This window comes from Salmo salar, chromosome 02, assembly GCF_965601325.2.
Source record: "Salmo salar chromosome 02, fSalSal1, whole genome shotgun sequence".
Taxonomy (NCBI): Eukaryota; Metazoa; Chordata; class Actinopteri; order Salmoniformes; family Salmonidae; genus Salmo; species Salmo salar.
In genome coordinates, this window is record NC_138292.1 from 14,521,694 (window position 1) to 14,665,872 (window position 144,179).

At 45.5% G+C, this 144,179-nt stretch overlaps 2 protein-coding genes across 2 annotated transcripts; one reads left to right on the forward strand and one right to left on the reverse strand.

Annotated features, from left to right (window-relative positions):
• Nucleotides 1-49,126: 49,126 nt before the first annotated feature.
• Nucleotides 49,127-53,732, forward strand: LOC106592767 (acidic leucine-rich nuclear phosphoprotein 32 family member D). The gene is made up of 7 exons (XM_014184093.3): nucleotides 49,127-49,327; nucleotides 50,546-50,695; nucleotides 50,907-51,029; nucleotides 51,121-51,280; nucleotides 51,394-51,429; nucleotides 51,521-51,630; nucleotides 51,990-53,732. The coding sequence occupies exons 1-7, from the start codon at nucleotides 49,274-49,276 to the stop codon at nucleotides 52,113-52,115; spliced, it is 759 nt and encodes a 252-aa protein (XP_014039568.1). The 5' UTR covers nucleotides 49,127-49,273; the 3' UTR covers nucleotides 52,116-53,732.
• A 21,150-nt stretch (nucleotides 53,733-74,882) lies between these two features.
• On the reverse strand, nucleotides 74,883-106,493 carry LOC106606096 (pleckstrin homology domain-containing family O member 1). Its single transcript, XM_045719074.2, has 6 exons — nucleotides 105,929-106,493; nucleotides 105,089-105,235; nucleotides 84,927-85,067; nucleotides 83,436-83,540; nucleotides 78,079-78,180; nucleotides 74,883-77,803 (listed from the first exon to the last, which is right to left on the reverse strand). The coding sequence occupies exons 1-6, from the start codon at nucleotides 105,953-105,955 to the stop codon at nucleotides 77,015-77,017; spliced, it is 1,311 nt and encodes a 436-aa protein (XP_045575030.2). The 5' UTR covers nucleotides 105,956-106,493; the 3' UTR covers nucleotides 74,883-77,014.
• Between the last annotated feature and the right edge of the window lie 37,686 nt (nucleotides 106,494-144,179).

The following is a 144,179-nucleotide window of genomic DNA, read 5'->3' on the forward strand; positions in this document are numbered from 1 at the left end:
GGTGGTGGTATGGTTTATCTCTCTACATGGAGGTGGTGGTATGGTTTATCTCTCTACAGGGAGGTGGTGGTATCGTTTGTCTCTCTTCAGGGAGGTGGTGGTATGGTTTATCTCTCTACATGGAGGTGGTGGTATCGTTTATCTCTCTATATGGAGGTGGGGGTATGGTTTATCTCTCTACATGGAGGTGGTGGTATGGTTTATCTCTCTACGGGGAGGTGGAGGTATGGTTTATCTCTCTACATGGAGGTGGTGGTATGGTTTATCTCTCTACATGGAGGTTGTGGTATGGTTCATCTCTCCACAGGGAGGTGGTGGTATGGTTTATCTCTCTACATGGAGGTGGTGGTATGGTTTATCTCTCTACATGGAGGTGGGGCTATGGTTTATCTCTCTACAGGGAGGTGGTGGTATGGTTTATCTCTCTACAGGGAGGTGGTGGTATGGTTTATCTCTCTACATGGAGGTGGTGGTATGGTTTATCTCTCTACATGGAGGTGGGGGTATGGTTTATCTCTCTACATGGAGGTGGTGGTATGGTTTATCTCTCTACAGGGAGGTGTTGGTATGGTTTATCTCTCTACATGGAGGTGGGGGTATGGTTTATCTCTCTACATGGAGGTGGTGGTATGGTTTATCTCTCTACATGGAGGTGGTGGTATGGTTTATCTCTCTACATGGAGGTGGGGGTATGGTTTATCTCTCCACATGGAGGTGGTGGTATGGTTTATCTCTCTACAGGGAGGTGGTGGTATGGTTTATCTCTCTACAGGGAGGTGGTGGTATGGTTTATCTCTCTACATGGAGGTGGTGGTATGGTTTATCTCTCTACAGGGAGGTGGTGGTATGGTTTGTCTCTCTTCAGGGAGGTGGTGGTATGGTTTATCTCTCTACATGGAGGTGGGGGTATGGTTTATCTCTCTACAGGGAGGTGGTGGTATGGTTTATCTCTCTACATGGAGGTGGTGGTATGGTTTATCTCTCTACAGGGAGGTGGTGGTATGGTTTATCTCTCTACAGGGAGTTGGTGGTATGGTTTATCTCTCTACATGGAGGTGGGGGTATGGTTTATCTCTCTACATGGAGGTGGTGGTATGGTTTATCTCTCTACAGGGAGGTGGTGGTATGGTTTATCTCTCTACATGGAGGAGGTGGTATGGTTTATCTCTCTACATGGAGGTGGTGGTATGGTTTATCTCTCTACAGGGAGGTGATGGTATGGTTTATCTCTACAGGCAGGTGGTGGTATAGTTTATCTCTCTACATGGAGGTGGGGGTATGGTTTATCTCTCTACATGGAGGTGGTGGTATGGTTTATCTCTCTACAGGGAGGTGGTGGTATGGTTTATCTCTCTACATGGAGGTGGTGGTATGGATTATCTCTCTACAGGGAGGTGGTGGTATGGTTTGTCTCTCTACAGGGAGGTGGTGGTATGGTTTATCTCTCTACATGGAGGTTGGGGTATGGTTTATCTCTCTACAGGGAGGTGGTGGTATGGTTTATCTCTCTACATGGAGGTGGTGGTATGGTTTATCTCTCTACAGGGAGGTGGTGGTATGGTTTATCTCTCTACATGGAGGTGGTGGTATGGTTTATCTCTCTACAGGGAGGTGGTGGTATGGTTTATCTCTCTACATGGAGGTGGTGGTATGGTTTATCTCTCTACGGGGAGGTGGTGGTATGGTTTTATCTATCTACATGGAGGTGGTGGTATGGTTCATCTCTCCACAGGGAGGTGGTGGTATGGTTTATCTCTCTACATGGAGGTGGTGGTATGGTTTATCTTTCTACAGGGAGGTGGTGGTATGGTTTATCTCTCTATATGGAGGTGGTGGTATGGTTTATCTCTCTACAGGGAGGTGGTGGTATGGTTTATCTCTCTACATGGAGGTGGTGGTATGGTTTATCTCTCTACATGGAGGTGGGGGTATGGTTTATCTCTCCACATGGAGGTGGTGTTATGGTTTATCTCTCTACAGGGAGGTGGTGGTATGGTTTATCTCTCTACAGGGAGGTGGTGGTATGGTTTATCTCTCTACAGGGAGTTGGTGGTATGGTTTATCTCTCTACAGGGAGGTGGGGGTATGGTTTATCTCTCTACATGGAGGTGGTGGTATGGTTTATCTCTCTACAGGGAGGTGGTGGTATGGTTTATCTCTCTACATGGAGGTGGTGGTATGGTTTATCTCTCTACAGGGAGGTGGTGGTATGGTTTATCTCTCTACAGAGAGTTGGTGGTATGGTTTATCTCTCTACACGGAGGTTTGGGTATGGTTTATCTCTCTACATGGAGGTGGTGGTACGGTTTATCTCTCTACAGGGAGGTGGTGGTATGGTTTATCTCTCTACATTGAGGTGGTGGTATGGTTTATCTCTCTACAGGGAGGAGGTGGTATGGTTTATCTCTCTACAGGGAGGTGGTGGTATAGTTTATCTCTCTACATGGAGGTGGTGGTATGGTTTATCTCTCTACGGGGAGGTGGTGGTATGGTTTTATCTATCTACATGGAGGTGGTGGTATGGTTCATCTCTCCACAGGGAGGTGGTGGTATGGTTTATCTCTCTACATGGAGGTGGTGGTATGGTTTATCTTTCTACAGGGAGGTGGTGGTATGGTTTATCTCTCTATATGGAGGTGGTGGTATGGTTTATCTCTCTACAGGGAGGTGATGGTATGGTTTATCTCTACAGGCAGGTGGTGGTATAGTTTATCTCTCTACATGGAGGTGGGGGTATGGTTTATCTCTCTACATGGAGGTGGTGGTATGGTTTATCTCTCTACAGGGAGGTGGTGGTATGGTTTATCTCTCTACATGGAGGTGGTGGTATGGATTATCTCTCTACAGGGAGGTGGTGGTATGGTTTGTCTCTCTTCAGGGAGGTGGTGGTATGGTTTATCTCTCTACATGGAGGTTGGGGTATGGTTTATCTCTCTACAGGGAGGTGGTGGTATGGTTTATCTCTCTACATGGAGGTGGTGGTATGGTTTATCTCTCTTCAGGGAGGTGGTGGTATGGTTTATCTCTCTACAGGGAGGTGGTGGTATGGTTTATCTCTCTACATGGAGGTGGTGGTCTGGTTTATCTCTCTTCAGGGAGGTGGTGGTATGGTTTATCTCTCTACATGGAGGTGGGGGTATGGTTTATCTCTCTATAGGGAGGTGGTGGTATGGTTTATCTCTCTACATGGAGGTGGTTGTATGGTTTATCTCTCTACATGGAGGTGGTGGTATGGTTTATCTCTCTACAGGGAGGTGGTGGTATGGTTTATCTCTCTACATGGAGGTGGTGGTATGGATTATCTCTCTACATGGAGGTGATGGTATGGTTTATCTCTCTACATGGAGGTGGTGGTATGGTTTATCTCTCTACAGGGAGGTGGTGGTGTGGTTTATCTCTCTACATGGAGGTGGGGGTATGGTTTATCTCTCTACATGGAGGTGGTGGTATGGTTTATCTCTCTATGGGGAGGTGGTGGTATGGTTTTATTTCTCTACATGGAGGTGGTGGTATGGTTTATCTCTCCACAGGGAGGTGGAGGTATGGTTTATCTCTCTACATGGAGGTGGTGGTATGGTTTATCTCTCTACGGCGAGGTGGTATGGTTTTATCTCTCTACATGGAGGTGGGGGTATGGTTTATCTCTCTACATGGAGGTGGTGGTATGGTTTATCTCTCTACAGGGAGGTGTTGGTATGGTTTATCTCTCTACATGGAGGTGGTGGTATGGTTTATCTCTCTACATGGAGGTGGTGGTATGGTTTATCTCTCTACATGGAGGTGGTGGTATGGTTTATCTCTCTACATGGAGGTGGGGGTATGGTTTATCTCTCCACATGGAGGTGGTGTTATGGTTTATCTCTCTACAGGGAGGTGGTGGTATGGTTTATCTCTCTACAGGGAGGTGGTGGTATGGTTTATCTCTCTACAGGGAGTTGGTGGTATGGTTTATCTCTCTACATGGAGGTGGGGGTATGGTTTATCTCTCTACATGGAGGTGGTGGTATGGTTTATCTCTCTACAGGGAGGTGGTGGTATGGTTTATCTCTCTACATGGAGGTGGTGGTATGGTTTATCTCTCTACAGGGAGAGGGTGGTATGGTTTATCTCTCTACAGAGAGTTGGTGGTATGGTTTATCTCTCTACATGGAGGTTTGGGTATGGTTTATCTCTCTACATGGAGGTGGTGGTACGGTTTATCTCTCTACAGGGAGGTGGTGTTATGGTTTATCTCTCTACATTGAGGTGGTGGTATGGTTTATCTCTCTACAGGGAGGAGGTGGTATGGTTTATCTCTCTACATGGAGGTGGGGGTATGGTTTATCTCTCTACAGGGAGGTGGTGGTATAGTTTATCTCTCTACATGGAGGTGGTGGTATGGTTTATCTCTCTACGGGGAGGTGGTGGTATGGTTTTATCTATCTACATGGAGGTGGTGGTATGGTTCATCTCTCCACAGGGAGGTGGTGGTATGGTTTATCTCTCTACATGGAGGTGGTGGTATGGTTTATCTTTCTACAGGGAGGTGGTGGTATGGTTTATCTCTCTATATGGAGGTGGTGGTATGGTTTATCTCTCTACATGGAGGTGGTGGTATGGTTTATCTCTCTACACGGAGGTGGTGGTGTGGTTTACCTCTCTACATGGAGGTGGGGGTATGGTTTATCTCTCTACATGGAGGTGGTGGTATGGTTTATCTCTCTACAGGGAGGTGGTGGTATGGTTTATCTCTCTACAGGGAGGTGGTGGTATGGTTTATCTCTCTACAGGGAGGTGGTGGTATGGTTTATCTCTCTACATGGAGGTGGTGGTATGGTTTATCTCTCTACAGGGAGGTGGTGGTACGGTTTATCTCTCTACAGGGAGGTGGTGGTATGGTTTATCTCTCTACATGGAGGTGGTGGTATGGTTTATCTCTCTACATGGAGGTGGTGGTATGGTTTATCTTTCTACAGGGAGGTGGTGGTATGGTTTATCTATCTATATGGAGGTGGTGGTATGGTTTATCTCTCTACATGGAGGTGGTGGTATGGTTTATCTCTCTACACGGAGGTGGTGGTGTGGTTTACCTCTCTACATGGAGGTGGGGGTATGGTTTATCTCTCTACATGGAGGTGGTGGTATGGTTTATCTCTCTACAGGGAGGTGGTGGTATGGTTTATCTCTCTACATGGAGGTGGTGGTATGGTTTATCTCTCTACATGGAGGTGGTGGTATGGTTTATCTCTCTACAGGGAGGTGATGGTATGGTTTATCTCTACAGGCAGGTGGTGGTATAGTTTATCTCTCTACATGGAGGTGGGGGTATGGTTTATCTCTCTACATGGAGGTGGTGGTATGGTTTATCTCTCTACAGGGAGTTGGTGGTATGGTTTATCTCTCTACATGGAGGTGGTGCTATGGATTATCTCTCTACAGGGAGGTGGTGGTATGGTTTGTCTCTCTTCAGGGAGGTGGTGGTATGGTTTATCTCTCTACATGGAGGTGGGGGTATGGTTTATCTCTCTACAGGGAGGTGGTGGTATGGTTTATCTCTCTACATGGAGGTGGTGGTATGGTTTATCTCTCTTCAGGGAGGTGGTGGTATGGTTTATCTCTCTACAGGGAGGTGGTGGTATGGATTATCTCTCTACATGGAGGTGGGGGTATGGTTTATCTCTCTGCATGGAGGTGGTGGTATGGTTTATCTCTCTACAGGGAGGTGGTGGTATGGTTTATCTCTCTACATGGAGGTGGTGGTATGATTTATCTCTCTACAGGGAGGTGGTGGTATGGTTTATCTCTCTACATGGAGGTGGTGGTATGGTTTATCTCTTCACAGGGAGGTGGAGGTATGGTTTATCTCTCTACATGGAGGTGGTGGTATGGTTTATCTCTCTACAGGGAGGTGGTGGTATGGTTTATCTCTCTACATGGAGGTGGTGGTATTTTTTATCTCTCTACAGGGAGGAGGCTGTATGGTTTATCTCTCTACATGGAGTTGGGGGTATGGTTTATCTCTCTACAGGGAGGTGGTGGTATGGTTTATCTCTCTACATGGAGGTGGTGGTATGGTTTATCTCTCTACGGGGAGGTGGTGGTATGGCTTTATCTCTCTACATGGAGTTGGTGGTATGGTTCATCTCTCCACAGGGAGGTGGTGGTATGGTTTATCTCTCTACATGGAGGTGGTGGTATGGTTTTTCTCTCTACAGGGAGGTGCTGGTATGGTTTATCTCTCTACATGGAGGTGGTGGTATGGTTTATCTCTCTACAGGGAGGTGATGGTATGGTTTATCTCTACAGGCAGGTGGTGGTATAGTTTATCTCTCTACATGGAGGTGGGGGTATGGTTTATCTCTCTACATGGAGGTGGTGATATGGTTTATCTCTCTACAGGGAGGTGGTGGTGTGGTTTATCTCTCTTCATGGAGGTGGTGGTATGGATTATCTCTCTACAGGGAGGTGGTGGTATGGTTTGTCTCTCTTCAGGGAGGTGGTGGTATGGTTTATCTCTCTACATGGAGGTTGGGGTATGGTTTATCTCTCTACAGGGAGGTGGTGGTATGGTTTATCTCTCTACATGGAGGTGGTGGTATGGTTTATCTCTCTTCAGGGAGGTGGTGGTATGGTTTATCTCTCTACATGGAGGTGGTGGTATGGTTTATCTCTCTTCAGGGAGGTGGTGGTATGGTTTATCTCTCTCCATGGAGGTGGGGGTATGGTTTATCTCTCTATAGGGAGGTGGTGGTATGGTTTATCTCTCTACATGGAGGTGGTTGTATGGTTTATCTCTCTACATGGAGGTGGGGGTATGGTTTATCTCTCTACAGGGAGGTGGTGGTATGGTTTATCTCTCTACATGGAGGTGGTGGTATGGATTATCTCTCTACATGGAGGTGATGGTATGGTTTATCTCTCTACATGGAGGTGGTGGTATGGTTTATCTCTCTACAGGGAGGTGGTGGTGTGGTTTATCTCTCTACATGGAGGTGGGGGTATGGTTTATCTCTCTACATTGAGGTGGTGGTATGGTTTATCTCTCTATGGGGAGGTGGTGGTATGGTTTTATTTCTCTACATGGAGGTGGTGGTATGGTTTATCTCTCCACAGGGAGGTGAAGGTATGGTTTATCTCTCTACATGGAGGTGTTGGTATGGTTTATCTCTCTACAGGGAGGTGGTTTTATGGTTTATCTCTCTACATGGAGGTGGTGGAATGGTTTATCTCTCTACAGGGAGGAGGTGGTATGGTTTATCTCTCTACACGGAGGTGGGGGTATGGTTTATCTCTCTACAGGGAGGTGGTGGTATGGTTTATCTCTCTACATGGAGGTGGTGGTATGGTTTATCTCTCTACGGCGAGGTGGTATGGTTTTATCTCTCTACATGGAGGTGGGGGTACGGTTTATCTCTCTACATGGAGGTGGTGGTATGGTTTATCTCTCTACAGGGAGGTGTTGGTATGGTTTATCTCTCTACATGGAGGTGGTGGTATGGTTTATCTCTCTACATGGAGGTGGTGGTATGGTTTATCTCTCTACATGGAGGTGGTGGTATGGTTTATCTCTCTACATGGAGGTGGGGGTATGGTTTATCTCTCCACATGGAGGTGGTGTTATGGTTTATCTCTCTACAGGGAGGTGGTGGTATGGTTTATCTCTCTACAGGGAGGTGGTGGTATGGTTTATCTCTCTACAGGGAGTTGGTGGTATGGTTTATCTCTCTACATGGAGGTGGGGGTATGGTTTATCTCTCTACATGGAGGTGGTGGTATGGTTTATCTCTCTACAGGGAGGTGGTGGTATGGTTTATCTCTCTACATGGAGGTGGTGGTATGGTTTATCTCTCTACAGGGAGAGGGTGGTATGGTTTATCTCTCTACAGAGAGTTGGTGGTATGGTTTATCTCTCTACATGGAGGTTTGGGTATGGTTTATCTCTCTACATGGAGGTGGTGGTACGGTTTATCTCTCTACAGGGAGGTGGTGTTATGGTTTATCTCTCTACATTGAGGTGGTGGTATGGTTTATCTCTCTACAGGGAGGAGGTGGTATGGTTTATCTCTCTACATGGAGGTGGGGGTATGGTTTATCTCTCTACAGGGAGGTGGTGGTATAGTTTATCTCTCTACATGGAGGTGGTGGTATGGTTTATCTCTCTACGGGGAGGTGGTGGTATGGTTTTATCTATCTACATGGAGGTGGTGGTATGGTTCATCTCTCCACAGGGAGGTGGTGGTATGGTTTATCTCTCTACATGGAGGTGGTGGTATGGTTTATCTTTCTACAGGGAGGTGGTGGTATGGTTTATCTCTCTATATGGAGGTGGTGGTATGGTTTATCTCTCTACATGGAGGTGGTGGTATGGTTTATCTCTCTACACGGAGGTGGTGGTGTGGTTTACCTCTCTACATGGAGGTGGGGGTATGGTTTATCTCTCTACATGGAGGTGGTGGTATGGTTTATCTCTCTACAGGGAGGTGGTGGTATGGTTTATCTCTCTACAGGGAGGTGGTGGTATGGTTTATCTCTCTACAGGGAGGTGGTGGTATGGTTTATCTCTCTACATGGAGGTGGTGGTATGGTTTATCTCTCTACAGGGAGGTGGTGGTACGGTTTATCTCTCTACAGGGAGGTGGTGGTATGGTTTATCTCTCTACATGGAGGTGGTGGTATGGTTTATCTCTCTACATGGAGGTGGTGGTATGGTTTATCTTTCTACAGGGAGGTGGTGGTATGGTTTATCTATCTATATGGAGGTGGTGGTATGGTTTATCTCTCTACATGGAGGTGGTGGTATGGTTTATCTCTCTACACGGAGGTGGTGGTGTGGTTTACCTCTCTACATGGAGGTGGGGGTATGGTTTATCTCTCTACATGGAGGTGGTGGTATGGTTTATCTCTCTACAGGGAGGTGGTGGTATGGTTTATCTCTCTACATGGAGGTGGTGGTATGGTTTATCTCTCTACATGGAGGTGGTGGTATGGTTTATCTCTCTACAGGGAGGTGATGGTATGGTTTATCTCTACAGGCAGGTGGTGGTATAGTTTATCTCTCTACATGGAGGTGGGGGTATGGTTTATCTCTCTACATGGAGGTGGTGGTATGGTTTATCTCTCTACAGGGAGTTGGTGGTATGGTTTATCTCTCTACATGGAGGTGGTGCTATGGATTATCTCTCTACAGGGAGGTGGTGGTATGGTTTGTCTCTCTTCAGGGAGGTGGTGGTATGGTTTATCTCTCTACATGGAGGTGGGGGTATGGTTTATCTCTCTACAGGGAGGTGGTGGTATGGTTTATCTCTCTACATGGAGGTGGTGGTATGGTTTATCTCTCTTCAGGGAGGTGGTGGTATGGTTTATCTCTCTACAGGGAGGTGGTGGTATGGATTATCTCTCTACATGGAGGTGGGGGTATGGTTTATCTCTCTGCATGGAGGTGGTGGTATGGTTTATCTCTCTACAGGGAGGTGGTGGTATGGTTTATCTCTCTACATGGAGGTGGTGGTATGATTTATCTCTCTACAGGGAGGTGGTGGTATGGTTTATCTCTCTACATGGAGGTGGTGGTATGGTTTATCTCTTCACAGGGAGGTGGAGGTATGGTTTATCTCTCTACATGGAGGTGGTGGTATGGTTTATCTCTCTACAGGGAGGTGGTGGTATGGTTTATCTCTCTACATGGAGGTGGTGGTATTTTTTATCTCTCTACAGGGAGGAGGCTGTATGGTTTATCTCTCTACATGGAGTTGGGGGTATGGTTTATCTCTCTACAGGGAGGTGGTGGTATGGTTTATCTCTCTACATGGAGGTGGTGGTATGGTTTATCTCTCTACGGGGAGGTGGTGGTATGGCTTTATCTCTCTACATGGAGTTGGTGGTATGGTTCATCTCTCCACAGGGAGGTGGTGGTATGGTTTATCTCTCTACATGGAGGTGGTGGTATGGTTTTTCTCTCTACAGGGAGGTGCTGGTATGGTTTATCTCTCTACATGGAGGTGGTGGTATGGTTTATCTCTCTACAGGGAGGTGATGGTATGGTTTATCTCTACAGGCAGGTGGTGGTATAGTTTATCTCTCTACATGGAGGTGGGGGTATGGTTTATCTCTCTACATGGAGGTGGTGATATGGTTTATCTCTCTACAGGGAGGTGGTGGTGTGGTTTATCTCTCTTCATGGAGGTGGTGGTATGGATTATCTCTCTACAGGGAGGTGGTGGTATGGTTTGTCTCTCTTCAGGGAGGTGGTGGTATGGTTTATCTCTCTACATGGAGGTTGGGGTATGGTTTATCTCTCTACAGGGAGGTGGTGGTATGGTTTATCTCTCTACATGGAGGTGGTGGTATGGTTTATCTCTCTTCAGGGAGGTGGTGGTATGGTTTATCTCTCTACATGGAGGTGGTGGTATGGTTTATCTCTCTTCAGGGAGGTGGTGGTATGGTTTATCTCTCTACAGGGAGGTGGTGGTATGGTTTATCTCTCTACATGGAGGTGGTGGTATGGTTTATCTCTCTACAGGGAGGTGGTGGTACGGTTTATCTCTCTACAGGGAGGTGGTGGTATGGTTTATCTCTCTACATGGAGGTGGTGGTATGGTTTATCTCTCTACATGGAGGTGGTGGTATGGTTTATCTTTCTACAGGGAGGTGGTGGTATGGTTTATCTATCTATATGGAGGTGGTGGTATGGTTTATCTCTCTACATGGAGGTGGTGGTATGGTTTATCTCTCTACACGGAGGTGGTGGTGTGGTTTACCTCTCTACATGGAGGTGGGGGTATGGTTTATCTCTCTACATGGAGGTGGTGGTATGGTTTATCTCTCTACAGGGAGGTGGTGGTATGGTTTATCTCTCTACATGGAGGTGGTGGTATGGTTTATCTCTCTACATGGAGGTGGTGGTATGGTTTATCTCTCTACAGGGAGGTGATGGTATGGTTTATCTCTACAGGCAGGTGGTGGTATAGTTTATCTCTCTACATGGAGGTGGGGGTATGGTTTATCTCTCTACATGGAGGTGGTGGTATGGTTTATCTCTCTACAGGGAGTTGGTGGTATGGTTTATCTCTCTACATGGAGGTGGTGCTATGGATTATCTCTCTACAGGGAGGTGGTGGTATGGTTTGTCTCTCTTCAGGGAGGTGGTGGTATGGTTTATCTCTCTACATGGAGGTGGGGGTATGGTTTATCTCTCTACAGGGAGGTGGTGGTATGGTTTATCTCTCTACATGGAGGTGGTGGTATGGTTTATCTCTCTTCAGGGAGGTGGTGGTATGGTTTATCTCTCTACAGGGAGGTGGTGGTATGGATTATCTCTCTACATGGAGGTGGGGGTATGGTTTATCTCTCTGCATGGAGGTGGTGGTATGGTTTATCTCTCTACAGGGAGGTGGTGGTATGGTTTATCTCTCTACATGGAGGTGGTGGTATGATTTATCTCTCTACAGGGAGGTGGTGGTATGGTTTATCTCTCTACATGGAGGTGGTGGTATGGTTTATCTCTTCACAGGGAGGTGGAGGTATGGTTTATCTCTCTACATGGAGGTGGTGGTATGGTTTATCTCTCTACAGGGAGGTGGTGGTATGGTTTATCTCTCTACATGGAGGTGGTGGTATTTTTTATCTCTCTACAGGGAGGAGGCTGTATGGTTTATCTCTCTACATGGAGTTGGGGGTATGGTTTATCTCTCTACAGGGAGGTGGTGGTATGGTTTATCTCTCTACATGGAGGTGGTGGTATGGTTTATCTCTCTACGGGGAGGTGGTGGTATGGCTTTATCTCTCTACATGGAGTTGGTGGTATGGTTCATCTCTCCACAGGGAGGTGGTGGTATGGTTTATCTCTCTACATGGAGGTGGTGGTATGGTTTTTCTCTCTACAGGGAGGTGCTGGTATGGTTTATCTCTCTACATGGAGGTGGTGGTATGGTTTATCTCTCTACAGGGAGGTGATGGTATGGTTTATCTCTACAGGCAGGTGGTGGTATAGTTTATCTCTCTACATGGAGGTGGGGGTATGGTTTATCTCTCTACATGGAGGTGGTGATATGGTTTATCTCTCTACAGGGAGGTGGTGGTGTGGTTTATCTCTCTTCATGGAGGTGGTGGTATGGATTATCTCTCTACAGGGAGGTGGTGGTATGGTTTGTCTCTCTTCAGGGAGGTGGTGGTATGGTTTATCTCTCTACATGGAGGTTGGGGTATGGTTTATCTCTCTACAGGGAGGTGGTGGTATGGTTTATCTCTCTACATGGAGGTGGTGGTATGGTTTATCTCTCTTCAGGGAGGTGGTGGTATGGTTTATCTCTCTACATGGAGGTGGTGGTATGGTTTATCTCTCTTCAGGGAGGTGGTGGTATGGTTTATCTCTCTCCATGGAGGTGGGGGTATGGTTTATCTCTCTATAGGGAGGTGGTGGTATGGTTTATCTCTCTACATGGAGGTGGTTGTATGGTTTATCTCTCTACATGGAGGTGGGGGTATGGTTTATCTCTCTACAGGGAGGTGGTGGTATGGTTTATCTCTCTACATGGAGGTGGTGGTATGGATTATCTCTCTACATGGAGGTGATGGTATGGTTTATCTCTCTACATGGAGGTGGTGGTATGGTTTATCTCTCTACAGGGAGGTGGTGGTGTGGTTTATCTCTCTACATGGAGGTGGGGGTATGGTTTATCTCTCTACATGGAGGTGGTGGTATGGTTTATCTCTCTACAGGGAGGTGGTGGTATGGTTTATCTCTCTACATGGAGGTGGTGGTATGGTTTATCTCTCTACAGGGAGGTGGTGGTATGGATTATCTCTCTACAGGGAGGTGGTGGTATGGTTTATCTCTCTACAGGGAGGTGGTGGTATGGTTTATCTCTCTACAGGGAGGTGGCGGTATGGTTTATCTCTCTACAGGGAGGTGGCGGTATGGTTTATCTCTCTACATGGAGGTGGTGGTATGGTTTATCTCTCTACAGGGAGGTGGTGGTATGGTGTATCTCTCTACATGGAGGTGGGGGTATGGTTTATCTCTCTACATGGAGGTGGTGGAATGGTTTATCTCTCTACAGGGAGGTGGTGGTATGGTTTATCTCTCTACATGAGGTGGTGGTATGGTTTATCTCTCTACAGGGAGGTGGTGGTATGGTTTGTCTCTCTTCAGGGAGGTGGTGGTATGGTTTATCTCTCTACATGGCGGTGGTGGTATGGTTTATCTCTCTACATGGAGGTGGGGGTATGGTTTATCTCTCTACATTGAGGTGGTGGTATGGTTTATCTCTCTATGGGGAGGTGGTGGTATGGTTTTATCTCTCTACATGGAGGTGGTGGTATGGTTTATCTCTCCACAGGGAGGTGAAGGTATGGTTTATCTCTCTACATGGAGGTGTTGGTATGGTTTATCTCTCTACAGGGAGGTGGTTTTATGGTTTATCTCTCTACATGGAGGTGGTGGTATGGTTTATCTCTCTACATGGAGGAGGTGGTATGGTTTATCTCTCTACATGGAGGTGGGGGTATGGTTTATCTCTCTACAGGGAGGTGGTGGTATGGTTTATCTCTCCACATGGAGGTGGTGGTATGTTTTATCTCTCTACGGGGAGGTGGTGGTATGGTTTTATCTCTCTACATGGAGGTGGGGGTATGGTTTATCTCTCTACATGGAGGTGGTGGTATGGTTTATCTCTCTACAGGGAGGTGTTGGTATGGTTTATCTCTCTACATGGAGGTGGTGGTATGGTTTATCTCTCTACAGGGAGGTGGTGGTATGGTTTATCTCTCTACATGGAGGTGGTGGTATTTTTTATCTCTCTACAGGGAGGAGGCTGTATGGTTTATCTCTCTACATGGAGTTGGGGGTATGGTTTATCTCTCTACAGGGAGGTGGTGGTATGGTTTATCTCTCTACATGGAGGTGGTGGTATGGTTTATCTCTCTACGGGGAGGTGGTGGTATGGCTTTATCTCTCTACATGGAGTTGGTGGTATGGTTCATCTCTCCACAGGGAGGTGGTGGTATGGTTTATCTCTCTACATGGAGGTGGTGGTATGGTTTTTCTCTCTACAGGGAGGTGCTGGTATGGTTTATCTCTCTACATGGAGGTGGTGGTATGGTTTATCTCTCTACAGGGAGGTGATGGTATGGTTTATCTCTACAGGCAGGTGGTGGTATAGTTTATCTCTCTACATGGAGGTGGGGGTATGGTTTATCTCTCTACATGGAGGTGGTGATATGGTTTATCTCTCTACAGGGAGGTGGTGGTGTGGTTTATCTCTCTTCATGGAGGTGGTGGTATGGATTATCTCTCTACAGGGAGGTGGTGGTATGGTTTGTCTCTCTTCAGGGAGGTGGTGGTATGGTTTATCTCTCTACATGGAGGTTGGGGTATGGTTTATCTCTCTACAGGGAGGTGGTGGTATGGTTTATCTCTCTACATGGAGGTGGTGGTATGGTTTATCTCTCTTCAGGGAGGTGGTGGTATGGTTTATCTCTCTACATGGAGGTGGTGGTATGGTTTATCTCTCTTCAGGGAGGTGGTGGTATGGTTTATCTCTCTCCATGGAGGTGGGGGTATGGTTTATCTCTCTATAGGGAGGTGGTGGTATGGTTTATCTCTCTACATGGAGGTGGTTGTATGGTTTATCTCTCTACATGGAGGTGGGGGTATGGTTTATCTCTCTACAGGGAGGTGGTGGTATGGTTTATCTCTCTACATGGAGGTGGTGGTATGGATTATCTCTCTACATGGAGGTGATGGTATGGTTTATCTCTCTACATGGAGGTGGTGGTATGGTTTATCTCTCTACAGGGAGGTGGTGGTGTGGTTTATCTCTCTACATGGAGGTGGGGGTATGGTTTATCTCTCTACATTGAGGTGGTGGTATGGTTTATCTCTCTATGGGGAGGTGGTGGTATGGTTTTATTTCTCTACATGGAGGTGGTGGTATGGTTTATCTCTCCACAGGGAGGTGAAGGTATGGTTTATCTCTCTACATGGAGGTGTTGGTATGGTTTATCTCTCTACAGGGAGGTGGTTTTATGGTTTATCTCTCTACATGGAGGTGGTGGAATGGTTTATCTCTCTACAGGGAGGAGGTGGTATGGTTTATCTCTCTACACGGAGGTGGGGGTATGGTTTATCTCTCTACAGGGAGGTGGTGGTATGGTTTATCTCTCTACATGGAGGTGGTGGTATGGTTTATCTCTCTACGGCGAGGTGGTATGGTTTTATCTCTCTACATGGAGGTGGGGGTATGGTTTATCTCTCTACATGGAGGTGGTGGTATGGTTTATCTCTCTACAGGGAGGTGTTGGTATGGTTTATCTCTCTACATGGAGGTGGTGGTATGGTTTATCTCTCTACATGGAGGTGGTGGTATGGTTTATCTCTCTACATGGAGGTGGTGGTATGGTTTATCTCTCTACATGGAGGTGGGGGTATGGTTTATCTCTCCACATGGAGGTGGTGTTATGGTTTATCTCTCTACAGGGAGGTGGTGGTATGGTTTATCTCTCTACAGGGAGGTGGTGGTATGGTTTATCTCTCTACAGGGAGTTGGTGGTATGGTTTATCTCTCTACATGGAGGTGGGGGTATGGTTTATCTCTCTACATGGAGGTGGTGGTATGGTTTATCTCTCTACAGGGAGGTGGTGGTATGGTTTATCTCTCTACATGGAGGTGGTGGTATGGTTTATCTCTCTACAGGGAGAGGGTGGTATGGTTTATCTCTCTACAGAGAGTTGGTGGTATGGTTTATCTCTCTACATGGAGGTTTGGGTATGGTTTATCTCTCTACATGGAGGTGGTGGTACGGTTTATCTCTCTACAGGGAGGTGGTGTTATGGTTTATCTCTCTACATTGAGGTGGTGGTATGGTTTATCTCTCTACAGGGAGGAGGTGGTATGGTTTATCTCTCTACATGGAGGTGGGGGTATGGTTTATCTCTCTACAGGGAGGTGGTGGTATAGTTTATCTCTCTACATGGAGGTGGTGGTATGGTTTATCTCTCTACGGGGAGGTGGTGGTATGGTTTTATCTATCTACATGGAGGTGGTGGTATGGTTCATCTCTCCACAGGGAGGTGGTGGTATGGTTTATCTCTCTACATGGAGGTGGTGGTATGGTTTATCTTTCTACAGGGAGGTGGTGGTATGGTTTATCTCTCTATATGGAGGTGGTGGTATGGTTTATCTCTCTACATGGAGGTGGTGGTATGGTTTATCTCTCTACACGGAGGTGGTGGTGTGGTTTACCTCTCTACATGGAGGTGGGGGTATGGTTTATCTCTCTACATGGAGGTGGTGGTATGGTTTATCTCTCTACAGGGAGGTGGTGGTATGGTTTATCTCTCTACAGGGAGGTGGTGGTATGGTTTATCTCTCTACAGGGAGGTGGTGGTATGGTTTATCTCTCTACATGGAGGTGGTGGTATGGGTTATCTCTCTACAGGGAGGTGGTGGTACGGTTTATCTCTCTACAGGGAGGTGGTGGTATGGTTTATCTCTCTACATGGAGGTGGTGGTATGGTTTATCTCTCTACATGGAGGTGGTGGTATGGTTTATCTTTCTACAGGGAGGTGGTGGTATGGTTTATCTATCTATATGGAGGTGGTGGTATGGTTTATCTCTCTACATGGAGGTGGTGGTATGGTTTATCTCTCTACACGGAGGTGGTGGTGTGGTTTACCTCTCTACATGGAGGTGGGGGTATGGTTTATCTCTCTACATGGAGGTGGTGGTATGGTTTATCTCTCTACAGGGAGGTGGTGGTATGGTTTATCTCTCTACATGGAGGTGGTGGTATGGTTTATCTCTCTACATGGAGGTGGTGGTATGGTTTATCTCTCTACAGGGAGGTGATGGTATGGTTTATCTCTACAGGCAGGTGGTGGTATAGTTTATCTCTCTACATGGAGGTGGGGGTATGGTTTATCTCTCTACATGGAGGTGGTGGTATGGTTTATCTCTCTACAGGGAGTTGGTGGCATGGTTTATCTCTCTACATGGAGGTGGTGCTATGGATTATCTCTCTACAGGGAGGTGGTGGTATGGTTTGTCTCTCTTCAGGGAGGTGGTGGTATGGTTTATCTCTCTACATGGAGGTGGGGGTATGGTTTATCTCTCTACAGGGAGGTGGTGGTATGGTTTATCTCTCTACATGGAGGTGGTGGTATGGTTTATCTCTCTTCAGGGAGGTGGTGGTATGGTTTATCTCTCTACAGGGAGGTGGTGGTATGGATTATCTCTCTACATGGAGGTGGGGGTATGGTTTATCTCTCTGCATGGAGGTGGTGGTATGGTTTATCTCTCTACAGGGAGGTGGTGGTATGGTTTATCTCTCTACATGGAGGTGGTGGTATGATTTATCTCTCTACAGGGAGGTGGTGGTATGGTTTATCTCTCTACATGGAGGTGGTGGTATGGTTTATCTCTTCACAGGGAGGTGGAGGTATGGTTTATCTCTCTACATGGAGGTGGTGGTATGGTTTATCTCTCTACAGGGAGGTGGTGGTATGGTTTATCTCTCTACATGGAGGTGGTGGTATTTTTTATCTCTCTACAGGGAGGAGGCTGTATGGTTTATCTCTCTACATGGAGTTGGGGGTATGGTTTATCTCTCTACAGGGAGGTGGTGGTATGGTTTATCTCTCTACATGGAGGTGGTGGTATGGTTTATCTCTCTACGGGGAGGTGGTGGTATGGCTTTATCTCTCTACATGGAGTTGGTGGTATGGTTCATCTCTCCACAGGGAGGTGGTGGTATGGTTTATCTCTCTACATGGAGGTGGTGGTATGGTTTTTCTCTCTACAGGGAGGTGCTGGTATGGTTTATCTCTCTACATGGAGGTGGTGGTATGGTTTATCTCTCTACAGGGAGGTGATGGTATGGTTTATCTCTACAGGCAGGTGGTGGTATAGTTTATCTCTCTACATGGAGGTGGGGGTATGGTTTATCTCTCTACATGGAGGTGGTGATATGGTTTATCTCTCTACAGGGAGGTGGTGGTGTGGTTTATCTCTCTTCGTGGAGGTGGTGGTATGGATTATCTCTCTACAGGGAGGTGGTGGTATGGTTTGTCTCTCTTCAGGGAGGTGGTGGTATGGTTTATCTCTCTACATGGAGGTTGGGGTATGGTTTATCTCTCTACAGGGAGGTGGTGGTATGGTTTATCTCTCTACATGGAGGTGGTGGTATGGTTTATCTCTCTTCAGGGAGGTGGTGGTATGGTTTATCTCTCTACATGGAGGTGGTGGTATGGTTTATCTCTCTTCAGGGAGGTGGTGGTATGGTTTATCTCTCTCCATGGAGGTGGGGGTATGGTTTATCTCTCTATAGGGAGGTGGTGGTATGGTTTATCTCTCTACATGGAGGTGGTTGTATGGTTTATCTCTCTACATGGAGGTGGGGGTATGGTTTATCTCTCTACAGGGAGGTGGTGGTATGGTTTATCTCTCTACATGGAGGTGGTGGTATGGATTATCTCTCTACATGGAGGTGATGGTATGGTTTATCTCTCTACATGGAGGTGGTGGTATGGTTTATCTCTCTACAGGGAGGTGATGGTATGGTTTATCTCTACAGGCAGGTGGTGGTATAGTTTATCTCTCTACATGGAGGTGGGGGTATGGTTTATCTCTCTACATGGAGGTGGTGATATGGTTTATCTCTCTACAGGGAGGTGGTGGTGTGGTTTATCTCTCTTCATGGAGGTGGTGGTATGGATTATCTCTCTACAGGGAGGTGGTGGTATGGTTTGTCTCTCTTCAGGGAGGTGGTGGTATGGTTTATCTCTCTACATGGAGGTTGGGGTATGGTTTATCTCTCTACAGGGAGGTGGTGGTATGGTTTATCTCTCTACATGGAGGTGGTGGTATGGTTTATCTCTCTTCAGGGAGGTGGTGGTATGGTTTATCTCTCTACATGGAGGTGGTGGTATGGTTTATCTCTCTTCAGGGAGGTGGTGGTATGGTTTATCTCTCTCCATGGAGGTGGGGGTATGGTTTATCTCTCTATAGGGAGGTGGTGGTATGGTTTATCTCTCTACATGGAGGTGGTTGTATGGTTTATCTCTCTACATGGAGGTGGGGGTATGGTTTATCTCTCTACAGGGAGGTGGTGGTATGGTTTATCTCTCTACATGGAGGTGGTGGTATGGATTATCTCTCTACATGGAGGTGATGGTATGGTTTATCTCTCTACATGGAGGTGGTGGTATGGTTTATCTCTCTACAGGGAGGTGGTGGTGTGGTTTATCTCTCTACATGGAGGTGGGGGTATGGTTTATCTCTCTACATTGAGGTGGTGGTATGGTTTATCTCTCTATGGGGAGGTGGTGGTATGGTTTTATTTCTCTACATGGAGGTGGTGGTATGGTTTATCTCTCCACAGGGAGGTGAAGGTATGGTTTATCTCTCTACATGGAGGTGTTGGTATGGTTTATCTCTCTACAGGGAGGTGGTTTTATGGTTTATCTCTCTACATGGAGGTGGTGGAATGGTTTATCTCTCTACAGGGAGGAGGTGGTATGGTTTATCTCTCTACACGGAGGTGGGGGTATGGTTTATCTCTCTACAGGGAGGTGGTGGTATGGTTTATCTCTCTACATGGAGGTGGTGGTATGGTTTATCTCTCTACGGCGAGGTGGTATGGTTTTATCTCTCTACATGGAGGTGGGGGTATGGTTTATCTCTCTACATGGAGGTGGTGGTATGGTTTATCTCTCTACAGGGAGGTGTTGGTATGGTTTATCTCTCTACATGGAGGTGGTGGTATGGTTTATCTCTCTACATGGAGGTGGTGGTATGGTTTATCTCTCTACATGGAGGTGGTGGTATGGTTTATCTCTCTACATGGAGGTGGGGGTATGGTTTATCTCTCCACATGGAGGTGGTGTTATGGTTTATCTCTCTACAGGGAGGTGGTGGTATGGTTTATCTCTCTACAGGGAGGTGGTGGTATGGTTTATCTCTCTACAGGGAGTTGGTGGTATGGTTTATCTCTCTACATGGAGGTGGGGGTATGGTTTATCTCTCTACATGGAGGTGGTGGTATGGTTTATCTCTCTACAGGGAGGTGGTGGTATGGTTTATCTCTCTACATGGAGGTGGTGGTATGGTTTATCTCTCTACAGGGAGAGGGTGGTATGGTTTATCTCTCTACAGAGAGTTGGTGGTATGGTTTATCTCTCTACATGGAGGTTTGGGTATGGTTTATCTCTCTACATGGAGGTGGTGGTACGGTTTATCTCTCTACAGGGAGGTGGTGTTATGGTTTATCTCTCTACATTGAGGTGGTGGTATGGTTTATCTCTCTACAGGGAGGAGGTGGTATGGTTTATCTCTCTACATGGAGGTGGGGGTATGGTTTATCTCTCTACAGGGAGGTGGTGGTATAGTTTATCTCTCTACATGGAGGTGGTGGTATGGTTTATCTCTCTACGGGGAGGTGGTGGTATGGTTTTATCTATCTACATGGAGGTGGTGGTATGGTTCATCTCTCCACAGGGAGGTGGTGGTATGGTTTATCTCTCTACATGGAGGTGGTGGTATGGTTTATCTTTCTACAGGGAGGTGGTGGTATGGTTTATCTCTCTATATGGAGGTGGTGGTATGGTTTATCTCTCTACATGGAGGTGGTGGTATGGTTTATCTCTCTACACGGAGGTGGTGGTGTGGTTTACCTCTCTACATGGAGGTGGGGGTATGGTTTATCTCTCTACATGGAGGTGGTGGTATGGTTTATCTCTCTACAGGGAGGTGGTGGTATGGTTTATCTCTCTACAGGGAGGTGGTGGTATGGTTTATCTCTCTACAGGGAGGTGGTGGTATGGTTTATCTCTCTACATGGAGGTGGTGGTATGGTTTATCTCTCTACAGGGAGGTGGTGGTACGGTTTATCTCTCTACAGGGAGGTGGTGGTATGGTTTATCTCTCTACATGGAGGTGGTGGTATGGTTTATCTCTCTACATGGAGGTGGTGGTATGGTTTATCTTTCTACAGGGAGGTGGTGGTATGGTTTATCTATCTATATGGAGGTGGTGGTATGGTTTATCTCTCTACATGGAGGTGGTGGTATGGTTTATCTCTCTACACGGAGGTGGTGGTGTGGTTTACCTCTCTACATGGAGGTGGGGGTATGGTTTATCTCTCTACATGGAGGTGGTGGTATGGTTTATCTCTCTACAGGGAGGTGGTGGTATGGTTTATCTCTCTACATGGAGGTGGTGGTATGGTTTATCTCTCTACATGGAGGTGGTGGTATGGTTTATCTCTCTACAGGGAGGTGATGGTATGGTTTATCTCTACAGGCAGGTGGTGGTATAGTTTATCTCTCTACATGGAGGTGGGGGTATGGTTTATCTCTCTACATGGAGGTGGTGGTATGGTTTATCTCTCTACAGGGAGTTGGTGGTATGGTTTATCTCTCTACATGGAGGTGGTGCTATGGATTATCTCTCTACAGGGAGGTGGTGGTATGGTTTGTCTCTCTTCAGGGAGGTGGTGGTATGGTTTATCTCTCTACATGGAGGTGGGGGTATGGTTTATCTCTCTACAGGGAGGTGGTGGTATGGTTTATCTCTCTACATGGAGGTGGTGGTATGGTTTATCTCTCTTCAGGGAGGTGGTGGTATGGTTTATCTCTCTACAGGGAGGTGGTGGTATGGATTATCTCTCTACATGGAGGTGGGGGTATGGTTTATCTCTCTGCATGGAGGTGGTGGTATGGTTTATCTCTCTACAGGGAGGTGGTGGTATGGTTTATCTCTCTACATGGAGGTGGTGGTATGATTTATCTCTCTACAGGGAGGTGGTGGCATGGTTTATCTCTCTACATGGAGGTGGTGGTATGGTTTATCTCTTCACAGGGAGGTGGAGGTATGGTTTATCTCTCTACATGGAGGTGGTGGTATGGTTTATCTCTCTACAGGGAGGTGGTGGTATGGTTTATCTCTCTACATGGAGGTGGTGGTATTTTTTATCTCTCTACAGGGAGGAGGCTGTATGGTTTATCTCTCTACATGGAGTTGGGGGTATGGTTTATCTCTCTACAGGGAGGTGGTGGTATGGTTTATCTCTCTACATGGAGGTGGTGGTATGGTTTATCTCTCTACGGGGAGGTGGTGGTATGGCTTTATCTCTCTACATGGAGTTGGTGGTATGGTTCATCTCTCCACAGGGAGGTGGTGGTATGGTTTATCTCTCTACATGGAGGTGGTGGTATGGTTTTTCTCTCTACAGGGAGGTGCTGGTATGGTTTATCTCTCTACATGGAGGTGGTGGTATGGTTTATCTCTCTACAGGGAGGTGATGGTATGGTTTATCTCTACAGGCAGGTGGTGGTATAGTTTATCTCTCTACATGGAGGTGGGGGTATGGTTTATCTCTCTACATGGAGGTGGTGATATGGTTTATCTCTCTACAGGGAGGTGGTGGTGTGGTTTATCTCTCTTCGTGGAGGTGGTGGTATGGATTATCTCTCTACAGGGAGGTGGTGGTATGGTTTGTCTCTCTTCAGGGAGGTGGTGGTATGGTTTATCTCTCTACATGGAGGTTGGGGTATGGTTTATCTCTCTACAGGGAGGTGGTGGTATGGTTTATCTCTCTACATGGAGGTGGTGGTATGGTTTATCTCTCTTCAGGGAGGTGGTGGTATGGTTTATCTCTCTACATGGAGGTGGTGGTATGGTTTATCTCTCTTCAGGGAGGTGGTGGTATGGTTTATCTCTCTCCATGGAGGTGGGGGTATGGTTTATCTCTCTATAGGGAGGTGGTGGTATGGTTTATCTCTCTACATGGAGGTGGTTGTATGGTTTATCTCTCTACATGGAGGTGGGGGTATGGTTTATCTCTCTACAGGGAGGTGGTGGTATGGTTTATCTCTCTACATGGAGGTGGTGGTATGGATTATCTCTCTACATGGAGGTGATGGTATGGTTTATCTCTCTACATGGAGGTGGTGGTATGGTTTATCTCTCTACAGGGAGGTGGTGGTGTGGTTTATCTCTCTACATGGAGGTGGGGGTATGGTTTATCTCTCTACATGGAGGTGGTGGTATGGTTTATCTCTCTACAGGGAGGTGGTGGTATGGTTTATCTCTCTACATGGAGGTGGTGGTATGGTTTATCTCTCTACAGGGAGGTGGTGGTATGGATTATCTCTCTACAGGGAGGTGGTGGTATGGTTTATCTCTCTACAGGGAGGTGGTGGTATGGTTTATCTCTCTACAGGGAGGTGGCGGTATGGTTTATCTCTCTACAGGGAGGTGGCGGTATGGTTTATCTCTCTACATGGAGGTGGTGGTATGGTTTATCTCTCTACAGGGAGGTGGTGGTATGGTGTATCTCTCTACATGGAGGTGGGGGTATGGTTTATCTCTCTACATGGAGGTGGTGGAATGGTTTATCTCTCTACAGGGAGGTGGTGGTATGGTTTATCTCTCTACATGAGGTGGTGGTATGGTTTATCTCTCTACAGGGAGGTGGTGGTATGGTTTGTCTCTCTTCAGGGAGGTGGTGGTATGGTTTATCTCTCTACATGGCGGTGGTGGTATGGTTTATCTCTCTACATGGAGGTGGGGGTATGGTTTATCTCTCTACATTGAGGTGGTGGTATGGTTTATCTCTCTATGGGGAGGTGGTGGTATGGTTTTATCTCTCTACATGGAGGTGGTGGTATGGTTTATCTCTCCACAGGGAGGTGAAGGTATGGTTTATCTCTCTACATGGAGGTGTTGGTATGGTTTATCTCTCTACAGGGAGGTGGTTTTATGGTTTATCTCTCTACATGGAGGTGGTGGTATGGTTTATCTCTCTACATGGAGGAGGTGGTATGGTTTATCTCTCTACATGGAGGTGGGGGTATGGTTTATCTCTCTACAGGGAGGTGGTGGTATGGTTTATCTCTCTACATGGAGGTGGTGGTATGTTTTATCTCTCTACGGGGAGGTGGTGGTATGGTTTTATCTCTCTACATGGAGGTGGGGGTATGGTTTATCTCTCTACATGGAGGTGGTGGTATGGTTTATCTCTCTACAGGGAGGTGTTGGTATGGTTTATCTCTCTACATGGAGGTGGTGGTATGGTTTATCTCTCTACATGGAGGTGGTGGTATGGTTTATCTCTCTACATGGAGGTGGGGGTATGGTTTATCTCTTCACATGGAGGTGGTGTTATGGTTTATCTCTCTACAGGGAGGTGGTGGTATGGTTTATCTCTCTACAGGGAGGTGGTGGTATGGTTTATCTCTCTACAGGGAGTTGGTGGTATGGTTTATCTCTCTACATGGAGGTGGGGGTATGGTTTATCTCTCTACATGGAGGTGGTGGTATGGTTTATCTCTCTACAGGGAGGTGGTGGTATGGTTTATCTCTCTACATGGAGGTGGTGGTATGGTTTATCGCTCTACAGGGAGGTGGTGGTATCGTTTGTCTCTCTTCAGGGAGGTGGTGGTATGGTTTTATCTCTCTACATGGAGGTGGGGGTATGGTTTATCTCTCTACATGGAGGTGGTGGTATGGTTTATCTCTCTACAGGGAGGTGGTGGTATGGTTTATTTCTCTACATGGAGGTGGTGGTATGGTTTATCTCTCTACAGGGAGGTGGTGGTATGGTTTATCTCTCTACATGGAGGTGGTGGTATGTTTTATCTCTCTACGGGGAGGTGGTGGTATGGTTTTATCTCTCTACATGGAGGTGGGGGTATGGTTTATCTCTCTACATGGAGGTGGTGGTATGGTTTATCTCTCTACAGGGAGGTGTTGGTATGGTTTATCTCTCTACATGGAGGTGGTGGTATGGTTTATCTCTCTACATGGAGGTGGTGGTATGGTTTATCTCTCTACATGGTGGTGGGGGTATGGTTTATCTCTCCACATGGAGGTGGTGTTATAGTTTATCTCTCTACAGGGAGGTGGTGGTATGGTTTATCTCTCTACAGGGAGGTGGTGGTATGGTTTATCTCTCTACAGGGAGTTGGTGGTATGGTTTATCTCTCTACATGGAGGTGGGGGTATGGTTTATCTCTCTACATGGAGGTGGTGGTATGGTTTATCTCTCTACAGGGAGGTGGTGGTATGGTTTATCTCTCTACATGGAGGTGGTGGTATGGTTTATCTCTCTACAGGGAGGTGGTGGTATCGTTTGTCTCTCTTCAGGGAGGTGGTGGTATGGTTTATCTCTCTACATGGAGGTGGTGGTATCGTTTATCTCTATATGGAGGTGGGGGTATGGTTTATCTCTCTACATGGAGGTGGTGGTATGGTTTATCTCTCTACGGGGAGGTGGAGGTATGGTTTATCTCTACATGGAGGTCGTGGTATGGTTTATCTCTCTACATGGAGGTGGTGGTATGGTTTATCTCTCTACGGGGAGGTGGTGGTATGGTTTTATCTCTCTACATGGAGGTGGTGGTATGGTTCATCTCTCCACAGGGAGGTGGTGGTATGGTTTATTTCTCTACATGGAGGTGGTGGTATGGTTTATCTCTCTACATGGAGGTGGGGCTATGGTTTATCTCTCTACAGGGAGGTGGTGGTATGGTTTATCTCTCTACAGGGAGGTGGTGGTATGGTTTATTTCTCTACATGGAGGTGGTGGTATGGTTTATCTCTCTACAGGGAGGTGGGGGTATGGTTTATCTCTCTACATGGAGGTGGTGGTATGGTTTATCTCTCCACAGGGAGGTGAAGGTATGTTTATCTCTCTACATGGAGGTGTTGGTATGGTTTATCTCTCTACAGGGAGGTGGTTTTATGGTTTATCTCTCTACATGGAGGTGGTGGTATGGTTTATCTCTCTACAGGGCGGAGGTGGTATGGTTTATCTCTCTACATGGAGGTGGTGGTATGGTTTATCTCTCTACATGGAGGTGGTGGTATGGTTTATCTTTCTACAGGGAGGTGGTGGTATGGTTTATCTCTCTACATGGAGGTGGTGGTATGGTTTATCTCTCTACACGGAGGTGGTGGTGTGGTTTACCTCTCTACATGGAGGTGGGGGTATGGTTTATCTCTCTACATGGAGGTGGTGGTATGGTTTATCTCTCTACAGGGAGGTGGTGGTATGATTTATCTCTCTACATGGAGGTGGTGGTATGGTTTATCTCTCTACATGGAGGTGGTGGTATGGTTTATCTCTCTACATGGAGGTGGTTGTATGGTTTATCTCTCTACAGGGAGGTGATGGTATGGTTTATCTCTACAGGCAGGTGGTGGTATGGTTTATCTCTCTACATGGAGGTGGTGCTATGGATTATCTCTCTACAGGGAGGTGGTGGTATGGTTTGTCTCTCTTCAGGGAGGTGGTGGTATGGTTTATCTCTCTACATGGAGGTGGGGGTATGGTTTATCTCTCTACAGGGAGGTGGTGGTATGGTTTATCTCTCTACATGGAGGTGGTGGTATGGTTTATCTCTCTTCAGGGAGGTGGTGGTATGGTTTATCTCTCTACAGGGAGGTGGTGGTATGGTTTATCTCTCTACATGGAGGTGGGGGTATGGTTTATCTCTCTGCATGGAGGTGGTGGTATGGTTTATCTCTCTACAGGGAGGTGGTGGTATGGTTTATCTCTCTACATGGAGGTGGTGGTATGATTTATGTCTCTACAGGGAGGTGGTGGTATGGTTTATCTCTCTACATGGAGGTGGTGGTATGGTTTATCTCTCCACAGGGATGTGGAGGTATGGTTTATCTCTCTACATGGAGGTGGTGGTATGGTTTATCTCTCTACAGGGAGGTGGTGGTATGGTTTATCTCTCTACATGGAGGTGGTGGTATTTTTTATCTCTCTACAGCGAGGAGGCTGTATGGTTTATCTCTCTACATGGAGGTGGGGGTATGGTTTATCTCTCTACAGGGAGGTGGGGGTATGGTTTATCTCTCTATATGGAGGTGGGGCTATGGTTTATCTCTCTACAGGGAGGTGGTGGTATGGTTTATCTCTCTACAGGGAGGTGGTGGTATGGTTTATCTCTCTACATGGAGGTGGTGGTATGGTTTATCTCTCTACATGGAGGTGGGGGTATGGTTTATCTCTCTACATGGAGGTGATGGTATGGTTTATCTCTCTACAGGGAGGTGTTGGTATGGTTTTTCTCTCTACATGGAGGTGGTGGTATGGTTGATCTCTCTACATGGAGGTGGTGGTATGGTTTATCTCTCTACATGGAGGTGGTGGTATGGTTTATCTCTCTACATGGAGGTGGGGGTATGGTTTATCTCTCCACATGGAGGTGGTGGTATGGTTTATCTCTCTACAGGGAGGTGGTGGTATGGTTTATCTCTCTACATGGAGGTGGTGTTATGGTTTATCTCTCTACATGGAGGTGGTGGTATGGTTTATCTCTCTACAGGTAGGTGATGGTATGGTTTATCTCTACAGGCAGGTGGTGGTATAGTTTATCTCTCTACATGGAGGTGGGGGTATGGTTTATCTCTCTACATGGAGGTGGTGGTATGGTTTATCTCTCTACAGGGAGGTGGTGGTATGGTTTATCTCTCTACATGGAGGTGGTGGTATGGATTATCTCTCTACAGGGAGGTGGTGGTATGGTTTGTCTCTCTTCAGGGAGGTGGTGGTATGGTTTATCTCTCTACATGGAGGTTGGGGTATGGTTTATCTCTCTACAGGGAGGTGGTGGTATGGTTTATCTCTCTACATGGAGGTGGTGGTATGGTTTATCTCTCTTCAGGGAGGTGGTGGTATGGTTTATCTCTCTACAGGGAGGTGGTGGTATGGTTTATCTCTCTACATGGAGGTGGTGGTATTGTTTATCTCTCTTCAAGGAGGTGGTGGTATGGTTTATCTCTCTCCATGGAGGTGGGGGTATGGTTTATCTCTCTATAGGGAGGTGGTGGTATGGTTTATCTCTCTACATGGAGGTGGTTGTATGGTTTATCTCTCTACATGGAGGTGGGGGTATGGTTTATCTCTCTACAGGGAGGTGGTGGTATGGTTTATCTCTCTACATGGAGGTGGTGGTATGGATTATCTCTCTACATGGAGGTGATGGTATGGTTTATCTCTCTACATGGAGGTGGTGGTATGGTTTATCTCTCTACAGGGAGGTGGTGGTGTGGTTTATCTCTCTACATGGAGGTGGGGGTATGGTTTATCTCTCTACATGGAGGTGGTGGTATGGTTTATCTCTCTACAGGGAGGTGGTGGTATGGTTTATCTCTCTACATGGAGGTGGTGGTATGGTTTATCTCTCTACAGGGAGGTGGTGGTATGGTTTATCTCTCTACAGGGAGGTGGTGGTGTGGTTTATCTCTCTACATGGAGGTGGCGGTATGGTTTATCTCTCTACAGGGAGGTGGTGGTATGGTTTATCTCTCTACATGGAGGTGGTGGTATGGTTTATCTCTCTACAGGGAGATGGTGGTATGGTTTATCTCTCTACAGGGAGGTGGTGGTATGGTGTATCTCTCTACATGGAGGTGGGGGTATGGTTTATCTCTCTACATGGAGGTGGTGGAATGGTTTATCTCTCTACAGGGAGGTGGTGGTATGGTTTATCTCTCTACATGGAGGTGGTGGTATGGTTTATCTCTCTACAGGGAGGTGGTGGTATGGTTTGTCTCTCTTCAGGGAGGTGGTGGTATGGTTTATCTCTCTACATGGCGGTGGTGGTATGGTTTATCTCTCTACATGGAGGTGGGGGTATGGTTTATCTGTCTACATTGAGGTGGTGGTATGGTTTATCTCTCTATGGGGAGGTGGTGGTATGGTTTTATCTCTCTACATGGAGGTGGTGGTATGGTTTATCTCTCCACAGGGAGGTGTTGGTATGGTTTATCTCTCTACAGGGAGGTGGTTTTAAGGTTTATCTCTCTACATGGAGGTGGTGGTATGGTTTATCTCTCTACAGGGAGGAGGTGGTATGGTTTATCTCTCTACATATAGGTGGGGGTATGGTTTATCTCTCTACATGGAGGTGGTGGTATGGTTTATCTCTCTACATGGAGGTGGTGGTATGTTTTATCTCTCTACGGGGAGGTGGTGGTATGGTTTTATCTCTCTACATGGAGGTGGGGGTATGGTTTATCTCTCTACATGGAGGTGGTGGTATGGTTTATCTCTCTACATGGAGGTGGTGGTATGGTTTATCTCTCTACATGGAGGTGGTGGTATGGTTTATCTCTCTACATGGAGGTGGGGGTATGGTTTATCTCTCCACATGGAGGTGGTGTTATGGTTTATCTCTCTACAGGGAGGTGGTGGTATGGTTTATCTCTCTACAGGGAGGTGGTGGTATGGTTTATCTCTCTACAGGGAGTTGGTGGTATGGTTTATCTCTCTACATGGAGGTGGGGGTATGGTTTATCTCTCTACATGGAGGTGGTGGTATGGTTTATCTCTCTACAGGGAGGTGGTGGTATGGTTTATCTCTCTACATGGAGGTGGTGGTATGGTTTATCTCTCTACAGGGAGGTGGTGGTATCGTTTGTCTCTCTTCAGGGAGGTGGTGGTATGGTTTATCTCTCTACATGGAGGTGGTGGTATCGTTTATCTCTCTATATGGAGGTGGGGGTATGGTTTATCTCTCTACATGGAGGTGGTGGTATGTTTTATCTCTCTACGGGGAGGTGGAGGTATGGTTTATCTCTCTACGGGGAGGTGGAGGTATGGTTTATCTCTACATGGAGGTCGTGGTATGGTTTATCTCTCTACATGGAGGTGGTGGTATGGTTTATCTCTCTACATGGAGGTGGTTGTATGGTTTATCTCTCTACATGGAGGTGGGGGTATGGTTTATCTCTCTACAGGGAGGTGGTGGTATGGTTTATCTCTCTACATGGAGGTGGTGGTATGGATTATCTCTCTACATGGAGGTGATGGTATGGTTTATCTCTCTACATGGAGGTGGTGGTATGGTTTATCTCTCTACATGGAGGTGGTGGTATGGTTTATCTCTCTACAGGGAGGTGTTGGTATGGTTTATCTCTCTACATGGAGGTGGGGGTATGGTTTATCTCTCTACATGGAGGTGGGGGTATGGTTTATCTCTCCACATGGAGGTGGTGTTATGGTTTATCTCTCTACAGGGAGGTGGTGGTATGGTTTATCTCTCTACAGGGAGGTGGTGGTATGGTTTATCTCTCTACAGGGAGTTGGTGGTATGGTTTATCTCTCTACATGGAGGTGGGGGTATGGTTTATCTCTCTACATGGAGGTGGTGGTATGGTTTATCTCTCTACAGGGAGGTGGTGGTATGGTTTATCTCTCTACATGGAGGTGGTGGTATGGTTTATCTCTCTACAGGGAGGTGGTGGTATCGTTTGTCTCTCTTCAGGGAGGTGGTGGTATGGTTTATCTCTCTACATGGAGGTGGTGGTATCGTTTATCTCTCTATATGGAGGTGGGGGTATGGTTTATCTCTCTACATGGAGGTGGTGGTATGTTTTATCTCTCTACGGGGAGGTGGAGGTATGGTTTATCTCTACATGGAGGTCGTGGTATGGTTTATCTCTCTACATGGAGGTGGTGGTATGGTTTATCTCTCTACATGGAGGTGGTTGTATGGTTTATCTCTCTACATGGAGGTGGGGGTATGGTTTATCTCTCTACAGGGAGGTGGTGGTATGGTTTATCTCTCTACATGGAGGTGGTGGTATGGATTATCTCTCTACATGGAGGTGATGGTATGGTTTATCTCTCTACATGGAGGTGGTGGTATGGTTTATCTCTCTACAGGGAGGTGGTGGTGTGGTTTATCTCTCTACATGGAGGTGGGGGTATGGTTTATCTCTCTACATGGAGGTGGTGGTATGGTTTATCTCTCTACAGGGAGGTGGTGGTATGGTTTATCTCTCTACATGGAGGTGGTGGTATGGTTTATCTCTCTACAGGGAGGTGGTGGTATGGTTTATCTCTCTACAGGGAGGTGGTGGTATGGTTTATCTCTCTACATGGAGGTGGCGGTATGGTTCATCTCTCTACAGGGAGGTGGTGGTATGGTTTATCTCTCTACATGGAGGTGGTGGTATGGTTTATCTCTCTACAGGGAGATGGTGGTATGGTTTATCTCTCTACAGGGAGGTGGTGGTATGGTGTATCTCTCTACATGGAGGTGGGGGTATGGTTTATCTCTCTACATGGAGGTGGTGGAATGGTTTATCTCTCTACAGGGAGGTGGTGGTATGGTTTATCTCTCTACATGGAGGTGGTGGTATGGTTTATCTCTCTACAGGGAGGTGGTGGTATGGTTTGTCTCTCTTCAGGGAGGTGGTGGTATGGTTTACCTCTCTACATGGCGGTGGTGGTATGGTTTATCTCTCTACATGGAGGTGGGGGTATGGTTTATCTCTCTACATTGAGGTGGTGGTATGGTTTATCTCTCTATGGGGAGGTGGTGGTATGGTTTTATCTCTCTACATGGAGGTGGTGGTATGGTTTATCTCTCCACAGGGAGTTTAAGGTATGGTTTATCTCTCTACATGGAGGTGTTGGTATGGTTTATCTCTCTACAGGGAGGTGGTTTTATGGTTTATCTCTCTACATGGAGGTGGTGGTATGGTTTATCTCTCTACAGGGAGGAGGTGGTATGGTTTATCTCTCTACATGGAGGTGGGGGTATGGTTTATCTCTCTACAGGGAGGTGGTGGTATGGTTTATCTCTCTACATGGAGGTGGTGGTATGGTTTATCTCTCTACATGGAGGTGGGGCTATGGTTTATCTCTCTACAGGGAGGTGGTGTTATGGTTTATCTCTCTACAGGGAGGTGGTGGTATGGTTTATTTCTCTACATGGAGGTGGTGGTATGGTTTATCTCTCTACAGGGAGGTGGGGGTATGGTCTATCTCTCTACATGGAGGTGGTGGTATGGTTTATCTCTCTACAGGGAGGTGTTGGTATGGTTTATCTCTCTACATGGAGGTGGGGGTATGGTTTATCTCTCTACATGGAGGTGGTGGTATGGTTTATCTCTCTACATGGAGGTGGTGGTATGGTTTATCTCTCTACATGGAGGTGGGGGTATGGTTTATCTCTCCACATGGAGGTGGTGGTATGGTTTATCTCTCTACAGGGAGGTGGTGGTATGGTTTATCTCTCTACAGGGAGGTGGTGGTATGGTTTATCTCTCTACATGGAGGTGGTGGTATGGTTTATCTCTCTACAGGGAGGTGGTGGTATGGTTTGTCTCTCTTCAGGGAGGTGGTGGTATGGTTTATCTCTCTACATGGAGGTGGGGGTATGGTTTATCTCTCTACAGGGAGGTGGTGGTATGGTTTATCTCTCTACAGGGAGGTGGCGGTATGGTTTATCTCTCTACAGAGAGTTGGTGGTATGGTTTATCTCTCTACATGGAGGTTTGGGTATGGTTTATCTCTCTACATGGAGGTGGTGGTACGGTTTATCTCTCTACAGGGAGGTGGTGGTATGGTTTATCTCTCTACATGGAGGTGGTGGTATGGTTTATCTCTCTACAGGAAGGAGGTGGTATGGTTTATCTCTCTACATGGAGGTGGGGGTATGGTTTATCTCTCTACAGGGAGGTGGTGGTATAGTTTATCTCTCTACATGGAGGTGGTGGTATGGTTTATCTCTCTACGGGGAGGTGGTGGTATGGTTTTATCTCTCTACATGGAGGTGGTGGTATGGTTCATCTCTCCACAGGGAGGTGGTGGTATGGTTTATCTCTCTACATGGAGGTGGTGGTATGGTTTATCTTTCTACAGGGAGGTGGTGGTATGGTTTATCTCTCTATATGGAGGTGGTGGTATGGTTTATCTCTCTACTTGGAGGTGGTGGTATGGTTTATCTCTCTACACGGAGGTGGTGGTGTGGTTTACCTCTCTACATGGAGGTGGGGGTATGGTTTATCTCTCTACATGGAAGTGGTGGTATGGTTTATCTCTCTACAGGGAGGAGGTGGTATGGTTTATCTCTCTACAGGGAGGTGGTGGTATGGTTTATCTCTCTACAGGGAGGTGGTGGTATGGTTTATCTCTCTACATGGAGGTGGTGGTATGGTTTATCTCTCTACAGGGAGGTGGTGGTATGGTTTGTCTCTCTTCAGGGAGGTGGTGGTATGGTTTATCTCTCTACATGGAGGTGGGGGTATGGTTTATCTCTCTACAGGGAGGTGGTGGTATGGTTTATCTCTCTACATGGAGGGTGGTGGTATGGTTTATCTCTCTACAGGGAGGTGGTGGTATGGTTTATCTCTCTACAGAGAGTTGGTGGTATGGTTTATCTCTCTACATGGAGGTTTGGGTATGGTTTATCTCTCTACATGGAGGTGGTAGTACGGTTTATCTCTCTACAGGGAGGTGGTGGTATGGTTTATCTCTCTACATGGAGGTGGTGGTATGGTTTATCTCTCTACAGGAAGGAGGTGGTATGGTTTATCTCTCTACATGGAGGTGGGGGTATGGTTTATCTCTCTACAGGGAGGTGGTGGTATAGTTTATCTCTCTACATGGAGGTGGTGGTATGGTTTATCTCTCTACGGGGAGGTGGTGGTATGCTTTTATCTCTCTACATGGAGGTGGTGGTATGGTTCATCTCTCCACAGGGAGGTGGTGGTATGGTTTATCTCACTACATGGAGGTGGTGGTATGGTTTATCTTTCTACAGGGAGGTGGTGGTATGGTTTATCTCTCTATATGGAGGTGGTGGTATGGTTTATCTCTCTACATGGAGGTGGTGGTATGATTTATCTCTCTACACGGAGGTGGTGGTGTGGTTTACCTCTCTACATGGAGGTGGGGGTATGGTTTATCTCTCTACATGGAGGTGGTGGTATGGTTTATCTCTCTACAGGGAGGAGGTGGTATGGTTTATCTCTCTACATGGTGGTGGTGGTATGGTTTATCTCTCTACATGGAGGTGGTGGTATGGTTTATCTCTCTACATGGAGGTGGTGGTATGGTTTATCTCTCTACAGGGAGGTCGTGGTACGGTTTATCTCTCTACAGGGAGGTGGTGGTATGGTTTATCTCTCTACATGGAGGTGGTGGTATGGTTTATCTCTCTACATGGAGGTGGTGGTATGGTTTATCTTTCTACAGGGAGGTTGTGGTATGGTTTATCTCTCTATCTGGAGGTGGTGGTATGGTTTATCTCTCTACATGGAGGTGGTGGTATGGTTTATCTCTCTACACGGAGGTGGTGGTGTGGTTTACCTCTCTACAGGGAGGTGGTGGTATGGTTTATCTCTCTACATGGAGGTGGTGGTATGGTTTATCTCTCTACAGGGAGGTGGTGGTATGGTTTATCTCTCTACAGGGAGGTGGGTGGTATGGTTTATCTCTCTACAGGGAGGTGGTGGTATGGTTTATCTCTCTACAGGGAGGTGGTGGTATGGTTTATCTCTCTACAGGGAGGTGGTGGTATGGATTATCTCTCTACATGGAGGTGGGGGTATGGTTTATCTCTCTACATGGAGGTGGTGGTATGGTTTATCTCTCTACGGGGAGGTGGTGGTATGGTTTATCTCTCTACATGGAGGTGGTGGTATGGTTTATCTCTCTACAGGGAGGTGGTGGTATGGTTTGTCTCTCTTCAGGGAGGTGGTGGTATGGTTTATCTCTCTACAGGGAGGTGGGGGTATGGTTTATCTCTCTACAGGGAGGTGGTGGTATGGTTTATCTCTCTACAGGGAGGTGTGGTGGTATGGTTTATCTCTCTACATGGAGGTGGTGGTATGATTTATCTCTCTACAGGGAGGTGGTGGTATGGTTTATCTCTCTACATGGAGGTGGTGGTATGGTTTATCTCTCCACAGGGAGGTGGAGGTATGGTTTATCTCTCTACATGGAGGTGGTGGTATGGTTTATCTCTCTACAGGGAGGAGGCTGTATGGTTTATCTCTCTACATGGAGGTGGTGGTATGGTTGATCTCTCTACATGGAGGTGGTGGTATGGTTTATCTCTCTACATGGAGGTGGTGGTATTGTTTATCTCTCCACATGGAGGTGGGGGTATGGTTTATCTCTCCACATGGAGGTGGTGGTATGGTTTATCTCTCTACAGGGAGGTGGTGGTATGGTTTACCTCTCTACATGGAGGTGGTGGTATGGTTTATCTCTCTACATGGAGGTGGTGGTATGGTTTATCTCTCTACAGGGAGGTGATGGTATGGTTTATCTCTACAGGCAGGTGGTGGTATAGTTTATCTCTCTACATGGAGGTGGGGGTATGGTTTATCGCTCTACATGGAGGTGGTGGTATGGTTTATCTCTCTACAGGGAGGTGGTGGTATGGTTTATCTCTCTACATGGAGGTGGTGCTATGGATTATCTCTCTACAGGGAGGTGGTGGTATGGTTTGTCCTCTCTTCAGGGAGGTGGTGGTATGGTTTATCTCTCTACATGGAGGTGGGGGGTATGGTTTATCTCTCTACAGGGAGGTGGTGGTATGGTTTATCTCTCTACATGGAGGTGGGTGGTATGGTTTATCTCTCTTCAGGGAGGTGGTGGTATGGTTTATCTCTCTACAGGGAGGTGGTGGTATGGTTTATCTCTCTACATGGAGGTGGGGGTATGGTTTATCTCTCTGCATGGAGGTGGTGGTATGGTTTATCTCTCTACAGGGAGGTGGTGGTATGGTTTATCTCTCTACATGGAGGGTGGTGGTATGATTTATCTCTCTACAGGGAGGTGGTGGTATGGTTTATCTCTCTACATGGAGGTGGTGGTATGGTTTATCTCTCCACAGGGAGGTGGAGGTATGGTTTATCTCTCCACATGGAGGTGGTGGTATGGTTTATCTCTCTACAGGGAGGTGGTGGTATGGTTTACCTCTCTACATGGAGGTGGTGGTATTTTTTATCTCTCTACAGGGAGGAGGCTGTATGGTTTATCTCTCTACATGGAGGTGGGGGTATGGTTTATCTCTCTACAGGGAGGTGGTGGTATGGTTTATCTCTCTACATGGAGGTGGTGGTATGGTTTATCTCTCTACGGGGAGGTGGTGGTATGGCTTTATCTCTCTACATGGAGGTGGTGGTATGGTTCATCTCTCCACAGGGAGGTGATGGTATGGTTTATCTCTCTACATGGAGGTGGTGGTATGGTTTATCTCTCTACAGGGAGGTGGTGGTATGGTTTATCTCTCTACAGGGAGGTGGTGGTATGGTTTATCTCTCTACAGGGAGGTGGTGGTATGGTTTATCTCTCTACAGGGAGGTGGTGGTATGGTTTATCTCTCTACAGGGAGGTGGTGGTATGGTTTATCTCTCTACAGGGAGGTGGTGGTATGGTTTATCTCTCTACATGGAGGTGGTGGGATGGTTTATCTCTCTACATGGAGGTGGTGGGATGGTTTATCTCTCTACAGGGAGGTGGTGGTATGGTTTATCTCTCTACAGGGAGGTGGTGGTATGGTTTATCTCTCTACTGGTAGGTGGTGGTATGGTTTATCTCTACAGGGAGGTGGTGGTATGGTTTATCTCTACAGGGAGGTGGTGGTATGGTTTATCTCTCTACAGGGAGGTGGTGGTATGGTTTATCTCTCTACATGGAGGTGGTGGTATGGTTTATCTCTCTACATGGAGGTGGTGGTATGGTTTATCTCTCTACAGGGAGGTGGTGGTATGGTTTATCTCTCTACAGGGAGGTGGTGGTATGGTTTATCTCTCTACAGGGAGGTGGTGGTATGGTTTATCTCTACAGGGAGGTGGTGGTATGGTTTATCTCTCTACAGGGAGGTGGTGTTATGGTTTATCTCTACAGGGAGGTGGTGGTATGGTTTATCTCTCTACATGGAGGTGGTGGTATGGTTTATCTCTCTACAGGGAGGTGGTGGTATGGTTTATCTCTCTACATGGAGGTGGTGGTATGGTTTATCTCTCTACAGAGAGGTGGTGGTATGGTTTATCTCTCTACATGGAGGTGGTGGTATGGTTTATCGCTCTACAGGGAGGTGGTGGTATGGTTTATCTCTCTACAGGGAGGTGGTGTTATGGTTTATCTCTACAGGGAGGTGGTGGTATGGTTTATCTCTCTACATGTAGGTGGTGGTATGGTTTATCTCTCTACATGGAGGTGGTGGTATGGTTTATCTCTACAGGGAGGTGGTGGTATGGTTTATCTCTCTACAGGGAGGTGGTGGTATGGTTTATCTCTCTACATGGAGGTGGTGGTATGGTTTATCTCTCTACAGGGAGGTGGTGGTATGGTTTATCTCTCTACAGGGAGGTGGTGGTATGGTTTATCTCTCTACAGGGAGGTGGTGGTATGGTTTATCTCTCTACATGGAGGTGGTGGTATGGTTTATCTCTCTACTGGTAGGTGGTGGTATGGTTTATCTCTCTACTGGTAGGTGGTGGTATGGTTTATCTCTCTACATGGAGGAGGTGGTATGGTTTATCTCTCTACAGGGAGGTGGTGGTATGGTTTATCTCTCTACAGGGAGGTGGTGGTATGGTTTATCTCTCTACAGGGAGGTGGTGGTATGGTTTATCTCTCTACATGGAGGTGGTGGTATGGTTTATCTCTCTACTGGTAGGTGGTGGTATGGTTTATCTCTCTACTGGTAGGTGGTGGTATGGTTTATCTCTCTACATGGAGGTGGTGGTATGGTTTATCTCTCTACTGGTAGGTGGTGGTATGGTTTATCTCTCTACAGGGAGGTGGTGGTATGGTTTATCTCTACATGGAGGTGGTGGTATGGTTTATCTCTCTACTGGTATGTGGTGGTATGGTTTATCTCTCTACATGGAGGTGGGGGTATGGTTTATCTCTCTACATGGAGGTGGTGGTATGGTTTATCTCTCTACTGGTAGGTGGTGGTATGGTTTATCTCTACAGGGAGGTGGTGGTATGGTTTATCTCTCTACATGGAGGTGGTGGTATGGTTTATCACTTGATATGAAATAATATCTTAATTCCTCTCTCTGCCCTCTGCAGCACAGGATGATGAATAAAATATTTTTTGGTATCAATCTATATTTTTATAACTGGTAAATCCAAGGCCCCAGGGAGACAAAATCCTTCTAATGCAGTTAGACCATGAACAGATAAGACCACCTGCCGACAGCAGTACAAACCAAACAGTGGGAACCCTCATCATGGGAGAAAGACCATGCAGAGTGGTGTGGTATGACATGAGAGGCTGGTAACCTGAATCCTCACTGTGCCAGCCTAAGTGCTGCTAACAGCTAAACAGCAGGCTTAAACCACCAGCATCACCTGCAGCTCTATGACACCTGGGCTGGCCATGCTACAACTCTACGAGCCATGCTGAAATTCCACCCTAAAGAAAATCCCCACTGACAGCTAAAACAATAAGCCACCGAGACGTCATCTCTGCTTATGGAAAATGACCATGAGAAAGCTGCCTCACCCAAGACGCTGCCAGTCCTGATGTTTTCACCGCACAGACACCGTGGTGAAGAAACCACAACAGCCACTCTTCAACCTCAGGAGGCTGAAGAAATGTGTTCTGTCCCCGAGGGCCTTCACATTGTTCTACAGGAGCACCATAGACATCATACTGCCGGGCTGCATCACAGCCTGGTACGGCAACTCCCTCGCCACTGACCGCAAAGCTCTACAGAGGGTGGTACGCTCAGCCCAACGCACCACTGGGTGCTCACTGCCTGCCCTCTAGGACACCTAGAATACCACGTGTCGCAGGAAGGCCACCCTCAGCCACCCTTCTCTCCGCTTCCATCACTCAGACGTGGGCAGTATAGGAGCATCGTGGATAAAAACTGCCAGACTGGCCAGTAGCTTCTACCCCCAGACCATCAGGCTGCTGAATAGCCACCACTTGGCAGCTCCCTGTGTCTACTAAATGTATCTAATGTAATCTGTGTAGCTGCTGAGGGAAAAGCCTCATGGGTGCTATGTCTATCTGTACCGTTGACACTGCAGCCATCGTGGAAGGTATAAAGAGTAGTTGAGGAGAATTCGGTGACCCGGGGATGTCAAGGCTGGGTTGCAAAAACTGGTGCCAACCGTTTCCTGTAAGAAGTGATGACACCAGAGTTACAGTCTCAACTTGTCTGTGTTTTTCTGCATGTTCTTGTTGTTTTTAACACAAGGCACATTGATAACAAAGAGAAAACAGAACAAAATGTATCCGTTTGAAGCTCTGGTTTATGGTTCTTATTATTCGCAACATTCATTAAACCCTCAAAATGTGTAGGTCGGCATTTATTGTCATGAGTCTTGCCCTGGAGGCAGCTCTGCAGAGCGGTCCCTAGCTGGCACAGCCACAGTCATAAAATCTGATTTTAAACCTAACCTAACCCTAAATTTAACAACAATTCTAACCCTAATTACTAACCCTAATCTTAAATTAAGAGCTAAAAGCTCATTTTGGTTTCCATAATTTTTTACAATACAGACAATTTTGCAGCTGGCCCATCTAGCGGGAAATTGCTCAGTTCTGCCTCCAGGGCCAGACTCATGACAATAAATGTCAACCTGCTCAAAATGTATTCTTACAGGCTGAGGCAAATTTGGTATGATCTCATTCAAATAGTGTTGAGAGTTGGTATTTCATGGGTTTGGTTGGAGACAATAAAGATATTGTCATAACAGAGAGAAATACAGTATGACCAGACATCTGTCTTTCACTTGCTGAGTGGAAAACTGCTCATCAAGTCAAAGTAACATTTAACAGCTGGTTGATTTTTTAACTCTGGTCCCTCTTTCTTTTTCTCTTTCTCACATTCTCTTTCTATTCTTATCTCCAACACAACCTTACTATTGTGATGAACATCTGTCATCTGTCGTTGAAGCGTGAACAGTGACCCATGGCATAAAGGCATATTCATCTTTCTAGCCAGCCAAGCGATCATTGGGTAAATTACGTCACAGGTAAGTTAAGGACACATCGTCTCTCCATTTTCTCTCTGTCTCAAAAACAATTGACAGATACTGATACACAGAACACAAATGGGTACATTTAAAGACTAAACTACTTTCCTTTCGTTACACATGTGGAAAGGCTCTGGATTATGTTACTACTTAAGTGCCCCTCCTGCCCCTCCTGCCTCTCCTGCCCCTCCTGCCCCTCCTGCCCCTCCTGTCCCTCCTGCCCCTCCTGCCCCTCCTGCCACCCTCCTGTGCCTCCTGCCCCTCCTGCCTCTCCTGCCCCTCCTGCCCCTCCTACCTCTCCTGCCCCTCCTGCACCCTCCTGCCCGTCCTGCCCCTCCTGCACCCTCCTGCCCCTCCTGCCTCTCCTGCCCCTCCTGCCCCTCCCATCTCATTCCATGCCATGTTCTGTGTCACTGCATTATTGGTAGGCTATTTGTGATAAGGTTCATAACCACTTGACCAGATTCAGTCTTTGGTGGTTAGCAGACCCATCAGTGACCGTAGAGTTCTCTCTGCTTTATCATTGAATCTCTATTTGACAAGCCTCAGCCAAACAGGCAACATGGTTTTGTTATTCAAACTGGGCTCTGTCTCAACAAGTCTTTGAAGTCACTCTCTACAAAGAGGGCCAGTACTGCCATTACGGGGCTAGTTGTTGGGGAATATGAGTCATTGAAGGCAGATGAATCTATGCCAACACAGTGTTAGCTAGGCCTGCAGCTATGGTGAGGAATCGGTCATGCCATGCAATATGAAAGACCTTATTGACAAACTGATGGATTGTCTGCATTGAATTTAAGGGGGGGGGGGGGGGGGGGCTGATTTGGTAGCCTAAATCATTTAGAATCTGTCATATGATGGAATTTTCCCAACTTGAGCCTGTTCATTGACTACCCTATGAAACAGTATTTCTGTAGTGCTTTCTGACTTGGCAGAAGGACAATAGTGCATTCATGATTATTTGTATATCCATACAGGACATCTCTTAGTCTTAGTCCAGTATAGAATCTGAAATATAACAGGAAGTACTAAACTGCTCCATCCCAAACCGCCTTATGATGGACTATTGTTCTTACTATTCGTATTCATCATTCAATCTTTTTATTATGTTTGCTTCGTAAATTACTCATTGTATTGTATGTTTTTATGACGTTGTATGTTTGCATGTTGTATATTTTATACATTTGAAAAAGAGGCTCTGGACTCAATGGGGCTCCCTGCTAAAATAAAGGATAAGTAAAATCTACAGCATTTTTACTACTTGGATTTGCACTTTTCTGAGAATTATGGACTTTCCCGTTTCAAACACCTGCGAGCCAACATACTCCCACATTCCACAGCTAATATCCAATCCCCTAAATCCCAACCCTACTAAACACACACATCCCTGGATAAGGAGTGCCCTAAATGCTTGAATCAAAGAGGGCTGACCCACAGCAGAAACATTCACACCAGTCCCCCAATGAGACATCTCAGTATGATTTACTGGATGAAGACTTGTTCCACCATCCTGGAAATCTTTCGGTCCCAGGGTCTTTGCTTTTCATCTCTCTCTCTTCACCATCTCTGTTCAGCATCTAGCAAATTAATAATGACAATGCAGCCTAATGGGAACAGGGGAAGCATTACTGAGGTCAAAGAACATACACTATGTTGCTATGGACACCATTTGAGTTCCAATATCCTAGCATGTAAGTGATTACATACACTCCTACTTACTCACATGTACCGCATCAAACACTGTCCAGAATGTTGCTCAAATGAACATGACAAGTGCAAACAGTATAATGAAGGGGAAAGATGATCAACCCAGACGGTATATTATTACTGGCTCCACGTTAATAAATGAACACACGTCACACTAAAATACACAGCATCAACTACCACATCCCACAGCTTTATTATCTCAGTCACAGGAGGCGGCAGAGGGGAGGACGGCTCATAATAATGTCCGGAAGAGAGTGAATGGAATGGCATCAAACACATGGTTTTCATTCATTCACTCCCTTCCATTCCATGGCAGCCATTATATTCCATTCCAGCCATTATTATGAGCCGTCCTCCCCTCAGCAGCCTCCACTGGTATTGGGTGATAGCGCTAGAGTCATTTGCCGTCTTCAGCAGCTCCTGTGGACAGGTCTATGATTAGGGGGCTCTTGACAATATACACTGAGTGTACAAAACATTAGGAACATGTTGACTCCAATGCTTCCCACAGCTGTGTCAAGTTGGCTGGATGTCCTTTGGGTGGTGGACCATTCTTGATACACACGGGAAACTGTTGAGCATGAAAAACCCAGCAGCGTTGCAGTTCTTGACACACTCAAAACGGTGTGGCTAGCACCTACTACCATACCCCGTTCAAAGGCATGTGTTTTGTACACTCAGTGTAGATAGGCTCATTCCCCCTTAGCCTCTGCCCTTGCTTGAAGCACGGCTGGGTTCTGTTACTTTCACTCCCTACTAGACCAGTTGACGCGGGACATGTTGACACATCTGGTCCGGCATCTGAGCCCTGAGAACGCCTCCCCTCATATCCATGTCTATGTTGATGCACAGTGACGTGAGTATTTATTTTCCCATTAACTGCAATTCCAAAGACACATGCCATTTGACCATGTAACACTTTCTATGTGATCTTATTGGACTGTGGACTCTGAGACCAACATTTGGGGTAAAACACTCAAATCCACACAAGAATTTGTAGGTTTCTAAATCTGCCGTCTGGAGCAAGTGTGCACACAAACTACGCTCAAACATGCAATGTGTGTTCAATGTTCATCTTGGGCTCAGAGTCCACAGTACAAAAATACAAATATTCTCTGGGATTACATAGGAGTTTGTGTCTTTGGAATTGCAGTGCAATGTCTCTCCCATACTGGACCCAGTGCTCTTCAAGCTCATCCTGTAACTGACCAGGAATCAAACACGGCTCAGCAGTGCAATGTGCTCAGAAGGAGACAGTGTTAACATGTCAAGCTAAAGGCTAGCGACTTGCACTGACAGCTAACATCTGTACTCATGTCTCAGGCAAGGAAACATTATCACGGCAACAGAAACAAAAAATGCTTTGCACAATTAACCATTTAATCAAACATTGCTGTTCCATGGACCCTATCCGGTGGAAAAATATTGCACTCGCAGGTATCCCCTATGCTCCCAAAGGAAAGTGCACAGTTCACACTGAATCCTGTCATCAGTGGGATTTTCTGTTGACAAAGCTGTTTGTTCCGTCATTAACCATAAGCAGCGTGTTCAGCACCCTCTAAACCAGACAGTCCATGAAAACCACCGCAGCCACTATAACACACATCTGGAAGGAGTCACACTGATGGAAATGGCCTGGGGGTCAAAGGGGCAGGGGTCATGGCATAAACGACTGACACCCAGGTGCTGGGAAACAGTCTCTATGGGAGGAGTAAAACAAGCCATCAATTGAGTAGAAAAACGTGCGTGCGAGCGTGTGTGTGCGTGTGTGTGTGTACCTGTTGTATTTCTCTAATGGTGTTTTGGGGTTTTTAACAAAGTTATAACTTCAGCTACTTATTCATTTCCTAATGGCTGCTATGTGTTACAAAGGAGGGGTGATAAAGTATATTCTAGAAGTGATCTGGATGCAGCACTGTATTCACTGTGGCATTAATTTTTCTGGGCGCAGTGCTCAGATTATTGCAAAGTGTGATTTCCCAGTAAGGTTATTTTTAAATCTGGCAAGTTGATTGCGTTCAAGAGATGTAAATCTATAAATGACAATATAATATTTTACCAATGTTTTCTAATTTTAATTATTTAATTTGTGACGCTGACTTGTCTGCCGGTTATTGGAGGGAAACGATTTCCTCAACATCAATGCCATAGTAAAACGCTGTTTTTGGATATAAATATGAACTTGATAGAACTAAAAATGCATGCATTGTCTAACATAATGTCCTAGGAGTGTCATCTGATGGAGATTGTAAAAGGTTAGTGCATCATTTTAGCTGGTTTTATGGTTTTGGTGACCCTGTCTTTGACTTGACAAAACATTACACACAACTCTTGTAAATGTACTGTCCTAACATACTCTAAATTTATGCTTTCGCCGTAAAACCTTTTTGAAATCGTAAAACGTGGTTAGATTAAGGAGATGTTTATCTTTCAAATGGTGTAAAATAGTTGTATTTTTGAAAAATTTGAATTTTGACATTTATTTGGATTCAAATTTGCTGCTCTTGAAATGCACCTGCTGTTGATGGAGTGCACCACGGGTGGCACGCTAGCGTCCCACCTAGCCCATAGAGGTTAAACTCTTAGACTATCGATACCGACAGAATAAGAACAAGTCTTTGATATTAATTACTAGTCTGCAGCTAGGAATTCGGTATCATTGAACGCGAAGACCGACAACCGCTGAAACAGCTATTCTATAACGACATGAATGAATGTTACTCTGAACTATCCATTCTAACCACAACCCAGAGAGAGAGAGAGAGAGGGCGGACAGACTCTCCAACAGAAACAAACTTTTCAACAGAGATCCCGACGACACATTGAGCGTAAATATATATATTGATTGCAATTGTTCCCGAATGAGTGAGCATTCATGTGCAAAGGATTAGCATTTCAATTGTTATAATATTCACCTCTGTAGTGTCTCCTCAGATGACCCCCCACTCCCCTTTTGTCTAACAAGCCGCCATGCCGGTTTAGCCCACTAGGGCACATTCCTCTATCATTTTTTTGTAACCATATCTATTGTTTGTTATGCATTTCTGTGAATTACTTAGTTAGTAAATAAATGATTTTAAGACAATTGATGTATGGATGACTCATAGTGAAGACTGGGTTCGTGCAGATAACCAACAATCTACGACGTTTGGAATGAGACTAATGTGAGGTAAATAATAATTAATTAATTCAAAGACTAATTGATAAGATATTAAAATTTATGAAAGTTATATTAGGAAAATTATAACTTTGTAATCTGAATATTTTCCTTGGTGCCCCGACTTCCTAGTTAATTACAGTTACATGATTAATCAGTTTAATCGCGTAATTATAATTACAGAGAGTTATTTGACAAATAGGTCTTCAGTTTTAATGATGCCAAAGACACGACACCAGGGCTCTGACACTCTAATCTCTCTGTGTGAGATACAAGACAGAGCAACTTATGGACAGATACATTATCTTCAGGAAAAAAAAGTGTTGAAAAAGCTCTACGCTGTAAAATAACCCCAAACCCCTCCCTTGCTTGGTATTAACAGGCAAAGCCAGGTCATGAGAAGCTCGCTTCATGTGCCTGACGTGTTTCAAGACTGGCTTGACTCGGGGCTGTCTAAATGTTACATACAGTACCTCCCACTCCAGTCCATAGACAGTGGGATTCCCCTTTCTAATGTAATTCAAGGGCCTATCATTACATCGCCAGGCATACCCATGACCTGTCGTTGACCCTTTAGAGGTCAAGCTGTGTGCATCCCTGATTCTCCACACTTTTCTCAAATTGTGCACTTGCACACACCCCCCACGGAAAAGTGTGGAGAATCGGGACTAAGGCACAGTCATAGATGGGAGATGGTGTCGCAAGCTGTCAGCTATTTTAAAGTGCTGTAAACACAAGGCCGTAAATGTATAGAAACAGTTTAAAACGTAAAGCATGTCAAAAGTGAGAAAAAAGAAGAAACCTGCACACTGCTCTTGCTAGTATCACTGCTCTTTATTAAGCTCTGACGAAAGCCTTGAGGTCGATACGTAAAGCTTAATAAAGAGCAGTGACACTATCAAGAGCAGTGTGCTGGTTTCTTCTTTTTTCTCATCTTATTCAACTGTTACCATACACCTGCAACAGGGCAGATGTGCGAGTGCCTTTTGAATTTTGAGAAGTGAGACATCTAAACTCACCAACAGCTGTAGCCACAAACAGATTTTTGGGAGATAAATCAAATGTTCGGCCGTCTGAGCTTCTGTCTGATTCTTCCGATTAATAGAACCTTTCAGCAAGTTCGTCTGAGTAGAAAAAAAGAGTAAGCAGAGGCCTCTAGAGGCAAGCCGTTGAACCCTAGGTCAGCAGACCATGGCTGTCCGGCAGTTTAGTCCATCAACCCACTACATTGTGTTGCCTGACATCTAGATGACCTTCTGGCAGGTTAGTCCATCAGCCCACTACATTGTGTTGCCTGACATCTAGATGACCTTCTGGCAGGTTAGTCCATCAGCCCACTACATTGTGTTGCCTGACATCTAGATGACCTTCTGGCAGGTTAGTCCATCAGCCCACTACATTGTGTTGCCTGACATCTAGATGACCTTCTGGAAGGTTAGTCCATCAGCCCACTACATTGTGTTGCCTGACATCTAGATGACCTTCTGGCAGGTTAGTCCATCAGAACACTACATTGTGTTGCCTGACATCTAGATGACCTTCTGGAAGGTTAGTCCATCAGAACACTACATTGTGTTGCCTGACATCTAGATGACCTTCTGGCAGGTTAGTCCATCAGCCCACTACATTGTGTTGCCTGACATCTAGATGACCTTCTGGCAGGTTAGTCCATCAGAACACTACATTGTGTTGCCTGACATCTAGATGACCTTCTGGCAGGTTAGTCCATCAGAACACTACATTGTGTTGCCTGACATCTAGATGACCTTCTGGCAGGTTAGTCCATCAGCCCACTACATTGTGTTGCCTGACATCTAGATGACCTTCTGGCAGGTTAGTCCATCAGCCCACTACATTGTGTTGCCTGACATCTAGTGAGCATCACTGATACTACAACATAAACACAGTACAACACATCATCAAATAGAGATACATGGGGTAAAATGGAAGGAATATTATATTTTTATAGCAGTATTGATATAAGGAAGAGATGCCATACCTCATCTAGTAAATTGTGTAGCTATAATTTACATGCATAGGTTCCTACTGGGAACTAGGCTAGTGTTGAAATGAGATGGGGGCATCACAGGGAACTATGAAGGAAGATAGTGAAGCTCAAGAGACACTTTTGCGACACTGGAGGGAAATCAGCATAATAAGCTTGGTTTTAGCCTGTGTTTCAGTCTTTTTGTGCCATCATGCCACTCCTCGTAGTTGCCACTCATTGTCATGCATGAAAGAATAGAATAGGTAATAGCCCACACAGGTCTGGGACCAGGCTAGCCTGGCTTGCCAAGCCTAGCATTCAATTACTTTGTTTTGAAAGTTGGGTTTTTAATCAAATTTTGAATAATATATGCCATTTAGCAGACGCTTTAATCCAAAGTGACTTACAGTATGCATTCATTTTTTATATATGATTGGTTCCGGGAATCGAACCACCATGCTCTACCAACTGAGTCACAGAGGACCACATTTTAAAAAATGTAATACTTGAAAATGCTTGTCTTTTCTTACTAGCACAGACTTTGCTGATAGATGCTTTATCAAGAATAGTTTTACTTGCAATGACTTTGATGTGTGGTTGTCTTACCTGCCTTGAATGCACTGACTAAAGTCGCTCTGGATAAGAGCGTCTGGTAACTTACCAAAATGCTAATGTATTTTATATTGAACATTTTCACAGTGTCAAAATGTGGATTATACATTACATTTATTATAGCGGAACACTCTAACGCTGCGTTTATAACCAATTGGGAAGGTGTATTTACCATATACGACTGGGGAAACTCTATACTGAACAAAAATATAAACCCATGTTTCATGAGCTGAAATAAAAGATCCCAGAATTTTTTTGCCACAAATTTGGTTACATCCCTGTAGTGAACATTTCTCCTCCTGACAGGTGTGGCATATTAAGAAGCTGATTAAACAGCATGATCATTACACAGGCACACCTTGTGCTGGGGACAATAAAACGCAACACAATGCCACAGATGTCTCAAGTTTTGAGGGAGCGTGCAATCGGCATGCTGACTGCAGGAATGTCCAACAGAGCTGTTGCCAGAGAATTGAATGCTCATTTTTCTAAAAACGTATTTTGATTGTCTGGGCCTGGCTCCCCATGGCTGCACCCCTGCCCAGTCATGTGAAATCCATAGATTAGTGCCTAATTTGTTTATTTAAATGGACTGATATCCTTATATGAACTGTAACTCAGTAAAATTATTGAAATTGTTGCATTTATATTTTTGTTCAGTACACTTGAACGCCCCTCGAACTGGTAATTTGTGAAAACTCCTATATCATCCCTGAGCGCCAACTTCTCCCACAGGCTGATCTTTGACATCACCAGCATTTTCAGCAGTTTAATGGAACAACAAAAAATATTATTTATAAAAAGCAATCTATTAATATGGTTTTTGAACATTATATTTTGTTTGCGAGCATGATAGCTGTACTTTTAGTTTATGGTTGACGCAGCTTGTTTGACATTACACAATCGGCGTTTCTCAACAAGTTAAAATCACGTGAATGCATCCAACTAGTATTTACTATCGAGAGCATCCTGACTGGTTGCATCACTGCCTGGTATGGCAACTGCTCAGCCTCCGACTGCAAGGGACTACAGAGGGTAGTGCGTACGGCCCAGTACATCACTGGGGCCAAGCTTCCTGCCATCCAGGACCTCTATACCAGGCGGTGTCAGAGGAAGGCCCTAAAAATTGTCAAAGACTCCAGCCACCCTAGTCATAGACTGTTCTCTCTGCTCCCGCATGGCAAGCGGTACCAGAGCGCCAAGTCTTGGTCCAAGAGGCTGCTAAACAGCTTCTACCCCCAAGCCATAAGACTCCTGAACATCTAATCAAATGGCTACCCAGACTATTTACACTGCCCCCCCCCCCCCTTTACACTGCTGCTACTCTCTGTTATTATCTATGCATAGTCACTTTAATAACTCTACCTACATGTACATAGTACCTCAATTACTTTAACTAACTGGTGCCCACTGTATATAGCCTCGCTATTGTTATTTTGCTGCTGCTCTTTAATTATTTGTAACTTTTATTTCTTATTCTTTTTTTCTGTATATTTTTCTGTAATTATTATTATTTTTAACTGCATTGTTGGTTAGAGCTTGTAAGTAAGCATCTCACTGTTAAGGTCTACACCTGTTGTATTCGGCGCATGTGACAAATATAATTTTATTTGATATTACTCAACTAGAAATAACTACTTTCCCCACTTGGTTATGAACACAGTACTATATCAACTGTCGATACTTGATAATGGCGCCAATGAGAACAAAGAGGGGGCGTATCCTAAGTTTAAAAGTGAGGTATTAATCATCTCATTGGTTGACCTGTATTAAATGACCACGCAATCCTGACCAATTACAACTACCACCAAGCCATATTATGTAAATTAGGGCGGTCCCTGTTGAATGGCGCAATAGCTGGCCCAATAGCATGATTAAAAACAGAAAAACGTAATATTCATGTAGAAGAAGGCGTGTCTTAGAAAGGGGGTTGGGTGCGAGGTAACATGGTGGTTTGGTTATCGCCTATCAGCCATAGACAGAAGAAGGTTGGAGTGACTGAGCGCTTGAGTGGTCGGCTTTTTATTTTCATTTTTCCTTTGATTTTGTGCTTTCGTTTGTCTTCAAAATGGAGATGGAGAAGAGGATCAGTTTGGAGTTGAGGAACAAGACCCCGGCCGAGGTATAGTATTACGTCTTTATTTATTTCCTAATGCATTTTGTGAAGGATGACGACTCAACCATGGTGGATGCGAAATGACGATGCTCGATACTCTTTAGCTTGCTAATTTATATTATACAACTGGTGTGCCAACAAAATATCTGATAATAAATCACATATGGGTGGTTAGCACAAAGATGATGCAATAGAAATCGATTCGGACTAAAATAGGATCAGAACCTTGGTGGCGCGACTTGCTCTGACTGAGTTAGCGCTACCAAGGACATCAGCTAGCTAGCTACATGTAGCTAGCGCCAATGCTGGCTAGCTAGACTCCTAACCGGTAACGTTAGTTAGTTAATGGAGTTCAAGTTTTCCCAACCCAAATAATGGCGATGTTAAGAATTAGCAAACACTATTGATAGCCTACATGGACTTTAGTAGCCTAGCTAGTTAGCCAGCAATGCCCTATAATAAATTATCCTTGGATTTGCTATCGTAGAGCCGACCAACTCCACGAGTTGTTTTGAAGAACACAATGGAGTTGTTTGCGCATACTGAATAGAAGTGACTTGTGTGAAAGTAGTGTTTATTTGGTATTTTAAACAGCGTGCTAACTGAATTTGCCTAATCCGCAAATACAAGGTTATCAATCACATGGGTAGGTACATATTGTAACTATCTTTGGAATGCATTTCATGCAACCTATGCGCCCGCGTGGCGTTGCAAGGTAAAGTTGTGCAAAATGCCGCCCATCGTTGTGCGGATAATTACTTTGTAGCCTTGCGTTCTTTAACACTTCATCGTGCATCAAATGTTGCATCGGTTGATACGAAGTTGAAGTTGTATGAAAGTGTTGGCCAATTGCTATACGCTGGGCCGTTGACTTTGTAAGGGTTATGAATAGCACATGATCAATTTAAACCTCACCAAGATATGTTACTTTATGGCTAGCTAACTACGACCGCTAGTAGCTAGTGTTACTTTGTAACGTTAGTTAGCTATAGTTCCCGCGACAGTAACAATTAATGACTTCTCTGGCTGGGGATAGTGACCGCGCGCATTCTATGATCATGAGCTAACTTTAGTATGATGAGGGGGAGTTGCAGGCAGGAAGGATGTTGACATTCTCTAGCGTAGTTCAAAACGAATACTAGTATGCTACGTCATTTATTCATATTCTCTATTTCTTGAACAATATAACAAGTTCATAAAAACAAAAATGATTCTGTTCCACAGGTGGCTGAGCTGGTGGTGGACAACTGTCGGTCCAGTGATGGAGAGGTGGAAGGGCTGTCAGATGACTACAAGGAGCTGGAGTTCCTCAGCATGGTCAACGTGGGGCTCACCTCCCTGGCTAAGCTGCCCTCCCTGCCAAAACTGCTCAAGGTGAGCATCATCTTCTGTCCAAGATCTTATTTTTCCACAGGTCATGGAGAGGTTAAGATGGTTCACCCACATTAAAAAATAATAATAATACAAGTAACATGTATTAATCTGTGTATAGCCACATACTATAGTAGTGAAGTGGACGACACATAAGATATTAAGCAATTATTATAAGTATTTTTTCAGATGAATCAATATCTGTCCTCTTCAGCTGGAGATCAGTGATAACATGATTGTTGGAGGCCTGGACCAGCTGTCTGAGAAGTGTCCCAACCTGACGTATCTCAACCTGAGCGGCAACAAGATCAAGGAGCTCAGCACTGTGAAGCCTCTGGTAAGGGAACCCCCAACAAAGTACATTCCACTTAATGGATTCCAATCACAATCATTATTACAGAATCTTAACAGCAACATTGTGACTGCAGAAAAACCTGAAGAACCTGAAGAGTCTGGACCTGTACAGCTGTGAGATCACCACTCTGGAGGACTACAGGGAGAGTGTCTTTGAGCTGCTGCCCCAGGTCACCTTCCTGGACGGCTATGACCACGAAGACAACGAGGTGCCAGACTCAGAGGCTGACGATGGTGAGCAACACAGGGCTGGGAGGGGGACGTGCTGAGGGTGGGAGGAAAGGAGACGTGTTCCCTTGTCCTAGAGCATTACAAAGAAAATTAACCCAATGTTGTCCTCCCCACAGATGACAACGAGGGGCTAGACTCAGAGGCTGATGATGGTGAGCAACAGGGCTGGGAGGATAAACTTAAGACATGTGCCTTCGTCCTAGACCATTACAAAGAATTAACCCAATGTTGTCCTCCCCACAGATGACGAGCACACAGCCGGCCCCACCAGAGATGGGGACGATGACGAGGATGATGAGGGTTCTGAGGGCGAAGAGGTGGGACTGTCCTACCTGATGAAGGATGGCATTCAGGTAATCATTCATCAAACCCATGTGCAGCGAACAGTCTGTCTCTTAGAGGATACACACCAGACGTCAATTTACATTTATTTCCTGATTCTACCTGTTGACAGAAAGCTAGTGATTACCACCCTTGGTGGTGTTGACAGAAAGCAGATGTTTCAGATTGTCGGGGATGGAGTATTTTCAACCTATGTTCCGCTTCCCCTTAAAATAGAAGTAGGGACTCCGCTCAGGCATCTTTCTCCACCTGCTACGTTAGGTTAGGGGATTAACGCAGCCACCTGCTGCTTTCTAGTATGTTGGGTCTAAAAGGCCTACAGGAAAAGAGAACTCCTAGTCATGTTGATTGAAATGTTCTCTGGCCCTAGGATGAGGAAGATGATGATGACTATGTTGAAGAGGAGGAGGAAGAGGATGGAGTAGGAGTCCAGGGAGAGAAACGGAAGAGGGATGCGGAGGACGAGGGAGATGACAGCGATGGAGATGACGACTAGCCCCTCCTGTAACAGCATGGGATCACAACTAGGCTAGAACAACAGGAACAGGAAATAGTTTGTGAATAATTTTTTTTGTATACCATAGATATTACTGTATAATCTAAGTGTTTTAATTTGTTTTGTACATGTTCCATACAAAAAGGAAAGCGTTTTAGAATTATAAAATGGAATGTGGTTTTGGAACATGACAGATGTGGGGAGGGGCTATAGCGTTCAGACAAGGTGATGTTTGAGAAGTTGTAGTGGCCCATTTCAACTCTATCTGGTTGTGATTGTCTCCTATGCCGTGTTCTCCCAAGACTTTAGTTGTCAAGCGAAAAGCTCCATGTGCTGTCTGGTTGGCTCATAGTAAGGTTTATATGGGAGGAGCTATAGGAGGACAGGCTCATTGTTATGGCTAGACTGGAATCAATGGAACGATGTATATATTTTTTAACATTTATTTAACTAGGCAAGTCGGTTAAGAACAAATTCTTATTTACAATGACGGCCAAACCCTGACCCGGACAACGCTGGGCCAATTGTGCGCCGCCCTATGGGACTCCCAATCATAGCTGGTTGTGATACAGCCTGGAATTGAACCAGGGTCTGTATTTATGCCTCTAGCACTGAGATGCAGTGCCTTAGACTGCTGTGCCCCTCGGGTATCAACCACATCAAACATATGGAAACCACACGTTTGACTCGGTTCCATTCCAGCCATTACAATCCTCCTGTAGCTACTCCCACCAGCCTCCACTGGTTTATATGTAGACAGGTGGCCAACGAGTAATGTTTAACAGTGACCCGGGCAGAAAGGAACCTTAGTGAGTTGTTAGCCCCTCCTATCTGTTCACCTACACTATATGTACCCTACCTGCGCTGTATTGTAGGGATTGCTGACTGTTTCCTAAGTACTTTGTTTAGGCCCTGGGATTTGATACCTTTAAAGTTTGTCCGGTCGCGGTGTCATCAATTCACTTTTAATTCCACAATCAAACAGCCGATTAGTCCGGATTTTTTTTAAATATGTATTGTGCTAGGGCTGCAGATGACTCTGGGTGATGTAGTTTTCAGGTCTCTTACTATAGCTCTGATCGTCATCAAGGAAGCCCTAGAGGTGTGTTTAAAGAGCTAATTCGTATTCAGGCTACACTGAGTTAATTCTGGACCAGTTTAGTGACATTCTAAAGCTCAGGTGGACCCAATCTCTGAGAAGGACCTGGTGATAAACAGGTACACAGTTAATGGTCTCATCTTTCCTGAATCCAACTTGGTACCCTGGACTTCTGTCATATCCCAATGAAAAAAAACTTTTCTGCCTCCTTTTTGTTTCTGTTTGGAGTTTTATGGTTTTACTGTGCAAGAATTTTAAACTTGTATGACTATGTAAATAGACCTTTTATCTTTTCTGTGTAGTATTTGCTTTTCTTTTTTTGTAAACATGCAATATCTCTGTCCTTTATTTTTAATAAACACAAAGCACGTGTCAGGATGTAAAGCATCAGACCCCGACGCTCAACATTGTTATTTTTTTGTCTTTTTTTTGGCCTCAGCTGTTGAGAAAGTCATGTTTTGGAATTTATGTTAATTAATCTTCTGAAGTGTTTTTAAATAAAAAATAAATTCTGTTAATTCTTGTTTTAACTTTTTTCCATCAAGTTATTTAATGGGCATAGTACTAACTTTGACCCTCTAGATGAATAACACTGTTTCTGGTCACAGGTCAGTTTTATTCTGATATCTAATGGATGTGTAACCCATCAGTAGGTCTGAACTCTGAAGAGAGGCCAGTTGAAGACATGAACCAGGTGGTGGTGCTATAGCCCGTAGTTTAACATTGAAAGCCCAGAAACCTCATTCCTGGCAACATTCAGCTCTGACACTTCATTATGTTCTGCATTGGATTTGGGTGCTGAATGAAACCTAAAAGCCCCAAATACTTAAGAATGTAGCTAGCTGTAATTTTAATCAGGTCTTTTTTTGTTGAATTAAGTTTTAGATTTCAAGCGGCAATCAGCATTTGAAGCTAACAATGCACTCCCCTTGTTTTGGTCAAAAGCTGAGGGATGGGGCTGGAGAAATGTCACCACTCAAATTCATACAAAGCTAAGGATCATCCATAATATCTAAATGAGAGTTTTAGCTGTGTTTTGAGGCTATATAGTTTGTTAATCAACATTGAAAAACAAGCTATTTTGGGTTCTGATGGGCTACGACAGTTGAACTAAGGTCATCGGTCAAGTTATATTTACGCAATAAGGCCAGAGTTATGGTATATGGCCAATATACCACTAAGGGCTGTTCTTAGGCGTGACGCAATGCGGAGGTGCCTTATTGCTATTATAAACTGGTTACCAACGTAATTAGAGCAGTAAAAAAAAGTTCATTCCAAAATACTGGAAGATTGTTCAATTGTTTTCATGTTGCACAGCACAGACGTGTTTGTTTTGATAAAATCCAATTTTGTGTTTTAGACAATCATATGGGGGATGGGGGGTCAAACGACATTAGGAGGGCTAGCTCGGAACTGCCGAAACTGGATTTTAAAGAACTCATTTCAACTCTGAAAGACTTCAAAAAGCAGGCGATTATTTCAGGCCCAGTGCCATCGCTGGGCTGCGGTAGCAAAAGATTCAGCAGGCTACTTGCATTACAGTATAAAAGCTTTGTTGGCATAACTTTTATAGACAACTGTTGGAAACAAGGTGCTCTACAGGAATGATAGAGTCCATCCAAGTCATCTTGGTGCCTGGGCCCTTTCCTCGCATTTCAAGGCCGCGTTGAGACAATGACTTATCAGTGACCCAAGCCCTGCTCAGATAATCCCTACTATTGTGTTGCTGAGTTGTAGTGCTGCTGCAAATGTACATTTTCCCAGGGGTGTTGGCAGTCACAATGTAAGTAACCAAATTTATGTTACTCTAAATGCTTCTGTCAATCCGACAGCTATTGTTAGCAGTAATCATGTGCCTATGAACCTGAGTTATACTGTTAGCACTGAGATGTTTTGCCATAGCAAGAATCCCACTAAACAGTGAACCCTATCAGTTCTAATATAAATATTGCTGTCATGTCTTCCTCTGATAAGATTCCCAGAAAAGCTAAAAAAATGGCCCACATTAAAATACACTGCTCAAAAAAATAAAGGGAACACTAAAATAACACATCCTAGATCTGAATGAATGAAATAATCTTATTAAATACTTTTTTCTTTACATGGTTGAATGTGCTGACAACAAAATCACACAAAAATAATCAATGGAAATCCAATTTATCAACCCATGGAGGTCTGGATTTGGTGCCACACTCAAAATTAAAGTGGAAAACCACACTACAGGCTGATCCAACTTTGATGTAATGTCCTTAAAACAAGTCAAAATGAGGCTCAGTAGTGTGTGTGGCCTCCACGTGCCTGTATGACCTCCCTATAACGCCTGGGCATGCTCCTGATGTGGTGGCGGCTGGTCTCCTGAGGGATCTCCTCCCAGACCTGGACTAAAGCATCCGCCAACTCCTGGACAGTCTGTGGTACAACGTGGCGTTGGTGGATGGAGCGAGACATGATGTCCCAGATGTGCTCAATTGGATTCAGGTCTGGGGAACGGGCGGGCCAGTCCATAGCATCAATGCCTTCCTCTTGCAGGAACTGCTGACACACTCCAGCCACATGAGGTCTAGCATTGTCTTGCATTAGGAGGAACCCAGGGCCAACCGCACCAGCATATGGTCTCACAAGGGGTCTGAGGATCTCATCTCGGTACCTAATGGCAGTCAGGCTACCTCTGGCGAGCACATGGATGGCTGTGCGGCCCCCCAAAGAAATGCCACCCCACACCATGACTGACCCACCGCCAAACCGGTCATGCTGGAGGATGTTGCGGGCAGCAGAACGTTCTCCACGTCGTCTCCAGACTCTGTCACGTCTGTCACATGTGCTCAGTGTGAACCTGCTTTCATCTGTGAAGAGCACAGGGCGCCAGTGGCGAATTTGCCAATCTTGGTGTTCTCTGGCAAATGCCAAACGTCCTGCACGGTGTTGGGCTGTAAGCACAACCCCCACCTGTGGACGTCGGGCCCTCATACCACCCTTATGGAGTCTGTTTCTGACCGTTTGAGCAGACACATGCACATTTGTGGCCTGCTGGAGGTCATTTTGCAGGGCTCTGGCAGTGCTCCTCCTGCTCCTCCTTGCACAAAGGGGGAGGCAGCGGTCCTGCTGCTGGGTTGTTGCCCTCCTACAGCCTCCTCCACATCTCCTGATGTACTGGCCTGTCTCCTGGTAGCGCCTCCATGCTCTGGACACTACGCTGACAGACACAGCAAACCTTCTTGCCACAGCTCGCATTGATGTGCCATCCTGGATGAGCTGCACTTCCTGAGCCACTTGTGTGGGTTGTAGACTCCGTCTCATGCTACCACTAGAGTGAAAGCACCGCCAGCATTCAAAAGTGACCAAAACATCAGCCAGGAAGCATAGGAACTGAGAAGTGGTCTGTGGTCACCACCTGCAGAACCACTCCTTTATTGGGGGTGTCTTGCTAATTGCCTATAATTTCCACCTGTTGTCTATTCCATTTGCACAACAGCATGTGAAATTTATTGTCAGTCAGTGTTGCTTCCTAAGTGGACAGTTTGATTTCACAGAAGTGTGATTGACTTGGAGTTACATTGTGTTGTTTAAATGTTCCCTTTATTTTTTTGAGCAGTGTATGTATCCTAAGAAACAAGGTTAATGAAATCAACTTGCTAACAACAGAAAGCATTCATATGCTGGCTATATACTGCAACTCGCTGTTGGCTGGGCTCCCTGCCTGTGCCATTAAACCCCTACAACTCATCCAGAACGCCGCAGCCCGTCTGGTGTTCAACCTTCCCAAGTTCTCTCACGTCACCCCGCTCCTCCGCTCTCTCCACTGGCTTCCAGTTGAAGCTCGCATCCGCTACAAGACCGTGGTGATTGCCTACGGAGCTGTGAAGGGAACGGCACCTCCATACCTTCAGGCTCTGATCAGGCCCTACACCCAAACAAGGGCACTGCGTTCATCCACCACTGGCCTGCTGGCCCCCCTACCTCTGAGGAAGCACAGTTCCCGCTCAGCCCAGTCAAAACTGTTCGCTGCTCTGGCACCCCAATGGTGGAACAAGCTCCCTCACGACGCCAGGACAGCGGAGTCAATCACCACCTTCCGGAGACACCTGAAACCCCACCTCTTTAAGGAATACCTAGGATAGGATAAAGTAATCCTTCTAACCCCCCCCCCCCCCCCCTTAAAAGATTTAGATGCACTATTGTAAAGTGGTTGTTCCACTGGATATCATAAGGTGAATACACCATTTTGTAAGTCGCTCTGGATAAGAGCGTCTGCTAAATGACTTAAATGTAAATGTAAATGTATATCTGAAACTCACTTAGATAATTCCTTTGGTGATACAGTGGTAGCAATATATGGCTATAACATCTACAGCAGAGACAGGAACGTCAAGAGAGGTATTGCTATTGATATTCAGAGTCATATTCCTATAAAGCCTAGAGAGGATCTCATGTCAAATGCTGTTGAAGTAATATGGTTACAGGTTCACCTGTACCTCAAAGTTACCGCTGCTGCAAAGTATAAGTTCATTACAGTTACCAACCTCAGAAATTGCAGCCCAAATAAATGATTCACGGAGTTCAAGTAACAGGCACATCTCAACATCAAATGTTCAGAGGAGACTGCATGAATCAGGCCTTCATGGTTGAATTGCTGCAAAGAAACCACTGCTAAAGGACACCAATAAGAATTAGAGACTTGCTTGGGCCAAGAAACACCAGCAATTGACATTAGAGCGGTGGAAATCTGTCCTTTGGTCCGATGAGTCTAAATTTGAGATTTTTGGTTCCAACCGCCATGTCTTTGTGAGACGTAGGTGAATGGATGATCTCCGCATGTGGGGTGCCCACCGTGAAGCATGGAGGAGGAGGTGTCGTGGTGAGGGGGTGCTTTGCTGGTGACACTGTCTGTGATTTATTTATATTTAGAGTTCAAGGCACACTTAACCAGCATGGCTACTACAGCATTCTTCAGCGATACGCCATCCCTTCTGGTTTGCAGTTAGTGGGACTATCATTTGTTTTTCAACGGGACAATGACCCAACACACCTCAAGGCTGTGTAAGGGCTATTTGACCAATAAGGACAGTGATGGAGTGCTGCATCAGATGACCTGGCCTCCACAATCACCTGACCTCAACCCAATTGAGACGGTTTGAGATGAGTTGGACTGCAGAGTGAAGGAAAAGCAGCCAACAAGTGCTCAGCATATGTGGGAACTCCTTCAAGACTGTTGGAAAATAATTCCAGGTGAAGCTGGTTGAGAAAATGCTACTTTGAAGAATCTAAAATACTTTTTTGCTTACTACATGATTCCATATGTGTTATTTCATAGTTTTGATGTCTTCACTATTATTCTACAATGTAGAAAATAGTAAAAATTAAGAAAAACCCTTGAATGTGTAGGTGTGTCCAAACTTTTGACTGGTACTATATATAATATAATAATATTATATACACTGAGTATACAAAACATTACGAACACCTGCTCTTCCAGAAAATAGACTGACCAGGTGAATCCAGGTGAAAGCTATTATCCCTTATTGATGCAACTTGTTACATCCACTTCAATCAGTGTAGATGAAGGGGATGAGACAGGTTAAGAATCATTTTTAATTCTTGAGACAATTGAGACATGGATTGTATATGTGTGCCATTCAGAGGATGAAGGGGCAAGACAAAAGATTGAAGTGCCTTTGAACCGGGTATGGTAGTAGGTGTCAGGTGCACCGGTTTGTGTGAAGAACTGCAACGCTGCTGGGTTTTTCACGCTGAACAGTTTCCCGTGTGTATTTAGAATGGACCACCACCCAAAGGACTAACAGCCAACTTTACACAACTGTGGGAAGCATTGGAGTCAACATGGGCCAGCATCCTTGTGGAATGCTTTTTGACACCTTGTAGAGTCCATGCCCCAAAGAATTGAGGCTGTTCTGAGGGCAAAAGGGGGAGGGGTGCAACTCAATATCAGGAAGGTGTTCTTTATATTTTGTCCACTCAGTGTATATCAGAATATGTCACCCCAACACTTTTTGAAAGGGGAGTTTATGGTAGTATAGTTGAAAACTTTAAACTATATATTTTATTTGTTGTGTTGTTTCCTGTTTGGACACCAGGAAGAGCACCCACTGCCTCTAAATACTAAATCAGCAGGATTTTGTTAGTTAAAAGCATATGACTGTTTAGCCCTGTTTGTGTAATGCTGTGTAGCTATCTGCTATCATTATCCCTGGCCCCTCCATAGTCTGATAATAGTGGTGTTCTGTGATCCGTCTCAACATCTGTTAATACTGTACATCCACCCCAGTACAACAAAAGCTAGGTCATGGGGCCTAATACCCAGGCCAGAGGGATCAAAGCCCAGTGTATTGAGGTGAACTGTGGCTGGCAGTGACAGACAGAGTAGCTTAGCGATCCGAGTAGGGCACCACACTAAAAGGTGGCATGTCCCACCACGGCTGGCTCTCCCCGGGCAGCGCCTCTCATCAGCAAGTAGAGAGATTTCCCCCTCTCATCCCCTCCCTCCTCACCAACCAGCCACCGCCTCCACACTCACCAGCCACCTCTGCCTGCCCTGCGCCAAATCACATACCACCCGTCTCTTCCTCTCCCTGCTCATCGAAGGGATTCAGCCGGCCCAGCGCCCAATCCTGCCGGGGATCATAACTCATCGCGCTTTTGAACGCATTCCAGAGTCACAAAAGCGGCTGTCAAGTCTGTGTGTAACATCTGCTGGGCTATCCCTCCCTCCCTCCTCCATCACCACCACCTCCCTATCCTCTGTCTCCCTAGCCGTCAGACACACTGCATCATCAGTGGACTGGACAGAGGAAGGCACTGTAACAGCAGAGAGAAGCAGACTCCACAAGGTGACCCAGGGTGACCTCCAGGATGACTCCCCCCCATGGCATGGCCAATGTCAGGGTCAGTCAGTACCCCTCACCACCCCTGTCCCTGAGCCTCCATGTTCCCTGCCTGGGGCCATGCAGGGGTGGGCAGATCACCAGGGCACAAGTGCCCCCATTTAGGGGTCCACTGGGGCACTTCCAAGGGCAATAGAGGCCACTTCATTCAGTGGAGGCATCCAGGGGGAACATTACTCAGTGATATGATGAATGATGCTCTGTGGACTGTTTGAGGGAGCTGTTTGAAGTTGATACTGTGTGATGATCACATGCACAAGAGATCACACTCAATCAGAATGTTATCACAATACACAACAATTGATAGGTTTTATATAACAGAATATATCAGAATATGTCACCCCAACACAGTATGAAAGGGGAGTTTATAGTAGTATAGTTAAAAACAAGAGGAAATTGGTTTCACAGAAGAATAATCCATAAAACACAACACATTACACTAGCAGAAAGACAATGGATTGTGTCTTTGAGAAATGCTTACTGATAACAACATTACTACACTGCGATACTACTGTTTGAAAGCTGATGAGGGTTAGGGCTGTCTGTCTGCTGTTGAATAATTCACAGCCACACACAATAGCACAGACATTAGATCTGTCATTGCTGTCCAGTTTGGGAGGAAGCACCACTTAACATTGTCTGGCAAGAGAGGGAGAGAGAGAGAGAGAGACAAACAGAAACAGAGAGGGAGAGAGAGAGAGAGAGACACAGAAACATAAACAGAGAGAGAGAGACACAGAAACAGAAACAGAGAGAGAGAGAGAGAGAGAGAGACAGAAAGAGAGACAGAAACAGAGAGAGAGAGGGGGGGGGAGAGAGTGAGAGAGAGAGAAGAGAGACAGAGAGAGAAACAGAGAAAGAGAAACAGAGAGAGAGAAACAGAGCGAGAGACAGAGAGAGAGAGGGAGGAAGGAGAGAGAAAGAGATAGAGTGAGAAACAGAGGGAGAGAGGAGAGAGAAAGAGAGAGTGAGAGAGAGACAGTGAGAGAAAGAGATAGATAAGGAGAGAGAGAGAGAGATTGTATAGAGCATGGCCTTGTCAGGTGGCTGATGGACTCTTTCATCAGTCAGCATCTCTGATCATATGGAGGTATTGTCCACTGCAGTTACATAACTCTGTCATCATGCATTCTATAGCTATCCCAGGCCCCATAAATCCCCTCTGGCCTGGAATCACACACAGACACATACCATATACACTTAGGCCATACCATACGCATATATACTACTGCATGTCAACACACATTCCCATAAATCCACATGCTGCTGTACATGGTGGAGTTGATTTCACATAACTTCTGCTATCACTATACGTACACACTGTTATATTGATCATCAATTTATTATTGATGTTTGTTTTTTGGTCCTCAGCTACTTCCCTCATCGCAACACAAATACAAACACGCATTTATGCACACACACACACACACACACACACACACACACACACACACACACACACACCACACACACACACACACACACACACACACACACACACACACACACACACACACACACACACACACCCCTGCATTAACCTTCCCCTCCTCCCTCACTGTGTCCGTAAGCCAGCAAATCACAGTGCTCGGGCTGCTCCTTGCCTTATATGGACAATCAGGTTCTAGGGGGAAGGGTTTCCCTGAGCCGCTGCAGTTACACTGGGCTTTTTGTCTGCCTGCCTACCTTCCATATGCACACATGGCTAAGCATGGTTAACTTATACCTCAATTATGTATGGTTGTCAATGGGGGAATTGTGGTTTCTTTTCTTCTTAACAAATCATTCTCCGTTTCCACACACAGAAGCAAGCCAGTGCACACATACAGGAGGCCAGAGGCCTCACTGGAGCTTCGGCTGTCTTTTAAGACTCTGACAGTCTGCTGACACAGCAAAGAAGGGAATCTCCCAAAAGGAGTGTATCAGCAGAACGCATCCCTGGAATTACACCACACACACACACACACACACACACACACACACACACACACACACACACACACACACACACACACACACACACACACACACACACACACACACACACACACACACACACACACACACACACACACACACACACACACACACACACACACACACACACACACACACACACACACACATTCAAACACACACTGCCTGTGTCCTCCCGCTCTATTCCTCACAGCCCACTGCTCCTACCATCCTGAATCCCCTTGAGAGCTCAGAGACTGTGTCCCATCCCCAGAGAGGAGCAGAGTCAGATGGGTACAAAGGCCAAAGCAGCTGGAGGGTGTCTCCTCTCCCCTCCTTTCCCCTCTACTCCTCTCCCTTCCTCTCCTCTCCCATTTCTCCTCCTCTCCTCCTTTCTCCTCCTCCTCTCATGTCCTCTCCCTTCCTCTCCTTCCCTCCTCTCTCCTCTCTCCTCCTCTTCTCTCCTCTCTTCTCCCCCTGGACCCCTGAACACAATCTCACCCCATCACACCCAAATCTCCATGGTGATCAAAGCTAAAATAAATCCCCACTGAACACAACAGAGCACATTCACAAAATACATGATCTTCTGATGGGGTGAGGGAAGTTGCAAATAGTTAAAGGCAAAATCAGATGTAAGCAAAGTCAAATCAAATGAGCTTGGATATAGCTAGGCAAAACAAAATGTAAAGTGAATGTAAAAAATAAATGATAGCCTACTTTAGCACCCAATGATCTCATGACTTGGGGCTCTATTCAGTCTGTATGGCTGAAGCGTTGCAGATTCCTCAATAGAAATGTAAAGGTCGTTTCAGATTGAGCCAACATATGCAACTTTTACCGTGAATGTGGTCTCCACTAAAGCGAGAACATTGCCTTTAAATTTGAATCACGCTGTAAAGCAGAATTTCCGCAATGCAGATTGAATAGAGCCCCTGGTCTCTTTACATGATGCAGACTTGTATGAATGACAAGCTCAGGAATATTGGCCAGTAGCATATTGTCCTGCAATAAGGTTAGAGCGCAACATACTTTGCAGGTGTCATGGCGTATGAACCCTCACAAACTTTGTCAGTTGTAGTATTCCAGAGATATAGTGTCACGCTGATATAAATGATTGGGGAGACAGGCGCAGGAATGCGTAATAGTTGTTTTTATTAGGCACCAAATTACGGCGTGCCGTGTAAAGGCACGGGACGAAGACCAAACAAACAAGTAACAAAAACACAGGGTTGAAACCCAAACAAAAGAGCGAGGAGTACCTTGAATAGATAACACTAGTGCACAATGATTATCACACGGGACGAGACCCGTAATCACCTGCTCAATCCACAATGGCACGAAAGCCCAAACACACAGCACAGGTAGTCACACGCACCAACGGACATTGTAACAATAATTGACAGCACCATGGTAAACAAAGGACATATATCAACTCAGCAAAAAAAGAAGCGTCCTCTCATTGTCAACTGTGTTAATTTTCAGCAAACTTAACATGTGTAAATATTTGTATGAACATAACAAGATTCAACAACTGAGACATAAACTGAACAAGTTCCACAGACATGTGACTAACAGAAATGGAATAATGTGTCCCTGAACAAAGGGGGGGGTCAAAATCAAAAGTGACAGTCAGTATCTGGTGTGGCCACCAGCTGCATTAACTACTGCAGTGCATCTCCTCCTCATGGACTGCCCCAGATTTACCAGTTTTTGCTGTGAGATGTTACCCCACTCTTCCACCAAGGCTCCTGCAAGTTCCCGGACATTTCTGGGGGGAATGGCCCTAGCCCTCACCCTCCGATCCAACAGGTCCCAGACGTGCTCAATGGGATTGCGATCCGGACTCTTCACTGGCCATGGCAGAACACTGATATTCCTGTCTTGCAGGAAATCACACACAGAACGAGCAGTATGGCTGGTGGCATTGTCATGCTGGAGGGTCATGTCAGGATGTGCCTGCAGGAAGGGTACCACATGAGGGAGGAGGATGTCTTCCCTGTAATGCACAGCATTGAGATTGCCTGCAATGACAACAAGCTCAGTCCGATGATGCTGTGACACACCGCCACAGACCATAATGTACCCTCCACCTCCAAATTGATCTCGCTCCAGAGTACAGGCCTCGGTGTAACGCTCATTCCTTCGACGATAAAACCAGAATCCGACCATCACCCCTGGTGAGACAAAACCGCGACTTGTCAGTGAAGAGCCTTTTTTGCCAGTCCTGTCTGGTCCAGTGACGGTGGGTTTGTGCCCATAGGCGACGTTGTTGCCGGTGATGTCTGGTGAGGACCTGCCTTACAACAGGCCTACAAGCCCTCAGTCCAGCCTCTCTCAACCTATTGCAGACAGTCTGTTGCCATCCTGTACCTGTCCCGCAGGTGTCATGCCTCCTTGCAGCATGCCTAAGGCACGTTCAAGCAGATGAGCAGGGACCCTGGGCATCTTTCTTTTGGTGTTTTTCAGAGTCAGTAGAAAGGCCTCTTTAGTGTCCTAAGTTTTCATAGCTGTGACCTTAATTGCCTACCGTCTCTAAGCTGTTAGTGTCTTAACGACCGTTCCACAGGTGCATGTTCATTAATTGTTTATGATTCATTGAACTAGCGTGGGAAACAGTGTTTAAACCCTTTACAATGAAGATCTGTGAAGTTATTTGGATTTATTTGGAAAACAAGATCCTGAAAAAGGTATGTTTTTTTTTGTTGTTGCTGAGTTTACAAATACAATCAGTGGGAATAGGGGCAAGGTGTGCGCAATGAAAGTTCCCGAGGGATCCGTGACATGTAGGCTCTCCCATGAAGCATCTCTTCACCCATAAGGCAGAACACCTTGTTGTGGTCCTTCCAATTCTGGAAGGCAAATATATGCAAATCAAAGGCAGACCCAGAGAGCAGCAGCTTTGCATGGTTTCCAAAATATGAGCTCTGTACCCAGAATGCCTGTTGGCAGGACATCTGTCTCACTCTGTCTCACTCCCATCATGCAGTGTGGTAAAATGAAACAGCTTGAGTTGGACTGGAACACCAATGTGGAAACAGCATTAGAGTAGAATTTAAAAGGAGAAATGTGCAACATATGCTGCAGTATTCTTTGAGGTGGTTTAAGTCAATACAGTATGGCTACATGGCAAGGAGAGGTCTCTCTGGCAGAACATAGATGGAGTCGTATATTGGGTTTGGACACACGATGTTAGCACCAGATAAAGATTTGTTGCTATGTAATACTTTATTACATTATATAGCATGGATTGCTTAAATGTTTTGACAATTCTGACTATTCATGTTTGAGAAAACACATGAAAGACAGAGTTCTTGGAACATCAGTCACAAGGAGATCACAGGCCAGTTGGATAAACCTCCAAGTTTTTCAGATTTTTTTTCACCCCAAGAAAATGTAATGTTTGAGTGGAAATGATGGAACTGAGCCAAGAACGCTCAATGTAAGTACGTAGGCTGCTCTGAACAGAGCCATGACACCGTTTGAGACAGACAGACCAGACCGTGTATGTGTTGCTGAGAGGAGCGTGATCGGCTCTGCCTGTTATTTCTAGACACAATCTGTGACTAACCGCACACAGCCGAGTGGAATCAGGAAGAGGCACTTGTGTTGTAGACATTCTTCATCTTCCTTTTTCTTGCTCATAGTTTATATTCACTGAACCCTAATGTTATTTGAGGGTAACACCAGCCTGGTCTCATAGACTAGACGTTAAATAGTAAATGTAAATTTGGGTTACTTAAATTAGTATGATGTGTTATGTTTGGTATCGTAACATAAGACAGAAAGTTACTCAAGGCAAAAACAAAAGGAGATTGGTTGGTCATGGTGGATGGTTGGGTGTATAACGTGAATATCTAGCAACCCGAAGGTTGCATATTCGAATCTCATCACAGACAACTTTAGCTAGTTAACAACTTTGCAACTACTTACTAATTTTTAGCTACTTTGCAACTACTTAGCTAACCCTTCCCCTAATGATAACCTTAACCCTTTAACGTAACTCCTACCCTAATCTTAATTCTAACCTTAAAGGGTAGTATGAATGACATCAATGTAACAACACAGTGTGGTCAAAGACTTAGTAACTTAGTTGTAGCCATGATCTGGTTACCTATACAAACATAGTTATGTTTTTGGGTTATTACATATTTATTAAATTGTTTCTGGATATCTTCTTAACTACCCACAATTAACTATTTCTCAACGTCATATGGAGGATCTACTCAGTGCTACCGAGTTTGTATGCTAGCGCGGTAGCTAGCTCAAGCTCGCTAACGTTACCCACATCTCATGCTGTTCACAGACTTTGTGGCTGTTTTATCTAGTGGGAACCCGTTAGCACGGCAGGCTCTGGTGTCATCTTGCCGTGGGCTCAAAACGAAAGAGAAAATCATACATGCTGGCTCTAATTGTGTAGTACCTTGTCTGTTCTCCTTTTTGTTTTGTCAACTTTTCGGCATGTTCTCTGCGAAGTAGACTACGGGAGTTTTGTAACTTTTTCCACCTTAGCAGAATCTATCTGCTTTTGATTTTTCTCTCTATATAGCTATTGGATGTCCCTGACTCTCCCTCGGCCTGGTGAAGCGCCAACCTCCCCCTCGCTTTGGTAGCTAACTCAGCCTGCACTCTTTTAAAAGTTTTACCATCGAATGGGCCCGAGCCATCAATCTGTAAATCTCTGCTCTCTCTTCGCTTTTAATCTGTGATTATGTTTTAGTTGTGTTGTGTTAGTTTTGTTCAAGCTGGTCTACTGTAGTTGGGCTCTAGCTTGCCGACCATAACCATGGTGGTTGGCTAGGCTGGCTAGGCTAATAGCAAGTTGGCTAAATAGCTAACATTAGCTGACTGGCTAGCTTTCTGGCTAAGATAAGTGCATGTAGCTAATATTCTTTGATAACTGGTTAGTATCAGGTATCAAGGTAAGACCCAAGTGCAGACTTTGTGAAGTAACAATGTTAATTGTAACCACAGTGGCAGGCAAACGACAGGTCAAGTCAGGCAGGGGTCGATAATCCAGAGTAGAGGCCAAGGTACAGGATGGCAGGCAGGCTCAGGGTCAGGTCAGGCAGAGGTCGGTAATCCAAAGGTGGAGCAAAGATACAGGACGGCAGGTAGGCTCAGGGTCAGGGACAGGCAGAGTGGTTAGGCGGGTGGGTACAGGGTCAGGACAGACAACGGTGAAAAACCAGGAGGACGAGAAAAAGAGAGACTGGGAAAAACAGGAGTTGACAGGAAAAACGCTGATAAGCTTGACCAACAAGACGAACTGGCAACAAACAGACAGAGAACACAGGTATAAATACACGGGGGATAATTGGGAAGATGGGCGACATGTGGAGGGGGGTGGAGACAAGCACAAGGACAGATGAAACAGATCAGGGCGTGACAGTTAGATACCATGATATATTTCCAAAACGTTGGTTTACTTTAATGTAGCTGCAAGCTAGGTGTTGAAAGCAACTGGGTGACTCATTCAGTGCTAATGTAACATTTGCAGGCTGGTAGGACTAATGTTAGCAGGTTAGTAGGGCTAACGTTAGCAGGCTAGTTGGCTAGTAACCTTGCAAGTTGATTCAGTGTAAACGTAACATTAGCACGCTGGTAGGGCTAACGTTAGCAGGCTAGTTGGCTTGTAACCTTGCAAGTTGATTTGTCAAAATAAATAAAAAAAACTATTTGCTTGTAAATTGGCTGAAGATTTTATTGAAACCAGTAGTCATGAGTGCAAACTATTTGGTTTAATTTTAAGTTATATATTTTAAGTTATTTCTGTTTACATTATAGGGAAAAGGCCTGCTTGCCAGATCCTCCATATTACATCACACCCCAGAAAAACATTTTCCAACATGACTACTGTCACGCCCTGACCATAGAGAGCCCTTGTTTCTCTATGGTGTAGTATGTCAGGACGTGACTAGGGGGTGTTCTAGTTAAAAATGTCTATGTTGGTGTTTTGGTATGGTTCCCAATTAGAGGTAGCTGGTAATCGTTGCCTCTAATTGGGGATCATATTTAAGTAGCTATTTTTCCCACCTGTGTTTGTGGGATATTGTTTTGTGTTTGTGCATGTGCACCACGTAGTCACGTTTCGTTGTTCGTTTATTGATATATTTAGTTTTGCTAAGTTTCACTTTGGAATAAAGATGTGGAACTCTACACACGCAGTGCCTTGGTCCCGTTCTTACGACAAGCGTGACAGAATATCCCATCACGCAAGGACCAAGCAGCGTGCCATGGAGGAGAAGGTGTTTTGGACATGGGAGGAAATCATGGGAGGACATGAGACCTTTCCTTAGCGGGAGTCGCCAAGGACCATGGAAGGACAGCGATGACGCCGGGGACCACGGCCACAGATACCCCAAGATTTTTTTGGGGAGGGGGGGCACATGGAACTGGCGGTCGAGCAGCAGAGCGTGCCAGAGCCTGTTTGGGAGTCGGAGGAGGAATTTGATGAAAGATTCCGGAGAGAGGTGGTAGCGATGAGAATGCTGCAGCACAGGCGTGCTGAAAAGCATGACACCAGTCCGGTGCCATCTGCACCGGTTTCATGCATCTGACCTCCAGTGCGCCTCCCCAGTCCGGTACGTCCTGTGCCAGCTCCACGCACTAGCCCTGAAGTGTGTGTCAACAGTCCGGTGCCACCTGTGCCGGCTCCATGCATCAGGACTCCAATGCGTCTCCCCAGTCCGGTACGTCATGTGCCTCCTCCCCGCACTCTCCCTGAAGTGCGTGTCACCAGTCCGGTGCCACCTGTACCAGCTCCACGCACTAGGCCTCCAGTGCGCATCAACAGTCCAGAGCTTCTGGCGACGGTTCCCAGTCCAGAACCTCCAACGACGGTTCACAGTCCGGAATTCCCCGCGACGGTCCACAGTCCGGAACCTCCAGCGACGGTCAACGGTCCGGAACCTCCCGCGACGGTGAACGGTCCGGAACCTCCCACGACGATCAACGGTCCGGAACCTCCAGCGACGGTCAACCTCCAGCAACGGTCAACGGTCCGGAGCTTCCAGGCAAGGCGTCCAGTCCTGCTCCAGGGCAGGAGCCTTCCTCTGCGCCGGTGGCCAGTCCAGTCACGGCATCCAGTCCAGCTCCATGGCCAGAGCCTTCCTCTGCGCCGATGCCCAGTCCAGACATGGCGTCCAATCCCACTCCAAGGCCGGAGCCTTCCTCTGTGCCAGGTGCCCAGTCCAGGAACGGGGTCCAGTCCCGCTCCAGGGCAGGAGCCTTCCTCTGCGCCGGTGCCCAGTCCAGGCACGGCGTCCAGCCCAGCTCCATGGCCGGAGCCCTCCTTTGCGCTGGTGCCCAGTCCAGGCACGACGGCCAGCCCAGCTCCATGGCCGAAGCCTTCTTCTGCGCCAATGCCCAGTCCAGGCACGGCGTCCAACCCAGTTCAAGGGCTGGAGCCCTCCTCTGCGCCGGTGCCCAGTCCAGGCACGGCGTTCAGCCCGGCGCCATGGTCAGATCTGGGGTCTGGGGGGGGCTACGACCCGCACCGGAGCCGCCACCGACACTAGTCACCCCCCCCAACCCCTCCCCCCCCATTTGGTTTCAGGTTTTGCGGCCGGAGTCAGCACCTTTGGGGGGGTACTGTCACGCCCTGACCATAGAGAGCCCTTGTTTCTCTATGGTGTAGTAGGTCAGGGCGTGACTAGGGGGTGTTCTAGTTTAAAATTTCTATGTTGGTGTTTTGGTATGGTTCCCAATTAGAGGCAGCTGGTAATCATTGCCTCTAATTGGGGATCATATTTAAGTAGCTATTTTTCCCACCTGTGTTTGTGGGATATTGTTTTGTGTTTGTGCATGTGCACCACGTAGTCACGTTTCGTTGTTCGTTTATTGATATATTTTGTTTTGATAAATTTCACTTTGGAATAAAGATGTGGAACTCTACACACGCTGCGCCTTGGTCCCGTTCTTACGACAACCGTGACAACTACAGCATTTTTCTGAATTCTGATCGGTTTTATGTAATAACTGTTGTTTTTTTTTTACAGTGAGGCGTAACTTGGCATTGGAACTTTTTATGTGTATACTAATGCAAATCCACATGTTACATGTGGTTATGTTTATGCTACCTACCCTTTAACCGTAACCAGCCAGCCACCTAGGTTAGCCACAATAAATTGGAATTTGTAACATATCATACAAAATGTATTATTGACATCCACAAATTAATACATACCATACGAAATGTAACATATCATACTTAATGGAGGGAGACAGATTTACCTTTACTATGTTACGTCTACCCATGACTCTAGTTAGGTACTGTAAACTCAGCAAAAAAAGAAACTTCCCTTTTTCAGGACCCTGTCTTTCAAAGATAATTCGTAAAAATCCAAATAACTTCACAGATCTTCATTGTAAAGTGTTTAAACCCTGTTTCCCATGCTTGTTCAATGAACCATAAACAATTAATGAACATAGCTTACAGCTTAGAGACGGTAGGCAATTAAGGTCACAGCTATGAAAACTTAGGACACTAAAGAGGCCTTTCTACTGACTCTGAAAATACCAAAAGAAAGATGCCGAGAGTCCCTGCTCATCTGCATGAACGTGCCTTAGGCATGCTGCAAGGAGGCATGAGGACTGCAGATGTGGCCAAGGCAATAAATTGCAATGCCCATACTGTGAGACGCCTAAGACAGCACTACAGGGATACAGGACGGACAGCTGATCATCCTCGCAGTGGCAGACCACGCGTAACAACACCTGCACAGGATCGGTTCATCCAAACATCACACCTGCGGGACAGGTACAGGATGGCAACAACAACTGCCCCGAGTTACACCAGGAACGCACAATCCCTCCATCAGTGTTCAGACTGTCCGCAATAGGCTGAGGGAGGCTGGACTGAGGGCTTGTAGGCCTGTTGTAAGGGAGGTCCTCACCAGACATCACTGGCAACAATGTCGCCTATGGGTACAAACCCACCGTCGCTGGACCAGACAGGACTGGCAAAAAGTGCTCTTCACTGACGAGTCGCGGTTTTGTCTCACCAGGGGTGATGGTCGGATTCGAGTTTATCGTCGAAGGAATGAGCGTTACACCGAGGCCTGTACTCTGGAGCGGGATCGATTTGGAGGTGGAGGGTCCATTATGGTCTGTGGCGGTGTGTCACAGCATCATCGGACTGAGCTTGCTGTCATTGCAGGCAATCTTCATCGGACTGAGCTTGTTGTCATTGCAGGCAATCTTCATCGGACTGAGCTTGTTGTCATTGCAGGCAATCTCAATGCTGTGCATTACAGGGAAGACATCCTCCTCCCTCATGTGGTACCCTTCCTGCAGGCTCATCCTGACATGACCCTCCAGCATGACAATGCCACCAGCTATACTGCTCGTCAGTGTTCTGCCATGGCCAGCGAAGAGCTCGGATCTCAATCCCATTGAGCACGTCTGGGACGTGTTGGATCGGAGTGTGAGGGATAGGGCCATTCTCCCCAGAAATGTCCGGGAACTTGCTGGTGCCTCTGTGGAAGAGTGCGGTAACATCTCACAGCAAAAACTGGCAAATCTGGGGCAGTCCATGAGGAGATGCACTGCAGTAGTTAATGCAGCTGGTGGCCACACCAGATACTGACTCTTACTTTTGATTTTGACCCCCCCTTTGTTCAGGGACACATTATTCAATTTCTGTTAGTCACATGTCTGTGGAACTTGTTCAGTTTATGTCTCAGTTTTTGAATCTTGTTATGTTCATACAAATATTTACACATGTTAAGTTTGCTGAAAATTAACACAGTTGACAGTGAGAGGACGTTTCTTTTTTGCTGAGTTTATATATATTCTTTCAATATATATATATATATATATATATATATATATATATATATATATATATATATATATATATTTTTTTTTTTAACTGAACCTTTATTTAACTAGGCAAGTCAGTTAAGAACAAATTCTTATTTACAATGACGGCCTACAATGATGGTAACACGTGTGCTAAACAAATACCTCAAGGATGCTTGAGGTGACCATGAGATGCTTTTCTTCCTCAATGTGTAAGTCAATGTGGAGTGTCGCTCATAAAATCATATACACCCATTAGACTCGTGGTGACAGCAAGCTTCTTCCTGTCTGCTATGCTGTTGGATGAAGTGTTGACATCTGGAGTGTGACTGTAGTTAGTCACCGAGCAGAGCAGCGTCAGTCCTAATTTGAGGAGACAGAGGGACATCTCTCGTGTTTAATGAGCATGGAGGCCACAGGGGCCTGCTGCCCTCTGGGAGGGGATTCTGCCCTATGGAGTGTCAGGATCTCCACAGGCCGAGAAAGAGAGACAGAGAGAGAACAAAAGACAGAAAGAGAGAGAGACAGAGCAAGAGAAAGACAGGGTAATATGCATGCATATTTAAGTGTGCATTGGGCAGAGGATGTATTGGATGTATTCTATTCACACAGTAGACTTCTCTCAGCTGTGTTTTGGCTTCTTCTTTTCTTCTTTTTCCTCTTCCTGCCTCGATGGGGCTGTGAACATCGGTGCCACATCTCACCCAGTTTTAAGGAGCTGCCACCATCTCTGTACTGTCTTTGGCAGTGACAACACAGGAGGATGATAACACACAGTCCGTCATGCCGTAGGCCCAGCTCTCTGTCTGTCTGTGTCGGACTAGCAGGCAGCTCCTGCCACATGGTGTGAGGTGCACACATGCATGGAATCATTCCTGTGTGTGTGTGACGTGTGTTTGTCTCTGTGTGTGTGTGTATGTGTGTATGTGTGCATGTACATACAGTTTCTACAGACTGGCAGAGAGAGTGTGGGTGTAGTTTCAAATGCTCTTGAACAGATTTGGTCAAAAATGAAGAGAAAGTAAATCCTCCATTTCTTTTGTTTAGCACAATTTATTAAAATGGAACCCTGAGGGAGCAGGATTTAAACCTCTGAGTCTGAACAATACCTTCTCCATCCCCATCTAGTAATCCACCTAGCTCGTACTCTGCTATTGTATTCCTATGCTACAATCTTCATCTCACCCATAATGCACAAGAATTAGGATTTTGTAAATAGCTGGGGGACAATCATTGTAGTTGCTGAGTAACTTTCCTATATTCCTCTTGGTATTTAAGGCTGCGGTAGCTACTGTTTTGGTGCCGGACCCACATTTGGTGAACAAAATTGGAAAGGAAACTGAAAATATGACAACATGTCATACATAAAAAGAAGGAAGACATTTCACCTTACAGAAATAAGAAAACAGTCATCATTGAATGTTATGTGTTTGTGTGTGACCATGTGTGGCCAATATTGGCTGGATTTCACAGCTTGTGGCCACAGATCCTGTATCCTGGTCCTGTATCCTGGTCCTGTATGGCTCAGGTGGTAGAGCATGGCGCTTGTACTGCCATACCTGAGGGTTTGATTCCAGGGGCCACCCATACATAAAATGGATGCATGCATGACTGTAAATCGCTTTCGATAAAAGTGTCTGCCAAATGGCATATATTATATTATTATATCCCAGAACGCATTGCCAGGTGTAGAAGAGGTTAAGTTGACTTGGTGTTTGATGGATTATTAAGGTTGGAGTTGGTGTGACACAACATGTGGTATGGTTGTCAGAACAAGTAGGCTGACGTTTACATTGTCAACTAGAAAGTATGAAACATCCTTATTTACATTATCAAAGTATTTCAATGGGAATAGTTTTATTTCCTTGTACAGCCATATTATCTTTGGCATAGCTTGACGATGGTATTATTGCTGCCATAAAAACAATGCTTGGATCAATCACTTCCTACCTCAGAATTTCCTATGAAAACCAGCCCTGTATTCCAGTAGGGTATTCTTCTGAATGGACATACAAAAATCATTTTATTACAATTCTCGGCTAGGTTTTGACTTAAAAAAGCAAACATTCAATATAGAACACTGGTTGTCTGAATTAGGCTGATTGTTATAATTGCACAAGTGGTTATGTCTCAAGTACTTTGACAGTCCAGAAGTGAGGAACTTCAGTGCAAAGCAAAGCCACTTCCGTCTCCATCATAACGCAACACAATAAGAAAATACAGCAACATCCTTTGAGATGATTCAAACTGCTCTGAGTATGTACTCTGATTGCACAAACGTTAGGTTTTGTGTTCAGCCTCACACAAGATAGTACTTCCTCCCAGATAAAACTAAATAACAACAACAATAATAGACATACTAGTAAAAATATTGTTTATGGCCTACTCCGTTAAATGTTTCCTGTTGTCGTCTTTCTAACATACCTTTCTCACTTCATCCTCTTTCATGTCCATATCCAACTTCAACGTCAATGGTTTCTGACTTCTGTTATTGGGTTGTGGTTGTGGTTGAACAAACAGAGTAACACTACAATATGCAGAGTTTCCAGTTGAGCATTTTAAGAGCGTGAACGTTCTAGAATGCCCCGGCCATTTTCTTCTCTAAAGAGTGCCTTAAATCATCCTACAAAAGCATTTTAAACAAATAAAAAATACAAACAATGATAACAACATAATCATAACACTGTTTTTTTTGTCTGTCTGACAGTCCAGAGCGAACCATTTCCACAGCACTGTGCAAACACATAACATACGTAGCTACTGACTATAAAACAAGGCGGGGTGCTCTGGAGAGGCGCACTGGATGTTTTGATCAGGCGACGCAGTCCATTGGCCGCTGCTCGCTCTCTCTCTCTCTCTCTCTCTCTCTCTCTCTCTCTCTCTCTCCTCTCTCCTCTCTCTCTCTCTCTCTCTCCTCTCTCTCTCTCTCTCTCTCTCTCTCTCTCTCTCTCTCTCTCTCTCTCTCTCTCCTCTCTCTCTCTCTCTCTCTCCTCTCTCTCTCTCCTCTCTCTCTCTCTCTCTCTCTCTCTCTCTCTCTCTCTCTCTCTCTCGTTGTGGTTGTGTGTGTTCGTGCTATGTTGCATAGCTCTCTTCTCTGCCATAAACCCAATAAGACGTTAAGTAGGACAGGGAGGTCAGAGGTCAAGCATTAGCATCACTGTTAGCTAGCCGGAGGGATGCGTTCATCAACAGCATTGTTTACACACATTGTACCTTTGAGAAGCTCAGATTTTCAAACAGTAGCGAGCCGAGCGACTGTCTTAGGTATCAAGGCGTTGGAACTATGCAGCCTGTATGTTTCTAGAAACACTAGATTGTCGTAACAAATATGTAGAACAGAATGAAAAGCCATATTAGACACATCTGTTCTCTCCAGTTTCCAACCACCAGTTTCATCCTCTTGTTTTACAGCCTTCCTTCATAGTGCAATTCTGTTATTATTACTATTTTAGCAAATCACTTACAAGTGGTTCCTCTCCTCAGTACTGCATCTGACCTCTATGTCATGCCTCCCACTCACACCAGACACACACAGACGCCATCCCGGCTCCATGGCTCTACAGTAGCATGATATTCACCACTCACACCAAACACACACAGACGCCATCCCGGCTCCATGGCTCTACAGTAGCATGATATTCACCACTCACACCAAACACACACAGACGCCATCCCGGCTCCATGGCTCTACAGTAGCATGATATTCACTACTCACACCAGACACACACAGACGCCATCCCGGCTCCATGGCTCTACAGTAGCATGATATTCACTACTCACACCAGACACACACAGACGCCATCCCGGCTCCATGGCTCTACAGTAGCATGAGAATCACCAGTCACACCAAACACACACAGACGCCATCCCGGCTCCATGGCTCTACAGTAGCATGATATTCACCACTCACACCAGACACACACAGACGCCATCCCGGCTCCATGGCTCTACAGTAGCATGAGAATCACCAGTCACACCAGACACACACAGACGCCATCCCGGCTCCATGGCTCTACAGTAGCATGATATTCACCACTCACACCAGACACACACAGACGCCATCCCGGCTCCATGGCTCTACAGTAACATGATATTCACTAATCACACCAGACACACACAGACGCCATCCCGGCTCCATGGCTCTACAGTAACATGAGAATCACCACTCACACCAGACACATACAGACGCCATCCCGGCTCCATGGCTCTACAGCAGCACGAGAATCAATGGCTGCAGTGGCAACTGGCTGAAGACAACTGGCTGTAGGCCAACAAGAAAGGAACAGCCCTGTCCTAGTATGTACCATCTAGTAACAACACAACCCAGACAGACGTCCTCCATTTTGACTGTATCATATGGCTCATGGAACAGACAGAAACACCCTATGGAACGCCAGTGCGTTCTGACTATGTGAACTGGTTCCCCTTGCCCCTGTGAATCATAATGGACCAGCAGAGATGAGGAGTCCACCGAGCTCCATTCCCAGAGCAGCAGCGGGAGGGAGGGAGGGAGGGGAGAATGCTGTACTGTACGGTGTACGGTGGGTGGGCTGCTGTTGCTTTTAGAGTGGTGGTCGTTGGGAATCTGGCTCAGACCAACCTAACAGAAAAAGGAAAACATTCCCATTCCCAACATGCGGGCTGGTCTGGACGCCATGTTTCCCTTCCTGTAATCTGAGTTATCCTCAACCACTGTGTGTCTATCCCTGGAGAGCAGAGCCCTTCTGATTCCCCGCCCAAACCTTGCAACATCCCCTGTTTGACAACCAACGCAGAGGAAAACATTGAGATTGTGAGTAAAACCCGACACTGCAGTATCACAAGGTCTTTCAGCAGCCGGTCAGTACAGAGAGACAGGATCTCTACTGGACTCCCTGGCCAACATGTACCTCAGACCCTAGATTGGCCCCTTCCCTTTGCCCCCCACACCCTTCATCAAGCAGACATGTAAGGGCACAGTGGTCAAGCACAGGGGACGTCGTTGGGCAACTGAATGTCCTCACTTTGTCACAGCATCAATAAAGTGAAAGGACACAGAAGGAGAGAAACAGACATATTTAACAATATTGTGGCTTTGCATGTTGAGATGTTTTTTTTTGCTTAGGGATTCATAGTCCAGTCTGTGTTGAGTTCTCTGACGGTCACATCATGCTCTTCCTGTAGTCAGTCTGCTTGCCGCTGTTGGAGGGTGTGAGGGGTGAGAGGGAGGCAGGGGTGATGGGCGAGGAGTCCAGATGACGGTAGAGAGCCCTCAGCTCCTTCACCTCCTCTAGAACATCCTTGGCCTGACCCCATGTGGACGCTGCCTCCTTCAGCAGCCTCTCTGCCTCTGCCCGGGCCCCGTCCGAGGAACCCCTGGAGCCCTTGGAACCTGGCGAGTCCTTCCCTTTCCCCTTCCCCCGCTCCACCTCCTGCCCCTTCGTCCCCTGCACCTGCATCAGCAGCTCCTGAGTTCTCTCCAGCTTCTGAGCGATTAGGTCCTGCAGCTGGCTGATGGGCGGCAGGTTGCCCGGGGGGGCGGAGGTGGCAGAGCGGGGGATGGATGTCCTGGGTTTGGTGGCCTGCGTCCCGGAGTGTGAGAGGATCTCGTCCATGGAGGCGCAGCGGCTTTTCTCGGCCGTTGTGAGCCTCTTGCCCGGCTGAGGAGTGCAGGACTTCCCCATCGGGCTCTGAAGTTGCTGTTTGTCGTCCCAGGTGACCCCGGTATCGCGCGGCAGGCTCTGGGACTTCCCAGTGACCTCTGCGGGAGTCGCTAGACAGATGCTACTGATGGCACCCTCTGTTTTGGACCTGAGGCAGTCGAGCTGAGTGGATTTGTCCAGGTTGGCCCGGAAGCTCTTGTCACAGGTGTCCTGGCCGTCTGTGCTGGGGCTGTCCTCCTCCTGGATCAGGTCAAGGGTCAACATGCCGTCAGAGGTAGAAGTGGAGGCCTGGATACGGAACAAGGAGAAACAGTCTGTTAGTGATATTAGACACAGTGAGAAACACTGAGATCAGGGTAAGGCCCATTGTGATTTAGTTAAGTTAGGAAATGAATTGGATTAAACTAATGAAAAATTCCAGTTGAAAGTAGTTTGATCATTACCATGTCCAACTGACTCATTGAATTAAAGCTCAATTGACCGAGTTGGAATTGTCTCCAACCAGCCGTTGTGGTAATAAGGAGGGCTAAGACAAGACAGGCCAGGGGAAGCAGGATACCTACCACAGCCATGATGTGTCCTCGTGTAGGCAGGCGCCGTGTGTGAGGGATCTTAGCCCTGTCCCGTGTCAGATGGGACAGAAGGTTTTCATCCTCAACCATCACCTGAAAGAAAGCAAGAAAAAAAGAAAGATGAGAGAGAGAGAGAGAGGAGAGAGAGAGAGAGAGAGAGAGAGAGAGAGAGAGAGAGAGAGAGAGAGAGAGAGAGAGAGACAGAGAGAGAGAGAGAGAGAGAGAGAGAGAGAGAGAGAGAGAGAGAGAGATAATGGAACAGTTAGACGTTTATTGATTAGTATTATGGACGTAATCATTGATTGATTATCTACAGGCATGTGATGCACTGGGCCAAATGGGCCACAACAATTTGCATAAGGCCTTGGGAAACAGGCCGCTAACCTATAGCTAACCTATAGCTACACTGATGACCAACACGTCCGCACTGTCATCTAGTGATAACACGGTCTCCACTGATGAAGTGAGATCAGCCCTATAGCTAACCTATATCTAACCTATAGCTAACCAATAGCTAACCAATAGTTACACTGATGACCAACACGTCCGCACTATCATCTAGTGATAACACGGTCTCCACTGATGAAGTGAGTTCAGCCCTATAGCTAACCTATATCTAACCTATAGCTAACCTATATCTAACCTATAGCTACACTGATGACCAACACGTCTGCACTGTCATCTAGTGATAACACAGTCTCCACTGATGAAGTGAGTTCAGCCCTATAGCTAACCTATATCTAACCTATAGCTAACCAATAGCTAACCTATAGCTACACTGATGACCAACACGTCTGCACTGTCATCTAGTGATAACACAGTCTCCACTGATGAAGTGAGTTCAGCCCTATAGCTAACCTATATCTAACCTATAGCTAACCTATATCTAACCTATAGCTAACCAATAGCTAACCTATAGCTACACTGATGACCAACACGTCTGCACTGTCATCTAGTGATAACACAGTCTCCACTGATGAAGTGAGTTCAGCTGGAGTGTAGTTTATTCACTGGCTAGTGGGACTAAGCAACATGTCATATTTTATCCGCTGGGATTTTATGTCTAATATCTACGTCATAATTGTCAATTGGATCTGAAAGCTTCTAACCATTACATTATCAGGTGGAACGAGAAAAGATGGAGATGACCAGCATATGTGTGTAGTTAAGAGCACTAGGTTAGCTATCCAGGCTGCATCACAACCAGCTGTGATTGAGAGTCCCATAGGACGGCGCACAATTGGCCCAGCGTCATCCGGGTTTGGCCGGAGTCGGCCGTCATTGTAAATAAACTCCCAGTTCTCTGCTGCCAATGACTGGAACGAATTGCAAAAATCACTGAAGCTGGAGACTCATATCTCCCTCACTAACTTTAAGCATCAGCTGTCAGAGCAGCTCACAGATCATTGCACCTGTACATAGCCCATCTGTAAATAGCCCATCCAACTACCTCATCCCCAAACAATACTGTGCTGCAGTATTCATTGACCTGGCCAAGGCTTTCGACTCTGTCAATCACCACATCCTCATCGGCAGACTCAATAGCCTTGGTTTCTCAAATGATTGCCTCGCCTGGTTCACCAACTACTTCTCTGATAGAGTTCAATGTGTCAAACCGGATGGCCTGTTGTCCGGGCCTCTGGTAGTCTCTATGGGGGTGCCACAGGGTTCAATTCTTGGGCCAACTCTTTTCTCTGTATACATCAATGATGTCGCTCTTGCTGCTGGTGAGTCTCTGATCCATCTCTACGCAGACGACACCATTCTGTATACTTCTGGCCCTTCTTTAGAGACTGAGTTAACAACCCTCCAGACGAGCTTCAATGCCATACAACTCTCCTTCCGTGGCCTCCAACTGCTCTTAAATACAAGTAAAACTAAATGCATGCTCTTCAACCGATCGCTGCCTGCACCTGCCCGCCCATCCAGCATCACTACTCTGGACGATTCTGACTTAGAATATGTGGACAACTACAAATACCTAGGTGTCTGGTTAGACTGTAAGCTCTCCTTCCAGACTCACATCAAACATCTCCAATCCAAAGTTAAATCTAGAATTGGCTTCCTATTTCGCAACAAAGCATCCTTCACTCATGCTGCCAAACATACCCTCGTAAAACTGACCATCCTACCGATCCTCGACTTCGGCGATGTCATTTACAAAATAGCCTCCAACACCCTACTCAATAAACTGGATGCAGTCTATCACAGTGCAATCCGTTTTGTCACCAAAGCCCCATATACTACCCACCACTGCGACTTGTACGCTCTCGTTGGCTGGCCCTCGCTTCATACTCGTCGCCAAACCCACTGGCTCCAGGTCATCTACAAGACCCTGCTTGGTAAAGTCCCCCCTTATCTCCGCTCACTGGTCACCATAGCAGCACCCACCTGTAGCACGCGCTCCAGCAGGTATATCTCTCTGGTCACCCCCAAAGCCAATTCCTCCTTTGGCCGTCTCTCCTTCCAGTTCTCTGCTGCCAATGACTGGAACGAACTACAAAAATCTCTGAAACTGGAAACACTTATCTCCCTCACTAGCTTTAAGCACCAGCTGTCAGAGCAGCTCACAGATCACTGCATCTGTACATAGCCCATCTATAATTTAGCCCAAACAACTACCTCTTCCCCTACTGTATTTATTTATTTATTTTGCTCCTTTGCACCCCATTATTTATATTTCTACTTTGCACTTTCTTCTACTGCAAATCTACCATTCCAGTGTTTTACTTGCTATATTGTATTTACTTTGCCACCATGGCCTTTTTTGCCTTTACCTCCCTTATCTCACCTCATTTGCTCACATTGTATATAGACTTATTTTTCTACTGTATTATTGACTGTATGTTTGTTTTAATCCATGTGTAACTCTGTGTTGTTGTATGTGTCGAACTGCTTTGCTTTATCTTGGCCAGGTCGCAATTGTAAATGAGAACTTGTTCTCAACTAGCCTACCTGGTTAAATAAAGGTGAAATAAATAAAATAAATATTGTTATTTATTTTTTTGCTCCTTTGCACCCCAGTATCTCTACAGTTAAGAATTTGTTCTTAACTGACTTGCCTAGTTAAATAAAGGTTAAATAAACATTTAAATAAGGGTGTATTTAAGGGCGCTAGGTTCGCTATTATACACATACATTATGTGTATACAACACTTTCAACCAATGTTGCATTGCAATTCAATGCAGGTTTATCAACATAGATCTACAGTATGTGTGTACCATCATGTAGGACTCCACCTGCGATAACCCTACAGTTGAGAGCAATGAAACCCCATCCTGGTGGAAGAGTGAATCCCGTCTCTGATGTCATCAGGCTATTGAGCAGCAGAGACACTGGAGCCCTGGAGGTAATTGATATCTCTCACAGTGCTGGTGCTGTTGTTCCGAGTCCATCCACACGCCTGACCATTTGTCCTCTAAATGTATTTTATTTTATGTGAAAGTAGCTCAATGTTGTATTCGTTCTGTTTCTTTAACAGTGATGTCATGGATTTGGATAGTCATTGTGAGAGTGCTTCTGCTTCTCCCATCTATAGCTGTGTGATAGGGACCTGTACAGTTTGGGCCATCTATAGCTGTGTGATAGGGACCTGTACAGTTTGGACCATCTATAGCTGTGTGATAGGGACCTGTACAGTTTGGGCCATCTATAGCTGTGTGATAGTGACCTGTACAGTTTGGGCCATCTATAGCTGTGTGATAGGGACCTGTACATTTTGGGCCATCTATAGCTGCGTGATAGGGACCTGTACATTTTGGGCCATCTATAGCTGCGTGATAGGGACCTGTACAGTTTGGACCATCTATAGCTGCGTGATAGGGACCTGTACAGTTTGGGCCATCTATAGCTGTGTGATAGGGACCTGTACAGTTTGGGCCATCTATAGCTGTGTGATAGTGACCTGTACAGTTTGGGCCAACTATAGCTGTGTGATAGTGACCTGTACAGTTTGGGCCATCTATAGCTGTGTGATAGTGACCTGTACAGTTTGGGCCATCTATAGCTGTGTGATAGTGACCTGTACAGTTTGGGCCATCTATAGCTGTGTGATAGGGACCTGTACAGTTTGGGCCATCTATAGCTGTGTGATAGGGACCTGTACAGTTTGGGCCATCTATAGCTGCGTGATAGTGACCTGTACAGTTTGGGCCATCTATAGCTGTGTGATAGGGACCTGTACAGTTTGGGCCATCTATAGCTGTGTGATAGTGACCTGTACAGTTTGGGCCATCTATAGCTGTGTGATAGTGACCTGTACAGTTTGGGCCATCTATAGCTGTGTGATAGGGACCTGTACAGTTTGGGCCATCTATAGCTGTGTGATAGGGACCTGTACAGTTTGGGCCATCTATAGCTGTGTGATAGGGACCTGTACAGTTTGGGCCATCTATAGCTGTGTGATAGGGACCTGTACAGTTTGGGCCATCTATAGCTGCGTGATAGTGACCTGTACAGTTTGGGCCATCTATAGCTGTGTTTTAGGGACCTGTACAGTTTGGGCCATCTATAGCTGTGTGATAGTTACCTGTACAGTTTGGGCCATCTATAGCTGTGTGATAGGGACCTGTACATTTTGGGCCATCTATAGCTGCGTGATAGGGACCTGTACATTTTAGGCCATCTATAGCTGTGTGATAGGGTGCGTGTGTGTGTGCATGCATGTGCTTTCGTGCGTCAGTGTGTGTGTGCATGTGTCCATCCGTGTGTGTGTGTTGGCGATTAGGTCAAATGTGTGTGTTGTGGCCTTATATAAGGATGGTGTTGACGCGATGCGTTAAGTGCATAAAAGCTCAGAAGTGTGTGTGTATGTATATGTGTGTTTTAGTGTGTGTACATGTTATTTCACATCAAGCTGCTCCCCTACCGTCTGCCTATTGATGTCATCAGGGCGATTGACCTGCAAGTGAGAAGGAGGGATGAAGGACCCATCCCATCATCCCCAAACAGAGAGGGAATCCTTTGATCAGCAGCCTCAGCTAGAAGACTGTCCCATCAGTCACCACCTGTCTCTCTCTTCTTTATAGAGGTCATTACATCTACACTACACTAGACTGAAACCCAGAAAATGCCCTCATCAGGAAACCAGTTTAAGATAGAATGTAAGATACTATAACAGTTCCTTTTATTTCTGAAGCACTTTTTTCCACGTCAACATGCTGTGGAGTTTAGTGTCGGGTCATGAGGGTGTGTGTGAATGAGGGGCAGGTCAATGGATTCCATTCCTCAAAAGTGCATTCAGTAAGATATCCTCTTGCAATTGGCCATGTGCCAGATGAAGTGTTGTTTATAAGAGAGAGAGGAAGAGGAGAAGGAGAGTGGAGGTGCATCGAGGGGTGTGTCTCACCTCATCCAGGATGCTGTTCTTGGATCTGGTGATTGCTCCATTTAAGGCGTTTATCCAGGACTCCTTCTCCTCTGGACTAACAGCCAGGAACACCAGGTTAGGGACCTGACAGACACAAAGGGGAGAGAGACTGGGAATGTAAGAAGCCAGGGCCTTGCACAATATTGTGTTACTGAGCATGAGGGGAGTGATGAAAATCCTAACATGCATAGTACTCAGTCAACCATCTGTAAGGGATACCTTTCATATAGGTACCATTCCAGAAACCCAGATCACTCACGCACACATTCACACACAGATATGACCATATGGTGCTCTTTCTCCCACTGAGGCTACAGGAAACTGCAGCTGTGTGGAGACTCTGAGAATCTCTCTGTCTGTGTCTGTCTGTGTGCTGAAACACAAGCTTCCTGGCCTGACAACCCAACATGATACCCTATCCTTCTGCTGCTCTGGGGGTTCTGGGAGAGCCTGCAGATGGTGTATGTGTGTGTATGTGTGCGTGTGTGTGTGCAGCTTTGTGAGTGCATGTGTGTGTTAGGGATGGGTATGAGTAATGGAGTACTGGAAAGGAAGTCAACGCTTGACCTTTAACCAGAGATCACATTTGTGTCAATTATTGTAAAACTATTTGGTGGATTGTGCTTTGTGGCTGCCTGAACAGGACTTGGAGACCATGTTAGTGTTCCATTTGTATATGTGCATTTGCAGGGCACAACAGAAAGGAAACCAAGCCAAGGATCATACAGGTTATGTCTATAGATAAATGGACACATCTTTTGTCCCAGCGGGGGCCTTGTGTTCTACATGATATAAAAAAAAAGGATTTGAGTACTCCAAAAAAATATATGCGAGTCCTCGAACATAAAAAAACCGTCAAATGCCCATCCCTAGTGTGTGTAGGGGTCATGGTGGAATCACTGCCTCACCAGAAGAGCCTTTCCATGTTTCAAAGGTGAACTGGACTGGTAAACTGTCAGATTTCAAATGGTCTACAAGCATTGGGAATTTGACACTTTCACTTTGTTTCTCAAGTTAGTCTGTCCATCAGCGTTGGTGATCATATACTGGGTGTAGGAGTTGGAGGTGTGGAGAGTCTGGAACACAATGTCCCTGTGAAAGGGAGGGAACAGAAGGAGGGAGGGAACAGAGAGAAGGAGGACGGTTTCTCTGGGCAGAGACAGAGGTGGGAGGAGCTAAGTCGAGTCAAATGGGATCATGGCTAATGACTAAGGACAGGGTGTACAGGGTGGTGGCCCGGTCTGGCGGGCGGGGTCAGGTGAGTGTCAATCAGCCTGTCAATCAATCTGGCTGCTGTAACTGATCTGACTATGTTAATGTCCGGCTACAGTACCGTGAACTCATCTCAACACTGTGTTTAAGATGTAAGTATTGATTGTGTTGCTATTGTGGTACAGTACTTTGAGGTACAGGTTTGCTCTTTCCAAGGTTCTAGATCTGGGTTCTTGTGGACACTTCCTGTGGACTCACCGTGTTGCCTGGGGTTCTGGAGCGCAGCAGGGTGAACTTGCTGTGGTTCTTCTTGCTGCGGCTCTTGGCCTTGCGGAGCTCCTCAGAACGCTCGTAATCCGTCAGGTCAACCACCTCCTGGATCTTCTTCTCATCCTTCACCTGCAGATAGACACAATGGACAGATGTGTCAGATGTTTCAGATAGACACAATGAACATATGGCAATGTTTCAGATAGACACAATGGACAGATGGCAATGTTTCAGATAGACACAATGGACAGATGGCGATGTTTCAGATAGACACAATGGACAGATGGTGATGTTTCAGATAGACACAATGAACATATGGCAATGTTTCAGATAGACACAATGGACAGATGGCGATGTTTCAGATAGACACAATGGACAGATGGCGATGTTTCAGATAGACACAATGGACAGATGGTGATGTTTCAGATAGACACAATGGACAGATGGTGATGTTTCAGATAGACACAATGGACAGATGGCGATGTTTCAGATAGACACAACGGACAGATGGCGATGTTTCAGATAGACACAACGGACAGATGGTGATGTTTCAGATAGACACAACGGACAGATGGCGATGTTTCAGATAGACACAATGGACAGATGGCGATGTTTCAGATAGACACAATGGACAGATGGCGATGTTTCAGATAGACACAACGGACAGATGGCGATGTTTCAGATAGACACAACGGACAGATGGTGATGTTTCAGATAGACACAACGGACAGATGGCGATGTTTCAGATAGACACAATGGACAGATGGCGATGTTTCAGATAGACACAACGGACAGATGGCGATGTTTCAGATAGACACAATGAACAGATGGCGATGTTTCAGATAGACACAATAGACAGATGTTTCAGATAGACACAATAGACAGATGTTTCAGATAGACACAATAGACAGATGTTTCAGATAGACACAATAGACAGATGTTTCAGATAGACACAATGGACAGATGTTTCAGATAGACACAATAGACAGATGTTTCAGATAGACACAATAGACAGATGTTTCAGATAGACACAATAGATAGATGGAGATGTTTCAGATAGACACAGTAGACAGATGGAGATGTTTCAGATAGACACAACGGACAGATGTTTCAGATAGACACAATAGATAGATGGAGATGTTTCAGATAGACACAGTAGATAGATGGAGATGTTTCAGATAGACACAGTAGACAGATGGAGATGTTTCAGATAGACACAGTAGATAGATGGAGATGTTTCAGATAGACACAGTAGACAGATGGAGATGTTTCAGATAGACACAGTAGATAGATGGAGATGTTTCAGATAGACACAGTAGATAGATGAAGATGTTTCAGATAGACACAGTAGACAGATGGAGATGTTGAACAGAAAGCTAAGACTCCAATACAGACGTCAACTTCAACAGAATGAACTGTGTGAACTGTAATAGTGTATTCTGTGTCCCTGAAAACTGTGAGAGACACAAAGGATGTCTCCCATGTGATGTGTGAGGCTGTATGGTGTAAAGGCGGGGCTAGCAGGCACGAAGTCACTAAAATAGAAACAAAGGCAGTCATCCAATAATGCTGCAGGGTGCAGATAGGGCAGGAGGCCATCAATCCTTGAAGGACACAACCGGTCCGGAACATGCTGGACTAATCACAACGTGCACAATAAGCCCCAACCCCCAACCCTTCCTAGACACAAACTCCCTCCTGTTCCGGGTTGTTAATAACTTGTGTTATTAATCTGACGTCCCCCACCACCAAACACATCCCAGGACAAAGGCAATAGACTGAACAGGCAGCACCCAGTGACAACACAACAGCTAATTGGATTAAGGTCAGACACGGCTTTGTGTCTGTCCACAACAATGCTTAAACCACATCAGGAGACCACTTCTGAGGTCTGGGAAAAATTTGAGAAGATTAGATTTTTGGATATAGTTACCCTTTATTTCAAGTGTACACCTAGCAAGAGGCTGTTGTTTAGCGTGTTTTTGTAGCACACATATGATGGTAGAGTTTGCTAAACAAATACCCACTGGATTCATGAAAATAATCCTGATATCATTCTGCCAGGTCAGCATAGGCTACTTTGTAGTTAACATTTCATTGAGAAGTTTTTTGGGAGCCTTTCCATCTACCATAAGACTGTTTTCATTAGCATCATCGCTAACCGCTACACAAAGAGGTAGATGTGCTCACCTCACATACACAGACAGACAGGGGGACTTCTCGTTGCCTATTCAGGAAGTTACAGGAAATACGAATCACTGATGCAGTCTGTTCATTTCTTATGATAAACTTGGGCAAATGTAATTGATTTCCTACTAAGTTCAATAAATGTTTGAACATCATTGAATTATGTTTAAATGTCTGGATTCCGTGATTCCGTCCACGTTCTCTGCATCACAGATTTATATGGCTCTAGGTTTGGAAGAGGTCACCAGTAAAGTGTCACCATCTTAACCCTCCCCAGGTGGCAGGGTGGCACTGTGAGTTCAGGTCCGGGGCAGCCAGTTGCCACATGGGGCTGTGGGTCTATGACACAACCCCCACGGGACCGTCTATCATGGGACAGTCTGACGACATGACAGCCATCCACCTCATAAAGTTAAACGTTTTATTGGGCGTACAAAAGATAAATTAAAATAATGTTAAACTTTTGTACATAAATGTGCCTCAGTGAGTCCACATACCGCTCGCTGCCTCTCGTGATTTTAGTTTTCGGAACCTTGGTAGAGTCATACACACTCCTTAGAACAGGGTTTCCCAAACTCGGTCCTCGGGACCCCCAGGGGTGCACGTTTTGGTTTTTGCCCGAGCACTACACAGCTGATTGATGATCAAATAATCAACTAATCATTAAGCTTTGATCATTTGAATCAGATGTGTAGTGTTAGGGCAAAAACCAAAACGTGCTCCCCTGGGGGTGCCGAGGACCGAGTTTGGGAAACGCTGCAGTAGAACAATCAAAAGGCCTGTTTGCATTGAGACAAGGCAGATATCTGTTAGTTATCTAGCTGGTAAGCTGATGGCCAGACAGCCAGTCAGGAAAAAGATTAATACATGTATTTAGAAAATGGGTTTATAAGAATACTTATTTGTGCTTTCAGACAGGAATAACAATTCAAAAACAGAAATGGTCATTGCATAAACATGATCAATTTGGGTGATTTAAAGTGTTTACTGCATTACAAAGGATTAGATTTCAGCTATACGGCACCACTGTTGGGAGATGTGTTGTGGCCCTGGGTGGGTGAGTTGGGCTGTGGGTTTAGGATTGAAAGAGTAGATGGCACTGGACAGAAGGTTTTGGGAGATATCATAACCCACGGCCACCCCCCTCCCTCCCAACACATGTCCCCCTCAGCGCTGACACTCACTTTGGTTTTAATCCCCCCCTCCACACACACTCTGTCACTCCTCATCAGGGGGGGGGGGTCCTGAGCCAACATGATGTTGGAGCTCAGAGCCACAAAGCCAGACTTGAGTCTGTCTTCCTCTTTCTCTGTGACAGTGTCTGTGACTGATAACCACAGACTGTATGCATGATACTGTCTATCCACCACACTGTCTATTCACCACACTGTCTATTCACCACACTGTCTATCCACCACACTGTCTATTCACCACACTGTCTATCCACCACACTGTCTATTCACCACACTGTCTATTCACCACACTGTCTATCCACCACACTGTCTATTCACCACACTGTCTATTCACCACACTGTCTATTCACCACACTGTCTATCCACCACACTGTCTATTCACCACACTGTCTATCCACCACACTGTCTATTCACCACACTGTCTATTCACCACACTGTCTATCCACCACACTGTCTATTCACCACACTGTCTATCCACCACACTGTCTATTCACCACACTGTCTATTCACCACACTGTCTATTCACTACACTGTCTATCCACCACACTGTCTATTCACCACACTGTCTATTCACCACACTGTCTATTCACCACACTGTCTATTCACCACACTGTCTATTCACCACACTGTCTATTCACCACACTGTCTATTCACCACACTGTCTATTCACCACACTGTCTATCCACCACACTGTCTATTCACCACACTGTCTATCCACCACACTGTCTATTCACCACACTGTCTATCCACCACACTGTCTATTCACCACACTGTCTATTCACCACACTGTCTATTCACCACACTGTCTATTCACCACACTGTCTATCCACCACACTGTCTATTCACCACACTGTCTATTCACCACACTGTCTATTCACCACACTGTCTATCCACCACACTGTCTATCCACCACACTGTCTATCCACCACACTGTCTATCCACCACACTGTCTATTCACCACACTGTCTATTCACCACACTGTCTATCCACCACACTGTCTATTCACCACACTGTCTATTCACCACACTGTCTAACCACCACACTGTCTATCCACCACACTGTCTATCCACCACACTGTCTATTCACCACACTGTCTATTCACCACACTGTCTATCCACCACACTGTCTATCCACCACACTGTCTATCCACCACACTGTCTATCCACCACACTGTCTATTCACCACACTGTCTATTCACCTCACTGTCTATTCACCACACTGTCTATCCACCACACTGTCTATCCACCACACTGTCTATCCACCACACTGTCTATTCACCACACTGTCTATTCACCACACTGTCTATCCACCACACTGTCTATCCACCACACTGTCTATCCACCACACTGTCTATCCACCACACTGTCTATTCACCACACTGTCTATCCACCACACTGTCTATCCACCACACTGTCTATTCACCACACTGTCTATTCACCACACTGTCAATTCACCACACTGTCTATCCACCACACTGTCTATCCACCACACTGTCTATCCACCACACTGTCTATTCACCACACTGTCTATCCACCACACTGTCTATCCACCACACTGTCTATTCACCACACTGTCTATTCACCACACTGTCAATTCACCACACTGTCAATTCACCACACTGTCTATCCACCATAATGTCAATCCACCACACTGTCTATCCACCACACTGTCTATCCACCAAACTGTCTATTCACCTCACTGTCTATTCACCTCACTGTCTATCCACCACACTGTCTATTCACCTCACTGTCTATTCACCTCACTATCTATTCACCTCACTGTCTATTCACCACACTGTCTATTCACCCCACTGTCTATTCACCACACTGTCTATTCACCACACTGTCTATCCACCACACTGTCTATTCACCACACTGTCTATCCACCACACTGTCTATCCACCACACTGTCTATCCACCACACTGTCTATTCACCTCACTGTCTATCCACCACACTGTCTATCCACCACAATGTCTATCCACCATACTGTCTATCCACAGACACCAGTTCTTTCCTCTCTCTTCTTCTTCTGATGAAAAATTAAATCTTGTCACATTCATTCTGACACCTTTAAGTCACAGGACTCTGGGGAAGTCTTACATCAAGCTATGATGATGACCATGTTACATTATCATCTTCTATGACTTCCTGTGGTTGAGTGGCGAGACACCCAGTACTGTCCACTGTATGATTTCAGGAGGGAGAAGACCAGACATGGTGTGACCATGCTATGCCTCAAACATCACCCTGGTTCGTTTACTGTCAGAAAGCCTCTCTCTTAACTGGTTCCCAGCACACAGCAGGACCTGCGCTGACGTCACTTGACCCCTCAGCACAACTAGGCCCTCGCTAAGTGGCAATCAATTTCCATTAGTGGAGCAGGACAGAGACTGATCAAACTGTGCAGAAGCTGTAGGACACACACATGGCTGGACGCATGGCTGGACATGGGAGACAGCAGGACAGGATAGGTAGCAGGGCAATGCCAACGTTAGTCCAGTCAACTTTGACTCTACACTCTTCTTCCCTCTCAGAGGTGCCTCCAGAATGCAGTGGTCAGGCCAACATCATCACTCTTCTTAGAACTCAAAGGCAGCATATTGCAAGTCAGCAATGTCTGAACCTACTGGATAGAATGGGAGAGAGGAGGGAGTGTCACATAATACTGGTTCAGTTAGGTTTAGTGGTCAGGACAGGAGATATATTAATACTGTTTCAGATGGGTTTAGTGGTCAGGACAGGAGATATATTAATACTGTTTCAGATGGGTTTAGTGGTCAGGACAGGAGATATATTAATACTGGTTCAATAAGGTTTAGGGGTCAGGACAGGAGATACATTAATACTGTTTCAGTTGGGTTTAGGGGTCAGGACAGGAGATATATTAATACTGTTTCAGTAAGGTTTAGTGGTCAGGACAGGAGATATATTAATACTGTTTCAGTTGGGTTTAGTGGTCAGGACAGGAGATATATTACTACGGTTTCAGTAAGGTTTAGTGGTCAGGACAGGAGATATATTAATATTGTTTCAGATGGGTTTAGTGGTCAGGTCAGGAGATATATTAATACTGTTTCAGTAAGGTTTAGGGGTCAGGATAGGAGATACATTAATACTGTTTCAGTTGGGTTTAGTGGTCAGGACAGGAGATATATTAATACTGTTTCAGATGGGTTTAGTGGTCAGGACAGGAGATATATTAATACTGTTTCAGATGGGTTTAGTGGTCAGGGCAGGAGATATATTAATACTGTTTCAGTTGGGTTTACGGGTCAGGACAGGAGATATATTAATACTGTTTCAGTTGGGTTTACGGGTCAGGACAGGAGATATATTAATACTGTTTCAGGTGGGTTTAGTGGTCAGGACAGGAGATATATTAATACTGTTTCAGTTGGGTTTAGTGGTCAGGACAGGAGATATATTAATACTGTTTCAGATGGGTTTAGTGGTCAGGACAGGCAATATATTAATACTGTTTCAGATGGGTTTAGGGGTCAGGACAGGAGCTATATTAATACTGTTTCAGATGGGTTTAGTGGTCAGGACAGGATATATATTAATACTGTTTCAGATGGGTTTAGTGGTCAGGACAGGAGATATATTAATACTGTTTCAGATTGGTTTAGTGATCAGGACAGGAGATATATTAATACTGTTTCAGATGGGTTTAGTGGTCAGGACAGGAGATATATTAATACCGTTTCAGATGGGTTTAGTGGTCAGGACAGGCAATATATTAATACTGTTTCAGATGGGTTTAGTGGTCAGGACAGGATATATATTAATACTGTTTCAGTAAGGTTTAGTGGTCAGGACAGGAGATATATTAATACTGTTTCAGTAAGGTTTAGTGGTCAGGACAGGAGATATATTAATACTGTTTCAGTTGGGTTTAGGGGTCAGGACAGGAGATATATTAATATTGTTTCAGTAAGGTTTAGTGGTCAGGACAGGAGATATATTAATACTGTTTCAGTAAGGTTTAGTGGTCAGGACAGGAGATATATTAATACTGTTTCAGTTGGGTTTAGGGGTCAGGACAGGAGATATATTAATACTGTTTCAGATGGGTTTAGTGGTCAGGACAGGCAATATATTAATACTGTTTCAGATGGGCTTAGTGGTCAGGACAGAATATATATTAATACTGGTTCAGTAAGGTTTACGGGTCAGGACAGGAGATATATTAATACGGTTTCAGTAAGGTTTCGGGGTCAGGACAGGAGATATATTAATACTGTTTCAGTAAGGTTTAGGGGTCAGGACAGGAGATATATTAATACTGTTTCAGTAAGGTTTAGGGGTCAGGACAGGAGATATATTAATACTGTTTCAGTAAGGTTTAGTGGTCAGGACAGGAGATATATTAATACTGTTTCAGATGGGTTTAGTGGTCAGGACAGGAGATACATTAATACTGTTTCAGATGGGTTTAGTGGTCAGGGCAGGAGATATATTAATACTGTTTCAGATGGGTTTAGTGGTCAGGACAGGAGATATATTAATACTGTTTCAGATGGGTTTAGTGGTTAGGACAGGAGATATATTAATACTGTTTCAGATGGGTTTAGTGGTCAGGGCAGGACATATATTAATACTGTTTCAGTAAGGTTTAGGGGTCAGGACAGGAGATATATTAATACTGTTTCAGTAAGGTTTAGGGGTCAGGACAGGATATATATTAATACTGTTTCAGTAAGGTTTAGGGGTCAGGACAGGAGATATATTAATACTGTTTCAGTAAGGTTTAGTGGTCAGGGCAGGAGATATATTAATACTGTTTCAGATGGGTTTAGTGGTCAGGGCAGGAGATATATTAATACTGTTTCAGATGGGTTTAGTGGTCAGGACAGAAGATATATTAATACTGTTTCAGATGGGTTTAGTGGTCAGGACAGGAGATATATTAATACTGTTTCAGATGGGTTTAGTGGTCAGGGCAGGAGATATATTAATACTGTTTCAGTTGGGTTTACGGGTCAGGACAGGAGATATATTAATACTGTTTCAGTTGGGTTTAGTGGTCAGGACAGGAGATATATTAATACTGTTTCAGATGGGTTTAGTGGTCAGGACAGGCAATATATTAATACTGTTTCAGATGGGTTTAGGGGTCAGGACAGGAGCTATATTAATACTGTTTCAGATGGGTTTAGTGGTCAGGACAGGATATATATTAATACTGTTTCAGATGGGTTTAGTGGTCAGGACAGGAGCTTTATTAATACTGTTTCAGATTGGTTTAGTGATCAGGACAGGAGATATATTAATACTGTTTCAGTTGGGTTTAGTGGTCAGGACAGGAGATATATTAATACTGTTTCAGTTGGGTTTAGTGGTCAGGACAGGAGATATATTAATACTGTTTCAGTAAGGTTTAGGGGTCAGGACAGGAGATATATTAATACTGTTTCAGTAAGGTTTAGTGGTCAGGACAGGAGATATATTAATACTGTTTCAGTTGGGTTTAGTGGTCAGGACAGGAGATATATTAATACTGTTTCAGTTGGGTTTACGGGTCAGGACAGGAGATATATTAATACTGTTTCAGTTGGGTTTAGTGATCAGGACAGGAGATATATTAATACTGTTTCAGATGGGTTTAGTGGTCAGGACAGGAGATATATTAATACTGTTTCAGTTGGGTTTAGGGGTCAGGACAGGAGATATATTAATACTGTTTCAGTTGGGTTTAGTGGTCAGGACAGGAGATATATTAATACTGATTCAGTTGGGTTTAGGGGTCAGGACAGGACATATATTAATACTGATTCAGTTGGGTTTAGTGGTCAGGACAGGAGATATATTAATACTGTTTCAGATGGGTTTAGTGGTCAGGACAGGAGATATATTAATACTGTTTCAGATGGGTTTAGGGGTCAGGGCAGGAGGAGACTCGTTGAGGCTAGGTGACCTCTGCTAGCGTCAAGACAGACCAGGGTATCCTCTGAGGAGAAGCCTATCTGATGTAGCCTCAACAGAGCCAGAACCTGAGCCGGACTCTGCTCACGTGACGTGTCAGAAGTAGGTGTTAACCAGACAGTGTGTTTGTTAAGCTTGGAGCCCATATCTGTTTGTCAAGGAACATGGAGAACACATAGTCCCCTCGTCAAGCTTGGTTTGGACTCTTTTGTGAAGGAGGCCCTATTTCAAGACCAGCCATTAAACTCCAGAGGTGGAAAAACAACAAAGCACTGTGTTCGGTGGCCCTGATACCTGCCTAGGAAGAAACGGATCTCAAAACGCCATCTTGTCTGGCTTTGTTGGAGGCTCTTTGTAGCATTCAGCTATTGCAAGGCTTGGCCCTGGCTATACATAGACCCTCAACGAGAAGGAGAAACCCAAGTGCTCGCAACACAAAAGATACCGGTGCTAATTTTGGCTGAGGACGTGCTGTGCCGACAAAACTACGGGGGACTTTTTCCATTGCGGATTGGGGGGGGGGGGGGGGGGTGAATAATTAACAGCTCTTATGTATTGCATTGAGATTAAAGTAGGGACATTCCTTTTCAAGGTAACACTTTCCAAAAGGATGAGCCAAAATATCCCCCAATGTTACTGATGAATAAAAACAGCATACTCTGGATCTCTCTCCTACCACTCATGATGATATACGATACATGTTTTACAGTGGTATAAAGTATATCTGTGAGGTCACAAGCAGGCCTGATACACATCAGATTATGTGTCATGTAACCACTAATCACCATCCCCAGTTTCACCAAAGTGCAGCCAATACCCTATAATCACTCATAGGGTGAGTTCTCTTCAGGTTAAAGGGCCAGTGCTTGGGTTGAAAAAACTGAATTCCCTGCATCTTGACTGTACATGATGGAACCATGCATTTTCCCTTCGGTGTATTTACAAGCATTATCCCACATAATATATAACAATATATGCCACTTAGCAGACGCTTTAATCCAGACTGATTTACAGATGGTCCCAAGAAAGGAACCCAGTCGCCTGGTGTTACAAGCTACTGATAGAGTTACAGAGGATCACCTCATGGTACTGGGTGGAGGTGGAGCCTATGAGGCTAGCCCTGTAATTGGTGCATTCATCTCCCCAGGGGAACATTATAATTCCCTGTATAGGTGTTGTTGTATATTCCACTAACGGTCCGTATCTAGCCAAATGTAGCTGCTGCTCATTCCGTTTGCTCGAAAATTGATAAATGGTTAAAAAAAGTAAGGCCCATAGAGACACATACCAGCTCTACTGGTAGAACTGCTACTACCAGCAGTAATACACCTGCACCTGTCGACGACACAAGTTGTTCTCCTTCCACGAGCACATCCAACACTAGCATCAGTAATTCTAGGGACAGGGACGTTGGACCATCGAAGAGGCACAAATATGATGAGAACTACATTGATTTGGGGTTCACTTATATTGGGAGCAGTGCCTTTCCACAGCCACAGTGTGTTATATGTGCAAAAGTACTATCTCACAACTCAATGAAACCTTCACTCTTGCGCAGACATTTAGAAACAAAACATGCCAATTTGAAAAATAAGCCCAAGGAGTTTTTTGACCTACTGCACCAGCCTGTTGTGTTGGAACCAGTGGAGACCCGCCTCAGTAATGGTGTGGGAAACACTGCTCTTACTCTGGCCTACTTTATTCAAGCAGATGGTGGCTCTCATTACCGTTTCTGCAGCAAAACATTCTGAGTGTATCGGTGAGGTGTGTCACATCTAGGCAGGAGCCTTCAAACTCTTCTCCATATTCCAACCCCCCAAAACCCCTTTTTCATTTAAAGATCATTTTGTCTTGTTACATTGCTCTTACCACAACTCCCCCAGTCAGAGTTAACATATCATCATATTTGAGTTAACATATCATTTCTGGCAAGGCTGGAGAGTGACCTAAATACATTCAAATGAGAAAAAGAGTACTGAGCGTTTACAGCCTTTTGACTCCATCATCACCCTGGGGTGGCAGGTAGCCTAGTGGTTAGAGTGTTGGACTAGTAACCAGCAGGTAGTCTAGTGGTTAGAGTGTTGGACTAGTAACCAGCAGGTAGCCTAGTGGTTAGAGTGTTGGACTAGTAACCGACAGGTTGACTCCATCATCATCCTGGGGTGGCAGGTAGCCTAGTGGTTAGAGTGTTGGACTAGTAACCAGCAGGTAGCCTAGTGGTTAGAGTGTTGGACTAGTAACCAGCAGGTAGCCTAGTGGTTAGAGTGTTGGACTAGTAACCGAAAGGTTGCAAGATCAGATCCCAGAGCTGACAAGGTAAAAATCTGTCGTTCTGCCCCTGAACAAGGCAGTTAACCCACTGTTCCTAGGCTGTAATTGAAAATAAGAATTTGCCAGAGTTAAATGGCCCTGATGCAAATGTTAAAAGTACAGCAGCACTGGAATCAGGCAGTTTGGACCACTGCATTAATGAGTCATGCCCCCCTCCACCCTGTCTTCTAGAACATGCAGAACACCTAGACATTGAGGTGTCACTATAAACTAGCCTTTGCTATCCACTTTTCAAATGGAAGGCTCCTCATTTGTGTTCATCCTTGACTCAATACCAGTCCCCTTAACAATCTGCTGGATTCAACAACCCTGCATCTTTGCAACAAGGGGTGAGTCCAAAATGCACAAGCAGCACAACCATAACATATGCATCTGGGTGGCAGGCAGCCTAGCGATTAGAGCGTTTGGGCAGTAAGAAAAGTCCTGGATTTGAATCCCTGAGCCGACGAGGTGAAACATCTGTTGATGTTCCCTTAAGCAAGGCACTTAACCCTAATTGCTCCAAAGGTCACCGTTGATAATGGCTGACCCTGGCCGTGACCCCACTCTCCGAGGGTGTCTCAGGGGAGGTGGGATATGCAAAGAATACACTTCCAATTCCCACAGGTATATAATACCCACTTGTACATGTGTGAAATAGGACACATACAAGCACCCACCAAACTATTCTTATTACCAGACACAGAGTGGATTCTGTTCATCTCATTCACACCTTGAGTCCAGCCCATGATTACATTCAGCATGGCATCTTTCCGGAGGGAGCATGTGGACTTATGGTCTGCCCCGTGCCAGGCTTTGGAGACTTTCTATAGGTTGGCATGGAAACTAGCAGCCCATCCTCATCTAACCCACTACTCCCCTCACCCTCATGTGGGCAGCTGGAGGCTCACTACCACAGACCCACCACTCCCATTCAGAACACAGAGGGAGAGAGACGGGAGGTAGAGGTAGACAGAGAAGGAAGGGAGGTAGAGATAGAGGTAGCGAGAGTGCAGAAAGAGCAGAGAGAGAGAGAGAGAGCAGAGAGAGCAGAGATAGAGAGAGAGAGAGCAGAGAGAGAGAGCAGAGATAGAGAGAGCAGAGATAGAGAGAGCAGAGATAGGAGAGCAGAGATAGAGAGAGCAGAGATAGAGAGAGCAGAGATAGGAGAGCAGAGATAGGGAGAGCAGAGATAGAGAGAGCAGAGATAGAGAGAGCAGAGAGAGAGAGAGCAGAGAGAGCAGAGAGAGCAGAGAGAGAGAGCAGAGAGAGAGAGCATAGATAGAGAGAGCAGAGAGAGAGAGAAAGCAGAGAGAGAGAAAGAGAGAGAAATTGAATTACATCTGTTCAATCAAAGAGAGAGAGAGAAAAACGGAGAAGAAGACAAACAGACGTCAATAGACAGTGTTGGCTTTACACCCAAACATAACAAAGACACTTGCATGGTTTTACTCACTAACATGACAAAGATACTTGCATGGTTTGCGTTGTGTGTTTGTGTTCGTGTTGTTTGTGTCATTGCTATGCTATAACACTAAAATGCCCACTCCCAATGACACACTTTCTTGGCGCTGACCCCCAGCGTGCTGTAGCCTGGCATGAGAAGCCAGTTGGCAAACACTAGCGAGCATTACACAAAGAAGTGTGCTTTGTTCTGTCTCTGTTCTTTTTTCTATCCTGTCTCCCTTTCTTCTTCACTTTCTCCTCCTTTCTCTCTCTTCCATCTCTCCCCCTTTCGTCCTTCCCTTCCTTCCTCCATTGCATCATTCCCTTTAGACAAACAGAAAACATCTCTTCCCCTTCAGGACAAAGCCAAGGCTAACGGACTGCTTGGGGTAAGCCTATGTCTTAATTAAAATGTAAGGAGCTAAATCTTTATGTGCCTCAACACTGAATGAATCACTGAGCAGGTTGCTAGAATGGTTTCATTGAAGAAAAGCTGTGGTTGTGAAGTGAAATCCACCCGCTCTGGGACTGATCAGGCTCATCTAAAATTCAAACAGATGATCTTTCTCACACTACTTTCCCTCATACATCCCCTTGACTGACTCCATAAGAACAGGTCCAGGAAGAGAAACTAGTGCAAATAAACACTGCAGCCTTTAGTTAGGAAGTATGATGATACCAATGAGGAAGCAGAAAGTATAGTGTGGGGCTGTGGGCTGAAAACGGTCTCAAAATGGATCTAGTGCTTGGCAGTGTTGAGGAGACAAACTGGATCGGAGCCTGTAGCACATGCTCCGCTTCAAGATAGCAAATCATGTGCAGAGCGTTTCAGAAACACACTGCCAGACATGACTTGATAACTCACAGATCAAACAAAAGAGGTTTGTGTGCAACTCAATGGACTAAGACCTCATCAACCCAATGGACTAAGACCTCATCAGCCCAACAGAATAAGACCTCATCAAGCCAATAGAATAAGACCTCATCAACCCAATGGACTAAGACCTCATCAACCCAATGGACTAAGACCTCATCAAGCCAATAGAATAAGACCTCATCAACCCAATGGACAAAGACCTCATCAACCCAATGGACAAAGACCTCATCAACCCAATGGACTAAGACCTCATCAACCCAATGGACTAAGACCTCATCAACCCAATGGACAAACACCTCATCAGCCCAATGGACTAAGACCTCATCAAGCCAATAGAATAAGACCTCATCAACCCAATGGACTAAGACCTCATCAAGCCAATAGAATAAGACCTCATCAACCCAATGGACAAAGACCTCATCAACCCAATGGACTAAGACCTCATCAACCCAATGGACTAAGACCTCATCAACCCAATGGACAAACACCTCATCAGCCCAATGGACTAAGACCTCATCAAGCCAATAGAATAAGACCTCATCAACCCAATGGACTAAGACCTCATCAAGCCAATAGAATAAGACCTCATCAAGCCAATAGAATAAGACCTCATCAACCCAATGGACAAAGACCTCATCAACCCAATGGACAAAGACCTCATCAACCCAATGGACTAAGACCTCATCAACCCAATGGACTAAGACCTCATCAGCCCAATGGACTAAGACCTCATCAACCCAATAGAATAAGACCTCATCAAGCCAATAGAAAAAGACCTCATCAACCCAATAGACTAAGACCTCATCAACCCAATAGAATAAGACCTCATCAACCCAATGGACTAAGACCTCATCAACCCAATGGACTAAGACCTCATCAACCCAATAGAATAAGACTTCATCAACCCAATGGACTAAGACCTCATCAACCCAATGGACTAAGACCTCATCAACCCAATGGACTAAGACCTCATCAAGCCAAAGGAACTAAGACCTAGTGAATTCATGTCTATAGGGTATTCCAGTATTGAGATAACAGAGGAATGATAATGACTGAACACCTCCCTCTGCAACTGGATCCTGGACTTCCTGATGGGCCGCCCCCAGGTGGTGAGGGAAGGCAACACCACATCCGCCATGCTGACCCTCAACACCATCCGCCACTCTGACCCTCCCAAGACTGTGGCCACGCACGACTCCAACACTATCATTAAGTTTGCCGTTGACACACCAGTGGTAGGCCCGAACACCGACGACAATGAAACAGCCTATAGGGAGGTCAGAGACCTGACAGTGTGGTGCCAGGACAAAAACCTCTCCCTCAACGTGAGCAAGACAAAGAGGAAAACGAGGGCCGAGCATACCCCCATTCACATTGACAGGGCACTAGTGGAGCAGGTCGAGAGCTTCTTGGTGTCCGCATCACTAAGGACCAATGTTCCAATGTTACTTCCGGTGCACGTTTACTGTAAACACTGAGGCTGTACCCGCTTTAAGTTAGTTTTAACAGTGGCCAAGTAGTCTACTGTGGCTATTTGATCATAATGTAGGCCTACCAGAGTGGCCTACCATCAGAAACAAGGGACAAAATGCATCCCATTACATTTGAACATGTAAATAGCTGTTCTATCGTTCAGCCAATGTGTGGTGTTCAACATAGGCCTACATTCCATGACTTTTGACTTTTAAAAAAAACATGCAGGGCTTGACATTAACCTGTTTATCCACTTGTCCTCCAGACAAAGGAGGTGACTGGAAATGTTGTTGTGTTGTTTGATGCAAGAAACCACTTCACAAAATAAAATGCATCATTATTCACATACCATTATTACGAAGAATCAGACAAATAATGGCTACAACACTGCCCCTTTAAGACAAAAAAAAGCTCCTTACCTGACTCGCTTTTCAAAATGCATACCTTTTGTGCTTTTGTATGAAGCAATCACTCCCCCATTGATGACTACAAATGATCTAAAACTGGACTAATAACTAAATGTGCACACGTCGGTAGATGTAGCTCTCGCTTTGATCTCAAAACAAGCATATCTACTGATGACCGCTCATGCTGTAAAAACAGTCCAGTTCAATGTGAATGGCGTAGATCCTTATATGGCAGTGATCTATTTGCATATAGGCCTGCAGCTCTGATTGGTTTAGGGGCACCGGTGTGTGTAGAGTATGGGCCTGAGTCGTGCTTGTCAATGCAATAGAATCTTACTCTGATGCGTTCTGCCTACAACAAAGTCTCTTGCATAGTTAGTTTTGCATACTAAGTCTTGCATTGTTAATTTTGTTTCGGTATGTTGCATTGAAAGTGGCTAATATTGCGTTGATTCGATCACAATTCCCACAGTACAGGGAAACGTTGATAGTGTTATCTCTAGAAAGTTGAGTGAAGTTAAATTTTATGCTTCTCTGTGCAGGCTGATATTTCTTCTACGCGGCAGTCCCAGGGGAGCTGCGTGCCCGAGCGAAGCTTATAGGGAACATTGCTAAGGACCTATCATGGTCCAAACACACCAACACTGTCGTGAAGAGGACACGACAACGCCTATTCCGTCTCAGGAGGTTGAAAAGATTTGGCATGGGACCTCAGATCCTCAAAAAGTTCTACAGCTGCACCATCAAGAGCATCCATCGCCGCCTGGTATGGCAACTGCTCTGCATCAGACCGCAAGGCACTAAAAAGGGTAATGCGAACTCTTTTGCACGGGCTCCATGTACACTCACTGAAATCTAACTACACACTCACACATACTACACTGACACTCCAACACACACACATACACAAAACACACACACACATGCATATTGACGCCACACACATACACATACATTCACATTCCTTCACACTCTTCACATACACTGCTGTTACTCTCTGTTTATTACCTATGCATAGTCACTTTACTCCTACCTACATGTACATATTACCTCAATTACCTTGACTAACCCGTACCCCTGCACATTGAATCGGTACCGGTACCCCTTGTATATAGCCACTTTATTGTTATTTTATTGTGTTACTCTATTTAATTTAGTTTATTTAGCAAATTTTTCTTACTTACTTTTTCAAAACTTTGAAATGTTGGTTAAGGGCTCGTAAGTAAGCATTTCACGGTTGTATTCGACGCATGTGACAAATAACATTTGATTTGATTTGATAAACTTCATGGACTAAAGTTTCTGGTTGTGTGCTGGTGTTACCTAGGGTACTGTCTTTTGCACAAGTGCTCTTAAAATCCCTCCAAGTCTTGACGAGTCATTTGAAGAAGTTTATGCGGTCAGTTTCTGAGAGGAAGTACTGTTTGGTGCTCTGACCAATAACCCTCTAACACACAAAGCAGAACAGAGACAAAGACTGTTTCAAAATACCCCACAGGGAAAAAACATCTTCCTTATTTGGGCAAAGAACACTCAGAAACACTCAGAAGAAGGAACTAATTCAGTCAATAAGTCCATGGCTCATATCTGCCAGTCTAACTTAGTTGTCTCTTTGGTTGAGGACAGTATAAGCATCATAGTGAACTGGGAAACGGGAATGTGGTTAGGTATGTAAAAAGTGGAGTGAAACACACCAGACATCATAGTGAAAGTAGACAGAGACTGAATCAGAACATGACAGACGTCAGGCTGGAACAGGTTGGTCAGCGAGGTGAAATCGGAGCTCTCCCACTTGCCAGAGCTCGCTCCTCACAGCTGTCCCAACTACGGGGAGGCCTTTCCTCTCAGATCTCCATGAAACCTGACCTCATGCACGCACTGTCTTGAAAAAGAATGTTGGGTTGACATTTGGCCCTAAAAGCCACTTGAGGAAAGTCGAGGAAGGCACTTCCTTTGTTGACCATAGATTTTAGACCTACCTGCTAGCCACTTGATATGGACCCAAGCTACTTGTTACGCAGGGTCATCAGTTACAGATCTGAAAGAATAGGATTTGGCCAACCCGTTGGCTGCATAGAGTTCCAGCCATATTGTTTACAGCCATCAGATTCTCACAGGTCTATAACGACCCTTGGAAAGGTGTAGGGAAAGGGGGCTAGCAGGTTGATTACAGACTGGACCTGTGACTCATGCTCCCTCCATTGTAAAAATCTCTCTCAGGACTGCTGACACTAAGTCATGACAGTCAACTCAAGTGAAGGCCTGGTGGGTGAATATATGAGCTGCACTGACGTCACCCACCTTAACATGCCCCATGACAGAATGTCAATGGGAAATGATCATGAATTCACCATTTTATCTGACAATGATAAAAGCTAATGTTCTATCTGGCGGGGTTTCCATCGTCTCCTAAGGTTAGTTATTTTGGGGTCCTTAGCTCTGGGTGCTTTTGTTTATCATTCTGTGACAAATGACTGAAAAGGGCACTACATTGATACGCTTGGTGACCTCTTCAAGTGACCAAAACCCTGGAAGGCCTTTCTTTGCCACATATGCCTTGAGATTCAACTCTCAACGGCTACTTTCCCTCAAAGCTGTGAATATGTTAGGATTGATTAGATCACAGTTTGGAATCTTCAGTGTCTGTCAGATTCCGCTGTGATCCCTGGAGTTATGTTTACAATTGGAGTAAGGTGTTAAAGTGGTCCCTTAGAAGCTGCCAACACATCCTCCTGTAAGCTTCAGCTGAGCTTGGCAGAATACTAATACCCTGCAACTCTAAAGCAAGCCCAACAAGAGAACTGTCAGTGCCCGATGGCAGTCAGTGTGTGTGTGTGTGTTTGCGCGTGCGTACATGTGCGTTTGTAGCAAATTCCCTGTAACTCTCAGCTAAGCGGTTTAAAACTGCCTCTGCCTTGTATCAAGCATCACATTGACTGACTATGTGGCTCATTATTGCCTCTGTTTAATATCTGGAGCAATCACCCTGACACATCACAGGCTGGCTCTGTCACTATGGTTACCACAACGTTAAGGCCTTAATATTGCAACACCACAACCATGCGGGTGCTGTTGTGCTGTCTCATAGCTATGCCTGGAGCACGCTCTCTGTTCTCAGTGAGCCTGACCACGGCAGTTACTGCGTGCCTTATTACCATCTAGGGTTATCTCTCCGACAACTCCTTCTGTCATAAGGTTAGACTGATGTACTAGAGGTCTCTGGAGACTTCCTAGCTCTATTAATAAACACTTTCTAATCTTCTGTCAAGCTGTTTTGCTGTGGACAACTAACAGGAGTAATGAATCAGACTTCAGCCATTCAAAGCACTCTGACGTCTGACTGCAATGATTAACAGACACTGTAGGTCAAAGGACTGAAGTATAGCGTAGAGCAGACATACAGTGGAGTTTTTTCATCTATAATGTTGGATATCCAGTGAGGTGGAAGGTGTGCTGCAGCTCAGGTTTGTTGCTGACAGGGAGAGAGAGAGAGAGAGAGAGAGAGAGAGAGAGAGAGAGAGAGGAGAGAGAGAGAGACATAGAGACAGAGAGAGAGAGAAGGAGAGGGACAGACAGACAGACAGACAGACAGACAGACAGACAGACAGACAGACAGACAGACAGACAGACAGACAGACAGACAGACAGACAGACAGACAGACAGACAGACAGACAGACAGACAGACAGACAGACAGACAGAGAGGGAGACAGACAGACAGAGAGGGAGACAGACAGAGAGGGAGACAGACAGAGAGGGAGAGAGACAGACACACGGAGAGGGAGAGAGACAGACAGACGGAGAGGGAGAGGGAGAGAGGCAGACAGACAGACAGACAGACGGAGAGGGAGAGAGAATGAGAGAGAGAAAGACAGAACCCGTTGGCACACCAGCCCCAGAGGGATGATAGATGAGGCTTGGCGGGAGGATACAGAGATTTATGTGAAGCCTTAAGTGAACCTGCACACACACACACACACACACACACACAAAGCTTTTGGAGCTGCTGATTTGGTCCATCAGTCTGAGTGGATCCAGAACAGAGGAGAGCATGTCTAGGGTCTCTCTTGAGACTGCTACATGACCACATGGTTAAACACTCCATATACTGTATGTTGTCACTGGAAATACTGTCATTTATAACCCACGGTATGATGTCATAAAGTAGCCTATATTTCACAGTGTTGATGCTCAACAAGGACTATTACAATGTACCCCAAAATTAGTGTAAAAGATGTGCTGGCTCTGTTTGCATTTGAAAAGTTAAAAGAATTGCTCCAAAAAAGGTCAAGGTGTGTAAATATCAGCTGTTCAATGAAGAGGCGTCACTTACCTCTTTCTCTGAGATGTAAAGTTGGTCTCCTTTGAGTATTACAAAACGATTTTTCCAGATCTCCCTAAATATCCCTTTGCCACAGAACTTGCGAATCCAACCGATTTTGTCTGGCTGCGTGTTGTGCTGGTTTGTGTCCTGCGGGCCCTGCATATTCAACGAAAGCAACAAAGTAGCAGTGAAGACATTAAATTGCCAGAGCACCTTGTTCAGATTCCAAAGGGGGACTGAACAGACAAGAAAAAGAGGAGAGTCTTTTTGTGAGGCGACTCAGCCCCCTGTCATTTCCTTTGTCATGTAGATGCTGTCACATTCCTTGCGCGCACCGTTTTTCTTGGGCTAGTGTTTTTGTCACCATCTTATGATCTCAGTTAGGCTACACCGACCACGTTAGATAATTGCATTCCAAGAATAAAGCTCGTTTTAAAATCCTCTGATTCCGTTATACACAAAAAGAGCAGTCCCTAAAAACGTTAGTCTTTCACAGCATCCACTACAAGCATTTCATCAGAATACTTTTAAACTCTACACTGCTAGATCTCTAGTCGAATATCATTTTGTTAATCAAGTTAAGATAGTCTAACTGGAGAATGTCCCCCACTATGAATAAATAAAGCAAAGCAGCATGTCTAACAAATGCATCACTTTGGAGTTTGGACTGAGACTTGGCTGCAAAGTAACCGAGTCAGTAACGTATCAAGTAGCATTGACTTGTTTATTAAATACAACACTCGTTACATTGTAGCTTTTTGTTACATTCTTTGGAGTAGCAGCTAACCAGAAACCCGTTATTACATTGAAGCTGAAGTGATCATCACTTGCATCGTTGCAGAACCTTACCCGTTTAGCTGAATTGTTTTTCTTCATTGTGAAGGATAGGACTGTCGATGACTATCCCCGACTTCACTCAGTTATAAATCCGCAATTTTGTACAATAAGCTGATGCCAAGAATCGCCGTAAATTCTGGACACGGGGTGTATATGCCCGTGAGGCTCGAAAGCCGCCAGTAGCCTATGTCTTGCTCCTTTCCTCGCCGCCTCCCTAGGCTGGAACACTTCAATTTTCTCCCTCTCTATTCCTTTGTAGTTATAACTGAATGCGGTTGGTCTAGCTACGCTCTCGCATGCTCTGAACACTGAACTGAACTGGTAATGTCTAGTTACGCGGATGAGTCCGTTTCATTGCCTCCCTATTGAGTCCCCCTCCCTCTCCTCTCTTCTCCGAGGCTTTGGTTATTAGAGAGCATGCAGCTGGGAGACTGGATAGCCTTCTCCCCCGCTCTGTAACTCGACGGCTCCATCTCTCTAAAACCAAAGCTGTAGGGCTACCGAGTCATGATATCATCACGGAAAATAAGGAATGAAGGCACGAGGTTCGTGTGAAAGACGCAAACATGAAAATTATAGGCTGTAGAAAATGGGGGTGTGTGGGAGGGGGTGTTAGGCTACAAGTACAGTGATGTCTAGAAAATGTTAAATTGCACCCTCTAACTTTTGTATAATTTCAGCCGGAAGTGGTGCTCAAGAGCCAAAAGTGCTGTGCCTGAAATATGTTTTTCTCCAGTGTCTTCTCATCACCATTATTTTAATTTCCCCCTAAAACAAATATTTTAATAAAACTGAGTCACTACTGAATTGACACCAAACAAGGTAAAGCACATCTCCAAAGATTTGTCATCATGTTGTCAGCATGTTACAAGCAAAAATTAAAGCAGGACGCACCAGTGACTAGATCAATAAAAAAGTGGTGAGATGAAGCAGATGCTAAGCTACAGGACTGTTTTGCTAGCACAGACTGAAATATGTTCTGGGATTCCTCCGATGGCATTGAGGAGTACACCACATTAGTCATTGGCTTCATCAATATGATATGACGATGACGTCGTCCCCACAGTGACTGTACGTACATACCCCAACCAGAAGCCATGGATTACAGGAAACATCCGCACTGAGCTAAAGGCTAGAGCTGCCGCTTTCAAGGAGCAGCACTCTAACCCGGAAGCTTATAAGAAATTCCTCTATGCCCTCCGACGAACCCTCAAACTATAAGGGCACAAGGCTAGACCCAAATGCAGACACAGGAGGCAGATGGTTGAGCTCTGATATAACAAAAGGTGTAGGTCCAAACGGCATGACCTGGTACTCATAATGTCCACTGGCTGTGTTAAAGACTGTCTTCCATCTCCTTTGCATATCTGAACCAGGTGGTAGGCATTCCGAAGGTCCAGTTTGGAAAAAATGGTGGCCACCGGAGAGGGTCGAAAGCCGAGGAGAGGAGTGGTAGGAGGTAACGATTCTTGATCATTATATCATTCAGACCTGGTAGTCAATGCACGGAGACAGAGTCTTGTCCTTCTTCTCCACAAAGAAAACCCTGGAGCCAAGAAAATCCCAAAACCACAGGGACATGGGGGGAATCGATGAGGAGGAACTGTATGATCTCACTGTGGTTTCCTGATACCTGTATATGAACGGGCACTGTGCTATGGGTGACTTTTCCAATACAGCCGTCCAGTGCCCTTGCATCCATGGGGACAGAGAGAAGTTGAGTGGGAATAATTAATTCAGAAACCATGGTAGTGTAACAGTTGTTAAAGTACTATGTGAATTTCCCCAGGTTCATATATTAATATGTCATGTTGATTTGTTATTATGCATGCCTGCATCCTGGGAGTAGGGGAGTGTGTACTTACGTTTTGCCCTGCGTGCTCGTGCTCACATCATTTTGATGCACTATGAGAGGTAGGCACGCTTTTTCTGTCGTCTTCAGAAAAGTTTGATTATTTTAAGCACAAAGTCATACACACAGTGTTTTGTTCATGAATAATGTTGTATATTTAGAGGTTACTCATAAGTGGATGGTATTGTTAAGATGCACTTGTAATTGTACTTTTTAGGATGATGTCAACATTCTGAATTCAACATGTGGTTAATAGCTAGCTAAGGTATTAGCAGGCTATTGTATGTGTGAACGATGGCTAGCTCCTCAAATGATCCCAGTCCCTTGTATTGTGCATCTGTTGTAGAAAGAGGCGACGATTCGCAGAACATATGTGCTCTACAAATGTTTTATTTTCTTTTGGATGCAGATGCAGGATGTAGAGAGTGAATTTTGCTTGATTAAAACTACCTGATCTCCAAAGTCCACATCTATAGTGTCAATCAACCACACACAACACGGAGTTACAGCGGTGCAGTACAGCACCGGTTACAGTAGCATCCATAAAACTTTCATCAGCCCCAGAGTCAGTGAGCACCCTGAGAGACTTAGTCTGGTCTCCCCACAGCAGAATCACAAAAAAAGGTGGACAGGTGATGGAAGTTAGGGGACTCCCAGTCTGGCTCACCAGAGTACTTTTTCCCACTAAAGAAAAGGGTTTCTTAACTGGGCAAGTGGCTATATAATGTCCCGCCCCTCCACAGTACAGACAACAGTTAGAATTCAGCCTACGTGAGCGTTCCTCAACTGATAACCTTGCTCTTCCCAGTTGCATGGGCTCAGGACTATCCAACTCACCCGTCGCCGATGATTCTCTGGGAACCTCGAGTGTTTTCGGCTCTCCTCGGAAATACAAACTTCAGGGATTTCCAGATTCCTTCGGAAGGGCGCCAGCATCAGCAGAAGAGCGAGTGTTCCCGAGACCCGACTTCTTCTCACACCGGGGCTCTCTTAGGCGCCAATCAATCCTAATCGCCAGGGCAATGAGGAAATCAAGGTCCTGTGGTATTTCCCGAGCTGTGAGCTCATCCTTTATCCCCTCAGACAGTCCGTGGAGGAAGGTGTCAAACAGAGCCTCCGGATTCCAGGAACACTCTGCGGCCAATGTGCAAAAATCTACTACGTAGTCTGCCACACAACGGGAGTTCTGATGTACCTGCAGTAGTTTTCGAGCCGCATCCCTCCCGGGCAACGGAGAATCGAAAACCTTCCTCACTTCTGCATGAATTCCTCCAGGCTAAGGCACACAGCAGATTGCTGCTCCCACACAGTCGTTGCTCAGGAGAGCGCCCTTCTGGACATTAGCGTGATTAAATATGCTATCTTCGATCCGATGGGAACGAAGAGGGCTGGAGTTTGAAAGTGAGGGAGCACTAGGAAAACAAAGCCCGGCAGGTAGCAGGATCGCCTGCATAACGCTCCGGAGGAGGTAAGCGGGGTTCTCGAGGAGCCAGGGTAGTTTGAACAAATCCACTAGTAGTAGAAAGGTTACTGGGAGGTTGGGAGGTCTCAGAGGTGGTGGGCTGCCTATGAGCTAACTCACTGATTTGCTCCATTATAGTCTTGAACCCTTGGTCGTGGCGTTCCGTCAGCGAACGAAGCCCTTCCAAAAGGTCCAGCTGTAGCTCCTCATGCCTCCCAATGGTGGCACCATGCAGGGAGACAGCGTCATGGAGCTGGTCCAAGTCTGCGGGGTCTGTCATGGCCAGTTCATACTATAAGGGCACAAGGCAAGGCCGAAATGCAGACACAGAAGTCAGATGGTTGAGCTCGGATATTTATTTTACCAAAAAGGGTAGGCAAAAGGCAGGTCGGGGACAGACTAGAGTTCATAAACCAGGTCAGAGTCCAAACAGTACCAGGCGATAGGCAGGCTCGAGGTCAGGACAGGCAGGGGTTCAGTGATTAGGTCCGAGTCCAAACAGTACAAGGGGATAGGCAGGCTCAAGGTCAGAACAGGCAGAGTGGTAGGCAGGTGGATATGGTGTCAGGACAGGCAAGGGTCAAAACCAGGAGATCTAAGAAAAAACAGAGACTTGGAAAAATAGGAGCCAGGAAAACTGCTGGTTGACTTGGCAAAACAAGATGAACTGGCACAGACATACAGGAAACACAGGGATAAATACACTGGGGACTAATGGGGAAAACTGGTGACACCTGGAGGTGGGTGGAGACAATCACAAAGACAGGTGAAACAGATCAGGGCATGACAGAACCAGGCAAAGCATCAATACAGGACTAAGATCGAATCGTACTACACCGGCTTTGACACTCGTCGGATGTGGCATGGCTTGCAAACTATTACAGACTACAAAGGGAAGCACAGCCGAGAGCTGCCCAGTGACACGAGCCTACCAGACGAGCTAAACTACTTCTATGCTCGCTTCGAGGCAAATAACACTGAAACATGCATGAGAGCACCAGCTGTTCCGGAAGACTGTGTGAGCACGCTCTCCGCAGCCGATGTGAGCAAGACCTTTAAACAGGTCAACATTCACAAGGCTGCAGGGACAGACGGATTACCAGGACGTGTACTGCGAGCATGCCCTGACCAACTGGCAAGTGTCTTCACTGACATTTTCAACCTCTCCCTGTCCGAGTCTGTAATACCAACATATTTTAAGCAGACCACCATAGTGCCTGTGCACAAGAACACTAAGGTAACCTGCCTAAATTACTACCGACCCATAGCTCTCACGTCTGTAGCCATGAAGTGCTTTGAAAGGCTGGTCATGGCTCACATCAACACCATTATCCCAGAAACCCTAGACCCACTCCAAATAGACATACCGCCCCAACAGATCCACAGATGATGCAATCTCTATTGCACTCCACACTGCCCTTTCCCACCTGGACAAGAGAAACACATATGTGAGAATGCTATTCATTGACTACAGCTCAGCGTTCAACACCATAGTGCCCTCAAAGCTCATCAATAAGCTAAGGACCCTGGGACTAAACACCTCCCTCTGCCACTGGATCCTGGACTTCCTGACAGGCCGCCCCCAGGTGATAAGGGTAGGTAACATATCCGCCATGCTGATCCTCAACACAGGGGCCCCTCAGGGGTGCATGCTCAGTCCCCTCCTGTACTCTCTGTTCACTCATGACTGCATGGCCAGGCACGACTCCAACACCATCATTCAATTCTCAATGGGTGACATGTCTGGTGAGTATGCAGGTCATGGAAGAACTGGGACATTTTCAGCTTCCAGGAATTGTGTACAGATCCTTGCGACACGGGGCCGTGCATTATCATGCTGAAACATGAGGTGAAGGCGGTGGATGAATGGCACGACAATGGGCCTCATGATCTCGTCCTAGTATCTCGGTCCATTCAAATTGCCATTGATAAAATGCAATTGTGTTCGTTGTCAGTAATTTATGACTGCCCGTACCATAACCCCACCGCCACCATGGGGCACTCTGTTCACAACGTTGATATCAGCAAACCGTTCGCCCACATGACACCATATACGCTGTCTGCCATCTGCCCAGTACAGTTGAAACCGGGATTCATCTGTGAAGAGCACACTTCTCCAGCGTGCCAGTAGCTATCAAAGTGAGCATTTTCCCACAGAAGTCGGTTATGATGCCGAACTGCAGTCAGGTCAAGACCCTCGTGAGGACGACGAGCACACAGATGAGCTTTCCTGAGGCAGTTTCTGACAGATTGTGCAGAAATTCTTTGGTTGTGCAAACCTACAGTTTCATCAGCTGTCCGGGTGGCTGGTCTCAGACAATCCAGCAGGTGAAGAAGCCGGATGTGGAGGTCCTGGGCTGGTGTGTTTACACATGGTCTGCGGTTGTGAGGCCGGTTGGAAGTATTGCCAAATTCTCTAAAACAATGTTGGAGATTGCTTATGGAAGATAAATGAACATAAAATTATTTGGCAACAGCTCTGGTGGACATTCCTGCAGTCAGCATGCCAATTGCACGCTCCCTCAAAACCTGAGACATCTGTGGCATTGTGTTGTGTGACAAAACTGCACATTTTAGACTGGATTTTTTGTTGTTGATTTCAGCTCATGAAACATGGGACCAACACTGTATATGTTTTTTGTGTAGATTTGTTTACAGCTGGACGTGTGCTGAACCTGTCAAGTGTAGACGTTCCTTCTTCTCTCCTTGCTCTTTCTCAGGACAGACTCTCACTATTCAATGCACAGACGGTTCTCTCTGTCTGTCTGAGGAGAAAGAGACAGAGGGTAGTGAGTCTACTGTCTCAAGATTCCCCCGATCTCTTTCTCCCGCAGTCTCCTCTCACAATCTCCTATCATGGTTGATGAAAAAAGGAAATCCGGATGGAGTAATAGGATGGAGTAATCCCAGAATAGTCCCAGCAGCATGACTCCTGCTAATCCCACCCAGCAGTAGTGTTAAAATGCTCTCCTGGCCTGGTATAACACAAGGCTATTGCACAACTGCACTGTAAATCAGCTTATAGAGTATAGCATGACCTCACTTCACGGGGGCCAAAGGAGGCATTGTTTGTGTGTGTGTGTGTGTGTGTGTGTGTGTGTGTGTGTGTGTGTGTGTGTGTGTGTGTGTGTGTGTGTGTGTGTGTGTGTGTGTGTGTGTGTGTGTGTGTGTGTGTGTGTGTGTGTGTGTGTGTGTGTGTGTGTGTAGACCAGTGAGTGAATGGTCTAATGGTCTAGGTTACAACAGGCTGTAGCCCTTTGTTAGACCAAAGCCACTTCAACAGTTCACTCTTACTTCACTTTCTCCTCTTTGTCTCACTCTCCCTGTTTCTCTTACTCTCCCCTATTTTTGTCACATGCCTGTAGATAATCAATCCATGATTAGGTCCATAATACTGATCAATAAACTACCCAACCCACTCCGACACAAACACAGCCCTCAGGCTAATGTGAAAGCATGTCAATCCCCTCACTCCACATGTGACTTTTCAGGAATCTATCTCTCTCTCTGTGTTTGGGAGGGACGAAGGGGGAAGAGAGTTGGAAGAGAGAGAAAGGAGGAGAAAGTGGAGAAGAAAGGGAGACAGGATAGAAAAAAGAACAGAGACAGAACAAAGCACACTTCTTTGTGTAATGCTCGCTAGTGTTTGCCAACTGGCTTCTCATGCCAGGCTATAGCACACTGGGGGTCAGCGCCAAGAAAGTGTGTCATTGGGAGTGGGCATTTTAGTGTTATAGCATAGCAATGACACAAACAACACGAACACAAACACACAACGCAAACCATGCAAGTATCTTTGTCATGTTAGTGAGTAAAACCATGCAAGTGTCTTTGTTATGTTAGGGAGTAAAACCATGCAAGTGTCTTTGTCATGTTAGGGAGTAAAACCATGCAAGTGTCTTTGTCATGTTAGGGACTAAAACCATGCAAGTGTCTTTGTCATGTTTGGGTGTAAAACCATGCAAGTGTCTTTGTTATGTTAGGGAGTAAAACCATGCAAGTGTCTTTGTCATGTTAGGGAGTAAAACCATGCAAGTGTCTTTGTCATGTTAGGGAGTAAAACCATGCAAGTGTCTGTCATGTTAGTGAGTAAAACCATGCAAGTGTCTTTGTTATGTTAGGGAGTAAAACCATGCAAGTGTCTTTGTCATGTTAGGGAGTAAAACCATGCAAGTGTCTTTGTCATGTTAGGGAGTAAAACCATGCAAGTGTCTGTCATGTTAGTGAGTAAAACCATGCAAGTGTCTTTGTTATGTTAGGGAGTAAAACCATGCAAGTGTCTTTGTCATGTTAGGGAGTAAAACCATGCAAGTGTCTTTGTTATGTTAGGGTGTAAAACCATGCAAGTGTCTTTGTTATGTTAGGGAGTAAAACCATGCAAGTGTCTTTGTCATGTTAGGGTGTAAAACCATGCAAGTGTCTTTGTTATGTTAGGGTGTAAAACCATGCAAGTGTCTTTGTTATGTTAGGGAGTAAAACCATGCAAGTGTCTTTGTCATGTTAGGGTGTAAAACCATGCAAGTGTCTTTGTTATGTTAGGGTGTAAAACCATGCAAGTGTCTTTGTTATGTTAGGGTGTAAAACCATGCAAGTGTCTTTGTCATGTTAGGGTGTAAAACCATGCAAGTGTCTTTGTCATGTTAGGGAGTAAAACCATGCAAGTGTCTTTGTTATGTTTGGGTGTAAAACCATGCAAGTGCCTTTGTCATGTTAGGGTGTAAAATCATGCAAGTGTCTTTGTTATGTTAGGGTGTAAAACCATGCAAGTGTCTTTGTTATGTTAGGGTGTAAAACCATGCAAGTGTCTTTGTTATGTTTGGGTGTAAAACCATGCAAGTGTCTTTGTCATGTTAGGGTGTAAAACCATGCAAGTGTCTTTGTTATGTTTGGGTGTAAAACCATGCAAGTGTCTTTGTTATGTTAGGGAGTAAAACCATGCAAGTGTCTTTGTCATGTTAGGGAGTAAAACCATGCAAGTGTCTTTGTCATGTTAGGGACTAAAACCATGCAAGTGTCTTTGTTATGTTAGTGAGTAAAACCATGCAAGTGTCTTTGTCATGTTAGGGAGTAAAACCATGCAAGTGTCTTTGTTATGTTAGGGAGTAAAACCATGCAAGTGTCTTTGTTATGTTAGGGACTAAAACCATGCAAGTGTCTTTCTCATGTTAGGGAGTAAAACCATGCAAGTGTCTTTGTCATGTTAGGGAGTAAAACCATGCAAGTGTCTTTGTTATGTTAGGGAGTAAAACCATGCAAGTGTCTTTGTCATGTTAGGGACTAAAACCAACACTGTCTATTGACATCTGTTTGTCTTCCTCTCCATGTCTCAATCTCTCTCTCTTAATCCCCAGACCTCACTCTCTCTCTCTCTCTCTCTCTCTCTCTCTCTCTCTCTCTCCCCTCTCTCTCTCTGCTTTCTCTCTCTCTGCTCTCTCTCTCTGCTTTCTCTCTCTCTCTCTCCCTCTCTGATCTCTCTCTCTCTCTTAATTCAATTCAAAGGGCTTTATTGGCATGGGAATCATGTTTACATTGCCAAAGCAAGTGAAATAGATTAACAAAAGTGAAATAAACAATCAGAAATTAACAGTAAACATTACACATACAAAAGTTTCAAAGGAATAGAAACATTTCAAATGTCAATTTATGGCTATGTATAGTGTTGTAACGATATACAAATAGTTAAGTACAAAAGTGGAAATAAATAAACATAAATATGGGTTGTATTTACAATGGTGTTTGTTCTTCACTGGTTGCCAGGTCACAAATCTTGCTGCTGTGATGTCACACTGTTGTAACTCACCTAATAGAATTTTCAAATTCTTTGTGGATCTGTGTAATCTGAGCGAAGTATGTGTCTCTAATATGGTCATACATTTGGCAGGAGGTTAGGAAGTGCAGCTCAGTTTCCACCTCATTTTGTGGGCAATGTGCACATAGCCTGTCTTCTCTTGAGAGCCAGGGCAGCCTCTCTCAATAGCAAGGCTATGCTCACTGAGTCAAAGCTTTCCTTAATTTTGGGTCAGTCACAGTGGTCAGGTATTCTGCCACTGTGTACTCTCTTTTTAGGGCAAAATAGCATTCTAGTTTGCTGTGTGGTTAATTCTTTCCAATGTGTCAAGTAATCATTTTTGATTTCTCATAATTTGGTTGGGTCTTATTGTGTTACTGTCCTGGGGCTCTGTGGGGTCTGTTTGTGTTTGTGAACAGAGCCCCAGGACCAGCTTGCTTATGGGACTCTTCTCTAGGTTCATGTCTCTGTGGGTGATGGCTTTGTTATGGAAGGTTTGGGAATTTCTTCCTTTTAGGTGGTTGTAAAATTTAACGTCTCTTTTCTGGATTTTGATAATTAATGGGTATTGTCTCTCTCTCACTCTCTCTCTTTCTCTCGCTCTCTCTCTCTCTCCTCTTGTCACGTCCTGACCAGTTAAGGGTTATTTGTTGTTGGAGTTTGGTCAGGATGTGGCAGAGGGTATTTGTTTTATCTGGTTTGGGGTGGTGGTGTAGGTAGTAGGTCGTTTTATTTATGTATTCCGGGGGTTTTGGGCACTGCTCTGTGTTTATGTATTTCTATGTTTAGTTAGTTAGTTGTGGGTATAGGTTCTAGGTTCGTTTTCTATGTATAGTTAATTGGGATGGGACTCCCAATTGAAGGCAGGTGTGTTGCGTTGCCTTTGATTGGGAGTCCTATATAATAGGGTGTGTTTGTCTTTGTGTTTGTGGGTAGTTGTTTTTGCACTGCGTTTGTATAGCCTGCAAAACTGTTGCACTGTCGTTGTTTCTTGTTTTGTATAGTGTTCACGTTATTGATTAATTAAATTCAAAGATGAACGCGACCTCCGCTGCGTATTGGTCTACTTTGTCAGATGAGGACTTCTCTATTTCTTCTGAAGACGAAGACAACTGTGACACCTCTCTTTCTCTCTCTCCCTTTCTCTCTCCCCCTCCCTCTCCCTCTCTCCTCTCCCTCGCCTTCTAGGACTAATCACAACCCTCTTCACCCCCAATGCCTCTGCCATACTCCCCCATTGATAAGATCAGAGCCCTCACATCAAGTGTTCACCTTCAGACGCTTATTGTTGTTTCTCCAAAGGTCATCCCTATAAAGAGATCACTCTTCACCTTGTCAAGGTGTGTGTGTGTGTGTGTGTGTGTGTGTGTGTGTGTGTGTGTGTGTGTGTGTGTGTGTGTGTGTGTGTGTGTGTGTGTGTGTGTGTGTGTGTGTGTGTGTACATGTTTATTTTTGTGTATCTTTGAAGGTTAATCAAGGCTGATTATCTTGAAGGACCATGACTGCAGGCAACTTAAAACTGTGGCCCTTCTTTACACAGTACAGAGAATGGAGAGCACTGGTTAGCCAGTGTGATGTTAAAGGTCATCTCACTGACTGGATTTCCTCAGAACACGATAAAGCCTTAAAGTGATGCTCTGAAAAGTTCTGTATAATTTTAGCCAGTAGTTTTGAAAAGTAGTGCTCACGAGCCCAGAAAATGTCATCCATTTCGTATGATATGTTACGAATTTGAAAATGCTTAAGATCCCGGACTGCATCTTTAACTACCACAAACAGGTAAACACTCCTGGAAGAGCAGATGTGAAAACAAAGCTTGTGTGATGGCATAGTAAATATCTTTATTAGCAACAAACACAGATGTCTCTTAAAAGTGAAGCATTATCAACCAAATTACATGTTTTATCCAAAGCTTTAAGAGGAACACTGGTTTTCTCTATGCTTAGCGTTTTAACATGATTATTTATGAAACCAAAATAACCTACAAGTTTTTGTTTACATCCTCATGGGCTTGAAAAAAAAATCCTTTGCGATAAGAAGATTGAAAGGTTGTCTGGTACTTGGAGGAGATCAAGTCAAAACGGATGGGATGCTTCCTGCTATCACAAAGAAAATGTCTTAGCTATAAGACTGGAGAACCCAAACAAAATACTTAACTATGTTGTAGTATCTAAAAAAAAAATGAAACCTGTTACCTCAAACTCATTTCAAATGTAGGCAGTCTGCACTTCTGTGCTTCAAGGTTACAATGGATTCAGTTTGTATACATTTTGGGCAGTAGTGCCATATGGTGCTCAGTATGATGCTGATTCTAAAGCTGATTGGTGATATTCTACTCTGAAAGTACTGAATTGAATAGACTCATGGAAGCATGGAACTTTGCTCATTTACTGATTGCTCCAACAAGTGTTATAAATTGGAGCATACACTAGGTCAACCTGGTCTAAGAGCATTTCGCTTAGGAGTAAGGTTAAAGGGTAAAGGTTAGGGTTAGAGGAAGGGTTAACTAAAAAGGTTAAGGTTTGGGTTGGGGTTAGGGGAAGTGTTAGCTAATATGCTAATTAGTTACAAAGTGGTTAAAAGTTGTATGTAGTTGAAAAGTTGTCCATGATGAGATTCGACCTCGCAACCTTTGGGTTTTTGCCTTAACTAGTCATCTGTCTTATGTCACCATACCAAACATATCACATACTAATTTGAGTGTCTTGGATTTACATTTACTGTATTACGTCTAGTCTATGAGGCCAGGCTGACTAAGTTAACCAACTTGGTATGTGTCTTAGTGGGATTGAGCTGCTCCACCACTGGATCCTGTGGACTGGATTAGGTGAGAAGGGGAGAGATTAGGGCCCATGCATGGCAGGAGCAGTTTTTGTGGGCGCTAGACAGGGGCGCAGATGGCCTGGGTTTATAAACCAGCAATGTAGGGCAGTGGGGCTGGGACATGACAGACGGGCGGCCAGGGGAATGGGATGGGGGCTGGTGTGACTGGGGACTCAACATGGGGACTGGTGTGACTGGGGAGTCAACATGGGGGCTGGTGTGACTGGGGACTCAACATAGGACTGGTGTGACTGGGGACTCAACATAGGACTGGTGTGACTGGGGACTCAACATAGGACTGGTGTGACTGGGGACTCAACATAGGACTGGTGTGACTGGAGACTCAACATAGGACTGGTGTGACTGGGGACTCAACATGTGGACTGGTGTGACTGGGGACTCAACATGGGGACTGGTGTGACAGGGGAGTCAACATGGGGGCTGGTGTGACTGGGGACTCAACATAGGACTGGTGTGACTGGGGACTCAACATAGGACTGGTGTGACTGGGGACTCAACATGGGGACTGGTGTGACTGGGGACTCAACATAGGACTGGTGTGACTGGGGACTCAACATGTGGACTGGTGTGACTGGGGACTCAACATGTGGACTGGTGTGACTGGGGACTCAACATAGGACTGGTGTGACTGGGGACTCAACATGTGGACTGGTGTGACTGGGGACTCAACATGTGGACTGGTGTGACTGGGGACTCAACATGTGGACTGGTGTGACTGGGGACTCAACATGTGGACTGGTGTGACTGGGGACTCAACATAGGACTGGTGTGACTGGGGACTCAACATAGGACTGGTGTGACTGGAGACTCAACATGTGGACTGGTGTGACTGGGGACTCAACATAGGACTGGTGTGACTGGGGACTCAACATGGGGACTGGTGTGACTGGGGAGTCAACATGGTGGTGGGGGGAAAGGTTTGGTTCGTTGGTCTGGGATTTGGGAGTCCAGATTAGGATACTCCCAATGGGATTAGACTGGTAAAACCCCTGGCCCTCCATTCACTCTCTGCCAATAGATTTGATCTTACAGGTCATCAGCAGTGTAAGTTAAGTATCAGGATCTTCATCAAGCCCCACCCCCTGCCCTTCCAAAATGAGGATGAAATAAATCCTCCAGACAGTGATGCGTAGATAGATGCCCAGCGATTCTGAGATGTCAAATCTGGTTGAAGTCTTCTCATTCACTCTAATCTTAAGGCAAGGCCTCAGACAGATGTTGAGAGGAGGTTGATCCGCAGGCGCCACACAACTGATAATTTCATTACCCAATAGAAGGCCAAAGGAAAGGTCTGAAATGGGTCATGGCTCAGGCTCTCACACGCAAGTGTTGGTTAAAACCAGCTTTGGGGTCTATTTAGTTGAGGAATGCCATTTGTGTTTGAGATGCCGATTTATTTAGATTAGGATTTTTATGATTCATGGATTAAACTGCAAGTCATTTTCTTTTCTAAATTATACAAAATGACTGACCCTAAAGAACGGATCTGAATCTGATCAGTTTCTCACAGCAGGAAAATAATCCTGCAGCAACAGGAAATTGGAATTATTGTGTTCGATTATAATTAATGGACATTTTAGTAGGGTTGATACATTTTTCGTTGGCAAATCAAGTCTGACATTTTAAAGTGGAAATTACAAACTTTAGAAGCCTTTTTAAACCTTGAATACACTACAAGTTTGTATTTCCTGTAACGCAGGACATTTCCTGCAACAACAGGATAATCAATTTAAGACGCTTTATCCATATCTCTGGCTTTAAACAATACCAAAACATCAAGTGGCTATGAATGTGTAATGGCTATAAATACAATGGTTACAAATAGTTATGGTGGTCTAAAGGTTGGGTGTTGCTCAGTTCAGGTTAAGTGCTGGTGTGAGTCATGTGAGGAAGCTTCTCAGAACCACAATGTACAAAAGGAGTCATCACAAACTCATCTTTCAGAATGTACCTCTATCTTCGGCCATACCAAGGTCATAGCTCTGTATTGCGTGGCAGAATGGCACAGTATAACTCATATTTTACTACCGCTTCGAGTCCATTCTCCACAGAATTAGCCAATGCTGGCAAGATTGATGTAACCGTAAATCCTACATCAGCCAAACCTGTGGGGTTATTCTGTGTTCAACCACCCGTACAGTATTTTTCTAAGGTTAAAACACATTGGTGCGTTATTTGATAGCTCCGAGCTATTACTGTTTCCTGAAAAGGATTTGCTGAATCAGACCAAAATCTCCTCAGGGGTGTCAAACGGAACAATTTCATGGTGCTACATCTGCTATTAGAATCCCAAGAATAACCTCAGGAAGATGAGTCAAAGCCACTTTCTTGTGATAAAAGCAACGTGAATACCAAAAATAGCAGTTAGGTATGACACAGTCAGGTGGTTCTGAATGGTCTGCAGTCTGATGGTTTACAGAGGAAGGGAGACAGGGGAAGAGGAAGTCAGATTGGCCACGTCATAGCATGCCTGTGAAGAAATGCCTAATCTGATTTACCATCAGACTCAACATTGTAAGGGAGATGTTTGACATATCATGACATTACTTGTCCTCCCCTTAAAGGACCAAACTTATCGTTACATTGCACTGTGTATATAGTTCAATATCTGGGTCATCCCCCCCATAGAGGCACCATATCAGCCACACATTTACAAGCAACCCGTGGTCGTGGCTGTTTGGCAGCGTGACAACCATACCCTGTCTCCTCTACAAGGCCGGTATCAGTTTTTTGCTCAAAGTACTGAGGTCTAGAGAAGTCAGAGTTGTTGACCTGTTCTTTGCAGACCCAGACAGACCCAGACAGCCGCCCAGGGCAACACAATCCCACAGTCACATTTTTTAGAGGGCTGACTCTGCAACAAGAAGGGAGTCAGTCCGCAACAACAAACCCTTCACCGCCCTACGCCGTTGGCCAATAGCGCTCCACTTCCTCCTGTGTTGATCCACTTCAGAAGAAAAAACAAACAGCCGTCTTCCAGTTAGGCCATTAGACGGTCAGAGGTTAGGGGGAGAATTATAACAGCTGTTTCTGTTTACGGCATGTCTGAGTACAAGCCTTAACTTTCCATAATGCTTACTAGTTTCATGGGCTTTTTTCATGTATTATGTCATTGTAGATCAAGGAGTCACATGATGAATGGTGAAGTAATTAACCATGTGTCCTATTAGCATAGATGACTGTAATGATGATTGATTCCTTTCTGTTCCATTACACTCCATTCCAGCCATTAAACTCCATTCCAGCCATTACACTCCATTTCAGCCATTAAACTCCATTCTAGCCATTACACTCCATTTCAGCCATTACACTCCATTCCAGCCATTACACTCAATTTCAGCCATTACGCTCCATTTCAGCCATTACACTCCATTCCTGCCATTACACTCCATTCCAGCCATTACACTCCATTCCAGCCATTACACTGCATTTCAGCCATTACACTCCATTCCTGCCATTACACTCCATTTCAGCCATTACACTCCATTCCTGCCATTACACTCCATTCCAGCCATTACACTCCATTTCAGCCATTACACTCCATTCCAGCCATTACACTCCATTCCTGCCATTACACTCCATTTCAGCCATTACACTCCATTCCAGCCATTACACTCCATTCCAGCCATTACACACTCCATTTCAGCCATTACACTCCATTCCAGCCATTACACTCCATTCCAGCCATTACACTCCATTCCAGCCATTACACTCCATTCCAGCCATTACACTGCATTTCAGCCATTATATTCCAATCCAGCTATTACACTCCGTTCCAGCCATTATACTCCATTCCAGCCATTACACTGCATTTAAGCCATTATATTCCAATCCAGCCATTACATTCCATTCCAGCCACTATTATGAGCCGTCCTCCCCTCAGCAGCCTCCACTGATATATACTCTCTCATTTAGTTGTGTTCACATGGTACAGTGAGTATTTCAGCGTACATTGTACCACTTTTCCAGCAACCCAAGTGGGCCCTTGAGCTTGTTTAGTTCCCTGCACTCCTTCACAAAACACAGACTGAAATGACCCTGTACCACTAGTATTCCTGACATGTCATTTTAGACACCCCAAATAAACAGCCATGCCAGAGCAACCTTGATGATTTAGAGGCGGGTTTGGTTCTGGAATGTGAAGAACGTGTTATGGGAAGAGCTGTGTGGTCTGTCAGTGTGTGTGTGTGTGTGTGTGTGTGTGCGTGTGTGTGTGTGTGTGTGTGTGTGTGTGTGTGTGTGTGTGTGTGTGTGTGTGTGTGTGTGTGTGTGTGTGCATGTTTGCATGTGTGTTTGCGCATGTGGATGTGTTTAACTATTCTTGTTTGGACCAGTCCCCACAAGAATAGTAAACAAACATTTTACCAACTGGGGACACTTTGTTAGTCCCCACGAGGTCAAATGCTATTTCTAGGGGGTTTAGGGTTAAGGTTAGAATAAGTGTTAGGGTTAGAATTACGTTAAGGGTTAGGAGCTAGGGTTAGTTTTAGGGTTTGGAGCATTAGGGTTAAGGGTAGGTTTTTGGGTTAGGATTAGGGGTAAGGGTTAAGGTCTTTTCACAGTCCCCAAATCCAGAACAAATTCAAGAAAGCATACAGTATTATATAGAGCCATTATTGCATGGAACTCTGTTCTTTCTCATATTGCTCAAATAAACAGCAAACCTGGTTTCAAAAAACAGATAAAGCAACACCTCACAGCACAACACCTCTCCCCTATTTGACCTAGACAGTTTGTGTGTCTGTATTGATATGTAGGCTACGTGTGCCTTTTGTACTTCTGTCCTTGAGCTGTTCTTGTCTAGTAATGTTCTGTATTATGTCATGTTTCATGTTCTGTGTGGACCCCAGGAAGAGTAGCTGCTGCTTTTGCAACAGCTAATAGGGATCCTAATAAATACCAAATACCAGAAGGTTAGGGTTAGGGTAAGAGTACGGGTTAGGGTTAGGATTAGGGTTAGGGTTAGGGGTTAGGGAAAATAGGATTTTGAATGGTACTGAATTGTGTGTCCCCACAACATTAGCTGTGTGTGTGTGTGTGTGTGTGTGTGTGTGTGTGTGTGTGTGTGTGTGTGTGTGTGTGTGTGTGTGTGTGTGTGTGTGTGTGTGTGTGTGTGTGTGTGTGTGTGTGTGTGTGTGTGTGTGTGTGTGTGTTCTCCCCTGAATTAAACATTCAGTGTAACAGTATATTGTCTTCCAGGCCTAAAGCTACTTGACAGGAGCAGTGGTGAATATGGAGTAGTAGACAGTCAATCTGTTACATATAGGGAGTAGTAGACTGCAGACAGTCAATCTGTTACATATAGGGAGTAGTAGACTGTAGACAGTCAATCTGTTACATATAGGGAGTAGTAGACTGCAGACAGTCAATCTGTTACATATAGGGAGTAGTAGACTGTAGACAGTCAATCTGTTACATATAGGGAGTAGTAGACTGCAGACAGTCAATCTGTTACATATAGGGAGTAGTAGACTGCAGACAGTCAATCTGTTACATATAGGGAGTAGTAGACTGCAGACAGTCAATCTGTTATATATAGGGAGTAGTAGACTGTAGACAGTCAATCTGTTACATATAGGGAGTAGTAGACTGCAGACAGTCAATCTGTTATATATAGGGAGTAGTAGACTGTAGACAGTCAATCTGTTACATAGAGGGAGTAGTAGACTGTAGACAGTCAATCTGTTACATATAGGGAATAGTAGACTGTAGACAGTCAATCTGTTACATATAGGGAGTAGTAGACTGTAGACAGTCAATCTGTTATATATAGGGAGTAGTAGACTGTAGACAGTCAATCTGTTACATATAGGGAGTAGTAGACTGTAGACAGTCAATCTGTTACATATAGGGAGTAGTAGACTGTAGACAGTCAATCTGTTACATATAGGGAGTAGTAGACTGCAGACAGTCAATCTGTTATATATAGGGAGTAGTAGACTGTAGACAGTCAATCTGTTACATATAGGGAGTAGTAGACTGTAGACAGTCAATCTGTTACATATAGGGAATAGTAGACTGTAGACAGTCAATCTGTTACATATAGGGAGTAGTAGACTGTAGACAGTCAATCTGTTACATATAGGGAGTAGTAGACTGTAGACAGTCAATCTGTTACATATAAAGAGTAGTAGACTGTAGACAGTCAATCTGTTACATATAGGGAGTAGTAGACTGCAGACAGTCAATCTGTTACATATAGGGAGTAGTAGACTGTAGACAGTCAATCTGTTACATATAAAGAGTAGTAGACTGTATTTATTTAACCAGGTAGGCTAGTTGAGAACAAGTTCTCATTTACAATTGCGACCTGGCCAAGATAAAGCAAATCAGTTTGACACATACAACAACACAGAGTTACACATGGAGTAAAACAAACATACAGTCAATAATATAGTAGAAAAATAAGTCTATATACAAAGTGAGCAAATGAGGTGAGATAAGGGAGGTAAAGGCAAAAAAGGCCATGGTGGCGAAGTAAATACAATATAGCAAGTAAAACACTGGAATGGTAAATTTGCAGTGGAAGAAAGTGCAAAGTAGAAATAGAAATAATGGGGTGCAAAGGGGCAAAATAAATAAATAAATAAATAAATACAGTAGGGGAAGAGGTAGTTGTTTGGGCTAAATTATAGATGGGCTATGTACAGGTGCAGTAATCTGTGAGCTGCTCTGACAGCTGGTGCTTAAAGCTAGTGAGGGAGATAAGTGTTTCCAGTTTCAGAGATTTTTGTAGTTCGTTCCAGTCATTGGCAGCAGAGAACTGGAAGGAGAGGCGGCCGAAGGAGGAATTGGCTTTGGGGGTGACCAGAGATATACCTGCTGGAGCACGTGCTACAGGTGGATGCTGCTATGGTGACCAGCGAGCTGAGATAAGGGGGAACTTTACCTAGCAGGGTCTTGTAGATGACCTGGAGCCAGTGGGTTTGGCGACAAGTATGAAGCGAGGGCCAGCCAATGAGAGCGTACAGGTCACAGTGGTTGGTAGTATATGGGGCTTTGGTGACAAAATGGATGGCACTGTGATAGACTGCATCCAATTTATTGAGTAGGGTATTGGAGGCTATTTTGTAAATGATATCGCCAAAGTCAAGGATCGGTAGGATGGTCAGTTTTACGAGGGTATGTTTGGCAGCATGAGTGAAAGATGCTTTGTTGCGAAATAGGAAGCCAATTCTAGATTTAACTTTGGATTGGCGATGCTTAATGTGAGTCTGGAAGGAGAGTTTACAGTCTAACCAGACACCTAGGTATTTGTAGTTGTCCACATATTCTAAGTCAGAACCGTCCAGAGTAGTGATGCTAGACGGGCGGGCAGGTGCGGGCAGTGATCGGTTGAAGAGCATGCATATAGTTTTACTTGTATTTAAGAGCAGTTGGAGGCCACGGAAGGAGAGTTGTATGGCATTGAAGCTCGTCTGGAGGTTTGTTAACACAGTGTCTAAAGAAGGGCCAGAAGTATACAGAATGGTGTCATCTGCGTAGAGGTGGATCAGAGAATCACCAGCAGCAAGAGCAACATCATTGATGTATACAGAGAAAAGAGTCAGCCCGAGAATTGAACCCTGTGGCACCCCCACAGAGACTGCCAGAGGTCCGGACAACATGCCCTCCGATTTGACACACTGAACTCTATCTGAAAAGTATTTGGTGAACCAGGCAAGGCAGTCATTTGAGAAACCAAGGCTGTTGAGTCTGCCGATAAGAATGCGGTGATTGACAGAGTCGAAAGCCTTGGCCAGGTTGATGAATACGGCTGCACAGTATTGTCTTTTTTCGATGGCGGTTATGATATCGTTTAGGACCTTGAGCGTGGCTTAATCATAGCCTCAATGTCGTCCCTCGCATTGAATAAAGTTGCGGAGAGTCCATGTAATCCTAGATTAAGATCATTCAGGCGAGAAAAAACATCACCCAGATAGGCCATTCGTGTGAGAAACTGGTCATCATGCAAGCGGTCAGACAAGTGAAAATGATGGTCAGTGAAGAAAACTTTAAGCTCGTCTCTCAATTCAAAAAACTTGTCAATACTTTGCCCCTTGATAACCAGCACACTTCTTTCTGTATGTTGTAAAAACGTTACATGGTCGCTGCCCATATCATTGCATAATGCAGAAAATGCATGAGAGTTCAGGTTCAGGTTCAGGTTAACAAAGTTAACCATTTTCACTGTAGTGTCCAAAACGTCTTTCAACCTGTCAGGCATTCCCTTGGCAGCAAGAGCCTCTCGGTGGATGCTGCAGTGTACCCAAGTGGCGTCGGGAGCAACTGCTTGCACGCGTGTTATCACTCCACTATGTCTCCCTGTCATGGCTTTTGCGCCATCAGCACATATACCAACACATCTTGGCCACCAAAGTCAATTTTATGTCACAAAGCTGTCAAGTACTTTAAAAATATCCTCTCATGTTGTCCTGGTTTGCAGAAGAGGATGTCTTCCTTAATTGACCTCCCATAAACGTAACGGACATATACTAGGAGCTGTGCCAGGCCTGCCACGTCGGTTGACTCGTCTAGCTGTAACACATATAATTCACTAGCTTGTGTAAGAAGCAGTAATTGTTTCAAAACATCTCTTGCAATGTCAATGATGCGTCGTGAAACAGTGTTGTTTGATGAAGGCATTGTCTGCAGTTTTTTGGGCCTTTCCCCCCAGCATTGTTCCAGCCATATCTGCGGTAGCAGGAAGAATTAAGTTATCCACAATAGTATGGGGCTTGGTAGCTCACCATAAAGACACTTCTAGCCCCTTCTTATTAATGGTATCTGTTGCTTTTATACATGTCTTACTACTCGAAAGTTGTCTTTATTCTCCTGTGGCTTATTTTTCTAATTGGCATGTTTCGTTTCTAAATGTCTGCGCAAGAGTGAAGGTTTCCCGCGAGAGAGTAACAGCTAATGTGATTGGATGTTCATTATTTGACTAGGCTACCTGTATTTGACATTGTGCTGTATTTGTGTAACGGCCGTCGTATATACTGGACCAAGGCGCAGCGGGTTGAGTGCTCATAATGACTTTTATTGAACACATAACAAACAATACAAGAACACGATCGATCGAACGAACATGATTGCAGGCTAAAACACACAGCTATGCAACCACAACTTCCCACAAAAGGACAGGTGAAACAGGGCTACCTAAGTATGACTCTCAATCAGCAACAATGATGTTCAGCTGTTCCTGATTGAGAGCCATACCAGGCCAACACAAAGAAATACACAACATAGAAAACCATGGAAATACAAAACAAGAACATTATCCAAAAACCCCGGAACACATAAATCAAACACCCCTCTTACATAAATACATATACCATTAAACCCCGAACCACATAAAACAAATACCCCCTGCCACGTCCTGACCAAACTACAATAAACAATAACCCCTTATACTGGTCAGGACGTGACAATTTGACATTGTATTTCGCTAAACACTACAGTAGATGTTTTAATTTCATTTTTGGCAGTGAAAAGAGGCTACTCAGGTGAGAAAAAAACCTCACCCAAATGTATAGCCCAATTAGAAAATAGAAATGTACTGTTTGAAAACGTGAAGAAATGTTTTTTTTATGTGAATCACATTTTTATTTGACGTACCCCCGACGGCATTGCTCGTACCCCTGTTTGGGAATACCTGCTCTTGGGCACGGTGTCTAGATGGAATTTTTATTTGTGGTCCTGGCAACTGGACCTTTTTTGGAACACCATTATTTTTGTCTTACTAAGATTTACAGATTCTGTCAGACCTGGGCCCTGACAGGTAGAAACAAGAGGGTGAGGCTCAAGCCGCATCCCTGTCTCATCCCACAGCCCTGTGGAAATAAATTGGAGTGTTCCTTGGCCAATTTTAACCGCATACTTGCTGTTTGTGTACATGGATTTTATAATGAAATATGTTTTTCCCCCAACACCGCTTTCCATAAATTTGTATAACATACCGTCATGTCAAATTGAGTCAAAAGCTTTTTTTAAATCAACAAAGCATGAGTAGACTGTCTTTGTTTTGGTTTGTTTGTTTCAATTAGGGTGTGTAGGGTGAATACATTGTCTGTCGTATGGTAATTTGGTAAAAAGCCAATTTGACATTTCCTCAGTACATTGTTTCACTGAGGAAATGTACGAGTCTGCTGTTAATGATAATAAAGAGGATTTTCCCAAGGTTGCTGTTGATGCATATCCCACGGTAGTTATTGGGGTCAAATTTGTCTCTACTTTTGTGGATTGGGGTTGACAGTCCCTGTTTCCAAATATTGGGGAAGATGCCAAAGCTGAAGATGATGTTAAGGAGTTTAGGTATAGCCAATTGGTATTTGTGGTCTGTATAATGTATAATTTAATTTAAGATCCCATCAATGCCACAGGCCTTTTTGAGTTGGAAGGTTTGTATTTTGTCCTGTAGTTCATTCAATGTAATTGGAGAATCCAGTGAGTTCTGGTATTTAATAGTTGATTCTAAGATTTGTATTTGATCATGTATATGTTTTTGCTGTTTGTTCCTTGTTATAGAGCCACAAAGATTGGAGAAGTGGTTTATCCATACATATCCGTTTTGGATGAATAACTCTTTGTGTTGTTGTTTGCTTAGTGTGTTCCAATTTCCCCAGAAGTGGTTAGATTCTATGGATGCTTCAATTACATTGAGCTAATTTCTGACGTGCTGTTCTTTCTTTTTCCGTAGTGTATTTCTGAATTGTTTTAGTGATTCACCATAGTGAAGGCGTAGGCTCAGGTTTTCTAGGTCTCTATGTTTTTGGTTGGATAGGTTTTTCAATTTCTTTCTTAGGTTTTTTGCATTCTTCATCAAAAAAATGTATATTGTGGTTAATTGTCTTTGGTTGTGTGCATGAATTTGTTTGATTTGATAGGGAAGCTGAGAGGTCAAATATACTGTTTAGGTTTCTACTGCTAAGTTTACTATCTCTCTCTCTTGCCCATTCTCTCTCTTCATTTTTAAAAACAAAATAAAACAATGTTAATGTTGAGAGTTAGAATAGTAGAAACACAAGGTGCAATTTCGAAATATGGATGTGTATCAGCAGTTTTTCTCTTGTTATGTCATTGTATCAATTAGTCCATGTCAGCTAAACATTTGTAGATTGGTAAGTTAGTCGAGCCAGCTAATCATGGTCGAATTACAGACCGGGGGTCACCCATTGATTTTGTAAGTCAGATATTATATTAACATGGCATAAGTCAGGGCAAAATGTGTAGAATTACAGGAAATTAGCTTAAAAATTGCAAACATTTCGCTGCACCCTATGACAAAATGTGTAACATTGCAGGAAATTAGCTGTAAAACTGCCAATCGTTCTCTCTGCCCCATGGCAAAATGAGCAGAAATGCATGAAATTTGTTAGAAAATTTCACAAATCTTTTCTCCGCCCCATGGCAAAATGTGTACTATTGCTTTAAAACTGCAAAATGTTCTCTCCACCACATGGAAAAATGTGTAGAATTTCAGGAAATTAACAAAAAAAAATTCTCTCCACAGTCAAGAGGGGGGCCGCTAAAATCTTTTGCTCGTAATGTGGGTGGGGCCCCAAAAAGGCTAGAGCTGGCTCTGACTGCATGTCTGGGTTTGGATGTGGGTATGCAGACCTGTGAGCCACTGCGGCCCCTTATGATGTATTCTGATTTTTTTGTGGCCCCCACCCCAATCAAAGATGCCCATCCTTGGTGTATACTGATGTGTATAATGTGTATTCATGTGTATATCCTCTGAAAAAGAGACCTTGCTTCACGTGACTCCCTGTCAAAATAAACAAAATACACACTGATCCAATTATAAAAGTTGCCCTAAAGGGTCATCTATTCTTCAACTATTGTTGCATAACACGAGAGTACATTGTTGTTGAACAGCCACTCAAAAATAATTACATAACTTTCTACATTACTATCAACACACTATGCACCAAGAGCAAAAAGCTGCTTCCTGTTAGCCCAGACCATAGAGACATACAGTAGATGTTTCATCACCTGTTCCATCCCTGAGTGGCTGGGTAGCGCAATGTGTGTGTGTGTGTGTGTGTGTGTGTGTGTGGTGTGTGTGTGTATGTGTGTGTGTGTGTGTGTGGTGTGTGTGTGTGTGTGTGTGTGTGTGTGTGTGTGTGTGTGTGTGTGTGTGTGTGCATGCGTGTGTGTGTGTCTGTGGTTGGACATGCGCCTGTGCCCTTTATCCGGGCACCAGACGGACACACTGATCTAGCATTGTTTCATCTAGGGAACATTGTTTGCCTCTGGAAATGTCTGCCAGGTTAGGTAACGTAATTACTGTCTGTTAAATCAATACAGTCGCTGTGACTCTCCCTGTCTCTCCCTGTCTCTCTGTCTCTTTGTGTGTCTATTATTCTTAATTTCTTTCTTTCTTTCTTCTTTCTTTCTTTCTTTCTTTCTTTCTTTCTTTCTTTCTTTCTTTCTTTCTTTCTTTCTTTCTTTCTTTCTTTCTTTCTTTCTTTCTTTCTTTTCTCTCTCTCTCTCTCTCTCTCTCTCTCTCTCTCTCTCTCTCTCTCTCTCTCTCACACACGCTCTCTCTCTCGCTATCTCAATTCAATTCAATTCAAGGGGCTTTATTGGCATGGGAAACATATGTTAACAATGCCAAAGCAAGTGAGGTAGATAATATACAAAAGTGAAATAAACAATAAAAATGAACAGTAAACATTACACTCACAGAAGTTCCAAAAGAATAAAGACATTACAAATGTCATATTATGTATATATACAGTGTTGTAATGATGTGCAAATAGTTAAAGTACAAAAGGGAAAATAAATAAACATAAATGTGGGTTGTATTTACAATGGTGTTTGTTCTTCACTGGTTGCCCTGTTCTTGTGGCAACAGGTCACAAATCTTGCTGCTGTGATGTCACACTGTGGTATTTCACCCAGTAGATATGGGAGTTTATCAAAATCGGGTTTGTTTTCAAATTCTTTGTGGATCTGTGTAATCTGAGGGAAATATGTGTCTCTAATATGGTCATACATTTGGCAGGAGGTTAGGAAGTGCAGCTCAGTTTCCACCTAATTTTGTGGGCAGTGTGCACATTGCTACTTTGGTGAAGTGTGTCTAAAGTCCAGATCGTCTGTGCAGTAGCGTCATATACAGACACAAACTACATTTAATTGTTACGCAAACTTGAATTTCCTATACACTTCTGAGTCATTTCATGGTTTCTTCCACCAGAACCATACTAGAGGAATTGTCAAAAGTTAACATACACAATGATCTTAAGTTTACTGCAATCAGTCAACGCCAGTTCTTGGAAACAGTTGATTCAATCCTGACACACTTCTGGATTAATCAATTGTTGTTGTGACCAATACTGCCAGAAACAAAGCCGCCAACAAACCAAGGTTCCTGATAGTAACTTCCCAGGAAGCCTAGCATCCTGAACACTGCAGCCCAGCCCAGCTGAATCATGGGAAAGCGATTGTTTAGCTCCCCGGTGAAGCCTTAAATGGGACATATTGAAAATGCATCAGTGCTGATCATATTGGGAAACAGTCATATTGTCACGAACGTTTAAAGGAGTGGACCAAGGCGCAGCATGATTAAAGTTCCACATATTTATTCAAGCGAAACTTCCAAACAAAAAGAAACAAACAACGAACCGTGACATCAGAGGTGCTACATGCACTAACTCAAAACAATATCCCACAAACACAGGTGGGAAAATGCTACCTAAATTTGATCCCCAATTAGAGACAACGATTCCCAGCTGCCTCTAATTTGGAATCATACAAATCACCAACATAGAAATAATAAACTAGAACCTCACATAGAAATAATAAACTAGAATACCCCCCCCTCCCAGTCACGCCCTGACCTACTACACCATAGAGAAACAAGGGCTCTCTATGGTCAGGGCGTGACAGTACCCCCCCCCCCCCCCCCCCCCCCCCCCAAAGGTGCGGACTCCGACCGCAAAACCTGAAACCAAATGGGGAGGGTAGGGGGGTGATTAGTGTCGGTGGCGGCTCTGGTGCGGGACGAAGAACCCGCTCAGCTCGCGGATCTACCAGCTTTGGTGGGGGCCGAAGAACCCGCTCATCCCGCGGATACACCAGCCCTGGCCTGGACATCGGTGCAGAGGAAGGCTCCTGCCATGGAGCATGACTGGACGCCGTATCTGGACTGAGCACCGGTGCAGAAGAAGACTCTGGCCATGGAGCACGACTGGACACCGTGTTTGGACTGGACACCGGTGCAGAGGATGGCTCCGGCCATGGAGCTGGACTGGACGATGTGCCTGGACTGGGCACTGGCGCTGAGGAAGGCTCCCACCATAGAGCGGGACTGGATGCCGTGTCTAGAAGCTCTGAACCGTCGACCGTCGCAGGAGGTACCGGACCGTGGACTGTTGTAGGAGGTTCCGGACCGTTGACCGTTGCTGGAGGTTCCGGACAGTTGACCGTCTCAGGAGGTTCCGGACTGTGGACCGTCTCAGGAGGTTCCGGACTGTGGACCGTCTCTGGAGGTTCCGGACTGTGGACCGTGGTTGGAGGTTCCGGCCTGTGGAACATCGCCGGAAGCTCTGGACTGGGAACTGTTGCCGGAAGCTCTGGACTGGGAACTGTCGCCGGAAGCTCTGGACTGGGAACTGTTGCCGGAAGCTCTGGACTGGAGACCTGGTGCGTAGAACCGGCATCAATGGTACCGGTTCGATGACACACCTCGCACGGCAAGTGCGAAGAGCTGGCACAAGACATACTGGGCTGTGGAGGCGCACTGGAGACCTTGTGCGTAGAGCCGGCACACATGGTACCGGACTGGTGACACACACTTCAGGGCGAGTGCGAGGTGCAGGCACAGGACGTACCGGATTGGGAACACGCACTTCAGGGAGAGTGTGAGGAGGGGACACAGGACGTACCGGACTGGGGAGGCGCACTGGAGGCCTGATGCGTGGGACCAGCACAAGTTGCACCGGACTGGTGACACGCTCCTCCAAACGCCTGCGTTGCTGCATACTCCTAACCAACTCCATTCTCCGGTATCCCTCCTCGCATTGTTCCATTGACTCCCAGGCGGGCTCTGGTACTCTCCTTGGGTCGACCGACCACCTCTCTATCTCCTCCCAGGTTGTCACTGACTCACTCCCCGGCTCCGCTGACCACCCGTGTGCCCCTCCCCCCAAAAATACATTTGGGCTGTCTTTTGGGCTTTCTACGTGGCCGCGAACCCTGGCATCATCGCTGACCTCCCTTCTCTCCGGTCGTCTGCTTCCAAGGAAGGCTTTCGTCTCCAGCCATAATTTCCTCCCAAGTCCAGAACGTTTTCTCCTCCTTTGTCTCCTCCCAAGCCCAGGATACCTTCTCCTCCTGGGCATGCTGCTTGGTCCTGGTGTGGTGGGATATTCTGTCTCGCTCGTCGTAATGATTGGACCAAGGCGCAGCGTGATTAAAGTTCCACATATTTATTCAAGCGAAACTTCCAAACAAAAAACCGTGACATCAGAGGTGCTACATGCAATAACTCAAAACAATATCCAACAAACACAGGTGGGAAAATGCTACCTAAATATGATCCCCAATTAGAGACGATTCCCAGCTGCCTCTAATTTGGAATCATACAAATCACCAACATAGAAATAATAAACTAGAATCCCACATAGAAATAATAAACTACAATACCCCCCAGTCACACCCTGACCTAGTACACCATAGAGAAACAAGGGCTCTCTATGGTCAGGGTGTGACACATATAGAGAAGTGGCCTTCCCCAGGAGGTTAATATTTACTAGTGTGCTCCAAACTCTCTTCACAGGAACATGGGGACTGGGGGCTGAGGAGGCATAGCTCTCAGACACAGACTAGTGGGAATCAATACGGCTCCACTCTCCCTACAAACACTGCTTCTCCTTCCCATGTGTGAGTGTGTGCGTTTGTGCATGTGTGCGAGTGTGCGTTTGTGCATGTGTGCATGTGTGCGAGTGTGCGTTTGTGCATGTGTACATACTGTATCTTAGTATGCTTGCTTGCGGTTGATGAAAACCTAAGGATCAAAATGTTGTTTCAGTCTTTTCATGGTTTTCTTGGTTGAGGTTGTTATAGAAAACTGTAAAGAGATAGATGATGATAATGACTATACAGGTTACAGGACAGTGATGGTTGATAATGATTATACAGGTTACAGGACAGTGATGGTTGATAATGATTATACAGGTTACAGGACAGTGATGGTTGATAATGATTATACAGGTTACAGGACAGTGATGGTTGATAATGATTATACAGGTTACAGGACAGTGATGGTTGATAATAATTATACAGGTTACAGGACAGTGATGGTTGATAATGATTATACAGGTTACAGGACAGTGATGGTTGATAATGATTATACAGGTTATAGGACAGTGATGGTTGATGAGGATTATACAGGTTACAGGACAGTGATGGTTGATGATGATTATACAGGTTATAGGACAGTGATGGTTGATAATGATTATACAGGTTACAGGACAGTGATGGTTGATAATGACTATACAGGTTATAGGACAGTGATGGTTGATAATGACTATACAGGTTATAGAACAGTGATGGTTGATAATAATTATACAGGTTACAGGACAGTGATGGTTGATAATGACTATACAGGTTACAGGACAGTGATGGTTGATAATGATTATACAGGTTACAGGACAGTGATGTTGATAATGATTATACAGGTTACAGGACAGTGATGGTTGATAATGACTATACAGGTTACAGGACAGTGATGGTTGATAATGATTATACAGGTTATAGGACAGTGATGGTTGATGATGATTATACAGGTTACAGGACAGTGATGGTTGATAATGACTATACAGGTTACAGGACAGTGATGGTTGATAATGATTATACAGGTTATAGGACAGTGATGGTTGATGATGATTATACAGGTTACAGGACAGTGATGGTTGATAATGATTATACAGGTTACAGGACAGTGATGGTTGATAATGATTATACAGGTTACAGGACAGTGATGGTTGATAATAATTATACAGGTTACAGGACAGTGATGGTTGATAATGACTATACAGGTTACAGGACAGTGATGGTTGATAATGACTATACAGGTTACAGGACAGTGATGGTTGATAATGATTAACCATGATGGTTGATGATGATTATACAGGTTACAGGACAGTGATGGTTGATAATGATTATACAGGTTACAGGACAGTGATGTTGGATGATGATTATACAGGTTACAGGACAGTGATGGTTGATAATGATTATACAGGTTACAGGACAGTGATGGTTGATGATGATTATACAGGTTACAGGACAGTGATGGTTGATGATGATTATACAGGTTACAGGACAGTGATGGTTGATAATGATTATACAGGTTACAGGACAGTGATGGTTGATAATGATTATACAGGTTACAGCCAAAATACACATCAGCCAGAATACACACAGCATCACACACTCTCCGGTGCAGGAGGCTAACAGAGGAAGGATGGCGTGGGGAAAACGACAGATGGAGAAGAGAGAGAAAGAGAGGAACACCTCTGTGCCTCCAGGGAGATCAGCTTATATTCTCCATAAGCAGTGCCAGCTCTCAGGCTACCCCACAGGGTCACACATCTCCTCTGTCATGACAAACACCTTCTAATCAGGGTTCATACACAGAATCTCTCTTCCTCTGCATGTGTGTGTGTGTTTGTGAGACAGAGAGAGAGTGAGAGAGAGAAAGAGAGAGAGAGAGAGGGGGAGAGGGAGGGGTGGGAGAGAGCAAGAGAGAGTGAGAGAGAGAGAATGAAAGAGAGAGAGAGAGAGAGAGGTGCGGAAAGGTTGAGTCACTAACGTGATCTTCCGGCTACCTGGCCTGATGACTCCTGGCTGTCCCCAGTCCACCTGCTGCTGCTCCAGTTTCAGCTGTTCTGCCTGCAGCTATGGAACCCTGACCTGTTCACCGGACGTACTACCTTGTCCCGGACCTGCTGTTTTCGACTCTCTCTCCCTCTCTCTCTCTCTCTCTCTCTCTCTCTCTCTTTCTACTGCACCTGCTATCTCGACCTTTGAATGCTCGGGCTATGAAAAGCCAACTGACATTACTCCTGAGGTACTGACCTGTTGTACCCTCTACAACCACTATAAACGTTTGATCATCTTGAAGAACAATCTGGCCTTAATGGCCACGTGCTCTTTTAATCTCCACCCGGCACAGCCAGAAGAGGACTGGCCACCCCTCAGAGACTGGTTCCTCTCTATGTTTCTTCCTAGGTTCCTGCCTTTCTAGGGAATTTTTCCTAGCCACAATGCGTCTACATCTGCATTGCTTGCTGTTTGAGGTTTTTAGGCTGAGTTTTTGTATAGCACTATGTGACATCTGCTGATGTAAAAAGGGCTTTATAAATGCATTTCCTAACCTCCTGCCAAATGTATGACCATATTAGAGACACATATTTCCCTCAGATTACACAGATCCACAAAGAATTTGAAAACAAACCCGATTTTGATAAAGTCCCATATCTACTGGGTGAAATACCACAGTGTGACATCACAGCAGCAATATTTGTGACCTGTTGCCACAAGAAAAGGGCAACCAGTGAAGAACAAACACCATTGTAAATACAACCCACATTTATGTTTATTTATTTTCCCTTTTGTACTTTCACCATTTGCACATCGTTACAACACTGTATATATACATAATATGACATTTGTAATGTCTTTATTCTTTTGGAACTTCTGTGAGTGTAATGTTTACTGTTCATTTTTATTGTTTATTTCACTTTTGTATATTATCTTCTTCACTTGCTTTGGCAATGTTAACATATGTTTCCCATGCCAATGAATTGAGAGAGAGAGAAGGGGGGGAGAGAAGGGGGGAGAGGGGGGAAAGAGAGAGAGAGAGATTTCTCCACACAACAATAAACTGGGATCAGAGCCTGGCGTTAATTACACCCTAGACATGATCTCCTGCTCTGCTCTTCTCTCTATCATCTCTCTATCCATCCCTCTATCCCTCCTCCTCCTCCCTATATAGCAGCACTCAGAGTCAAGCCAGATTAATGGGGTGCTGAGTCCCAGTCTGCCAGAGATTGGCATCTGACCCAGTAACATAAAGGGACATAATGCAGTACATATAGAGATCCCAGCAGTAGGTCAGACTCTATTTTCTCTGTGGCCCCTGTGACCTGGTCTACACTTTCACTTTCCCTATAGCCCTGCCTGTGTGAGCTTGTCACAGTGTGTGCGTGTGTCCCAGTAAGTGTCTCAGCTAGTGTCAGAGTAGGGTCAGAATGGAGGGTCCTTGCAGCTGTCCCTCATAACCTCTCTCTGTCACTCTCTTTCTCTCTCAATTTCCTTCTGTCACTCTCTCTCTCCTCTCTTTCTATCAGGGCCACTGGCACTCTGCCTAGAGGGATTCCCATCACACTGCCAAGACCAACTACTGGGCAAAGAAGGATTTAAGAGCCATGGAGAGGGCAAGAGAGATGAGGGAAGAGGAGGGGTAGACATGGGGAGCGGAGGGGTAGTCATGGGGAGGGGAGGGGAAGACATGGGGAGGTGAGGAGTAGTCATGGGGAGGGGTAGACATAGGGAGGGGAGGGGTAGACATAGGGAGGGGAGGGGTAGACATAGGGAGGGGGGTAGACATAGGGAGGGGAGGGGTAGACATAGGGGGGGTAGACATAGGGAGGGGAGGGGTAGACATAGGGAGGGGGGGTAGACATAGGGAGGGGAGGGTAGACATAGGGAGGAGAGGGGTAGACATGGGGAGGGGAGGATTAGACATAGGGAGGGGGGGTAGACATGGGGAGGGGTAGACATAGGGAGGGGAGGGGTAGACATAGGGAGGAGAGGGGTAGACATAGGGAGGGAAGGGGTAGACATAGAGAGGGGAGGGGTAGACATAGGGAGGGGAGGGGTAGACATAGGGAGGGAAGGGGTAGACATAGAGAGGGGTAGACATAGGGATGGGAGGTGTAGACATGGGGAGGGGTAGACATAGGGAGGGGAGGGGTAGACATAGGGAGGGGAGGGGTAGACATAGGGAGGGGAGGGGTAGACATAGGGGGGGGGGGGGGGTAGAAGTAACCGATGTGAAATGGCTAGTTAGTTAGCGATGGTGCGCACTAATAGCGTTTCAATCAGTGACGTCACTCGCTCTGAGACCTGAAGTAGTTGTTCCCCTTGCTCTGCAAGGACCGCGGCTTTTGTGGCGCGATGGGTAACGATGTGGGTGTCAGTTGTTGATGTGTGCAGAAGAGCCCAGGTAGGGGCGAGGAGAGGGACGGAAGTTATACTGTTACATAGACATGGGGAGGGGAGAGGTAGACATGGGGGTAGACATGGGGAGGGGACGGGTTATCTTAGATTAATTCTGACTATTTTGAGGAAGTGTATATTGCCTACAGCGTCTCAAAATGGACAAAACAGTACTATTGCCGCTTTTTATCGATTTTCAAACGAAGGTCTTTTATGGGAGTATGCGAGCACACTCATTCGCCTTTAAGAGGTTGATCTGGTGACCTGCTCTAGGACTGAATAGCAGCGCTGCGACATCGATTAGTCACCTAAATCACACCTCTCTGGACACCATTTCAAACACAGACCCTGTTGTTCTCTCCCATTGCTGTCTTGAAACTCTCCACTGAGATGAAAGGATTTCCCCCTCTACCCAGGAGGCCCCACCCCTTTTTCTCTCCTGCTCTCCTGTTTTGCTTTCTTTTTCCTCCTCTCCATTTCTTTTTTCCTCCTCTCCATTTCTTTTTTCCTCCTCTCCATTTCTTTTTTCCTCCTCTCCATTTATTTTTTCCTCCTCTCCATTTCTTTTTCTTTCTTTCTTTCTTTCTTTCTTTCTTTCTTTCTTTCTTTCTTTCTTTCTTTCTTTCTTAACTTCTCTCTTCCTTTCCTCCTCTCCCTTCTTTCGTTCTATCTTTCTTTCCCTCTGCTTCAAATTCAAAGTGCTTTATTTGCATGACAAGTGCACTTGTGTTGTCAAAGCACCATACATACATAGACACACTGTTCCTCTTACCGTCTCTCTGTCCCCTGGCTAGTTTTACTAGCCTTCAATAAGTTCTAGCCCTCTGTTTTGCATGGCTTGGGGGTTAGAGGGGGTGGATGTGAGGGGAGCTTGTAAATGACTTAGCCAGAAAGATGACCACTTCAGTGGGTAGAGACTGCATATCAGCCAGCCCCTGCCTGGGGGATGAGCTATGGGGTAGTAGACAATGGTGCTTCCAGGCCATGCTACTTCAGAGACATGAAAGCCTCTGCCGTGTAGCACCATTGTTGAACATACCAGCATTCCAACCATGAGTCAGTGTTGCCCAGATAGCCAGGCTATTTAGCACAGCCCAGGCCCCTCTGAGGGCCAGTGAAGACTGGGGTTGGATAAGACTCCCACGGCCAGACCAACAGTGAAGACTGGGGTTGAATAAGACTCCCACGGCCAGACCAACAGTGAAGACTGGGGTTGAATAAGACTCCCACGGCCAGACCAACAGTGAAGACTGGGGTTGAATAAGACTCCCACGGCCAGACCAACAGTGAAGACTGGGGTTGAATAAGACTCCCACGGCCAGACCAACAGTGAAGACTGGGGTTGAATAAGACTCCCACGGCCAGGCCAACAGTGAAGACTGGGGTTGAATAAGACTCCCACGGCCAGGCCAACAGTGAAGACTGGGGTTGAATAAGACTCCCACGGCCAGACCAACAGTGAAGACTGGGGTTGAATAAGACTCCCACGGCCAGGCCAACAGTGAAGACTGGGGTTGAATAAGACTCCCACGGCCAGGCCAACAGTGAAGACTGGGGTTGAATAAGACTCCCACGGCCAGACCAACAGTGAAGACTGGGGTTGAATAAGACTCCCACGGCCAGGCCAACAGTGAAGACTGGGGTTGAATAAGACTCCCACGGCCAGGCCAACAGTGAAGACTGGGGTTGAATAAGACTCCCACGGCCAGGCCAACAGTGAAGACTGGGGTTGAATAAGACTCCCACGGCCAGACCAACAGTGAAGACTGGGGTTGAATAAGACTCCCACGGCCAGGCCAACAGTGAAGACTGGGGTTGAATAAGACTCCCACGGCCAGGCCAACAGTGAAGACTGGGGTTGAATAAGACTCCCACGGCCAGGCCAACAGTGAAGACTGGGGTTGAATAAGACTCCCACGGCCAGGCCAACAGTGAAGACTTGCCCTTCCTAAAGTGCTACACACACCATTTCCCTGGGAAGAAAATGGTGTGTGTGTGTGTGTGTGAGGAGAACAACAGGGACCCCCGGGTCAGCATAACAAGGGCTGTGGTTGGCCATAACGACGTGTCCTATTCACTAGTCCCTGTCTGAGTAGCCCAGTGCTCCTTTCACCGTGCCGGGTAAAGTGCGTCACTAGCCATCATTAGCATCGAGTTCAGTCATAATCACACATTCCTCTGCCCATACCCTCTCTGGTGAAACACTCAGTCACTGTGTTTAGTAGTCACCCTTGCCCCCTCGTCTTCTCTCTTGACAAAGTGCACCACACTGATGCCTGTGGTTATCATCCATTCACTCAGCAACAGAGTTGAAAAGTCTCCTGAAATGTTTCACACATCGTGGAACATAACCACAGAGCATGTTTGACAACAGTTCTCGGCGTTTTTATCCCATACTGGTGGGAAAAGGCATTAACAGTAAATAAATAAACGTTGCTTTATTTTTGCCAAATTGATGACATAATGTGTCATTTCCATGTGGATATAGATATAATGTTATGAAGGGAATAACATGGTTTTAAACCAGTAGAACCATTTAAACCATTAAACCAAAAATATAGGCACAGTTTCACGAGAGGAGGCGCCCTGTGCTGTCAACCTTTGTCATCTTCAACACAGCTGTGCTAGCGCTGCTAATTAGACTAACACGTGTTTTACTGCCACAGCTGGTAGCCGGGCTCTGGGCTCCTCCTGATGTTGTTGGCTTCTCTCCCTGGAGAGATGGAACTGTTGAGGGGATGCCTGCAGACAGACAGACAGACAGACAGACAGACAGACAGACAGACAGACAGACCCTACAGACTGACAGACCCTACAGACTGACAGACCCGACAGACAGACAGACAGACCAGACAGACAGACAGACAGACAGACCAGACAGACAGACAGACAGACAGACAGACAGACAGACAGACAGACAGACAGACAGACAGACAGACAGACAGACAGACAGACAGACAGACAGACAGACAGACCCTACAGATTGACAGACCCTACAGACTGACAGACCCGACAGACAGACAGACAGACCAGACAGACAGACAGACAGACAGACAGACAGACAGACAGACAGACAGACAGACAGACAGACAGACAGACAGACAGACAGACAGACAGACAGACAGACAGACAGACAGACAGACAGACAGACAGACAGACAGACAGACTGGGGCATACACCTTCTTGCCTGAATGAAAGGTGATTGTAGATGAGGGTAGAAAGTGCTCAACTATATTTTCTTCCAAGGACAATGGGGAAGCAAGCCTATATGAAAAACAAAAAAGGAGGCCATCACTCCGTTGACAGGGGGGAGACAGGAGTATGATAGGGGGGAGACAGGAGTATGATAGGGGGGAGACAGGGGTATGATAGGGGGAGACGGGTATGATAGGGGGGAGACAGGGGTATGATAGGGGGAGACAGGGGTATGATAGGGGGGAGACAGGGGTATGATAGGGGGAGACAGGGGTATGATAGGGGGGAGACAGGGGTATGATAGGGGGGAGACAGGGGTATGATAGGGGGGAGACAGGGGTATGATAGGGGGGAGACAGGGGTATGATAGGGGGGAGACGGGTATGATAGGGGGGAGACAGGGGTATGATAGGGGGGAGACGGGTATGATAGGGGGGAGACAGGGGTATGATAGGGGGAGACAGGAGTATGATAGGGGGAGACAGGGGTATGATAGGGGGGAGACAGGGGTATGATAGGGGGGAGACAGGGGTATGATAGGGGGGAGACAGGAGTATGATAGGGGGGAGACAGGGGTATGATGGGGGGAGACGGGTATGATAGGGGGGAGACAGGGGTATGATAGGGGGGAGACAGGGGTATGATAGGGGGGAGACAGGAGTATGATAGGGGGAGACGGGTATGATAGGGGGGAGACAGGGGGATGATAGGGGGAGACAGGGGTATGACAGGGGGAAGACAGGGGTATGATAGGGGGGAGACAGGGGTATGATGGGGGGAGACAGGGGTATGATAGGGGGGAGACAGGAGTATGATAGGGGGGAGACGGGTTTGATGGGGGGAGACAGGAGTATGATAGGGGGGAGACAGGAGTATGATAGGGGGGAGACAGGGGTATGATAAGGGGGAGACAGGGGTATGATAGGGGGGAGACGGAAGTATGATAGGGGGGAGACAGGAGTATGATAGGGGGGAGACAGGGGTATGATAGGGGGGAGACAGGGGTATGATAGGGGGAGACAGGAGTATGATAGGGGGGAGACGGGTATGATAGGGGGGAGACAGGGGGATGATAGGGGGGAGACAGGGGTATGATAGGGGGAAGACAGGGGTATGATGGGGGAATACAGGGGTATGATAGGGGGGAGACAGGAGTATGATAGGGGGGAGACAGGGGTATGATAGGGGGGAGACAGGGGTATGATAGGGGGGAGACAGGGGTATAATAGGGGGGAGACAGGGGTATGATAGGGGGGAGACAGGGGTATGATAGGGGGGAGACAGGGGTATGATAGGGGGAGACAGGGGTATGATAGGGGGGAGACAGGAGTATGATAGGGGGAGACGGATATGATAGGGGGGAGACAGGGGTATGATAGGGGGGAGACAGGGGTATGATAGGGGGGAGACAGGGGTATGATAGGGGGGAGACAGGGGTATGATGGGGGGAGACAGGAGTATGATGGGGGGAGACAGGAGTATGATAGGGGGGAGACGGGTATGATGGGGGGAGACAGGAGTATGATGGGGGGAGACAGGAGTATGATAGGGGAAGACAGGGGTATGATAGGGGGGAGACAGGGGTATGATAGGGGGGAGACAGGGGTATGATGGGGGGAGACAGGAGTATGATAGGGGGGAGACAGGAGTATGATAGGGGGGAGACGGGTATGATAGGGGGGAGACAGGGGTATGATAGGGGGGAGACAGGAGTATGATAGGGGGAGACAGGAGTATGATAGGGGGGAGACAGGGGTATGATAGGGGGGAGACAGGGGTATGATAGGGGGGAGACAGGAGTATGATAGGGGGGAGACAGGGGTATGATAGGGGGGAGACAGGGGTATGATAGGGGGAAGACAGGGGTATGATAGGGGGGAGACAGGGGTATGATAGGGGGGAGACAGGGGTTTGATGGGGGGAGACAGGAGTATGATAGGGGGGAGACAGGAGTATGATAGGGGGGAGACGGGTATGATAGGGGGGAGACAGGGGTATGATAGGGGGGAGACAGGAGTATGATAGGGGGGAGACAGGGGTATGATAGGGGGGAGACAGGAGTATGATAGGGGGGAGACAGGGGTAAGATAGGGGGGAGACAGGAGTTTGTTAAAATGATCGGTAAGTGAACCGGTAAAGAGGAAGGATGGTGCCGTACCCATTACCCCCACTAATACCCAGACTGTCTGGCCTGATCAATGTTCCCACACCAACAGGATGCATTATCCCATTCCAGGCTTTTCAGGCCTTTGTGTGTGTGTGTGTGTGTGTGTGTGTGTGTGTGTGTGTGTGTGTGTGTGTGTGTGTGTGTGTGTGTGTGTGTGTGTGTGTGTGTGTGTGTGTGTGTGTGTGTGTGTGTGTGTTGAGAGACTCCACCCTGGCACTCAGTCATTGATCCAGGTCATTAAGGTATGTGGGTCTTTCTGTCCAGGGTCCTGAATGAGGATGTTCGATATGTCTGAGAATAGTGGCATTGGGAATGTAATGTCCAATGGATATAAAAGATAATAGCTTTTACAGTGTCTCCAGTGGCAGTCCAGATGAGTCGATATTCAACTGAGTATAGCTTGCAGACTCTACAGGACAGAGGTTGTCAAAGAGATAGCTGGTCTTTTCCGAACTAACATTTAGGGGAACTTGTATGTACATTTTTAGATTTTCATCAATTTTAGCAACAAGATCAGTCTATGTGGAAACCTTAGCGATGTTTGTCCTACCCCTGACCTGTGACATCCTGTAACATGTGACCTCTCTAAGTTGCTGTTTACTTACCAGCCGTGAGAGGTCACATGTTGCTGTCATAAGTCTCTGCTATAGCTTAATAAGATCAGCTCTTTAGTGGAAGACAGAGCTGTCATCTGCTTACTGACTCTCAGTTCAAGGGTCTTCACCATTAGGCCTATAAGGACAG

Bases quoted from the DNA above. Each gene is read 5' to 3' on its own strand.
- LOC106592767 (XM_014184093.3), top strand. From the start codon at position 49,274: ATGGAGATGGAGAAGAGGATCAGTTTGGAGTTGAGGAACAAGACCCCG. The intron at 51,030-51,120 runs GTAAGGGAACCC...TTGTGACTGCAG, and splicing joins TCAGCACTGTGAAGCCTCTG to AAAAACCTGAAGAACCTGAA. The intron at 51,430-51,520 runs GTGAGCAACAGG...TCCTCCCCACAG, and splicing joins AGACTCAGAGGCTGATGATG to ATGACGAGCACACAGCCGGC.
- LOC106606096 (XM_045719074.2), bottom strand. From the start codon at position 105,955: ATGAAGAAAAACAATTCAGCTAAACGG. The intron at 105,236-105,928 runs GTAAGGTTCTGC...TTGAATATGCAG, and splicing joins AAAACAATTCAGCTAAACGG to GGCCCGCAGGACACAAACCA. The intron at 77,804-78,078 runs GTAGGTATCCTG...TTCCGTATCCAG, and splicing joins GAGGACACATCATGGCTGTG to GCCTCCACTTCTACCTCTGA.